The following is a 144,179-nucleotide window of genomic DNA, read 5'->3' as shown; positions in this document are numbered from 1 at the left end:
AGGTTGTTAGTGACCGACCACTGACTAAATGCATGGCTCGGGTTTTGTGTTTTTTTCTGTTTGAGAAAATAGGCCACAGTAAGGAACCCCGAAGTGCAAAGGAAATAAAATGTTTTGCTTTCTTTATGCAATCTTTAAATTTTTCCATTGCCAGAGGTCTTCCTGCAAATCAGCTGTGTCTTTATTAAAGCACAAAATGAAAGTGGGACAAAGTCATTACCAAATGTATTTGGAGTAAAGTCAGGGCCCATGGGATAAGAGGACAGGACCTCTTGTGGACTGGTATCTGAATAAAGAACAGGAAGCAGAGATCAGGGTTACATGGACAGGGAAGTTAGCACCAGGGATCCCCAAGGATCTGCATTAGTATTCAAGCACAAAGAAAGTGAGCAGTTAGGTCGTCATGTTTTTTGGGTTGATAAAAACCCAAGCAGATAGCAAGAGCTCCAAAAGGATTTGGGGGTATGGGTGGGAAACAACCTGGCAAATGAGGTCCGCTGCAAATGTAAAGTGCAGCGTATTAGGGCAAACCCTCCTGACTTCCAGCTTTAGGAATTATAGGGTGTTTTCTAGTAATGTCAAATCGAAAAAGAGATTTTGGGAGTAGCCATGGATGGCTCAACTACAATATTGTCAATGTACCGTGGCATTGAATGAGGTCAGTGATGACAAGCAAAGGGACTGGAAATAATGTAAAGTAAGGTAAAGGGACCCCTGACCATTAGGTCCAGTCGTGGCCGACTCTGGGGTTGCAGCGCTCATCTCGCTTTATTGGCCGAGGGAGCCGGCGTACAGCTTCCGGGTCATGTGGCCAGCATGACTAAGCCGCTTCTGGCAAACCAGAGCAGCGCACGGAAATGCCATTTACCTTCCCGCCGGAGCGGTCCCTATTTATCTACTTGCACCTTGATGTGCTTTAGAACTGCTAGGTTGGCAGGAGCAGGGACCGAGCAATGGGAGCTCACCCCGTCGCGGGGATTCGAACCGCCGACCTTCTGATCGGCAAGTCCTAGGCTCTGTGGTTTAACCCACAGCTCCACCTGTGTCCCTCCTGGAAATAATGTAGCCTGTATCAAAATGCCTTTACATTGGTAAAGTTTGCTGTGATAAGCTATTTGTGTGACATAGCAGTAGGCCTCAATGGTCCAAGGTACCTCATAAAGCAGTGGGCTCGTTGTCAAATCTTTTCTTCCCTTCTGTCCAGTGGAGGGGGGCTACTTTGAATTAAACAGCATATAGCTCTATTTTGGGAACACAGCAAACTCCCAGTGCACTTATGGATTTTCAGTGTCTCTGTTGCATTTAAAAGCTGCGAAAAGGTCTATCAGAACGATGTTGTTCAAGCACACCTCCTTCTGAGAACAGAATCGATTTCTCATTTTGCACTTGGCTCCCTCCAAAATGAAAACTCTTCCCGGTCTAAAATCCATTTCCTTCCACTAAGGCTGCATCTTATGCAAACTTTCCTGTGCTTGGATATAGCAGGGCTTTCTTCTGTTGCGAAGTATTGCACCGCAAGCTTCTGATATCACTAAGCCAGAGGTTTTCAACATTTTTGACTCCACAGCTCCCTTGACCAACTACATTCTTTCTGTGACACCCCTGTGGAACTCAGGAGCCCAGTAATGTCACCAAATGCCTGCAGAGCTAGCAGCCCCTCACCCTTTTTCGAACACCCTCCCTTGTGGAGTGTTCCCTCAGCCTCTTCTCGTATTCCCTCTACAGTGGTACCTCGGGTTACAGACGCTTCAGGTTACAGACGCTTCAGGCTACAGACTCTGCTAACCCAGAAATAGTACCTCGGGTTAAGAACTTTGCTTCAGGATGAGAACAGAAATTGTGCTCAGGCGACGCGGTGGCAGCAGGAGGCCCCATTAGCTAAAGTGGTGCTTCAGGTTAAGAACAGTTTCAGGTTAAGAACGGACCTCCGGAACGAATTAAGTTCTTAACCCGAGGTACCACTGTACTTGGGAGTCCTCCAGGCAGCCGCTGCTGCTGCCCCTGATCTCTGAGCTGTCCCCACCCCACGCCAAAGAGAAGTGCCTCTCCGAAGCACCATTCATCTGGGGAGGTTGTAGTCAGGGCTGCTGCAACAAACAGGTGTGCAAGCCTTTGGGAGGCAAAGACAAGAGAGGACATCAGAGAGAAAGGGGAAGAAAGAGGGACAGAGGAAAGTGTTGCTCACAGCACCCCTGACCATCATTCAAGGCACCCCAGGGTGCCATGGCACACTAGCTGAAAACCACTGCACTAAGCTTCCAAAGTTTAACTATAACTTAGGAGTTCGAAGACTAAAGTGGAAGCAAATTGGAATGGGTAAAAACATGCAAAAAAAATGATACAGATGACCAGAAATATTCCCCATCCCTGACTAGCAAATCCTTTAAAGGTAAAGGGACCCCTGACCATTAGGTCCAGTCGTGACCGACTCTGGGGTTGCGGCACTCATCTCACTTTATTGGCCGAGGGAGCCGGCATACAGCTTCCGGGTCATGTGGCCAGCATGGCGAACCAGAGCAGTGCACGGAAACACCGTTTATCTTCCCACCGGAGTGGTACCTATTTATCTACTTGCACTTTGACGTGCTTTCAAACAGCTAGGTTGGCAGAAGCAGTGACCGAGCAATGGGAGCTCATCCCATCGCGGGGATTTGAACCATCGACCTTCTGATCAGCAAGTCCTAGGCTCTGTGGTTTAACCCACAGGACCACCCGCGTCCCTTTTAGCACATCCTTTAGAATAAAATAAAAATCATGTCCAAACAGGAGGAGATAGGAAACCAGGAAAAGCACAGAAATGTGGAAGGCAGAGATATTGCAAGCATCTCTTCCCTGCCCCCCCCCCTTAGTGCAGGGACATTTGCAGTGAAAATAAAAAAATTGGTGCCACATTAGTGTGGTTATGTCAGATCTCTCAAGTGAGGGATCCTGGTCCAGAAATAATTCACATTTACTGGATTATTCATGACATCTTAGTGGGTGTTCAAAGCATCTGGCTTCTTCTCCTTTAACAAATATGAATTTTACATCGCGTTTCATTCATTTAAATCACATTTTAATATTGAGTGTTGACATATTAATTTAGAACGATAAGGAAATAGTCGTTTGTATTGGGTAAAATTAGTTCAATGTGTGGTGTGTGGTTTTTTCATGCTTAATCGGTTCATATCTTGCCTGCACAAAAGATAACACAAATGAAGTTTGTATCTCCTTTCTTTCCAACTGTGACTGACCTATATTAACCTGGCTATTTAATACCACAGGTTTCACCTTTCCAACACAAAAGGGACAGAGGTTGGCTCCCTCGCCCCACTTTCCTATTCTCCCTCGTAGCTCTGTGTTGTTTGCAAGAATGGAACACACCATTGTTTTCCACTAATGATGCCTCTCCGAGCTGATCAGGTTAACGGTGGGTAGCAGCTGGAGTTTAATTTGTGAGTGTGCAAATGAAAATTATACACTTATTGGATTACTGCATCTCACCAAGAGGTTGGCGCACTGCCGGCTTTGCTTCAAAAAAATAAATAACATTCGTACAGGGCTTGAAGGAATTATTGGGAGCATGCTAAATTTTGTTACCATAGTGGCATTTGTTCTGAATTGGTTGGTGTCAAAGGGAGAGAATTACTTAGACATTCAAGTGCTTAATTTGGGAAGCTTATCGCTCATCTCCCCCTACAATAAATAAATGAATGTAGATCTAAATATAATTCCCATTGCCATATCACAGAGAATATCCCCATGGTACTAATAAGCCCCTGGCCAACCCGAGACACTTTTCTGCCTAAGGCAAAGGACAAAATTGAGACTCCACCCCACAATTCCATGACAGGACTTGTTTAGTTGTTTAGTCGTGTCCGACTCTTCATGACCCCATGGACCACAGCATGCCAGGCACTCCTGTCTTCCACTGCCTCCCACAGTTTGGTCAAACTCATGTTGGTAGCTTCGAGAACACTGTCCAACCATCTCTGTTCTTAACCTGAAACTGTTCTTAACCTGAAGCACCACTGCTAGCTAGAGATGATGGGTGTTGTAGTCAAAAAACAGCTGGAGAGCCAAGTTTGGGAAACTCTGGAATTCATTAGGGCTCCTCTCATGTTGTTCAATTTATGGTGGTTCCATTGCTGAACCTCTGCGAGGTACGGAAGGCTAAGAAGTAGGGATTGGTTCAAGGTCACATTGAGCTTCATGGCAATCGTGATTTGCATCCTGGTCTCTCTGGACATTGCCCAACACTCCAACCCACTACATGGTGCTGGCTCTCTGCCAGAAAATCTGGATTTACATCTTAAAAACTGACGTCCCAATGAAGGTGTGTGTTTTATGTGTACAATTTCATCACACATGAACTAGTCCAGATAGTAAGAAGATGGGGACCCTGACTGTTTCCTATACTAAGGCCATAGGTTTAAATTCAAGCACTTTGATCTAATTCGTGCAAATGGCCACCCCTCTCTTAGTGTAATCTAAATTCAATGAAAAAAACAGGTCTTCCAGATTAATGCATAAAACATCTTAGAAGCCACAAACCACCTTACTAATAGCTGACTAGGACATTTTTTCTGTGTGTACATTTTGGAGATTCGTGTTTCTAGTGTACATTCAGAAATGCTAGGCTTCTTTATAATCAGAAATGTGGTGGAATGTGACCAATACAAGATCCTTTCCTTACAGAATGCAGTGCATCTGCGGCCAGCCTTGCCTGATGTACAAAGTACTCGGATTCTAAAGCACACAGTGTGACCGAAGGCAGAAAATGGGATCCCCGAGGGGTTAATTTGTTCATATATCTTTTCCTCTAAGGCCACAGATCTTCTTTTTAACAAGTGAAAGACAAATATTCCCAGAGAGAGGCAGAGAAGAGGCACACATAATGTGGCCAAGCAGAAGGCTTTTGTTCATCTACGGTTTTGGGTATGTTAAAAGAAAAAGGGAAGGGGGTGTAGGAAAGAAAAAATGAGATGTTGCTATGCAGACTGCATCTCTCCGATGGTGCACTTAGATGAGGTCTATGCCGTGTGCCATCCTCAACTTTGCAGGCAGTTGTTAGAAGCAACACTCATTCAAAATGGGGGGGGGGGGGAGAGGAAATCAAGTGGGAGGAAATGGTGCTTGCTGCTTCAATGCGTGTTTTCTTTTTCTTTAAAAAAAGTACGGTAGTTCGCACTTACAAACTCATCAGTTATCCAGAAGAGCTTTTGAAGCCATTCTCTGCTGGTTTCCTCAATGTGCACAGATCATGGACAGTAATGCAAACTTGCACACTAGTACCCATAGCAGAAGCACAAACCAGGTTAAAGTGATTGGAGGGCCTATCAACTGAAACATTGTGGCTGCGATCCAGTCTGCTGCAATGAATGAGAGTAAGCCATGACTAACTGTGCACTGGATTGCAACCTGTTTGGTTACATACTCAACCCTTCCGTTCGTTAATGGGTAGTACCTGAACCAAAATGCAATAATATAATGGCAGGTATTGAGAAAAAAGAACCAATGAAATCACCAAACTGAAAATACTTGCTCTAGAATATGAACTTGTCACACTCATAAAACTTGAGGTCCAGCACTGAGGACCTTCTGTCAGTTCCCTCACCACAAGAAATGAGGTTACAGGGAGCCAGGCAGAGGGCCTTCTCAGTAGTGGCGCCCACCCTGTGGAACAACCTCCCATCAGATGTCAAGGAGATAAACAACTATCTGAATTTTAGAAGACATCTGAAGGCAGCCCTGTTTAGGGAAGTTTTTAATGATTGATGTTTTAATGTATTTTTAATCTTTTGTTGGAAGCCACCCAGAGTGGCTGAGGAAACCCAGCCGGGTGGGCGGGGTAGAAATAATAGATGATGATGATGATGATGATGATGATGATGATGACTTTGACTGTAACTTGAATTGGGCCATTTCTGCCACAAATTTTTGTATATAAATTTTCCCTCGCATCTTTTTGCTGGCCCATGTAGGACCAGCATGGATAGTTGGCCCCGGTGAATATTTGACGTTTTCTCCCCTTATGGCTTTAATTTATAGGCTACCACTAAAACGAAGGGACGCGGGTGGCGCTGTGGGTTAAACCACAGAGCCTAGGACTTGACAATCAGAAGGTTGGTGGTTTGAATTCCCGCGACGGGGTGAGCTCCCGTTGCTTGGTCCCAGCTGCTGCTCTGGTTCACCAGAAGCGGCTTTGTCATGCTGGCCACATGACCCGGAAGCTGTACGCCGGCTCCCTCGGCCAATAAAGTGAGATGAGCACCGCAACCCCAGAGTCAGCCATGATTGGACCTAGTGGTCAGTAGTCCCTTTACCTTTACCTTGCCACTAAAATGAGGCTGCATTTTAAGCTGTATTTTAAACTGTATTGTAACTTATATTTAAATCAACTGTTTGTTTGTATTGTATTGTTTTGCTTTGTTTTGTTTTGTTTTGTTTTTAATGTATTTATATTTGGTGTTAGCTGCCCTGAGCCCTGTCTTGGCCAGGAAGGGCGGGGTATAAATAAATCATTATCATTATCATTATCATTATCATTATCATTATCATTATCATTATCATTATCATTATCATTATCATTATCATTATCATTATCATTATCATTAATTAAGTGGGGAGAAGAACCCAGCCCTGACCCATTCACCTGGCTATAACTGCAGTATTGAGGTCTTTCTGCTTTTTCCTCTTCCCTTGCTGGTACTTGCAAAGCTTCTGTAGCCATGGATGCTGGGAAATGCAATTGTGCGTAGCTCAGTTGGTTAGAGCATGGTGCTGATAATGCCAAGGTTGCAGGTTTGATCCCCATATGGGGCAGCTGCATTGCGAGGGTTTGTACTAGATGATCCCTCAGGGTCTCTCCCAACTGTTTGAGTCTATGGCCTCTACTTCATCAGATGTATGGGGAAATTGCACTTCCTAGTATCTCTGGCGGCTCCGATACTTTGGCCACCTCATGAGAAGAGAAGACTCCCTGGAAAAGACCCTGATGTAGGGAAAGATGGAAGGCACAAGGAGAAGGGGATGACAGAGGACGAGATGGTTGGACAGTGTTCTCGAAGCTACCAGCATGAGTTTGACCAAACTGCGGGAGGCAGTGGAAGACAGAAGTGCCTGGCATGCTCTGGTCCATGGAGTCATGAAGAGTCGGACACGACTAAATGACTAAACAACAACAAAGCATCTCTGGCATTTGGAAAAATACTGCAGCAGCATTCTGGGCATCAAGCAGGGAGAAAGTGGCAGGAAGAGAGAGATAGAGGGGGCAATGGGATGAAACAACAATGGAATGGCAGGAGAATGCTAGTATTCTCTCTCTCTCTCTCTCTCTCACACACACACACACACACACACACACACACACACACACCATAAATCCCAGGCCCCTATCAGAACTTATTGGAGGTTGTGCATTATTTCTAAAGGCAGAAAATTCACAATTCTGGCTTCCACTCCTGAGCTTATCTCACCTGCCACAGAAGATGGGATCTGAAGGATAAACGTCCCTTCTTGTTGGGTCCCCTGCAAGTTCTTATGGTCCAGCTGCAATTTATTCATGCACCAAAGACATCTGGAAAGTTGTAAGTGGTCATCAGAGAGACTCCAGTAGTCCTGTGGTTTTAATTACAAGTATCTTAATATAGCCCCTAAGAGCACATAAATTTAATTACAATTCTTTTAAAAAATATTGTTATGGTTCTATTTGTCGGAAACTACGGGGCTCAAACATCATGGTTTGAGGTTCAGACGTAGAGCTTGCTCAACTCTTGAAACGTTTTTACAAACGCAGAAGGAAGTAGGGGAGTCCAGCTTCAACGGGCAATCAGCTGTCAGGCAGTAGGAAGCCCATGGAGTGGCCAGGACTCGTACAGATGCTAAGAAGCTGGCTTCCTGGTCTGGCCTATTTAACACAGCATGTTTATCACACTCCTGGTTCCAGGTCCTCTACATCTCCAGGCCTGGGTTTAGTTATCGCCATCCTCAGCCAGGTTGTAACATTGCCACTGCTGTTCACTTGGTGCATGGAGAGCATAGGTGAAATAGAGGGGATGGAAAATCTGAGGTCACAATCCCTGAGTCAGACTGGTGCAAAGAGAAGAAGAAGCGGCTTTCAGGTTCCAGCAAGATCTTGCCAGAAACCAGAAGTCGCCACTGCCTCACAACCCCAGTAAGTGAGCCTTCCGTAGAGGGCAGAGCATCTTCCCATGTTGCCCTGGGTGGCAAAATGCAACAGGCTGCCGCTGGTGATTTCCTAGCTGAGTTCACACTTCATTCAGTCACCACAGGTTGGGGGGGGGGTGTCACTGTGTTCATTTTAACCTGTTCAGTGCCAACATGCATCCAGATTTTGACTGAGCGTGCCACTGCAAAAGGTTCCCCTGTTTTTCGAAAGCCAAGCCACGGACCCGCTACTTTTGAAAAGGTGGATATTTCTGCAGTAGTTTTTCTTATGTGAATGATGCCATCATACCCTCCAACATTTCCATGTGCGAAACCAGGATGTGTGTCTTCTGGGCTGCACTCCCATGCGAGTCATGTGACCCACGAAAGAGCATGAAGCCCAAAAATGTGCATATTTGGGTGCAGCAATCTCATGTGAGACATACGTCTGGCTGTGAGAGCACAGCGCCCCAAAACAGGATGCCCTGAACAGTCGACGAGTATGTGTCAAGGATCCCCTAGGTGGGTTACATGAGGCTTCTGGAGTCCACAGACCACCTATTGGAAATCACTGCTCTAAAATATTAATTTGTGTGATGGAATATGCTAAGCTTGTGGATTTAACATATAGAATAAGAGAACAAGAAGAACATATGTTTAAAGAAGACAGGGAAATGTTTATTGAATATATGGAGGGAAATTGTGTACACTTGAAAACGTTGACAGCATTAAGATAAATTCAACAGTGTAAACAAGTTTGGGTAGATGTAATAATGGAATACCGAATGGTTTAGTTTATGTAAAATATGCAGGGATTTATGATATACAAAATGAACCATATATATATTGTAGTGTTCTGCAAAATCAGGAACTCTTCAGAAAACAGCAAGGGGATGTAGTGTTTAATCTCTGGTGACAAACCCTCCCCACCCTCTTTTTTTTGTTTATTTTGTAACATTTATATACCGCTTGAGTATAGCAAAAAATAATAATAATCTCACATCGGTTTATAGAAAAGAAAACGAATAAAACAATCACTGAAAATATTACAGCCATAATCAAATTCATGTGAAAAGTTAAAACCACAACAGAATAGACTAAAACAAAACGCTTGCAAGCTCTCTAAACATCTGGGTAGGGTTGTCTAAATAAGAATGTCTTCAGCAGGCGCCGGAAAGAATACAGCAAAGGCTCCTGCCTTAATATCAATAGGCAGGGAGTTCCAAAGTATTGGTGCCGCCACACATGGAGAAGAAAAGAACGGCAAAATGTGATAATTTGAATCATCCCTAAATTTTAGGTCTTAAAGTATTTCATGAGAGACAGTGCCATAATTAGACTTCTGTGTGAGGTCAACGAAGAACATCACATTCCTGTTACATGTCACTGGAAACTGGAGGCGATTATGTCCCTCATTAGATATTTGTATAGCATTTGTTGGAATGGAATCCCTCCTAGCAGACACTTAGCACAGCGTGACGTAATGTTTTGGCAGCTGCCCACAAGCCTTTAATCCATCCTATGTCTATTTAGACTAACCATACAAACAAAGCAGAGGGGAAATTTGGTTTGTCATGTCACTATGAAACAAATGTTTGCAAGAACTTGTCTACTCCATATTAGATATATTCTCCCCTCCACCTCCCCCCCCCAAACCCCCCCCCCCACAATTATGGGAGCTATCTTTTCCACTTGAAACGGCCCAATATCCCTAGTTTTTTATCTGATCAGATGATGATGACTTTAATGCACCAGTCCCGATCAGTTCAGCCAATCCCCACTTTTAAGTTTCATAAGATTTATTGACTGTCAGGTTTTTGCCCCACTGATGAGTTACACAATTTCATATCGTAGCCAGGATCCAGCCTGGTTTGATATATTTGTCTGTCCTATGTAGCCAAATAAGCTTTATTACCGTATTTTTCACTCTATAAGACACAACAGACCATAAGACGCACCTAGTTTTTGGAGGAGGAAAACAAGAAAAAATAATATTCTGAATCTCAGAAGCCAGAACAGCAAGAGGGATCACTGCGCAGTGATCCCTCTTGCTGTTCTGGCTTCTGGGATAGCTGCGCAGCCTGTATTCGCTCCATAAGACGCACACACATTTCCACATACTTTTTGGGAGGGAAAAAGTGAGTCTTATTGAGCAAAAAATACGGTATGTCTTCCCCTGTCATCCACCATGATTTGCCAAGGCATTCACCTCTCATTAGGAAAACACTGATCTAACACACCAGGGCCTTTGACCTAGTACTCTTGAGACTTCAACTATTTCCTCATTTTAATAACCACAACTACACATACACCAAGGCACAGGGATTTTTAAAAGAAGCAAATTTGCCTTCTCGCAGAACTTGTGACGCTTCCAAGCAGAGGTTTCGTCACTTGTTTCAGTACGAAGCATTTCATATATGCAGCTGCAGAAAAATCCCTGGACATTGAAGTGAATGAAGAACTTGATATGCATATCAGCAGGCCAGAGTCATACAGCTGGGACTTGTACTGGCACGGTGCTCTGCAAATGTTACACAGGCGCTACAGAAATAATTTAAAAGGTCATGCCAAATGCTACTACTTTCTGGTGTCTGCAACCATACACATTATTCCTATGACAGTGCTAGCTTGGCCCTAGTTCACAGCCAATTGTGTGTGTGTGTACCGTGGAACCTCAGGTTGCGAATGTGATCCATGCGGGAGGCGCGTTCACAACCCACAGTGCTGAGTCTGTGCACGCGCATGACGCGCTTCTGCAGATGTGCAAAGTGCAATTTAGTGTTTCTGCTCATGCACGAGCACCAAAACCCGGAAGTAACCCGTTCCAGTACTTCTGGGTTTCAGTGCGTCCGTAACCCGAAAACGCGCAGCCCCCAGCAATCGCAACCCAAGGTATGACTGTACATACAATTGTACAGAAGAAGAAGAAGGAGGAGGAGGAGGAGGAGGAGGAGGAGGAGGAGGAGGAGGAGGAGGAGAAGAAGAAGAAGAAGAAGAAGAAGAAGAAGAAGAAGAAGAAGAAGAAGAAGAAGAAGAAGAAACACGGGGGGGGGGCACTGTGGTCTAAACCACTGAGCTTCTTGGGCTTGCCAATCAGAAGGTCGGCGGTTCAAATCCACACGATGAAGTGAGCTCCCGTTGCTCTGTCCCCGCTCCTGCCTACCTAGCAGTACGAAAGCATGCCAGTGCAAATAGGTAAGTAGGTACTGCTGCGGCAGGAAGGTGAATGGTGTTTCTGTAGGCTCTGGTTTCTGTCATGGTGTTCCATTGCACCAGAAGTGGTTTAGTCATGCTGGCCACATGACCCAGAAAGCTGTCTGTGGACAAACGCCAGCTCCCTCGGCCTGAAAGCGAAATGAGCGCCGCAACCCCATAGTCGCCTTTGACTGGACTTAACTGTCCGGGGGTCCGTTACCTTTACCTATAATTATTATGCATTTAATTGCTGATTTTATGATCTCAGCTAAGGCCATTTGTGAAACTCCCGTTTCACCAGCAACCAGCATTTTCTCTCTCTTTCTCTCTGTCTTTTTTGTAATCATATTTTATTCTTTTTTTCCATATAGAAAGTTACATTTGTTATTCAACCAGCATTCTCATCCATCTGCATGCTATACAGAGCTCAGACAGTCCAATTTTTGCCTGGCTTAAAAATCCTTAAAAAGGGAAAAATTCCTGTGGTTTTAAACAGCAGTATCTTTCTTTTCATTATAAAGAAATATTGTTCTTGACAAGCCCTTTTTTCCCATGCCTAATTATGAGTATCAATCCTGCTCTCTGGAGACAAACACTTGAATCGTAGGATGCTTCCAACCAGTGTGCTAACAGAGATTTAATTTTGTGTGTGTGTGTGTGTGTGTGCCATAATAATGTTGTAGAATCAAGAATCTTCCTCACAGTATTCTGAACCTCAGAGCTTTGTAGTCACGTCTTGTACACAGACATAATCCTTCTTTTCTTTTTCATCGTCTGATGAAGGTAATTCCACTTGCATTCTCTCCCATCAATTCATAGAATAAATCCTCCATCAGAAATTAAAGTGGTAGGGATCTAAACAACGCTGGAGCAGAACCAGAAAAATATGCCTCAGCTGCCTCACAAAAGCAAAAGCTCCTTTCCAGTCATGCAAGACACCTAAAACCTAAAGAAAAATACAGGAACTTTGGAAGCTGTCTTACGCCGAGTCAAGAAATTGGTTTGTCTGGCTCAATGTTGTCTACAGTATAGACTGACTGTAGCCAAGCACTGGCTATCTGCTGCAGAATGGAGTGTGCAAATACGGCAATTAACTCCAATGGAGAAAATGACTCATGAACTATGTGTCAGGAGGAACGAACAGGAAGCAAACAAGTTTTATACTATTTGGTCATGCTTTATTTCATACGCTGCAACAGAAGAACATGTTTTCACCTGCCTGGGAGACATGAACTTCTTTGGAAGGACGCTTTGGGATGGTGTTTATATTTTCCTATTGTTTGACATAACAATAACAATAACAATAACAATAATAATTACTCAACCCATCTAGCTGGGTTTCCCCAGCCACTCTGGGCGGCTTACAGCATATATAAAAACAAAGTAAAACATCAAACATTAAAAACTTCCCGATACAGGGCTGCCTTCAGAAATCTTCTAAAAGTTGTGTAGTTCTTTATCTCCTTGAGATGATGATGGGGGGTGTTTTTCTTACCTTGCATTTCTGTATCTGAAAATGAATACAGATATATATATAGAGAGAGAGAGAGGAGACAACATTGACTAGCAGAGGCTATTCTCTCTCTCTCTCTCTCTCTCTCTCTCTCTCTCTCTCTCCCCTTGTACATCACCAGTAGCTTAAATTGCAACCTGAATTTCGATGCTTGTCTCCCTTTTCAGAAAGAGAAGTCAGGGGAATAAATAAATAACTAGCAGACTTTTCCTAAAACAAATGGAGATTACAACTGATTTGTTTCATCTCTCAGCAACTCTATCTGTTGATTGCTCAGCAAGTGGTATCTTATCCTCCCATTCTGGGAGTGTTAAACTTATTGCTTGTTTTTCCAGCTCTGTGTATCGCAGCCAGCAAGGCTACCTTAACTTTTCTTGCTCCTGAGAAATTCTCCCGGACTTAAAAAAAAATAAAATCATATATATTTATTTCAGTCAGACTTGGACCTAAACAAAACCTTCTGGAATTTGATGGAGACACTGGACTTCCCAGTGGTAATCTAGGAGCAGGATTAATTCCAGCAATGCAATATGCTGAGATTCTTAAAAGCTTTCTGAACATTGATATAGAGACAATATAATTACCTCAGGCCTGTTACTTCAAGCTTAGAAGTCATATATTGTTACCATGACCACGGCTTAGAACCAGGAAGCATGGGATACGCCCCCCTTCCCACTGTCTGGGTCCCTACCACTGCATAATCTGAGAAGTTTCTTCATTTCTCAGTGATTCTCCTTCCTTTCCCACCTTTTATCTGTCTCGACTGTTTATTTTGCATAAGGTCTACGAGGCAGGTGATGCCTGAGCAAAATATAAACAACACAATGTGTTTATTTCACACAATGGTGTTGCTATCCAGAGAGGTTCCTGCTACTCTTCCCCAGAATAAATAAAAGCATCCTGCTTCAGTCAGAAGCTTTTCGCAAGCACACACATTCACAAATAATTGAGTTGCGGTGGGATTATAAGAGCATACGGAGAGCCCTGATGAATCAGGCCTATGGCCCATCTAGTCTAGCAGCCTGTTCTGACTGTGGCCAACCAGATGCCTGTGGGAAGCCAGCAAATGGGACATGATCGCAAGAGCACCCTCCCATCCTGTGAGGCCCAGCCACTGGTTTTCAGAAGCATACTGCTCCTGCAGGTGGAGGGAGAACATTGCCAACATGGACCATCAACGTAGTCACTGATAGTCACTCTGTGAATGTTGGTGGCCATCACAGCCTCCTGTCGAAGCAAATTCATAGAATTGGAGAATTATAGAGTTGAAAGGGATCCCAATTGTCCAACCCCCTGTGATGTAGGAATCTCAGCTAAAGCATCCATGACAGGTGGCCATCCAATCTCTGCTTAGATGCCTCCAAGGGAGGAGAGTCCACCACCTCTCTTGGGAGTCTGTTCCACTGTCAAACAGCTCTTGTTGTCAGAAAGTCCTTCCTGATGTTCAGCCAGAATCTCCTTTCTTGCAACTTGAAGCCATTGGTCCAAGTCCTACCCTCTGGAGTAAGAGAAAGCAAGCTTGCTCCATCTTCGATGTGACAGCCCTTGAGATATTTGAAGATGGCTATCATATCTCCGCTCAGCCTCCTCTTTTCCAGGCTAAACATACCCAGCTCCTTCGAGCATGAAGAAGTGCCCTAAATCTTCCAACATTCAGCTTTAGCAAATGTTCTAGTGAGTTTTAGTGTTACAAGAGAGGGAGGAAAGCTTCTCTTCACCCACTTTCTGCAAGCATAGCTTCTGTCATGTCCAGTGGCGTAGCGTGGGTTGTCAGAACCCGGGGCAAGGCAAGTAATTTGCACCCCTAACCCGTGGATTTGCGCCCCCTAACCCTAACCCCCAGATGTTGTGCCCGGTGCGGCCGGCCCCCCCTGCACCCCCCACGCTACGCCACTGGTCATGTCCTACCTATTTTCTAAACCAAAAAGTCCCACATGTCCCTTTCCTCATGGAGGAGTTTTTATTGATCGGTTGATTGAATTTATATACTGCCTTATACCCGGAGGTCTCAGGGCAGTTCACGTATAAGGATCACAGTATATAAAATAAAAAATTGCTCCAGCCTCTTGATCCAACTCCACAACAAGTATTAACATTGTGACAACTTTGGACATGCCCTCCACAGTCACAAATAAAAAGGCCAGGGATTAGAGCAGGGATGAGGAACCTGTATCCTTTCGGATGCTGCTGAACATATAACTCCCATCATCCCTGGCCACTGCCCATGCTAGAGGGAGTCCAATGACATCTGGAGGGCTATAGGTGGGAACCTATAGCACTGGACTTGGGTATTGGAAAGAGAGCAGGGAACCCTTTATTTGCTCAAAACTCACGCCTTGATTCAAATACACCATACAGGTGATCCAACAATCCAGGTGATGCGACTTCCTCATCTTAGAATCACTGGACCATCATTACCATCTTAATTAATTAAAGTTAAGAATGTCCGTCTCAATTTACAGGCACACTACATTGTGCCTGTGGAGTGATAATGTTTTATAGGTCAGGTTCCAAAATAGTGTCTGCCATTTTAAAATTAAATGCAGATGCTTTACATCTGCATTTGGAATGAAAAGGCACATTTCCCAATTTCCTTTCCGGGTTGCAGTACTAATCTAGCTGTAAAATGCCCAAACTATCCGGCCAAGCATTCCTGTGCCCACTGAATCGCAGCCCCTGGTTCTCCTGGAGATCAATCTCTACTTGGAAGGCTTAAAAACAGGAATGGAAAACCTCTGGCCCTCTTGGTGTCATGGAGGGAAAGTCCTAGTCACCCTTAGCCATGCTGGCTGGGACTGATGAGAGGTGGAGTTCAACATCTGGAGGGCCTTTAAACCAGTGAAGACCCCAGTAGCAGCTGGCAGGGTGGCATGGGCAAGGCAGTGGGGACAGTGCAGTTCCGGATCCGAAGCATAAAGTTGGCTCTGTCCTTGTGCCCACTTGCCTTGCCTTGTCTTTCTCTCTCTGGGGAACTGGCAATGTTGTATGGCATTAGGGAGCCAAGTCAACAATGCAGCACTACCCTCCCATCCTTGTCCTCAATCATTTTAGGCAGTCATGATGATGATGAATTTATTTTATTGCTCACACTTCAGCACAAGGTCCCAGAGTGGGCTACAACAATAGAAATATGAGAAGTTATCAGTCGGAGCTGGGGCTGGGGGCTGGGGCATGTGACTTCTAAACACTACATGCTGCTGTTAGTTACCAAGAAGGGGAGGAAGGTGCAGATGATGATGATGATGATGATGATGATGATGATGATTTATTTATACTCTGCCCATCTGGCTGGGTTTCCCCAGCCACTCTGGGCAGCTTACAGCATATATAAAAACATAGTAAAACATCAAACATTGCAAACTTCCTGATACTGGGCTGTTAGTTGTGCACCAGGCCAGATTTACGAATAAGCTAAACAAGCTATAGTTTAGGGCCAAACTCTCTTGGGGCCACCAAAGAAATATAAGAGAAAAACTGGATGTACATTTCCAAAATATAGGATAAAAAAACAAATAAAATAAAATCTACATACAGCAACAGTGTTTTGTGTTGTATATGGACCTATTAGGTCCATAAATTACCATCTAGCAAATATTCAACACAAAAACCAGCTACAATTTGTTGTTGGCAAAGGACAGCTGGACATATAAAGGGCCCCATTACCTTCAGTAGCTGAGGGCCTCATCAAACCTAAATCCAGCCCTGGTTGTGCATTTCTTTATCTCCTTGACATCTGAAGGGAGGGTGTTCCATAGGGAGGGTGCCACTACGGAGAAGGCCTTCTGCTTGGTTCCCTGTAACTTCACTTCTCACAGTGAGGAAACCAGTAGAAGACCCTTGGAGCTGGACCTCAGTGTCCGGGCTGAATGATGGATGGCTGTCTTCTGAGGAGCTTATGACTTGCTACCTTTTGGGGAGAGGGATCTGCAGTGGTGAGGGGCTTCTTTGGCAGCGTGCATGCATGTGGGGGCCCTGCATAGTTATGCCACCTTAAGAAGTGGCACGGGCCCCTCCAAGCATCAGCACCTCAGGACTGAAGTCATCTTTGATGCTCAAGGGCTTATCCCAGGCCATTTCCCCTGAGTGCTTCTGCCCCCTCTTTCACAAAGACAAAACTCCCTGGGTGAATGCCTACAGTAGAGATCATCACATTTTGCAAGGCTCCCTCTGTTTAGACAAATAAGGCAGTGGCATATTAAAAGATTAAGTGGGAATGTTGTGAGGGCTTCTTTCAAAAAAGGGTGAATCATAGGCTGGGTAATATTGACAGCAGGCCAGGTATGGGTGTGTAGAATTAGCATTAAAATAGTATTTACACAACCTAGGGTGCTTCATCCTCTTGAGCGATATTAAGCACTAGTAAAGACGACACTACCAATTGTAGAATTGTATTTTACTATCGACTTGGAATGAGAGAATAATGGCACTCAACAGCACACACAAAATGACATGCATATAGTTCCTTGCATTTGCCATCTATATAGAGCCTGCATGTTCTTCAAACAAAGCAACGTTTTCTCTGTTCCCCAGCCTCGCTTTCTTTTCACCAGGTACAGTCTACAGACAATAATGACTGCAGGAAGTAATTGAGTTTCGAGGGTGAAATGTAATTGTGCAGAGTTTTCTGCATCTCAGATTTAGAGCACAATGCAAGTGGTCATCTGTAAAGAGTAGAGAGGGAATTAAATGCTTTCCACATCCAGTGATTAGTGCTATAGTCCTGTTTTCATTTTTCGCCCAGAACAGACAAAGCACGTACTAAGTAAGAAGCAGGCATTGCTCATCGAATGAATATATTGATTTTCCCGCACTGTAGCCCACACTGAAGACTTCTGTTAGCATCTGAAGGGCGAGGAAGAAAATCAGTGCTTAAACATTTCCACCTAGATCTTCATTTATTTGAATGGAACCTCCAAGCCAAACTTCACATGCTAAGTAAGGAAGTCAAACATTGCTCATACATTGGCCTAATATATTTCTTGCTGCATTAGTGGCCCCTTTTAGTTATTTTTGACACATTTGGACTGTCATCCTAGTGCACATTGCAAAAAAATGGCTTATAAAGCACACCAGAAGAAACTTTTACCTTTACCTTTTTAAAAAGCACACCAGAAGAGTTGCCTATCATTTTGAGCATTTGACAGCCATGTATATTTATGTTTTGATTTAGTTTTTTTTTTCCTCCTGAAAAAGAGCACACAGTCCAAACACTTGCAAAACTGTAAAACAGCCACTTCTAAAACAACTAATGAAAAATCTTATTTCCTCTGCCTTTTACCTCACTAGGTGAGGGGGAGGTATTACAGAAAGCTATACAATCCTTGTTAATCTCTACATAAACCAAGTTCAAGTCAGACACCTCATCAAGGGCTTTGCTTAAGGGTTAATTATACCATTAGCAGAATCAAGCATAAAAACTTGTCCTGGATTTTGCCACTTTGGGTTGGAGACATCCTTAGATATCTTTGCAAGGAACATTAAAAGTTGCAGAAGACACACATTTTCAACAGGAGAAAAAGCTTGTGTAGCTGATTCTGTTGATGGCATAAGCTGTTCTAAGTTGGATAGTCCAGAGGTAAATATAATGTCTATGGTAACTACCTATTTTTTTCCCACTTTTCTATCCATCAAATGCAAAATAGAATTTCTCTGAATTCTAGAACCCAGTTTTGAAGCAGTCTCAGTGCCAAACTAGGCCCCGCCTTTCACAGATATGCTATTTTGGGGTTCACATAGCCCACATAGTATTTAATAACAACTGTTTTCCAGCTGTAACTCTCACTGTATATAGTATATCTCCACTTCCCAAGTGTTCACATGCTAGGAAGGAGACTTAATCTTTATTAGGCAATGTCTCACTGGAATATTGCCTACTGACTGCTTTAAAGTAGATTATTCTGGATTCCACTCTCATCAAACAAATTTTCATTCTTCTATGGTAGGAAAAATTTCATGTCATTCTGTGGGAAGTCAGATCAGCCGGGCTACAATCTGTAATAGAGTTACCAACTGTCTGTGGTTGCCCTGAGGCAGAAAGAGCTACTGATGCAGCTGGAGGTCAAAAATCAATGCAAAGGCTGTGAAAACAGTCATGCTTTCTGTTTCCATTCTGATGGATTTCTCAAACAAAATCTGGTGTCTGGACCGCAATATATGAATGGCACAATCCAAGATTTTAGAACGGGGCATCAGTCTATGGCACAGTGGTTCTATGCGCCTTCAAAAATTCACTGTTCTCTTATTTTTACACTACAGTTGTTTAACCGAAAGCTACTTACAACAAAGTGTGTATTATAGTAAAATGCATACAGAAATGTTGACATTAGTAAAAAAACAAAACCCAAAAGGTCTATGAGAAAAACTTGCTTGTGAAAAGGTGAGTATCTGGGGCAAAACTGCATACAAAAAATGTGGTTATGAAGTAAAATGCACGTGAAAATGTAGGTGAATTTCCAGGCAATCATAAAAGAAAGCAAACTGATGCAAAATCAGAAAAATTGAACTTAAGATCTGAGGGAAAGAAAGAGAAACAAAAAGCAGATGAAATTGATAAATTCATCATCAGGTCACATGTTGGTTGACACTTGCCATGGAAAATGCACTGAGTGCCGATAGATGCAATATCCTTTCCACCTACCTACATCTCTGTATTTTCCTACCTTCCAATTTGCTCTTTTTTCTCCCCCCGAACTTTTTCTCCACTGAAATTCAAATCTGTATCGGTCAATAATGTCAGGGGCAAATTCCTGTGAAACAGGTGTTTTGGTTTCTTAATTAATTATTTGGGTGTGTGCCACATTCTCGATCATTATCGGGGTACAAGGAAAGTCAGGAAGGCGACTCGGAGCCACTGATGAGTCTTCATCCAGGCGTATGATCTCAGCTTGATTAAAGCCTTGCCAGACGTTTTGATCTTATGTTCCAGAACAGGGTCACCCAGCATGGCTGGCAGTAGGGAGTATCGCACCTCCTATCTTCTTTGCAAAGGTATATGATCTCAACTTGACTAAAGCATTGCCAAGCCTTCCATTTCTCATGAGCCAGCATGCCCTTAAATAAGCTGTCGGTTCTCTTGACTAAAGTTGCTTCCATTCCACACCTCCTGGGGTAATCTCCTGCACTGTACACACAAAAATTTTCCCCTCCAAATGACCTGAGTAACAGAAATATGTTGTTTGTTGTTGTTGTTTAGTCGTTTAGTCATGTCCGACTCTTTGTGACCCTATGGACCAGAGCAAGCCATGGAGTTTTCTTGGCAGGGATACTGGAGTGACTTGCCGGTTCCTGCTCCAGGTGGATCACGTTTAGTCAAAACTCTCCACTATGACCTGTCCATCTTGGGTGGCCCTGCACAGCATAGCTCATAGCTTCTCTGAGTTATTCAAGCCTTTTCACCATGACATGGCAGTGATCCATGAAAGATTCTGCTATAATTGGCATTTATTACAGGTAAACCAGGTTTAGGTCACAGTATATAAAAGCTTTAAATGACTAAAATATACCAAATACTAGCTTGTAAAGGACCCAGAGAAGTTAAAATGTGTTTTGCGTTAATTTGTAAGATTTGTTTAATCCAGATTTGTTATCAAGACAATCTCAAAAACAGATTTCTATAGAATTTTAGGGATGGGTTTGTTTCTCTTTTTTTTGTTTCAAAAACCTCTATTCTTTCATCTATATCACTAGAACAGTATTTCATCACCTTTCCTTTCCCTCAGAGGAAAAGAATGTTTACTTTGGAATTCTAAAAAAAAAAAAAAATCTTTTTCTTCATTTTTCTCAAAGGTAAAATAGCATGTAACAATGGTCTGGTGTGATAAGAGTCTCTGTAAGTGTAGTCAATGGAAACTCCTGAATGTAGATGATATGGAAAATGGCCTTGGGCTGTCAGTCAGCTAAAGGATAAGGTCAGATAAAGTCAGCGCTATAACCCTGTCATTGGATCTTAAATCCAGTATTTCACATTGATTGTCAGCATCCACCAAGGGAATACTGAAACCAGTGACACAAATAGTGACCTCAGCATGATGAAATATGGCCGGTACATATTGCTGCCTGCTGCCACCACTCCCAATCTCTGAGCGGTACGAGATTGCAAGGGTTCCAAACAGTGTTTCCTTTTTGGAAATGAGGCATAGCAGAGACTGTGGTGTCTTTATGATATAGGGCTTATTTACGCGCGCGCGCGCACACACACACACACACACACACACACACCCTGAGCCTACAGTGAAAGGATACACAGCATTAACACTCCAAGAGGGTCTTGCTACTTCCACGGGCACCGATTTAAAAATAACAAAAGGAAAGAGAGAAAGAAGTGAGTTTTGAAAAAGGGTGAAGGCAATAATATAAGTTCACTTATTTCTTTGATTGGCTTTATCATACTGTACATGGTATAGAGCAAGAGCTCAGAGATGCAACTAGCCAATTGTTCAATCTGTGCTGGTAAATTTGTCTATGGAGCCCAGCAAACTCAGGCACCTCTGTATTGTGCTACATGACTTAATGTCAGGGACTGGACCAAGGAGAAAGGCCGGGAATTGCCTTCCAAAAAGTAGTTTCAAGAGAAGAGGGAGACAGGAATCAATTGCAGCAGAACTCAGAGCTGCCAAGTTAGGAGGTGTTAGGAGAAGGAGGGGGAGAATTGCCAGCAGAGACATCCTTGGAAAGCATAGAAGCACCGCCATCTCCGCGTACTCGCTGCTCTCTGAGAATTCAAGAGCAAAGGGCTGAAAGATGTTTGACTCCTGGGGCCCCTTGTAGAACCATGGGCTGTTGTTGGGGAAAGAAGGGAAGGAGCTCAATGTAAGCAACGTCACAATGAAGTTAAGGACTGGATTCTTTGTCTTGCACCATGATACTGAATAAAACCATAAATACAAACTTTCTTACTTCTTCCTTGATTCTTGATGCTACCAGGGGAGTAGAGAATCTCCCAAGCCTGATACTTAACAGACAGGCCATTGCAGGGAGGTTCTGTGAGGTTTTCCAAATATCCTGAAGCCACATCAAGTTAATTTATTTGCTCGCTTCTCACATACCTGCCAACATTTCTCTGATGAAAATAGAGATGTCCTATTCCATAACAGTATTAATAATAATAATAATAATAATAATAATAATAATAATACTATTTATACTCTACCCATCTGACTAGGTTGCCCCAGCCACATTGGGCAGCTTTCAACATATATAAAAACATAATAAAACATCAAACATTTTTTTAAAAATCCCTATACAGGGCAGCTTTCAGATGGCTCAGGGGTCAGATAACTCCATACCCTCCAACATTTCTCCAAAGAAAACAGGGACGTCCTACCATACCCTCCAACATTTCTCTGATGAAAATAGGAATGTCCTGAGGAAAAGAGGGACATTCTGGAATCAAATCAGAAACTGGGATGCCATCTGTAAATCCAGGACCGTGCCTGGAAAATAGGGAAACTTGGAAGGTCTGTTAGCATATGGTTCTTCTGTGAGATTACTTCTTTGAAGTTCAACCGCACTTGATAAACATGGAGCCACTACTTCATCAGATGCAGGTAGCTGCTCTGGAAAAGAGGTAGTGACTTGTTGCCTCCGTGTTTAATAGGCATTCATTAGAGTGGAGTCTCATGAATACTTGCAGGATGTGGCTGGCTTTCCACAGAGAGCAACTGATAGCATATAATTAATGACAATAAGGAAAGAAATGCCAAACTCATATTCTCACATTATCTTTCTTTTTTTTGTGTATTTCTTCATGTTGGGTTCCCAGAGTACAGAGCATGCGTTGTTCTCCAGCAGCCTGCAATTAAAACGCACTTCTGTCTCTGAGGGCCAAGCTCATTCGCCGTAGCAAAAGAAAGAAAACAACTGATCTTTTACTTTCAGTTATCTCTTTAATGTTTCTATTAATATTTCCCAACACAGTTCTGATATTCTTTCCACACCCAGCATTTAAACTACTAATCTACAGACCTTTTTTCACACTATCAGGATAAAATATATACTTTTCATTGGGGGTGGGTGGGTGGGAAATCTGTTGCCTGGCAAGGGGAAAAAAATTAATGCCCACGAACAGACTAATTATAGAACTATATCAGAACAACCTGAAAAGCAAAATGTTCCCTACATTTTTCTACAAAGTCTCTCTTTAACTGTCTGAGGCACCTGATTCCAAAAAAACAGGTGCAATAGAGACAGCTGTTCGCTCACAAAATCAATGGGTCATCTAGTCCAACCCCCTGCAATGAAGGAATCACAGATAAACAATCCCTGACTGATGGCCATCCAAGCACTGCTTAAAAACTTCCCATGAAAGAGGGAGCTCCTGAGGGAGTCTGTCCCACTGTCAAACAGCTCTTACCATCAGAATGTTGCTGGTCTGATTGGTTTCTGTATGTGGGATGGAACAGACACCACCTTGCATTGTTTTCCAAGTGCCGGCAATATCAAAAATAAAATAAAAATTGATGGATTTACTTCATGCTCCATGAAATAAATTCATCTGTTTGTATTGCTTTTGGTTTTGCTTTTCATAGTTCAGTTCTTTTAGATTCCTGAAAACCCACGTGTTTGTAAATGGGATTGCCTGGTTGCATCAAGCAGCCGCAATTTCATTTTTAGCAAATAGGAAGGTGATTTATACAGATCCACCCTCACCTAAACTGACTGGCAATGGCTTCCCAAGGCTTCAAACTGTATTTCAGCACCTTTCTCAATGCTTCCGGCAGATGCCAGAGATTTCCTTGGGTTCTGCATGCAAAACCCCTGCTCTTCCAGTGAGCTAGGATGACCCTACCCAAGAGAAGCAAATCATTAGTTACACATATTCACATTTTGAGCATTTCTTTAGGGCGCTTTCGCCTTCTCTTCCAGTTCACTCAGCTATTTTGAAAATGTTATTGAAATGTCCCCAGGGAAAATATCAAAAAGGCCCTAGGAATAAGAAAATCAACTTTGATTGGGCTAGAGCATTAGACAATTTCAGGGTCCCGGGTTTGAGATCCACTTTGGGCAGAAAGATTCCTGCATTGCAGGGGGCAGGACTAGACGGTCCCTTCCAGCTCAAAGTGTGGCAGTATGGATGAACAATAAAAACGTCCAGGCCCAGCGCCTATTAGATCATCCACATGGAGGGGAGAATTAAACAGCCAGCTCAAATATCCACAAAAGCAATGGGGCTAAGAGAGCTTTTTATGGTTTCATTTGGTGCCAAGTCAAACTCCTGGTGTTCGGATAGTATTTGTTCAGTCCCTGAAGCCTGTTGATCTTAAGGGAAGGAAGCGCCACAAGGGATGTTCTGCAGCGGTCCGTGTGCCAAGAGGCTAATGTGAGCAATAGGGTTTCCGCCATGGCTTGAGAAAGATACTGCAGGATGTTCCCAATATGTTTAGGTAGAGGAAAATCAAGGGAAGAGATTGCAGGAATACAGAACACTCCTCTTATCTCGGGCACCAGCAGCAGTTCATTGAAATGAGCAGAAACTGATTTGTTTGAGTAACCCAAAATGCTTAGACCACAGTAGGCAAGATACCTTGCATACCTTCTGACATTTCTCCAATGAAAATAGGGATGTCGTATTCCACAACAACAATAAATTTATTACTTATACCCCGCTCATCAACTGGGTTGCCTCAGCCACTCTGGGTGGCTTCCAACATATATAAAAGCATAATAGAACATTAAACTTTTTTAAAAAAAAAACAACAAACTTTCCCTTCAGATGTCTTCTAAGGGTTGCATAGTTACTTATCTCTTTGGCTTGGGGGGGGGGGGGTTCCACATAACTCCATACCCTCCAACATTTCTCCAATGAAAATAAGGACGTCCTAAGGAAAAACGGGACATTCTGGGATCAAATCAGAAATGAGGATGGTGTCTGTAAATCCGGGACTGTCCCTGGAAAATAGGGACACTTGGAAGGTCTGAGCTTGTAACACAGTGGTGGAATATAAGCGTTGCATGGGGAAAGTCTATATTCAGTCCCTGACTGAATATGGAATAAATAAATAAAGAATATAGAATATAGACTATAGAATAAATAAATAATACAGAATACAGATTAAGTAAATAAATGGTGCTCAGAGGTATCCAACAAACCTTGGGTATACATATAGATTGAAAACGTGGAAGTGGATTTGAGATAGTGTCCTTTTACCCTGCTTCTGGCAAGGGTGTGAGAATAAAGTCTACGAACCTACAAGATGTAGATGTGTGAAAATAAAATAAAAACAGTTGAACAGAATGATACAGTTCAATGAGAGACGCCTGCAGACACAGGTAGATCAAGACTGTGTGCGGACTACATAGGAAAAACAAGTCTTCATTGATTCTAGACTAAAATGTTGCATGTATGCAGCAATTAACTTTTGCATATGCTTCACGCGAGCAAATCCGGATGACTGCTCAATGAGTAGGTTGTTTGGCGATACAGATAATCCCATGTTCCATCAACACACGTTCACCAAACGTGCAGATGCTGTAACAAAAGGGCTAGAGTGTTCAAATTCAAAAAAGTACCCTAAAGACCAGCGTTGGTTAATCCATCACACTGATAACTTCATCTGTGAAAGGCCTGTGACATCAAGGATGCTTTTTGCATTTCTCTAGTTTCTTTATTCTATTATGGGCTTCACATCAAGAAAGACGTGCTGTTTTAGGTAAAAGTGCTTTGCTTAGGAATGCCCACGGCATCTTTCCCCACAGTTCATCACGCAGCTTATCCGAGCACGTAGAACCCTTCCTTTTACAATGCAGAAATAGTTATGCAACATCATAAGGAGTCAACTAGGGAAGAGAAAGGAAAGCGGTGCTATCAAATTCCCGCGGTGTAAATTATAGCTTTTTTTTATCATGTCTGGAATATCTGGAAGTTGACCAGCAAACAAAATAAAGGATAAATTATTAGCACCTTGGGGATATGGATTGGTTTATGTACGAGAGTCTTCTAGGAGCGAGGCACTGCTTATGAAGGGTCTGTGGTGGTCAAGGGCTGTCCTTCATTGAGGTCCCTTCCAGCTCTATAATTCTGTGATTCTGTGATTTCTTAGCTGTGATTCCAGCATTGTAGGGACTGTGATTGCTGCTAGGATTTTCTAAAAGGAACAAGACTAACTGTACACATTTTATTATGGGGAAGAACAGGAGAGATTGGTTTGCATGAAGGTTGATGCGTCTCAAATAATCTCCCCCTCCCCCTTAACAAGACGATAATATATTATTTGAACAATTAATTAAGGGGCCTTAATCCTGGATCAAGGAGGAGTTGGAGGTTCGACTGCCAACCTGGTGTCCCTCCAGATGTTTGCCATGGTTAATGAAAGTTGTAGTTGAGAACATCTGGAATTCTGCCATCGGTGGTGAAGCTCTGTGTTACAGGTTGATTCATACAGCTCTGTAGTATCAACATTAATCAGATGCTAACGCCTGTGTATCAATGTGCAGTTATGATCTCATGTGAAGGTGCCATTCATGAGGCCATCCCACCTCCCAGGGAACACAGAGGTCCTGCAACTGGAAATGTTTTTGTGTGTTTGTGTATGTTTAAGTCATGATGTCAAATACCTGTAAAATCGAGCCTTTCATTTGCTTACAGTTTTCTTGCTAATCTAGCTAGACTGTCTGGGTAGGATTCAAAAAGTCCCGTCAGTGGAAACCAACCCATGTGCAAAGACTTGTGTAATGGGCCTTTCCCCCCTCTCCTACCCACTCACTCCCAAAATTGGCTTGGAGATCTCTCAAGAGTTACAGGCATGCTAAGCTCATCGGCAATTGTAAATGTGCCCCATGAAATGAGCATGAACCTGACAGCCGCGCCTCTTCAAAATGAAAACACTGGGCACATGCATTGCCACCTACAGAGAAGCTCATCACAGAGGGCAAAAATCAGAATGAGAAAGAGACAGATTGCTTTTGTTTATTCAGCTACACTAATGCTAATGCAACACCATTGTAAAGGGCACTGAGGTGAAATATCCAATGTATTTTGTTTAAAAAGCCAAGAACCCATGCATAGCAACACTGCCCGCTTGCTTAGCCAGCTAGCCCGTTGCATAACAATTTTGCCCTGGTATTATTTTTCAATGGAGCTATGGCATCTTGGCATCCATGGCGATTCAGGTCCTTCAAAGATGCTTTGAATAAAAGTCATGGCAGACAATGACCAACGTTATTGAAGTCTGAAACAGGGTGCATTGGAAAGCAAGAGCAAGCCTTTGGAACTTTAAATCTCTCCCCTGCCCAAACACACAAGGAAACCAGAATTTTTTCTGTCACTGAGGGAGGCAACAGCTTGCTCTCTGCCCTACCTAAACACACCACTCCTAGCTGATATCCCTTTATATACTAGCCTCAAGAGGTGCTCTTCTTGCCTTCAAATCTTAGGGGAATGTGCACCAGAAGCCAATAGAAACAGATGCATGCTTTCTTCCTTACTATCACAAGGCCAAGGGGAAGGCTGTGTGTGTGTGTGTGTGTGTGTGTGTGTGTGTGTGTGTGTGTGTGTGTTGCCATCTCCTCTCTAGGCGCTCTGCTTTCCTCAGCCCAGTACTGTACAGTGACAGTTAATCCCTGCGGTCTAATCCTTTTCTTAGCAGGACTGAGGAGGGAGGGCGGAGGACAGAGGGTGTGTGAATGAGATAGGGGATGGCAGAAGATTTCTGTGGGACAAACTGGGCCTGCATTTTGAGCTGCAGTTTGGTGAAACATGAACTCACCTCAGAGTTTGCTACCTGGGGAGTGGGTAGTGTTTTATTATTATTATTATTATTTATTATTATTATTATTATTATTATTATTATTAGTCATTGCAAATCATCAACACTTATCTACTGCCTACCACCAATTTCCACTGTTTACTATGTTGTTTCACACATAAAGGGAGCAACAGAGCCGTAGCTAGGTGATCTGCGCAATCCAGATTGCACCCCCTAGCCATGGGTAAATTAGCTCTTCTTTCTGCCTCTCCTCCAACCCCCCTCCCTCCACCCATTCCATTCACCCTCTATTTAAAACCATTTCTTTTGAGGCAATAATCAATATTTATATGGACATATTTTTTAGCCGATTTTGAGGTGGGCCCCCACCACCTGCGCACCACCCCCTAGCTATGGCCCTAAGGAGCTGGCACGCTGTGGTCTAAACCACTGAGCCTCTTGGGCTTGCATATCAGAAGGTCGGTGGTTCAAATCCCCGAGACGGAGTAAGCTCCCATTGCTCTGCCCCAGCTCCTGCCAACCTAGCAGTTTGAAAGCACTGCAGTGCATGTAAATATGTACCACTTGTGGCGGGAATGTAAACGGCATGTCCGTGATCTCTGATTTCCGTCCCGGCGTCCCATTGCACAAGAAGCGGTTTAGTCATGCTGGTCACATGACCTAGAAAGCTGTCTGTGGACAAATGCCGGCTTCTTTGGCCTGAAGCGAGATGAGCCCCGCAACCCCATAGTCGCCTTTGACTGGACGTAACCGTCCAGGGGTCCTTTACCTTTAACTTTACCTTCCACAAATGAATTAGGAGAAAACTATCCACTAGTGATTTTGCTGAGGGGTAGATTGGAGCAAAGTTACCCCTCATTCATCATCTGCGAGGAGCAAAATTTTCTTCAACTTTTACCCACACAAAATATGAACATCAGTGCATTCTGTTATGATTATGGTAGCATATGCAACCAATTGCAAACCATCAAATTATTGTGCAGGAATAAGAATATTTTATGGTTCCATACTCTCCAAGTATCCCTATTTTCCAGGGACAGTCCCAGAATTATGAAAGCCATCCTGGCTTCTGATTTGATCCTGGAATATCCCTATTTCCCCCATCAGTGTGACTGCCATCAACTTTTGGGATGTATGTGAGCCGGTGCTTGTCCTGAGCAATGGTGGCAGCAGCCTTGACTGCTGTGAGGGAGCAGTTAATAACAAATATGATTTGAATCAGACATTTAAAGATGTCATGTGCTCCTAATTACATTAACCTATGTATAAAAAATCCCCATAGGGGTTGTATCTTGGAAAACAGCTAGCACGAAAGCAAATCCTTGCTGTTCTTAACATTTTCTATAGTTCTGGCACTTGGCACAACAACCTTAAAATGTGATACACAATACCTTGGCTGATGAATGATGTAACTGAAGAACCAGAAATGGTGCCAAGGACTCCTTGATCTCTGAAAACTCTTATTACCATTAGTAAAACAGGGTGGAGGACAACAGACCAAGAAGTTCTCTGGCACAAGCACCATTGAAAAGGCAGATAGCAAACAAGGTTTTGCCCCTTCCACTGATACAACCATTGACAACAGCACAGTACACTCACACCTGCAATAGTTGGACTTAACTTTTCTTAACTCTTCTAGCATACATTTCTGCAAACATTACTTCTTCCTTTGAACCACATGCCGTGAAAGGTCTATAATTTCATTTTTTTTCTTAATTCCTTTCTCAGCTTATAAGATTGTGCACTGAAAGATGTTGTCTATTATATTTATCAACTTTATTAATCTCTAACTTCTCTTTGGATAACACTTGTAGTGATATTGATTGTACCTATTTGGCAATACAGTGGTACCTCGGGTTAAGAACTTAATTCGTTCTGGAGGTCCGTTCTTAGCCTGAAACTGTTCTTAACCTGAGGTACCACTTTAGCTAATGGGGCCTCCCACTGCCGCTGTGCCGCCGCCAGAGCATGATTTCTGTTCTCATCCTGAAGCAAAGTTCTTAACCCGAGGTAATATTTCTGGGTTAGCGGAGTCTGTAACCTGAAGCATCAGTAACCTGAAGCGTCTGTAACCCAAGGTACTACTGTACAAGATAACTGTTCTTCCCCTTTGCCCTGAGGTATGAACATTTACTGGGGTTAATTGAAGGTTGCCAGGGTAATTGGGTGGAGTGACAGGAAAAACAGTGTTTTTGGCATGGTATTCTGGGAAGAAGCAATAAGAAGAAAGAGTGGGATCCATTTTGGGCAGGCTGGCTGCAGGCTGGCTGGGAGAGATGCCTTGGACTCCATGGTTGCAGTGCTGTGGGGAATAAGCCCCTCTTGAAATGACCCTGCTGTAAGATTTGGACTCCTTCCATGCAGACTGAAGGTGTAAATAGGTGAATAAGCCATATTTCTTAAAGCTACAACAGTCTCCGCTCTGTCTCATTTCTCCAAAGGAACACAGACCCAAGGTGAGTGCCTGGAACCCTCTGGGACTTGCTACCGCTCAGCAGAGAGTGGGGGTGGCACCCAACTTTTGTAACAATAGTAAGTAGCTAGTTGGTTGCAATATAGTTCTCTAGTTGAAAGGCTGTCCCGCCCAAGTTAAGTTTAAAGATAACCCTAAAAGGGGAGAGCAGGGAAGACCTGGAAGCTTCTCACCAACAATTAGCAACTGGACAGCAGATTGAAGCAAATCAAGGAGTGAGGTAGGGAGTGATACAAATGTGATTATTTTTGCTGATTTATAGATGCAAATTTGGAAATAATTACTGGAGATGAAAAATGTGGTCTGGAATGTAACACACTTTTTAGATCTTTTTCACTGAGAAACTCTCTCTTAAAGAGACCTGCAGATATTTAGGCATCAGTGTTAGGGTTACATTATATAACATACCCTCCAACATTTCTCCGACGAAAATAGGGACATCCCACTCCATAGTGATAATTTTACTACTTATACCCACACATTTTACTGGGTTGCCCCAGCCACTCTTAGCGGCTTCCAACATATATAAAACATAATAAAACATTAAACATTTTTTAAAAATAACTTCCCTATACAGTTGTACCTTGGTTTTCGAACAGCTTAGTTCTCAAAAGTTTTGGCTCCCGAATGCTGTGAACCCGGAAGTGACTGTTCCAGTCTGCAAACTATTTTTGGAAGCCGAACGTCCAATGGGACTTCTGCAGCTTCCGATTGGCTGCAGGAGCTTCCTGCAGCCAATCAGAAGCCGCGCTTTGGTTTCTGTGAGTTTTGGAAGTTGAACAGACTTCCGGAACAGATTCCGTTCGACTTCCAAGGTATGACTGTACAGGATTGCCTTCAGATGGCTCTAGGGGTCAGGTAACTCCAAACCCTCCGACATTTCTCCAATGAAAATAGAGCTTTCCTAAGGAAAAGTGGTACATTCCAGGATCAAATTAGAAGCCGGGATGGTGTCTCCAAATCAGGTAGTCCCTGGAAAATAGGGGCACTTGGAGGGTCTGATATAATAAAAGAATGATGATGCCCACATGAGCTCAGAACAGTGAATAAAGGAGACATGGTGCTTGCAAACCTAACTGCTAATGGCTAAGTGCCAACAGATGCATGAAAGAGCTCACCACTGATCACAGCTCACTTCATCTCAAATCTCCCCCGAGAAGGCACAGCTGGCTGTGACATGAATAGCTCCTGTAATACCAACGGAGTTCCCTGGAAGCATGACTTCATTACAGCATTCTTTCCCCTTTTACTAATGGGGAAAATGCGGTTTAGAGATGCTGTCATTTTACAAAGTGTCTTAGAGAAGGACTATCGCCTAGACCAGGGGTCTGCAACCTTTAAGACAAAAAGAGCCACTTGGACCCGTTTCTGAAGAAAAAAAAAACTGGGAGCCGCAAAACCATTGCGACATTTAAAGCATGCGCGCCGCTGCCCTCCGATTTGACAGCGGGCGGGAAGGTGAAGTCAGGACGGTGCGTGACTAACGCACGCACCGCCCCCATGCAACGTCACAGCCAGTACAGCGCCCCCCACAGTGGGGAGTGTCGGGGCGCACAATGCGCCTCCTCCCCTCGCTAGGATCCGCCTCGGAGCCGCGGCAAAGGTGTAAAAGAGCCACATGCGGCTCCGGAGCCGCGGGTTGCAGACCCCTGGCCTAGACTGTGCAAGCCACATAGAACAGGAACGGGGACTAAGCTGTGGATTCCATTTTCAATAGGTTGCTCCTATTCGTTGAAATGCACAGCATATGTATTTGGGTCTGATTCAAGTTATATTGCTTGCACATCAAAAAGCTGGGAAAAGTTTACTTCCTTCCTGAAGAAACCAACTTAACTTTTCGTTGATCAGTCACTGCGATATGAATAATTGCTACTTTATGATCTGCATTCCTGCATTCTTATGCTGACCAATCAAAAGAAAAACAACTGAAGTCTAGTCATTCTTCTGTCTACGCTGCAGTCTATATGTGCTACACTGCAGCCACTCAAGCCATACAGGGTTGGGGAGCTGGTTCATACATCAAACCACAGTTAACATAAAATATGGTTTAAACTGAATGAGCAGCATGCAAGTTGCATACTGCTCAAAAGTACCCAATCTGTTCCTCCTCTATTCTTGCCACTCTGAGAAAGGGTCAAGTGATAGCCTGCCTTGTTTTTATGTCTAAACTATGGTTCATGGTTTGTTGTTCTCCACAGATTACAATGCCAGATATGCATTGTAGAAACACACTGCAGAAAACTAAATTGAGAAGGAAGGATGTGTGCTGCATATTATTAGATTTTTGGGTTTCAATGTCATATTCTGGGGGTGCTATGTGCATCCAGCCTCTTACGCATTATGACTTTTTGTGGGTTATTTTATTGCTGTAAGAGATTGCTGTTGGTGTATTTGATACCTTGTTTGGGCACAATATATGAATATGCATCTGCCCTGGAGCTAACAAATATCTCTGTGTGAACATTGGGCATCATCTAGAGAAATAAGTTTATGAGCCAGCTAATAAATATAAAGAATAAATAAAGAATATGTAGGGCAAACATAAGCCACTTCAGTTAATGCAAGACTACGAATGAGGTAAGCACTCTTATTTGGCATGGAGATAAATTACAACCACTAGAGATTTTCTCCCACAGGAAAAAACTCCTCTGCAAAAGAAGGGATGTTGTGATAATATGTTCATGATAGATCAGAGTAGTAAAAGCATTTATTCACCAAAGTGTTTCATTTTGTGGTTTTGCTTTTTGCAGCTGACTCCCTATTAAGTCCAATTCACAGCTGCAATGCATTGTTCTATTTTATAGCTTTTAAAAAAATATACCAAAACGTCTTTGGGGAAATGTAGTATATTTGAGTTGTTTACCTGATTAATGCATGGATAATGAAGCAAAATACCATGTGAATTTAAGATCTGAAATTCCTTGCAAAGGTCTGAGCTCTGGCTTTTCCTGTTCAGTTAATCCTGCTAAGGGATAGCATTCAACAACTGAATCTTAAGTCAGATTGCTGCTAGAAGCAATATGGTTAAGCATTAGCTTGCTAATTATACTTTGACACCTCCATTCCCCCACCCCCTCAACATCAATAATTGGAAGAATATCAAAGTTGAGTTTTTGCATGCAAATTTGAGTTCATGAAATATGCCTGAGGGCCTTTCCTTAGAATGCATGTATCGGGTGGTGAGGGAATCTGCTGCAAATCTCCTTAATATGGACCTCTGACTATGGCACAGCACCAGAAAGGCATTAGTATAGATCTTTCAGAGTGTATTTGTAAACAGTAGCAGACAGATTGGAGGATCAGAAGCGCTCACCTGACCTCCTGAGACCTGAGTTGCTGTTGCTTATGGAGAGGGGCAAGGCAGCAGGAAGGTCAGGATGGTGCAGACACAATGGCAGAGGCAATCTGGCATGCTTGCCGGAAGGTCTGCCATCACGCCAACCTCGATACCACCTCCCTCCAACAGTAACTCAGCTCTCAGGTTAGGTGTGTTCTGCCACTCTACCATGCCATCTGCTACTGTGCTTGTAAAATAGCCTCTGAAAGTCAATGGAAGCAGATCTGTTAGGGCAGGGACGCCCAACTCCCAATAGACTGCAATCTACTCACAGTCTAAAAAAACTGGCAGTAATCTACCCATTGTCATTGGATGGACCTAAGTTGTTGGGCTTTTGGGGGAAAGGCAAAGTTGTTGTTGAGCTTTTTTTAAGGAAGCGAATGATTTGAATGAGCATTGCGATGACAGACACAGAGCATAATAAAAAGTCGATCATATAAAACACAGTTTAGAGTTCTGAATCCGCAGTCAAATAGTGGACCTTAATCTGATGGAGCTTTTTTTAGGAAAGGCAAAGTTCTTGAGCTTTTTGGAGGAAGCCATCTTCTTTTAGATTTTGGGGGAAGCCAAAGTTGTTCAGCTTTTTTTTGGGGGGGGGAGTAGATCACTGAGGGGCCAGAGATCTACCAGGAACACCTCACGATCTACCAGTAGATCTATCTGTTGGACATGGCAAATGAGGCAACAACCACAGTCTGCCATTAGCAGTCTGCCCGACCTGTCTGCCATTTTTCTTACAACCAGCCCAGGAGGTCTCACAGGCTGTCAAATTCCTCCTTCTTAGTCTCAGCATTGCCCTTGTAGAACTCAGCAGGGAGAAGGTTGAGGACAAAACTAGAATTACTTCGCTCTGGCTATCATGGGCTCCAGCTAGTTCCACGGGCAACAGCCTCCACTACTGAAAGTGGGACGCGGGTGGCGCTGTGGGTAAAACCTCAGCGCCTAGGGCTTGCCGATCGCATTGTCGGCGGTTCGAATCCCCGCGGCGGGGTGAGCTCCCGTCTTTCGGTCCCAGCTCCTGCCCACCTAGCAGTTCGAAAGCACCCCTAAGTGCAAGTAGATAAATAGGGACCGCTTTCTAGTGGGAAGGTAAACGGCGTTTCCGTGTGCTGCGCTGGCTCGCCAGAGCAGCTTCGTCACGCTGGCCACGTGACCCAGAAGTGTCTCCAGACAGCGCTGGCCCCCGGCCTCTTAAGTGAGATGGGCGCACAACCCTAGAGTCGGACACGACTGGCCCGTACAGGCAGGGGTACCTTTACCTTTACTGAAAGTGCTATGGTTGTCTGCATCTAATAATACTAGCTTAGACAATGCACTATGGAACCCAGCCCTATAAGATCACTCTTATTATCATAATACACTTAGTGGCTGAGACTGGGAGATGGAGGGAGAATTGCCTTAGGCTACATTTGCGGCAGAGGAAAGATCTGAACCGCAGGCACATAGATCCTATGCCACACTAGATCAGTACTAGGAGAGATCTTGGAACCAAAATGCCACCGGGCATTCATAAATACTGAATTTGCTTATACTCATGCTACTAGTATACCAAACACCTTCTTTCACTGAGAACTCCATGTAAACAGCCAAATGGTCAATTTCCTCTCTGAAATTTGTGTGGAAGTGGGGCTGGGTTATCAGATACTGAAACCATGGATGGGCAGGTGAGAATTGAATAGGGTTGCATGTGAACAGCTCCTACAGGTAACTGCCCTATGCCCTGGAATCATCAGTTGGTTGGGGCATGGAGTTGATAATGACAAATTTGCTGGTTTGATCCTTGTATGGCAGTGGTTTTCAAGCAGTGTGCCATGGCACCCTGGGGTGCCTTGAATGGTGGTCAGGGGTGCCATGGGCAATGCTGGCCTCTGTCCCCCTTTCCTTTCCTTCCCTCCCTCCTCTGATGTCCTCTCATGTCTCTGCCTCCCAAATGCTTGCACTGCTGTTTGTCGCAGCAGCTTAGCTACATGTTCCCCAAGTGAATGGGACTGGTCAGGACCTGAAGCAGCCTTGGAGTAAGCAAGCAAGTCTGCCAGCCCTTGCTGTTGGGAATGGACAGGACAAGTCCCAGGCCCCTGTGGGACAATGTGAGGAGGCACTTCTCTTTGGGGCAGCCAAGAGACCAGGGTGGTGGCAGCAGCTGCCCAGAAGACCCCCAAGGAAAGAGAAGAGGGCTGAGGGAACACTCCAGAAGGGAGGGTGTTCGAAAAAGGGTGAGAGGCTGCCAGCTCCGCAGGCAAGGGGTGACGTAACTGGGCTCCTGAGCCCCACAGGGGTGCCGCAGAAAGAATCTAGTTGGTCAAGACAAGAGCCATGGACTCAGAATGGTTGAAAACCTCTGCAGTATGGGATAGCTGAATATACCCACATTGCAGGAGCTTGGACTACAATTCTATGACCTCCCAATTGTGGCATTTTCAGATTAAAAGAGCATCATGTTAGAAGAGGCAGCATCCTATCTGATGGGAAGAGGAATTGCAGCTCATGGTAGTAGCCAATGGGAGAGGGCCTAATGTTTCACTAGTGTCGCATCAGCAGAGGGAAGGGTTGCAACTTTGAAATGTTATCTATATAAAATGTTCCCCTGCACTGGAGAGGAAGAGGAAGACCACTAGTAGGATAGGTTGGCGTTCAGCTAAGGGAAACTCAGAGTAGTAGACCCATTGAAATCAGTGGGATTAATTTGAGCCTATCAGTTTCAATGGCCCTACTCAGCATATGGTAAAAATTGGATACCACCCATCAGGTTTCAATCAGGCTTCTGAACATTTAATATGCAAAACTGAATAAGGTTTTTGTTCACAAACACAGCGAAGCTTCAACTGTAAAGGAGTCCACTTTTAAAAAGATGACACTAAGATCGCACAGTTTTAGTGTGTGTGTGTGTGTGTGTGTGTGTGGTACCTCAGTTTACTCAGTGGTACCTCGGGTTACAAACACCTTGGGTTACAAACACTTCGGGTTACAGACTCTGTAAGTAGTACCTCGGGTTAAGAACTTTACCTCAGGATGAGAACAGAAATCGCACACCAGCGGCAGCAGGAGGCCCCATTAGCTAAAGTGGTACCTCAGGTTAAGAATGGTTTCAGGTTAAGAACAGACCTCCGGAACGAATTAAGTTCATAACCAGAGGTACCACTGTACACACACACACACACACACACACACACACACACACACACACTTGTGCGGGCCTGACAGTGACACTTACTAGAGAAATAAGGAGCAAATTAATTTTGTTGCACAAGCTACCCCCTGCCTCAAATGGTGTGATCTAGATTCCCACTGTTCGTGTTGTCATAAATGAGATGGGGCCTGATCATTATCCCATACAGGCTTAGAATGCATAATCTCATACAGGCTGAGAATCTGCTGCAGCGATTGGGACACATCCAAAAAGAGGGTAGCTAGCTGCACATTGCACTCAGACGGGCAGAGCATGCTTATGCAATCAAGCTGCTGTGTTGCTGCTTGTAAAGAGATTCGGCGTCAAATATGCAAGAATACTTTTATTTTTATTTTTTTTTAAGAAATAATAAAATAAGACATAATATATATATAAAAATTTTGTACAGTCCATGATTTGTGCAGTACATTAGGAAGACTTTGATACAAAAGGCTGCAAACAGGAAAATAAGTAAAGGAGAACGATTGTCAAATGCCTGTTGGTTTTGTTCACCTTACAAACAGCTGCAGGACAGAAAATCCATTTACGAGAAGAGAGAGGTCTCTCCAGTTGCCTGTGGGGTGGCAACTGCGCAGCACTCTCCTACCTTAAAAATGATCAACAACAGCAGCCAGGTTTTTGGGGGTTTTTTGTTTTTTGTTTTTAGAAAAAGAAGACATTACAGTACTTATCGGTTTTTACTTTGCAACCCCACCCCAACAAATAAAAAGGAGAGCAAAAATAAGAGAGCAAAAATATCAGATTCAGAACCCTTTGTCTTTGCCAAATGCATGTGCCATAGAATGAATAGTTATGAAGGGGGGGGCGAATCTGTGACTGAACCATGTACCCAAAGAATACACACATTTTTATTCATTTTAAAACCTTGCACACCAGGCCACGGTTGAGAAACTACAGCAACCCATAGCCTTTGTTGCACGAGCGAGATAATAAGGCTGCAACCCTATACTGTGTGCCCACTTCCTTGGGAGTAAGTCCCTGTTGAAGCAATGGAACTTACTTCTGAGTAGTAGACCCGCTCAGGATTGCACTGTTAGTTACGTACAAGAGAAGCCCGCACCCCCCCACCCCCATTCAAGTATTTCTAGGGAAAAGGAAAATTACTGCTTGTCTCAAAGCTCTTATTTGTGGCTTGAGGACTCAGGTCTGCATGCAGTCTACATTCCAGTGACGTCAGTGGGGAAATTTCCCATCGGTGTAAGTGGCGAGCTATTGCACCACAAATCTATACTTGCTCAACACTTTGCACAATTGTCCCTTGTGATCAGCTGCTTCAAAAATAATCTTTCGATAGCTTCACAATGGTCATGGAACCTAAGGCTGAGCCTCCCAAGGCATGTTGAGCTTGCTTGTTTGTTTGTTTGTTAAAAAAGAACATCATGAGGACAATTAAGGGCCAGTAGGTACCATGATATATACATAAAGGAAGGTTTCGTTTTAGCGTGTTTTTTTCACATGCAGAAGCAAACAGGTAAAGACAAAGGGTTATTTGAGGAAGAGAAACATACCCCGACAAAGAGTGCAATAGATTAACCACTCTCATCAAGTCTGTAGCAATCTGAATGCAAGAAAAAAAAGGAATGAAAAAAGCCCATAGCAAGGACAAACACAATCAAGTTAAACATCCATGCCTAAATAAATAACAAAAAAATAACTCATAGCATTATAAATCCCATAAGGCTTGCAATTATTTGCTAAAAACCATGCTAACCTGTAGCATCATAGGTTCTAACTGATGCCATCTTGGCCTTTTCTCCTATCGTTTTTCTTTTCCAATGGACTTCTCTATTTACATTTGGCTTTAAATATGAAAATACTTGATAAACTTTATTTTAAAAAATGTACATTTTCGTTAAAAAAAATTCTGAAAACACAAAACCCTGCTTCTCAGGAAAAGAAAAATCAACTCTGCACCGGGAAAAGAAAAGAAATATTAGATTTGATTTTTTTTAAGGGGGAAAAAACCAAAATCCCTTTCTCTGTGTGTTTGTTTTTAAAACAAATATATTCAACACTTTCTCAACCCACCTTTCCCTTTAATGTCTCAAGTCTTGCAAGTGGGAACTTTGTGCATTTTGGAGCAGTTTCCTCCCTTCTTTGTTTGACATGTCACTAAATACTCTTTGGTTTGCTCTTTATTTTCCTTTGCAAAATATATCACAATAGCAGCACGAGTCATGTTCAATTGCTTTCATTGTTTCCCTGACCCAGAGACTCCAGTCAGGTTGCCATGCATATTTAGTACTGTGCCCCCCCCCCCCAACCTCCTTTTTTCACTCTTCAGAATTAGCCTCAGTTCATGGTACATAAACAATATCTGACTTAAGAGGAACAACAAACAAACCTGCCTATATAACACCATCTCCAATTTCTGCAGTTTCGAACCCACCAACTCTGCAAAGTTCATTCTAACTGGGAAATGCCACATTACTGAATTTGTCTCCTTCTGACATGGCAACTGTGGCCCGGAAAGCTTCGCAGAGGATTATTAGGAACAGCATTAGACCCAGAACAAGCTATTTTTTAATGGCATACAGGGAGATCCAATACTGTAAAAGAATTTAAGGTTTATTCCCTCAGTTATCACCTCCTTCTTCCACCTGCTGGTAGGGCTCGTACGTCTATAACCTATGGGTGCCACTGAAACGGTACACTTGATCTTACGAGGCAGGGAGAATTTTTAAAGCATTCTTGGCAAGGGGCCTCCAAATGCCATTAAAGCCACGGTTCAGCAGTCGGTCGCAATAGCTGTTTAAAGATTTCGGTGAAGATATATTGCTATGTCTGTCGATCATCCCATCGTGGCTTTCTCAAGTCGTCGGAAAACAAAAAGAGGGAACTCTTTTACAGTATTGTTCCCTTCAAACTCACCTGCCCACCCCCACCCCCCTGACAAACAATCTAGAAAAATTTTAGCATACTCCTCCCCCCATCACCCTGGCAAGGAGAAGCCACTGATCTCCTTGCATCAGATTATTCCACGTCAGTTTCCTATCTCCTGGGAGCAGCCTGTTGCTTTGTTCATGGCAGCCTACTGCGTATGGTCAAGTCTATCTCTATGGCTGAAACGATGGTTTTGCCAACGTGTAACAAAGCTGGATTAAACGTCAAATGGATCGTAACTATGGCCTTGGTTCCGTTTGATGGCTCACAATACAATCCTATACTTGTCCACTCAGAAGTAAGACATACTAATAGGGCTTTTCCCCAGCTGCCTCTAGGATTGCAGTCCCTGCAAAATCCTGCTCCACTTCTAACAGGGTTCTGTGTTCTAAAAACTGGTCTGGAATGCATGACTTCTTAGTTGACTTTCTGCCACAGTCTTGCTGTTTTGCAAACAAGAAATAACATATGTTTGCTCCCTTTCACTCAGTTTCTTCTCCTCCTCCTCTTTAAGATCAGAAGTTTATTTGCCCAGAAAAGGGTGGGGCAAAAAAAGGAGTCTTTTGTTTTAGAATAAGGTGCATTAAAAAAAAAAATACTACATGCGTAAGGACCTTTGGGGAAGAAAGATAGTCTGAAAGCAACCTGCTCTGTTTAAGTAAAAAGCTGTGCAAATGTGTGCATTTTTTCTCTTTGGTATTCACTTAGGTAGCTTTGAAATCAAAACACATTTTGGATTTTTTTTGGGGGGGGGTGACTCCCATTCCATTCCCAAACACAAATTAAAAAATATATATCTTGCTGTAGGCTACTGCATGGCATTGTGTTACATAATACTTCTTATGTAACTGGATAGTACAAAGAGAAATTGATTCTAGCCACCAATCTACTGGCCTCATCAAAAGTTCAGATTCCCTAGCATCACCAGTCACTTTGTCTGACAGAGAGCTTTGAAACTAACAAGTTCAACACTGAGGATTTCCCCCTTTTCTGTTTCTGTTTTGCGTTTTTGTTGTTGTTGTTTTTTTTAAAAAAAGGATATATAAAAGAGAAAAAAACAAATACTACACTGCGACAAAAAATAATTACAATTTGTGTTCATGTAGTTAGCAGCAACATTAAAAAAATAGTAAGGCCGTCTCTTGCCTTTGTTATGCCATTAAAAACATTCTTGTTCCCAAGAGAGAAGCATTTTGGGAGACAGAGAGAGAAAAATAGACGACAAACAATACCACTCAACCAAAGCTTGCCTGCAAGTTCAAGTTTTGTAAAAAATATATATACATAATTTATTCTACAACATATATGTGCTTTCTAGTCAAGCACAGACATAGTGCTTCATGTTCCAATTCACGCTTTTGCTGTACCTCCCATGAAGACAGCGTTTTGAAAACCAGCCTAGCAGGACTTTTTGGCCTGCATGCCTATCTCTGTTTGACAGTACCGTCATCTGAAAAACTGTTTGCGGCCACTCCTGCATGTAGCCTGCCCGTTATTGACAGATATATTTTAACCAGAGCGGAAAACATTTCCATCAGTCATATTTCAGATTCCCGCCTTAAAGGCCTAGGCTCTAGGGGGACACCAGCTTGGCTGTGGGGCTCCATCTCTGGCTGTGTGTCTGTACTCGTGCTCTCGGGCACTCCATTGTCACTATCTTCTTCCTCTTTGCCCGTGAGGGCTACTTCGTTCTCGTAGCAAAATGAGTTTGCATTAGAGAGGATATATTTCTTTTCCGCTAAGTCTCTGGCACTACAGAGGGGTGTGTTCGGCACTTCGTACGTTTTGTGGAACCTAGAATAATCCACTTTGTAGTAGTTCTTCTCTTCGAACAGTACAGGCTCATAACGGTGGCCCCAGAGGATTTCGTTTGCCAGATAGGAGCTACGGCACTGGGTAGTCATGGCAGTAGCTTCCACCATGCCTTCTAATATTACTACAATTTCAAAGTCTGTGTTGTCCAGATCTTGCTTACTTAAGTCATACAGTGGGCTCTCTTCATCTATTTCGTGGACAATTGTAATAGGCGACACCAAAAATATACGGTCTATCCCGCTGTCAAACCCGACGTTGATGTCAATTTGGTCTAGCGGGATGTATTCTCCTTCAGTGGTGATTCGGGATTTGAGGAGCTGGGCTCTCACGTGAGCTTCCACCAAGTGGCTTTTGCGTAGATTCCCAACCCGCCACATCAAGCACAGCTTTCCATCCCTCATAGCTATCACCGCATTGTCGCTGAAGATGAGAGTTTCGTTCCTCTTCTTCGGCTTGGCCATCTTAGCCATCACAGCACCAATGATGAAGGCATCAATGATGCAGCCGACTATCGATTGGAAAACCACCATAAAGACTGCAATGGGACACTCGTCCGTGACGCACCTAAAGCCGTAGCCAATCGTCGTCTGCGTTTCAATGGAGAAAAGGAAGGCCGCAGTGAAGCTGCGAACTTCAGAGACACAGAGTCCTTCCTTTTTATCGAGGTCCCCGTGCAATAAGGCAATCAACCAAAACACACAACCAAAAAACAGCCAGGAGAGGATGAAAGCCAGGCAGAAGATGAGCAACATCCACCTCCAGCGGATGTCTACGCAGGTGGTAAAGATGTCTGCTAGGTACCGCTGTCCTTTCTCTCCCACGTTTATGAACTGAACGTTGCAGTGGCCATCTTTCTTGACGAACCGGCTCCTGCACTGCTGCCTGGTGTGTACCTTGCTCTTGCCATTCCCAAAGCCATTGGCAACAGCCATGGTGGCCAGCTTCATGCCGTCCTCTTCCGAGGAAACTATGCTGTAGCGGTTGGTTCGCACGCTGCCCATCGCTTCCGCTGTGGACTGAGGTGCTTCTGCTTTAGAAAACAGTCTGAGTTTCTGCAGAACCCTTTGGAGAAACAGTTTTGAATGCTCTCGGGGAACACACTCAGAGGAAAAAGAGAGAGAAGCCGGGGCCTCTGTCAGATCTTGACTGCGCCAAGGAGCCTTCCGATCGTCGCGGCCAACTTAGCAGCCAATCATCTGCCACAAGGAGACATGGCCTGTCATAAAAGAGAGAGAGAAAGTTGTGTCAGCAACTGTTGGGATCGCATTTCTATTTTTCTGCCCCCACGTGATCTTGTACGGATCCCGCTCCCAGCTTCGTTCGTTCCAGAGGACATCATCTTGTTCAGTGGCAACTCAGCATAGCCACAGGAAATCACACAGCTAATCTTAAAAGAAAGCATCACCTAATAGCTCGAGTTTTTATATGCAGAATCATAGCATAGGAAGCTACCATGAGGGTCATCTAGTCCAACCCCCTGCAGCGAAGGAATGTTTTGCCCAACGTGAGATTATGAGACTCATGCTCTACCGCCTGGGCGATCCCAGTAGATTCGGCCGATATAGGATGACAACTTCAGCCAAAGATGGTATAATGAATTTAATCTAACACAGTATGCAATGAGCAGAAACACATTTTTGCCAGGGTCAGGGAGTGTCTCATTTAGTTACTCTACAAAAATAAGGAAACAAAGTAACACTCCTTAAACTGTCCAGCATTTTGCTATTGGGGCTCACTTGTCCAATTCTGGTCTCTGGCTGCATAAAACCTTTCTTAAGGGTATAAAGGGGACTCACTTTAAACTCTAGTATTACACTGCCACCAGTCTGAATTGCCAATAGCCTGGTATCTTGTTGATTAGTTTTAAGCCATCCATTTTGAGATTCCTAGATCTGAGAATCATTGATGTGATTTATACCAGTTTTAACATAAGATAGTGGTGCAGCAATAAAACTGCTAGCACATTTGCAAAGCTAAGCAGGGTCCGGTATGGTTTCAATATTGGATGGGGAACTGTGTGCATTGCAGGGCCTATCTGACCCTTGAGGTCTCTTCCAACTCGATATTTCTATAATGCATTTGAATCCAATCCAAGTTTACCCTTTTGCAGTATTTGACATCCCTCCTCTTATTAAATGAAAGTTGATTGGAAACTAAGCACTGAATTTTGTTTTCATTTTTTTCCAGAATTCAGTCCGCAAAGCCATATGTTGCTAGTGAATCTAAAGCAGCTTGATGCTAGACAATGACATAGTGATCATTGCAAGATAGTAGTAGAGCAAATATACAGAAACAAACCTCATGGAACTGTGAGTGAGATCCAGGTTCACCTTTATTGCGGGGGATCAGTATGGTGCTTGTGTTTTGTTTTGTTTTGTTTTGTTTTGTTTTGTTTTGTTTTGTTTTGTTTTGTTTTAACTAATAAATTAAGCAAGCACAGGTTGGGACCTAAAACAAAATATGGCTGAACCAAAATATACAGACCAACATTCAACATGCATGCAATTTCCAAGGGCATTTAATATAGTAGTGAAACAATGGCCCTGATCCTGCTCTACTCATTCCCAACTAGTCATGTCTATGATGATGCATGTTCTTATCCCACGCAGCCAATCGGATGCTAATCTGCCTATGCATTTCAAAGCCTGCTTCCTTGTCTAGATCTCTTTTGTTGCATCCATCCATTTTGCTGCCATCTAAATTTCTGCAGCTCAACTGCCTGAACAGTGTGGTTGGAACTTCGTGAATTTGCTATGTGAAGGAGCTGCCATATAGTCAGGACTGGCTCCTGTCCCTATGTGTTTGTTTGCTGCTGGGGTTTGTTTTTAAAAAATCTAACCCAGAATGCTGCTTGTTTATTTGAAAAGAGGCTTGCTGTAAGGCACGTGTGCATAAGACTGCAGCCATGAAGTCTTAACCACCTCAAGCATATTCAGTCAGAAGTATGGGCCACTGGATTCACAATCCTAACCATGTTTACTCAGAAGTAAAACATATTAAAAGGGGATCAGGTAAGTAGGTCTAGGATTGCAGACTTACTCCCTAATGGTTAGGACTATAACTGTAGAGATGTTTCCATTTCTTTTTGCGACTCCTCGTAAGATCAATTTAAGATGCAGCAGGTGACACAACAGTAGTCTTGCTGACATTTTACTCTTAAAATGAAGAGGAGCACTTGCTTTGCATCATACGAAATTTGATGCACATCCTCAGTGGGTCAAAACCACAGGTCATCCCACAGCAAAATTTCAAACTCAGACAAACATCAAATAACACTTAAAAGTCTAGAATAGCAATTCAAATATAGAAGATTTTTCATAGGTCAAGTGCCTCTCAAAGCATGGCTCCAGATGATGCTATATAAACTTTTGTCTAATTCTCCAGGTCACAGCTGCATAAGGTAACCTTATATGTTAGGTACTTTCCCAGATAACAGAAAGCAGATCTTCCGATAATAATTACAGATGGAAAGTCTAGGCTAGATGTAGGATAGGTCTGTCCCTGGGTGCTGAATGCAGTATGTAATGGGTGACATCTTCTTGAAATTAGTCAAACTTATTATTATGCTACGTATTTTGGCAGCTTTCAACAATCAAGGGTTATTCAAATGTGCACTAGTTTTCTAGTTAATTTATACCTGTCTGATCATTCGTTTGCAAGGCAAAAGTTCAATTTTTCCAGCAACTAATGTTTTGTTTTTTAGTTAAACAATAGCTCAGCCAATATCTAACCCCTTAGGCAAAACTACTTTCAGTGTTCAATTTGCACTATTTTACTGTTGATGTATAAACGTAGTCTAGACTATCAGTTTAAGAAAGAATCAGCTTTCTGTTTATACACAAACAAAAACAGTTAACTGAAAGATAGCTTTATTGGTCTGCAGATTATTCCATGTCAGAAACCACATCCTATTATTATTATTATTATTATTATTATTATTATTATTATTATCATCATGCTGCATGCCCATGTTCAAATTACATTTGTAGGCATGCTGTTTGGGCTGATCTTTTTCTCAGATTTAAAGGAGGAAAACAAGCCAGTTTAAGGGAGGGGAGAGAGAGAGAGAGACTGAAAGAAGGTCTACATGAGACTTTGGAAAACTACCTTGACCTTTGGCCATTTGATCAAATTCCAAGCATCACTCCAACGTAATACCAGCTTCCTATGAAATGCCTGCTCAAATTAGAACCCTAGAAATAACACCAAGTACCTATTACTGGCAGATTTCCACTACCAGCAATAGTAATTGTTCCATATGTTGTACATTTGCATGGTATTATTAGCTAATAGAGTTTCACCACTACGGGCACTCTGCCTCTGGAAGCAAACCCTTTATGTGCAGGTTGGCTAAAATAATTCTTAAACAAAGAGCCTGGGGTTATAACTCTTTCAAGTGTTTATAGACTAGAAGTTCATCATGCAACAAAACTTTGGCATACCACACACAACACTTATTACAGCCTTTATAGGATAACCACCCTCTCTTTTAACAACACAAATTGCCCACTTCTGCTCCCACTGTAACTAGGATACAAACAGGGAGCAGGCAGAGGGACAGGTTAACCTTCACAATGAATCACCAGACAAGGTTGACAATGGCACATTAGTAGTTGCAGAAATCTCATGTCCACAAAGTGAATGGCAAAATTCCTGCTATTTATCCAAGCAGAATCAGGTTCTGGGGATGTTTAGAAAAACAGTGCAAGCATCTAACGCACACATGAATTTTGTGGGAACCACAGAGACAACAGAACTGATACAGCAGCAGCAGACCTACAGCACAGATGTAGAATTTGGACAGGACAAGGATCAGGCCCTGTGGAATGCTTTATGAGCATATAGCCCCAGCATTAATAGGGTAGTGGCAAAGTCTCAGAAAATTCTGAACTCTCCCTCCCTTTCAGCTGTCCAACACACGCACACACACACACACACCTTCCTTCGGAAATGAAGACACCACTCACTGTCCGAAGAGAATGCCCAACATCATTTCTGATGGTGCACTTTCTTCTCCTAGCCACAATTTACCAAACCCATGTTACCAACACCTGCTCTATTCCTATACAACAAGTTCACAGTACTGAGAGGTGGGTAAAAGTCTGCAGGCTTTTCTCCCCTTCCAAGCTGTTGCTACTTCTCTTGCCTACCAGCAGTCTTCCCACACTCTACTTGAAGAAAAGAGGGGGGAGGGAAGTAAGCTGACTGTGAACCCACATGCTAGAGAGCTCCAGAGCTGGCTCCTCCAAAACCCTAAATAGAATTGGGATCAGAATCTTTCAGAATGAAGCTTCAAGTCCAATGCCACTGCTAAGGTTATTAAACCACTGCTGTATACAGTAGTAACTCGGGTTAATAACTTAATTTGTTCTTAACCTGAAACTGTTCTTAACCTGAGGTACCACTTTAGCTAAGAGGGCCTCCCACTGCCACCGCTGTGCGATTTCTGTTCTCATCCTGAGCAAAGTTCTTAACCCGAGGCACTGTTTCTGGATTAGCGGAGTCTGTAACCTGAAGCATTCCGTAACCTGAAGCATCTGTAACCCGAGGCACCACCGTATTGAGCTAGCCTCATGCAACCTGAACATACCCCATAAATAAGTTCAATGCATTACATTTACTCTCCACTGCCTCTGTAGATGTGTTCTGCATGTATGTGTTGACAGATGGAGAGAGTCGGGGGATTTCCCCCCTACTTCCACCCGAAATAATGGGCTCTGAATCTGAGCAAACTGTGTCTGGGAGGAAGCTTTGGAGCACAAGCAGCCTTCTGAATTTAAACACATTCACGCTTGTTTGAAAATTGCAATGATGAAATAGGTGAGAAGCATTCTTAAAAAGAAAAAGAAAAATCAGCACTCTCAGGCTGCTCAGGGTTGAGCGAACAGGGGGAGAGAAATAGTTAATGAGCAAGCAGCAGTTATTCCCCAGTTGTCGCTGCACACCTCTGCTGAGGCTGTTCAAGGCACATGTTGCTAAGTGAACCTAACTACTACCTTCCTGTGCCCTGAGTAAACAGAATGGCTGTGAGCTAGAGCTCAAATCAATAATCAGAGCAATGCCCTCCTCTTCAAGTGGTTCAGGAGTCTATTCTGCCTTCCCCTTACTGGCAGTCTATTAATATATTCTCAGCTTAATTTTTACATTTTTTATTGTTAAGGCACCACAATGCACAGGACTGCCCCTCCAATACCTCACTGAGACAGAGGACCAAAACAATGAGGGTGGTTTTAAACAACAATGCCAACAACAAGAAGAAAGTTTGTAGAAGGAAGTGTGTGAGGGGAAAGGGGGAAGGCTGAGAGCCTTTTGATCCCAGATCCTGCTTGTTTGGAGAAGATGGCAAGATATTTCTAGATGATGACAAACTAACAACAAATGGCCAGAGTCATCACCAAGGGGGGGGGGGTGTCGTTGGCAAGCTGCTTAAGATGGAAAAAGAAAGGAATGCAGAAAAAAGGTAAGGGGCAGAATATAGAAATTTTGCACAGTGAGAGAACGAAAGAATCTGGGAAGCGGAAGTATTGGGAGGGGGGAGAAGAGTGATAAGGAAAAGGTTTTCCTCACAATAGTTTTTTCAGCTGCAGAAGCTGCTTCAAGCTCTAAACATTCCTGCTACAGCACAAACTATTTTCAGATGGCAACGTCTGTAACAGGCTACAGCAGAGCCAAAATGATTTGTTCTTTATTTATTTCTTATATTTTGCCCGGGGAGGGGGGAACCCTGATGAATCAAGCTAAAGTGATGCAATCTCTCCCCAAACGTAAGACATGCTGATCTTTTCTTTCGATGCTTTTGGCATGGAATAATACCAAGATTTAAAAAAATTAAAATAAAATAAGAGGGGTGGGGTACAAACAATCCACAAGTTGCTTCGGAGCACCTTGGGAAAAGGTCGACATGTGGTATTTTAGGCTGTTTTGAAATATGTTTCAGAGCTTCAGGAGGACCTAAGAGGTCTTGATGCTGTGACCTATTCCTGAGTCACAGCATAGTTGCAAACCAGAAGCAAAAAAAGGAAATAGCAAAAATAATCCAGAGCTCAGCAGAGCTGGCAGCATTTTTTTTCTGCTAAACTCCATCCAAAACAGTCCATTGCAAAGGCAATTAGATGCAGTGAAAGTTAAGAGCACAGAAGAACCGACAGCAATTGCGGACAAATCTACCTGCAACAATTTTAGCAGCTACTGAATCTGGTACCTGAAAGCAAGTTTATAAAATGTTTCCATTTGTGGACCTCCGGGGAAATCTCCCTGCTGCAAGCAAGCAACAAACCATTTCTTACTTCTTTCTTTCAAGACCCTCAAGCCTATCGATCTGTGGGGGCTATAGGGTTACATTCTGACTCAAAAGAGCAACAGTTCGCAATATTCCTCTCGACTGAGAGGTTCCAAGCCACCCCGCTTCCCGAAGGTCAAAAAAGAGAGAGAAAGAGAAAGGCTTCCTTACCTGTCGGTGGATTTTAAGCTAGGCAAAAATTATATTGTTAAAAAGGGTGTTAGATCCAGAGGTGAGCAAAAAACGGAAAACCATCCCCAAGCTCTCCCTAGCCTCAGCCTGCCGCTGGCAAGTGATACAACGGAATAAGCTACTGCCTCTCTTTTGAGCGCTGCCCATGTGATTTTTAATACCGGCTCGCCAGTCTCCGCCCACGGGGGCCTCCTCGGACCAATGAGCGCCGGGGGGCGGGGCCGGGAGCGCCTGGGGCTCCGGGGCCGCGGCTCCGCTCAGGCAGTAGGAGAGAGGGGAGCGGAGGCGACGGAGCTGCTCCCCGGGACTGCCATCCGCTTGCGCCCAGCTCCTCGTCCAGCAGCTCCGGAGCCCTGCTGCGGCTCGGAGGGAATTGAAACGCGGGTGGGTGGGAAAGGGGTTGCAGGAGGACCGACCCTGGGGGAAGTGCGCGTTCCAGCCCCGGTTTGCTTACTACGGGGCGGGTGGGAAAGGGGTAGCTGGCTGGTAGGGAGAGGGATTGTCCCGCTGCGCCCTCGGAGTATTTCTGGCCCTGCGGGAGGAGCCGTGGAGCGGCCGGTGGCGGTGGATGGACGCGTGGCGGGACGTGGGAGAGGCCGAGAGGGGACTTCTGCCGTGGATGCTTCAGTGGAGATTGCTGCATCGCAGGGGGTTGGACTAAAGGACCTTTGGGGAGCCCGTCTGACTCCAGTTAGGTGGTTCTCCTCGCTGAGGAAGTGCGGCAGGGTCGGGAGGAGGGCGCGGTGCCCGAGAGAGAGGGGAGGGAAAGAAAGAGAGAGAGAGAGAGAGAGAGAGAGAGAGAAAAGAAAGAAAAGAAAAGTAAGAAAGGAAGGAAGAGTCTTTAATCACTTTAAAGGGGGGGACGTCTGGAGGAGCCAGGAAGCGAGAGACTTGCTCACCCTAAAGAGCAGCGCACGGGCGATGGTGGTGATGGGTCTTGCTTGCCTTTTTACAAGCTTGGACGTGAGGGATTTTTGCAGGTGGATTGGCACCAAAATATGAGGCAGAGCAGGTTGGCGTGGAGAGGAACAGAGACTTTAAAGCAGGTGGTCTGGAGAAGAGAGCTGTGTGTCTAGTGAGGGGTTGGGGGGGTGAAGGATCAAAGGCAAGCTCAGGGTTGCCACTCCTTCTTTCCCTCCCCCCTGACAAGAGGTTTAAGCAGAAATCCAGCAATCGCAGGAATAGGGAGAATAGCACCCTTCTGGATTTCGTGCTCTTAAAAGGGTGCAGGAAAAAGTGGCAACCCTTGGGAAGTGAACTGGGGGGAGCGCAGGAAAAAAGGGATGGTTGGGGAGGAAGGGTGCCTGTGGGAGTAAGATCGAGGACTGCTCACTCGCTCTTTTAAAAACCGGGATTGGGGGCAAAATCTATGGGGCGAAGAGAAATTATGAGGGGCTGGTAGAGAATTGCACCTGAGGTTGGATTCTGGGGGCGGGGGGGTGATGGAGAAACCGGAGCGAAAAACTGGGAGAAGATGGTGTGGGGGATGCTGTGTGGGTTGCAGAGAGAGATAATTGGGAGTGTTGGTGGGGGGAATTGAAGGGAGCTCAGGGGAGAGGCTGAATGCAAAGTGATGTAGGCAGAGTGTGAGTGAATGAGACATTAACAAAGCAAGGAGGGTCTTGTATTTGTGGAGGAGTAAAACGGCTGACGAACGTGTGTGAAAAGCCGAATGCCCTGGGAGGAATGGAAACAAAGAAAAGCTGAGCCTCTGTTAACGAAACGCAGCAAATTAGCAACAGTTAAAATCGTGGTTGTGTAACTATTGTCCCTAAAATATCACAAAACACGTTCAAACAATCAAGCTGTGCGATCAAGTTATTAAAGTGACTTCATCTCAAGCATCAAAGTTTATTTTCTCTCTCACCCACCACCCGAAATGGCCCTGTCACCAGCTAATTTGTCCAGAAATAAATAAATCTGTGGCCACAGTTATTCCAATCAGGTAGTAAGACACTGAGCATGAAAGGCACAAATTCTGTTCCTTATAGCCTCCGTCATCCTATGTCCATCTTCAAACTAGAGGTGGAATCATCTTATGCAGGATATTTTAGAGTTCCACACCAACTCATGTCCTCATATCAGTAAATGTTTAATTGAATATGGAGTTTCTATCAGTATGTATTTCTGAAAATGGGGAAAATATCTACTCATTTCTCTCTTCTCCCCTCCTGAGAAATTTGCAGTTGGAAACATACAGAATTATTTTGTGTGCATAAGCCAATGTGTGCCTCTCATGTAATGTGTCTATAGCCAGTTTATCTCATCTGTGCATTTTGTTGCTATAAACAGACATGGTGCTGTTTTAATTCTGTGCATTATTGTTTCCTTTAGGGTCCAGTGAGGACCTGGATAGCTGAGTTGGTTAGAGGGGTAGTGCTGATAACACCAAGGTTGCAGCTTCTATCCCAAAGCTCAACAACTTTGGGGTAAAATTGTGAAAAAAGAAAAAAGGTCAACAACTTTGGTCGGCCCTCACGCATGTTCGCTTCATCAAATCTGGCCCTCTTTGAAAAAGGTTTGGGCACCCCTGGACTAGATGGTCCTTAGGGTCCCTTCCAACTCTATGGTTCTGTATTATTTAGACTTAAGAAATAGGCCTTCGGTAAAGAAAGGCTAAAGTTCAGTACACACAGTAGAAGATCAAGAATACATTTTGGGTGGAATCTATACAGTGGTACCTCCGGTTACGAACTTAATCAGTTCTGGAGGTCCGTTTGTAACCTGAAACCACTCGTAACATGAAGCACACTTCCACTAATGGCGCCTCCTGCTGCTGCCGTGCTGCTGGCACGCGACTTCCGCTCGCATCCCGGGGCAAATTTTGCAACAAGGGACATCTACTTACGGGTTAGTGGAGCTCGTAACCTGCAGTGTTCACAAGGAGGACAGTACATAACACGAGGTTCCACTGTACTTCGGTTTTGAAATGCTGATGTGAACAAAAGCAGAAGTATATACAGTGGTACCTCAGGTTAAGAACTTAATTCGTTCTGGAGGTCCGTTCTTAACCTGAAACTGTTCTTAACCTGAAGCACCACTTTAGCTAGTGGGGCCTCCCACTGCCGCCATGCGATTTCTGTTCTCATCCTGAAGCAAAGTTCTTAACCCGAGGTAATATTTCTGGGTTAGCAGTATCTGTAACCTGAAGCATCTGTAACCTGAGGTACCACTGTATTCAGGTCACTAGCCTCCCCCCCCCCCCCACACTTATTTTTCAGGTCTTGTAGGTCATCAGTAAGTGCATCTTTTATTCCACACATTTGTGTGTAGAGAATCCGACAGTGAAGGTGGGTCATATTTCCACGGGCTCGTTGTATTGGCTGATCACATTTGGTGGACATTCTCAATAGAAGGCAATGGCATCAGGTCTAGAAGGCACCCCCTGGTGATTCCCATTCGTTTGCCTGATTAAATGGACAGCTGTTTCTGGTTTGGTGCAGTAAGTAATCTATATTTGAAGGGAGCATGAGGAGAGATTGCAGTTGTGGAAGAGTTCTGACAGATGCTAACACAAAAGGTCTGTACGCCTGACATTCAGTCTGAAAACGAAGCTATTGCATTACCGATCATATTTTTAAAAGGAGGCAGTCACAAGGGAGGAAATGGTATATGTCACGAAATACATTTCTCAGGAAACCAGTGTCACTCCAGTGGATAATGTAATATACAAACTTGCCCTAAACACTCTTCAAGTTACTTTTATCTTGGATAGTTAGATTTCAGGTAGGTACCACTGGCGGGGGGGACGGGGACCAAAGGATACTCCCTTTTAGAAACTCAGTTGCCTTGTTTTTAATGTATTGCAGTAGTAGGTGACATCTTCCATACCCCGTGGTAATGTGTGTATTATCTAGCTCATGGGTATGTAAACTAAGGCCCAGGGGTCAGATCCGGCCCAATCACCTTCTAAATCCGGCCCGCGGACAGTCCAGGAATCAGCATATTTTTACATGAGTAGAATGTGTCCTTTTATTTAAAATGCATCTCTGGGTTATTTGTGGGGCCTGCCTGGTGTTTTTACATGAGTAGAATGTGTGCTTTTATTTAAAATGCATCTCTGGGTTATTTGTGAGGCATAGGAATTCGTTCATTTCCCCCCCCCTTCAAAATATAGTCCAGCCCCCCACAAGGTTTGAGGGACAGTGGACATGTTTGCTGAAAATGTTTGCTAACCCCTGATCTAGTTGGACTGCAGAGATGTTCTCTCACATACACACCCTTAAAAGATGGAACCATTTTATCATGGCAGAAGGCTTTGTGGGCCAGAATTGATCACAAATATGAAATGTTCAGCTAAGTAGGTAAGGTATAAGCACGCTCTGAATGTTGAGAGAAGCATGAGATCATGTGTGGTTCCACACCTCCTGCCCAGGTGAAGAATGTTGAAGGCCAAACAATGTTACAGACAGTCGCTGGTGTCGCCACACAACACTGAGCAGCACAAATAAACTATGAGACTGACATGGCTTCTGAATGGGGCGGATTAACCGCTCTGCTTCAGAGGCCAAGCTTTCGTTCACTTGAGGATAAGGGCACATTTAAAAGTTTGGTAGAACTGGTTTTTAACACACATTCAGTGCATTCCATGGTATTTGTTTTCAAGGCGGCAACAGCCCGCACCATGCTTAGAACATAGGTCTTGATTTTACCCTGAGATTACCTCTGCTTCCTGGCAAAGGGGTCTGTTCTGCTCCTTGAGAAATCCGCAATTCACAATATGATCCCACTGACAGCAGGACCCCGCTTCCACTTGGCCACGTGATAAGGGATCCCAGATGAGGGGTTGTGTTCCCAGTTAAGGAAAGCTGAAAATGCCAGTGCAGCATGACACAATGCAGATAGGAAAATAGATGTGTACCTGGGTGGACAGAGAAGAATGAGAGGCACAAAGTACCTGATACCTTTTCCTGGATCGTTCAGCCCGGACACTGAGATCCAGCGCTGAGGGCCTTCTGGCGGTTCCCTCATTGCGAGAAGTGAGGTTACAGGGAACCAGACAGAGGGCCTTCTCAGTAGTGGCGCCCACCCTGTGGAATGTCCTCCCTTCATATGTGAAGGAAATAAGCAGCTGTCTTATCTTTAAAAGACATCTGACGGCAGCCCTGTTTAGGGAAGTTTTTAATATTTAATGCTGTATTGTTTTTAACACTCAATTGGAAGCCGTCCAGAGTGGCTGGGGAAACTCAGCCAGATGGGCGGGGTATAAATAATAAATAAATAATAATAATATGGTGTAAGTTTCTCTCCTATGCTAACTGAACCGAACAGCCCACCATATAGGAGCTAACTCCTAGGGGGCTTTGGCCCCACAATAAAATGTTTGAGGGGGGCCTGCAAGTAGGAAACAGAAAAACCGAAATATAGGAAATAGGGGTGCAGAAGGACCTATGATGGTGCAAAGAGTGTTGTGGAATACACCAGAAAAGGGCAAAATGGAGATGAGGCTGAAGAGAGAAGAGTGGGTGGAGAAGAAAAGAAAAAGGGAAAAAATGGAGTAATTTGGCTACAGAGATTTAAGGGTAGAGAAAACTGAGTATGAACTTTAGGATAGGGAAAGAGAAAGAAAGACAGTTTGCTGTGGAATGAAGAGACCACAGGAAGGGTTAACAGACAAGGATTATGAGGAACCTGAAATGATGCAAAGAGAGGAAAAGTCTATGGAGTGTAGACAGAAAAGGGGAAGTTAACAGTGACTGTTTTGTTTTGTTTTAAAGAAACATGCTTTTCCACAAATAAGGTAGCAATGCAGCCCTTTTGAGGCTGCCCTCAACGTGTTTTGTGTTGTGAGCCGGAATCTATGGAGATCTCCAGCCACTGGCATCATATAAATCTTTCTTGCTGTACAAAACTTACACTAAACTTTGCTGGCATAACACTGCCCAAGATGAATGTGGTTTTTCTGAAGGTCACCAGGCCTGCATGCTCACTACTGTAATGACCAGCTTTCCTTTACAGATTGTTCACACCATAGTTAGGTAAGTGCGATTGTGATTTTAAAGGGTATAACGATTCAATATCCTGCCTTTTATTTATTTTTTACCGCCTGGTCTAAAACATCTGATAAAGAAAACAATGATGCCGTGTTCTGCCAAATGCTCCAAAGGAACCAAAGCAAGTTTTAAGGCATGGCTTGTTGGCTGCTATGTTCATGCCGTGGCTATGATGGTTAGGGACTCTTACAGATGGTCACCTTTTAAGCACAACACACGGTTGTCGCTCTTTGAAAACAGTAACCATTCTTGGTGCTGTCAGATGAGATGCTTGGTCCTCGGCTTCCTATTCTGCGCTGGAAAATCTCGGAAAGGATAGCTTGTTAAGTGGGAAAGGTCACAAATCTGAATACCATGGATCTGGCAGATTATAATTGCTAACTCCGTCAGATGCTACGTTCATCCTGGACTGAAATATTAGCCATTCTCACATATGGAGACCAGGTGGGAAGAGAAGATCTGGTTAATGTTTTGAAAATGTGAGAAGACATGTGGGAATTGGTTTTCCATTTTTGCACAATTAAAACGAAAAATAAGTTGGCAGACTTCAAATACATTGATGAAGGAAAATAAACAAGTTGCGAAAAAGGTAATTTTTAAAACTCTGCAAAGATTACAAAATCTATTAATGGGTTGATAAGGTACAAATATTATATATATATATATATATATATATATATATATATATATATATATATATATATGAGATCAACTCTGGACTTTTTATGAGTCATTGTTTTCTGTTAAGTATATAAATTAAATATATTCTTGGTAAATCTTAATGTTTGAAGGTGGGAGGAAAATTGATTTTAGCAGTCAGAAACGTTTGTGTAGTTAATTTACATCGGAACGAAGCTGTGTGCATGTGGTTTCTGGTTTGCACTTGCAATAGTGGTAGCAGATTATTTAAATCTGTAGCCCCATATTTCAGCAGGAGAGTAGGAGGCACAACTTGAGTCAGACTCAAAATAATAAAGGCACAGTTTTGTTGAATTAATCTCATGCAAACAAACAAATGCCGAAGATCAAGCGTCTTGCGGTAATTCTTTTCTGGATCATGCTTTGTGGTGATCGTTGATTCTCTAGCCTCTAGGCACTTGGCCATCTTACATTTCTAATATTTTGTGTTATTGGTTGCTATTAGGCGGCTGTCAGGATAATAGGAAGCTGCTTTAAGCTGAATCAGACCATTGGTTCATCTCAATATTCTCTACACTTAGTGTCAGTGGGTCACCAGAGTTGCAGGCTGGATATTTCTGGAGATGCTACGAATTGGACCTGTGACCTTCTGCCTGCAAACCAGATGTTCTGCCACTGAGCTATGACCTTGCTTTGGGTCTTTCTTAACTCAATGTACAGTATTGTTCTTTGACCGTATTCTATTCTATTGTTAAGTTTTATTCCGTACAGTGGTACCTGTACAGGTTACATAAGCTTCAGGTTACATACGCTTCAGGTTACAGACTCCGCTAACCCAGAAATAGTGCTTCAGGTTAAGAACTTTACTTCAGGATGAGAACAGAAATCGTGCTCCGGCGGCGGCGCAGCCCCATTAGCTAAAGTGGTGCTTCAGGTTAAGAACAGTTTCAGGTTAAGAACGGACCTCCGGAACGAATTAAGTACTTAACCTGAGGTACCACTGTATTATCTTTTATCTATTATGTTGGGAACTACTCTGTGGATATCATCAGAGGTGGTTTTAGGGTAATGCGACCAGTTTGGCCACACTGGGTGCCAGCGTCACATGGGGTGCTGCAGCCATGATGTAGAACGGAATGCAAGATGCGGGGGCATCCAATTTTAGCATTGTTCAGGGATCTGCTGAAATTTGAGAGTCCAGAGTGCGCCATGTCATGAAGGGCAGTGTACAAATCTGATAAATAAACAATACATAAATTTTTGGCCCGCATGGCAGCAGAGGAAAGAGAGAAAACCCCAATTTTTTCTTTTTGAGGCCAATAAAACGTCCTAGGGAGAATCCCTTAGTTCCGCCTCACAGGTGTGCACAACTGGTATATTTCTTCCTTTAGGGAAGGGAACAGCACATGCTTTCATGGAACATGGAAATGCCATTCAGTGGAACAGCACATGCTCTCAACGTAGAGCATCTTTCCCAGGTTCCTTCTATGGCATCCTCAGGTATTTGTTTATTTACAGCATTCGTTCCTCATCCTTTAGCCAAAATGGCTCTGAGGGTGGCTCACATAAATCAGTTCAGAGAAAGACATGACAATCGGGGGGGGGGGGGATTGGGAGGGAGGGCAGGAAAAGCAAGCTCGATCACACCTTGAGCTTAGATGTGGGAAATGCAGCTTGCAATTCAGCACACTGAAGCTTACAAACTTCAAGCACCATGGAACCACCCTGGCCATTGGCCATGCTGGCTGAGAGTTGTTAGGAGGTCATTCACAGAGTAACAATTCCCAGCTCCTTTAGCAGACTATGGTCCCCATGACATGTTGAAGTGGCAAATAACCCAACACCCCACCCACCCCACACATATACAAACAAGCTACAAGAAAGGTAAAAGGTAAAGGAACGCTGGACAGTTAAGTCCAGTCAAAGGCAACTATGGTGTTGCGGCGCTCATCTCACTTCAGGGCGAGGGAGCCGGCGTTTGTCCACAGACAGTTTTCTGGGTCATGTGGTCAGCATGACTAAACCACTTCTGGGGCAACTGGACGCTGTGACGGAAACCAGAGTACACAGAAATGCTGTTTACCTTCCCGCCGCAGCGGTACCTATTTATCTACTTGCACTGGTGTGCTTTCGAATTGCTAGGTTGGCAGGAGCTGGGACAGAGCAACGGGAGCTTGGATTCGAACCACTGACCTTCCAATCGGCAAGCCCAAGAGGCTCAGTGGTTTGGACCACAGCGCCACCTGCTCCCAGCAACACTGCAACCAACTGAACACATCCAACCAAGCTCTGGACATCCCTCAACCCCTCGCAATGCCAATAAAGATAAATAAATATATAAATAAGGAACCTACCGACGAGATGCTGACACAGTCCCCATACTAACACTATGCAATGGAACGATAGAGCAATACCCCCTCTTTCATTCCCCATTCTCTTCCCCCAGCTGCAAGATGCCCATGACATTAGTATCTCATACTGAACGTTAACGAACTGTGTAGCACAAGAAAATCTTCAATAAAAACTAATTTAAAGATTGTTTTAATGCATGGTGTGGTGGTGACCTGAGAGACCTCAGGCAACTCCTTGCGTCGGCAGCCTAAGCTGCCTGGTAGGCTTGTCGTCAGGCTTCAGCTATTACTCTGGGCTCCTTGAAGGAAGGAGAGGATGCAAATGCCAACAGATAAATAAAGGCTCTTGCCAAGCATTTTTATTCCCTTCCTCCTCTAGCATGGAAGCGAATGTTGTGTGCCCCTTGCTTCCCAAGATTTACAAGCCCAAGAGCAGTTTGAAGATTGCAGATTCAGAGGCTAACTGTTGTCAAATGCTTAGCAAAGCCATCTGTTTGAAGACAAATGTTTCCTTAATGACCAACACACAAGGAAGTTGATGTTACATGAAAACAAAACAAAAACCCTCTTCCTGTTGCATTTACTTGACTGAGAAAGAAGGGGTGAGATACAGTTGAAAAGTTAACTCTTACTGAAAGGTGAAGGTTTGTTTTCCTCCACTTATTGCCTCTGTATCTTGTCATCCATCCATTCACATCCTAGAATATAGGAAGAGTTGCACCCACTGTATTCTTTAAAATGAATCCTGTTTTCTCACTGCTTTTGTTTTAAAACTCATTGTCCAATTAACTGTACAGTAACAATGAGCAAATCTTTCAATTTCAGTTTCTCGTTTTTTCACTCCAAAATTCTTCCCATTTCCATATCAGTTTGATTTTTTCCCCAAAAGAAGTCCCCATGGAAATTCATCTTCATTTTAGTGCAAAGTTATCCTAATATACGCACAGCTTTGTATGCCATTTTTGCCTAATATGCACTTATCCCCAAGCACTTTCCTCCTTATTTCTGTATGCTGTTTTCAGTAGTTTGCACATTTCTGTACACATTGTGAAATTAAGATATGCACATTTTTATACAAAAAATGGCTGTGCTTAAGCTGTGTGTTATTGTGAAAAGTGTGAATTAGGTTGTTGTTGTTGTTTAGTCGTTTAGTCGTGTCCGACTCTTCGTGACCCCATGGACCAGAGCACGCCAGGCACCTCTGTCCTCCACTACTTCCCGCAGTTTGGTCAGACTCATGCTGGTAACCTCAAAAACGCTATCCAACCATCTTGTCCTCTGTCGCCCCCTTCTCCTTGTGCCCTCCATCTTTCCCAGCATCAGTGTCTTCTCCAGGGAGTCTTCTCTTCTCATGAGGTGGCCAAAGTACTTGAGCCTCAGCTTCACGATCTGTCCTTCCAGTGAGCACTCAGGTCTGATTTCCTTAAGAATGGATGCATTTGATCTTCTTGCCGTCCATGGGACTCTCAAGAGTCTTCTCCAGCACCATAATTCAAAAGCATCAATTCTTCGGCGATCAGCCTTCTTTATGGTCCAGCTCTCACTTCCATACATCACTACTGGGAAGACCATGGCTTTAACTATACGGACCTTTGTTGGCAAGGTGACGTCTCTACTTCTCAAGATGCTGTCTAGGCCTGTCATTGCCCTTCTCCCAAGAAGCAGGCGTCTTTTAATTTCGTGGCTGCTGTCACCATCTGTTGAGAATGACAAGCGCTGTTGTTGTGAATGACAAGCGCCACCGCTGGCGTGGTGCGTCTTTGGTAAATGAGTGCACAAAGTCAAAAGTCCTTTAGTGAAACAGTAGGTATACATTTTTTGTAGTACCTAGGTATACAGTGGTGCCTCGCAAGACGAAATTAATTCGTTCCGCGAGTTTTGTCGTCTTGCGATTTTTTTCGTCTTGCGAAGCACGGTGTCGGAAAAGTTTTGGAAAAGCTTCAAAAATCACCAAAGTCTTTAAAAACCTCAAAAAAGGCTACCACACTGCGTTCTATGAGTTGCTCCTCGAAGTCAAGTCGCAACTGTATTAACGGTGTTAAGAAAAAGGAAACAAACTTGCAAGACATTTCCGTCTTGCAAAGCAAGCCCATAGGGAAAATCGTCTTGCGAAGCAGCTCAAAAAACAAAAAACCCTTTTGTCTTGCGAGTTTTTTGTCTTGCGAGGCATTCGTCTTGCGAGGTACCACTGTACCTAGGTATATGTGTATTTTGTTTTTCTAGCTTGATCAAAATTATTTATTATTTCATAACAGGTAGATAGTTAAGAGCTTAGGCGGCTTCAGCAGCGAGCACCTGGTGTCCTGCAGAATTTAGCGCCCAGGTGCCCCGCACCTCTTGCACCCTTGGGTAAAGATGGCCCTGTACCTATTTATCTACTTGCACTGGAATGCTTTCAAACTGTGAGGTTGGCGGAAGCTTTCACTAGGAGCCAAGCCTTGGGTGTGGCAGGCCCTGCCCTGTACAATTCCCCACCATATTGTTTTGACAGGTCTATGCACTATGGACTTTCTCTTTTTCAACCAATCAGCATTTATTGATGGTTTTAATGAATCCTTTGGGCTGATTTCATTCTTATATGTTGTACACTGCCGTGATATATTTTGTATGAAAGTGTGGATTATAAATACATAAGCAAATAAATAAGCACCATTTGTAGATGATGGCAATGAGAACTGGAGTGTTAGCAGTGGAACAGGATTTGGAAGGCCATAAATAAGCCTCTTCATTTGCCAGACAGGCCCAAACAATGGGCCCTAAACTCATGTCAACCCTACAGCTGTCTTAATTAATTCCCTTCCATTAATGGAAATTGGATTAGAAAAAGAAAACAGCGAGAAAGGGAAAGAGAAACTGCCTTGGCATAGGAAGCAGTGGTAGCCAGGGCAGTAAAAAGATGACAGCCATAAGTGAAAGATGCCATCTACCTTCCAATAAAAGTCTTTGCTGAGATGGTTTGGAAGGACAGTGTGTCCTAATGGGTGCTAAATGCATTATCTTCAAAGACTAGGAAGCGAGGAGACTGTGTGAGCACTTATTGTTCCAGACCTACTGAAAGTCAGTGGGTATAATACTTTTTATAAAAGGAAACGATTGATTTTGCTTCGTGTGTACCAAGAGAAACCAAGCTAATGGTTAATAAAAGTTGCTGGAGTGGTGGGAACGTACCCTTCCCCCTCTCCTGAGCTGACATAAGTGAGCTGACAATTCCTGGAAGGAATAGGGTTAAGAGCCAGCAATTTACACATGGCACAGTGTGTGAATGTGCTTTCATCCTCTTCCTTAAAACCCCCAGATGCTAGTTCTACTACTCAAAAAGGTTTCATGAAAATGAAGATGTAGAGTGGAGGTGAACACAACTGTAATTGTCTTTTCCTGGTTTGCGAGCTTTTTATTATTATTATTTGTGAGCACTTTGTTTGAATTTGAATCAAAGCAGAGTTCTCTGCCTGTGGCAAACCCGCACACTGATTGTTGAGCTCCTCAGAAGTTTGTTGAACAATGCCACTTTCTCACAAAGAACCAGGAACTCGAACGATAAGCTTGTGTGGAGTATGAGGAACCTGTTGCAACAGGAGCTGATGTTCTCCTGCCAGGAAGGAACTTTACCTGTTTGATAATAAGGTCTTAGACGTTGGCTTAAGTAGCACACAAGCTTAAAAGCAATAGGTCTTGCCTGGTATTTAAGAGAGCAGTTTCCTCTCTTCACATTCCTAACCGAAATATTCTGCAGGGCCTCTCTCATAATCAGTGGTGGAGCAAGCCGATCAGGCACCTGGGGCAGAACGCTCTGCGGGACCTCCAAGGAGTCTGCCTGCCTCCTCCCACTCAGCCGTCCTACAGCTGAGGGAGAGGCGGTGGGCAGACCGTCTGGGGCCACGCAGAGCCTGCGGGCGCCCCCGCATGGCTCTTGCTGGCTTTTGCAGGAGGTGGGGGAAGGGACAGAGGGCAGCCCCTCAGTCTCTTCCCCCACCTTGCAGAAAAGCCCACAAGAGCTGCGCTCCCTTTAAAGAGCCACGTGGAGCATGTGTGTGGCTCTTGGGCACTTTTCCCCGAGGAGGGAGAAGGGACTAACAGGCTGCCCTCCTCAGGGAAAAGCCCCCAAGAGCCGCACACACACTCCACGCGGCTCTTTAAAGGGAGCACTGAGCAGAGCCTCCCACCTGCATTCGCTCCATAAGACGCACACACATTTCCCCTTATTTTTTAGGAGGGAAAGAGTGCGTCTTATGGAGCAAAAAATACGGTAACTTTTCCCATGTTACTGATCATCCTTCCTCCTGCTGCAGCCAGTAGGCATGAGTCAGGCATTATATTTATAATCACCTTTAATAGTTTAAAAGTCAGCTTTGATTGTCTAAAAATTAATTGGGGTAATGCCCAAATCCTATTAGCAATTTATGGGTTCCAAAGGTTGAATGAGCAAAGGATAATGTCATATTCTTACCAAGTATTCAAACAGGGGAAAAAGATCAAGAACATTCTTTTTTTAATTCACTATTTTTCCTGTACTTAAGGATCAAGAACATTCTTAGCAGAATGGTTTGCTGTGAAAGATACAAAGCATATCTCAACCTGCAGGTTCTGCAGCTATACTCATAAGCATGAAGTGGTAAGTTTCGGCATTTTCGGATGCTACTATATGAAGGTAGCAGATTCAGAAACAAGAAGTAAAAAACAGGAAGAAATTGATTTTTAAAAGAACACTTCTTATTCATTCGCTTTTCACTGAAAATAGCCTTCTAAAGTCTGTTTTTCCTTGCCCAATTGATCTTTGGTACCTGAAACATTTCCCTTTTAAAGACTGTGAAATGCTAACATATTCCTCTAGAAAGGTGAAGGCAATGCAGCTGAATTGCAACAACTTTTTGATCAGATTGCCATTCACCTTTCCCATAAGTGGCCATTTTAGATTGGCATAATGATTCATTAGGAGTTTGTTTTCCAGATGAATGGAAATGTAAAATGTGCTATCTAAAATTCAAATGGTTTTCAGCTGATGAGTTCCCTGCAATTCTCCTCCTAAGCATCATTACTAGGGAGCAAATTCTGAATATGGCAGAAGGCCTTGGGTCCTTTTAAACATCTTTCAGCAGCGCCAAATTTAGAGCGTTGCGAACAGTTCCCACACACAGGGCACCAAGCCAAGTGGGGTGTGTAACAGTAATAGTAATGGTAAATGATAAAAGGGATGCAATTGGCGCTGTGGTCCCACTGAGCCTCTTGGGCTTGCCAATAGGAAGATCGGCAGTTCAAATCCGTGCAACAGGGTGAGCTCCCGTTGCTCTGTCCCAGCTCCTGCCAACCTAGCAGTCTGAAAGCACACCAGTGCAATAAGATAAATAGATACCGCTGTGACGGGAAATTAAACAGCGTTTCTGTGTGCTCTGGTTTCCGTCACAGTGTCCTGTTGCACCAGAAGTGGTTTAGTCATGCTGGCCACATGAATAGAAAGTTGTCTGTGGACAAATCCCGGCTCCCTCGGCCTGAAAAGCGAGATGAGTGCCGCACCCCATAGTCACCTTTGACTGGACTTAACAGTCCAGGGGTCCTTTACCTTTTATCTTTAATAATACCCAGATTTACACAGGTACCTACTGAGAAGATCCATTTAAAAAGCAACTGTACCAAAATGAATTAAAATAAATATTAAAGGAACGTTCCAAATTTAATCCTCTCTTTGGTTGCCATAAATACCCAAGTTCACCCCTGCTGTTTGCATTTTCCTGTTTCTTAACTGTCCCATCTCTATGAATACAAATTTTATTTCTTCATGGATAAAATTAAAAGTAAGGAAACATAAGTCTAAATGTTTCACTTTAGAAATAATATATTCAAATGGGGTTGTTTGTACCTTGCTTTGTGAGTAGGGATCGTATATTATTCTTATTCAAAATTTGTTAGATTCTGACTTTAGGTTTATATGCAGGAGGACATTTATACCCAACTACAATGTGCTCTCTGGTAGGTACTTTTCTGTTATTTATACCTAAACACAGAGATTATGATGTACAGTGGTGCCCCGCAAGACGAATGCCTCGCAAGACGGAAAACCCGCTAGACGAAAGGGCTTTCCGTTTTTGAGTTGCTTCGCAAGACGAATTTCCCTATGGGCTTGCTTTGCAAGACGAAACGTCTTGCTAGTCTTGCGATTTTTTCCCCGCTCCCCCCCCCCTTTTTCTAAGCCACTAAGCCGCTAATAGCCTTTTAGCAGCTATGCCGCTAAGCCTTTAATAGCCGCTAAGCCACTAAACCGCTAATAGCGCTAAGCCGCTAATAGGGTTGCTTCACAAGATGAAAAAACCGCTAGACGAAGAGAATCGCGGAACGGATTGTTTTCGTCTTGCGAGGCACCACTGTATGGATTTTCAGTATATGGGTCGGTTACAATACAGTAGATTGTTGAGTCTTCTTCCAGCTCTTCGAACCATCACAGGATAGCCATTTACACACCATCAAAATAGAGGGCAAAAGAGGACACAGATTTGCCTAAAATCTGCATGTGCTGATTTATATGTTTATGTGCAAATTTAGAACTTATTACTACAGTTTAAATAGAAATATATCTCACCATAGTGGAGAAGACTGTGATCAGGTGACCTGTGTGCGTTGCTCAGTCTGTTGTCCAGGTGTTTACCTGTTGATGAGCAACTTCAAGGCCTTCCCTGATCTCCCTTCTTAGGGTTCTTTATTTTATCCTCTTTATCTTTAAACTGGACGTGGAGTGCAGAACCCTTTGAATAGCAGGCACATTTAGATAGAAGACTATCCCCTGCCTGGCAAATGATTATCGCAAATGATTATCTCCTCCTCACAGAACACAAATATGGCTATGCTCTGTCATTCCTGCTTCTGACTTCCCCACAGAAATCTCCTCTATGCTGACGATCCAAATTGATTAAAGGACATCTCATGACATGAGCTGCAGCATTCTGTACATGCTGGAGTTTCAGTACGCTTTTCAGGGGAGTCACCCAGTCTGGATGTTGGACTAGGAATACTTTCTAGAAAAAGATGACACTGGTGCACGATGCAGGGTCATGCTACTACTCACAGCAACACCTGAATGTCCAGGAACAAAACCAATTCTAGGAGAACTGACATGGTTCAAAACTGGTCCAAAACAGACTGTGTACACTTAATCCCAGATTAACTTTCCTGTTGACCCAAAGCACCTCTGCTGCTCAATGTTTTAGCCCGTATCTAATCCTCCACCGATTGCAGACACTGATTCAGAATCTTTACTGGTTCCCTAGATTCAAATTAAAAGAAGTGAGGCACTCACCTATTGGCCAGTTTTCCAGGTGACCTCTCTCTGTGTCTTAATGTAAATGTTAAATACCCTATCGGGGATAAAATTGACCTTGAAAGGCCCCATGGGTTAGTGGCCAAGAGGCTAAAAAATAATCCCTCAGCACCACTGCTGGGTTGTGCTCCCCCAGACAGACTTCTTTCAGTGTGGATTATTCAGTTCAGAGGAGACCATGAGACCCTTTTTGGAGTATGTCCCAGAGGACCAGCTTGGACTGTGAGGAAATTCCATGCGTCAGAAGACCAAGGTGGAAGAGGGCATTCTGCTGACATCAAGTGGCTTTCCCCGCCTCATATTCTATTTCATCTTGTCTTGTTAAATACAGTTGTACCTTGGGTTAATAACCTAATTCGTTCTGGAGGTCCTTTCTTAACCTGAAACTGTTCTTAACCTGAGGTACCACTTTCGCTAAAGGGGCCCCCCGCTGCTGCTGTGCCGCCGTGCGATTTCTGTTCTCATCCTAAAGCAAAGTACTTAACCCGAGGTACTATTTCTGGGTCACAGAGTCTGTAACCTGAAGCGTCTGTAACCCAAGGTACCCCTGTAGTAGTGATTTAACACCTGCTAAGTAGGAGTTGAGTGTATGGACATCCTCTATTCCCATTATTGTGATTTCAGTGGTCTTGAGGAAGCTTAACTCTGTGTTTGGCTGTGGCCAATGCACAAACATGTGTGCATATGACCATATAGTGCACAGCTGTGTATCAAGCATGCTCAGAACCATTATTATTTTTCCGTGGCTTGTGGCTTGAATACGCAATAGGAGCTCAGCATGCATGCTATTGAGCTGGAAATCATTGTAAACAACCTCATTTGGCTTTGTTAAAAGGTTTGATTAAAAGTACTGAAACATCATTCCTCTTTTATCGCAGTGTAAGTAGACGGGCAGCATTTAGTTTCTTGTAACAGATACTCCCTTGGTGTCACTATGTTGTGCCACAAATAGATTGTTGCTGTCTTTGAGATGTTCCTTGTAGAGTGCAACCGGTATTAACTTGCTTATACATTGAGCCTGGCCAAACAAACAACCCCTGACAACCTTCTGCTTCTATATATGTATAATAGAAATGGAAATGTTATGCTGTCAGTCAGGGAATTCAAGACTTGGTATTCATGGCATCACCTACTTAGCTAAGTTTAATGTGCTGTGTGTTGACAGTGAGCAATTGAACCAAACTGATTATCAGATTTTTCATCAAGTTCTATTTCTCAGGTTGAATAACACGGCACAATTGGCTACTGGCTCAATAGCAAGGGACTGAATATATGCAATAAATGTTCCCTACATACAGTTTGTATACAAAGCCAGTGACCGCTTGCCATATACAGCCATGATTGATATTAATTAATCTATAAATAATATAACTACTATTCATAGTGACTTTAATAGAAGCCATTTGCACCAGTACAGTGGTACCTCAGGTTACAGACACTTCAGCTTACAGACGCTTCAGGTTACAGACTCCGCTAACCCAGAAATAGTACTTTGGGTTAAGAACTTTGCTTCAGGATGAGAACAGAAATCGCGAATTAAGTTCTTAACCCGAGGTACCACTGTAGTTTGATATATAGCAGCAATAGTGAACCCACAGCCTTCTGGATATTGTTGGACTCCAGTTCCCATCAGTCTTCAGGGATTGTCAGGGATCATGGGAGTTGTAGTCTAACAACATGTGGAGTGCCACAGGCTCTACGCCCCGGCTACAGGGAGTATACAATGGTACCTCAGATTAAGTACTTAATTCGTTCTGGAGGTCCGTTCTTAACCTGAAACTGTTCTTAACCTGAAGCACCACTTTAGCTAATGGGGCCTCTCGCTGCTGCCGTGCCGCTGGAGAACAATTTCTGTTCTCATCCTGAAGCAAAGTTCTTAACCCAAGGTAATATTTCTGGGTTAGCAGAGTCTGTATATGTAACCAGAGGTACCACTGTATTAAACTACTGTGGGAATCAGTGGGTTTGTGTAGATCATATGCCAAAATTATCTCCTAGTCCATTTCCTTGACTGCAGCTCCTCATATACCAAGGAACCAAACGGGCTCCAATGTGCTTGAGAGGGCAATGGTGTTGATGGTCTCACCATTCCATAGTGAAACGAGGGCCTCAACAGGATCGTCTGTTTTATCCACTGGAAAATCCATCTCCTTCCAAGGGGATGAAGCCTGGGGAATTCCAGAAAGAGAAGTGCAGCAGTTCTATTGCAAGGGTAGATTTCACACTTGGGGGGGGGATGGAAACCACATTTTCTTCCCCCAGTTTCCCCACCCACAGAGGTCAGTTTCAAAACTGGGGGCATGACGGACATGTTCCTGCTTAAGAAACCTGCTGGAGTGCAAACTAATAGATCCAGAGGCTGAGTTCTTTTTTACCTTTGTTGCAAAAAAACCGAAAAGTCATTTCCCCCCTCCTTGTCCCCCCCCCTCCTGAAAGGATCCTCCATAAAGGGGAGAGGGGAAGGGAGGGGGAAAGAAGTGGACCACCACATTAGTTGAACTTTGCGACTTATCTTCTGCTCTCACAGCCAGACTCAGAGGACCCACATGATGAATAACTTTACTTCACCATCCCTCCCCCAAAATCACGGTGGTTGGAGTGTCCTCAGAAAATAATGTAATTGTGATTAAAAACTAGGCCCATCCATCAAAACGAAAAGACCCTCCATTCTCCACCACACCTCCCTGCTCTCCACTGGCTCCTCTTATGAGCTCTGAGAGTCTCCTCAGGTAACTTGGAGAAGTTTCTCAGAAAAGAAAATGTCCTGTCTTTGGGGCAGAGGTTGGAAGAACTGATGCCACAGAGTTACTTGGAAAGTAGGAGAGTCCCCAATCTGCCTCGACACGCCTTGTTCGTAGCGAGACCTGAGTCTGCCTTGAATCACCCTGAGTCACCTCGTAGTTTGGAGTGCACACTATATGCCCTTTGAGGTCAGTCCATAAGGGTTAAGTGTGCTTAAGCCTCTTGGTTTCCAAGAGCTTCTGCATGCTTCAGTCCTGCATTGGACAATGCAATGACATATTTGAAGAACTCCCTGGAGGAGGAGGAGGCTTTGAACGTGCGTTTGGGTGGCAGGCCAGTCTGCACCTTTGTTCTATCTTCAGTATGTACAGTACTCGGATAATGAGGCCATTGGGACCCTAAGGAGCAAAAACTTTCCCTGGGGTGTGAAGCAAGAATCAGAGTGAGCCATTTTTTCCACTAGTAAGTGCTTCCCAGCAATGATTCTCTGAATGCCTCATTCCGAAGCATAAATCAAACACACTGAACTATTCTGTGCCTGTTGAATCCCGTGTTTTTTTAATGTCCACAAGGTGGCGGACTGATGACCCACAATATCCCACCATTAAGTGGCTGCGAGAGAGCCCAGGTTAGGAGAACGGGTCTTTTGCATGTTTGTTTCTGTCCCTGCTCTTTTGACATGGTGGGCCACACCAGTATGAAAAAGAAGAATTGGGATCCATGTAAAAGTATCTTACCTTTAAGAAAAATCAAACAGAGCAATAAAACAAGCCAACCACAACCTCCATGGAACTGTGTAAAAATCAAAGATTCCCTGATTCTTTGCCTAGAAAAGTGAAGCTAACACTAGGGAAAAAATAAGCATGACAAGTCAGATTGGTCTGGGGATTTGGGGTTTTCAAGAAGCCCACAATTCCATTGCACAAGAGTTTTGAGCAAACTTGAATGTCAGCAATGGTTAGATGCGAAGCAAGGAACAGGTTGATGATTCTGACTCCTCAAGGAGCATAGGTTTCAAAACGTATCTCTAAACATTATTGCGTTGAATGTTAGGGATGTATGCCCACTGCTTGCTCCTCAAAAGTATTTGTGCTCCTCAAGCATTCTGTTCAAAGGCTCCAAAGCCCATGAGGACAAAACTGGCTTGCCGTGTGGAGCAGAGTCACAACATTATCTTCCCAGCAGCAGCGGCCTGCAGCTTAGTGGGACAGAGAAAGGAAGATTGGGGCTGTGCAGGATAGGCTTGCCATACATCCGGGAAAACCCGGACATATCCTTTGGGGGGGGGTGCAACATGCCCATCTGGGCAGATGTTTACATTTTAAAGGAAATGTCCGGGTTTTTCCGGGCTTGGGCAGTTCAGGCTCAGGCTTGGGCTGCTTTGCATGCCTCAGCCACTGCCAGCCCAAGCTGGGAAAGGATGCGCGCAGGCACAGTGGCGGCAGCCCCACTCACCTGTGTACCTCTTTTGCCAGCTTGGGTTGGCAGTGGCTTGGGGTGTCCTCTTTTTTGCTCTTCAAGATATGACAACCCACCCAGTCCAGTGTTCTTGCCAGTCCACCCACTCAGCTTTAGAGAATGGCTACACACCGTTGTCCACCGCACCTTCCATTGTGTCCTAGACAGAAGCTTCCTGTCTGCCCTTGGTTCAATGTAGGCTTTATCACTTGCCAATATCATTTGGAGCCGTGTAGGATCCTAATGCCCATTTAGATCCTGATTGGCATTGGACTCTTGGTCTCCCCAAACCCATTGACATCACACTGGCCTTGGCAGAGTGGTCAGGGCTCTGGGGCCTTTCACCACCTTTTTGGTAGATAGCTGAAAATGGGAATGAAGACAATGAGACATCTTCTGAGAGATGAAGGGGCCATGGAGCTCTAGGGTGGGACTGACAAACTCTCTCCATGTCTCAAGAATATGAGGCAGGCAGAATTCCCTTAGAACAGTTAATGTGCTGGTGAGAAAGGTCCTTGTTACTTTCCACATTATTTAGATTCTATTATTGCCCATTCACATTTAAAAACATCCCTCAAAAGAGACAGATAGGGAGCCCAGTCTCTCTTTCTCCCTATCATTGCCACTAGTTACTTGTAGAAATCTCTTGAACAGACTCTGGCACAACATCCTTTAAAACAACTTTTTTTGCCTATTTGTTATGTATTGTAAAGATGCGATGTTAATTTGAAGTCAGTCATAAACATACCACCTTACCCTTGTATTTCTGTATATCTTGTTTTTTGCAAGTTGCTTTTAGTTTCTTTGTAGGGGGGATGGGATATGCATTTTTAAAATAAATAAAAACAGAGAGCTATCATCTCACGCTTCTACTTTTGAGAAGACAGTTTTCTGTTTTGCCTTTTACCCATAATATGGTAACTAGTGAATGTAGTAAGCAGTGAACTATCCATCTTTTCTCTGAAAGTTTACATATTAACGTACCCCGTAAGTTTCAATGGAACAGAAGGATATTGTACCATAGCCTGCAAAGCACAAATGAGTTTACCCACACACTTTCAAACCCCAGCTAGCACAATGGAACCCTTCAGTTAAATTAAAAATAATCCCACACTTCTGCAAAGTGCACCACTACTCATTTTCATCCTTCTTCCCACAGTTTAACAGAGATTTCTTTTAGGTGGGAGAATGATCAGCATGATCACAGATTTGCAAGTATTTTATTCAATAAACCTCTAGCAAGCAGCACCCGTGTGTCCCTAGGATTACAGTCATACCTCAGGTTACAGACGCTTCGGGTTGTGCGATTTTGGGTTGCGCACCGTGCCCAACCTGGAAGTACCGGAATGGGTTACTTCTGGGTTTCAGTGCTTGCGCATGCGCAGAAGCACTAAATCATGCTTTGTGCATGTGCAGAAGCGCTGAATCACAACCCGCAGCGCAGACACGGCGCTGTGGGTTGCGAAAGCTGCAGGTTGCGAACGTGCTTCACACATGGATCACATTCGTAACTCCAGCATCCACTGTATAGTTTATGGCAGCTATAGTTCCATTCCATTCCATTTTTTAAAACCCACCTCTGTGTATATTTGAACTAGCAACTTTCCAAATGTGTTTGCGCCTGCTTTGCAGACTGTGCCACAGAGTTCCTTTCTTGCTGCTACTACCTAGTTGTATTGTGGAAGTAAATTGTTTTGCAGCTGTGGGACTTATAAGCCAGGATTGTAAGGTATAGTTGCAAAACTGTAGGGAACCAAAAGTGTAACAGTGCTTCAAATATGCCTGAGAAATAACAGAGCATAAGAATTGGAATTCAGAATGAAAATCCTCAGGCATTTTTTCCCCCCTGCAGTGTGCACTCTCTGAACCTATGTGGGATCCATGCTATGGTGAAGAGCCCTGAAGTGAAAACATATTTTGGAAATGTACAGAAACTGTACACGGTATGTTCATGCAGTCTGGCAAGATTCTTCGGTAAACTGCAGGACTATCTCTCCGCATAAGAGTCAATGCTTAAGAGTCAATGCCACTTGACCTCCTGTGAATCGTAAAATTGTAGATTTGGAAGTGACTCAAAGGGTCATCATCAAAGGGTCATCTAGTCCAAACCCACAATTTTTTAAAGGGGTGCTTCAAAATTGAGGAAGAATTGGTCTTAACAGCAGAAATCCAGACCAGTGTTTCAGGACTTATCGAGTAGGGTCAATACTTTGAATTCTTTCTTCTGGTTTCAGTGTGGTACATGATACTGGAATCCATCGAGATATGAAGCAAATTTCTTCAAGGATTTGAGCTCACATGGGAAAAAGGGGTGTAACATGTTCAGATCTTCCTGGAGGACATCCAATGGTTTTATGATTTCTGGGCTGGTCTTGGGTGGATGCCGTGTGGACCCAGCAATTTTTCAGTTTTTGTTTTAGGTCTCGGATTTCATCTCTCATCACTGCTATCTACCTCAGTTCCTGAGACTCCAGTCCTGCAAAAGTTAGTTCAGGTACCACCTGTCCTATATATTCTACTGTGAAAACAGATGCAAAGAATTAATTTAACTTCTCTGCAATCTCTTTTTTTAATAAATTTTTTATTAAAGTTTCAAAAGTTTTTTATAACAACAAAACAGAACAATCTCCTTCTCTGCAATCTCCTTGTGCTCCTTTAGCACACATTTCACTCCCTTGTCATCCAAGGGTTCAGCTGCTTCTTTAGATGATCTCCTGCCACCAATGTATTTAAAAAAACTTCCTGTTGCTGGTCTTAATGTTTTTAGCTTCTCAAATTAGTTTTCTAGCATCCCCTACTGTCTGCATTTACTTTTTTGTTTTGTTTTGGGGTATTATTATGTTTTGTACCCACAATGTAGAGATTCGGGAAGAAAGTTGAGGCTGGTGGGAGCAGAAGGCAGTAAGGTTGGTTAATATTCCCAAGTTAGTCACACCCTTAAGCCACTGCTCTAGATCTGTCCCCTAGACTCCTGGCTGCCATAATAATATTTTATTATTATACTGTACTTACCTCGCACAAGCCTTGCATGAAAAGAGGTCTTGGGTTTAATTCTGGCATGTCCTGTTAAAGCCATTTCCGAACTTGAGAGGAGAGGGGGTTGCAGGCCACCCCCTCCCACACACGCGGGGGCTGGCCTTCTGCCCCCGTGAGAACAAGGGAATTCCCGGGCATGCCTGCGACCTTGCCTGCCAATCGGCGGGTGGGGGAGGCGTGGCCTAGCCCATTTAAGTCCAGCTGACCAGTTTTCCCACCCACCCTTTAGGCTTAGCTAGCTATGACCTTGCTATGGACTCCGGTTGGTCGCCGCAAGGGGCCTGGTAGGGATTTTTCCAACTTGGCGCTCTTCCAGCCTTTTGGTTTTTTCGCCTACCTCGTAGCAAACGTCACAACTTCCTCAGTAATAATAATAATAACAAATAATAATAATAATAATAATTTCCTCAGTATTGGCGGTTAGGCATTGGCAGGGGTAATTGTTATGCAAATGAAGGGGAAGGAAGCACCATCACCTTCCCCCAAGGAAAAGGGTAGTCCGGTAGAGGACTCCGGGGGGCATTGCCTTGTCCGAAACCTAGAGAGGTAAGGGCCTCCGGCACGCCCCCGAGCGGTGACACCCGTGGGATCCTAGTTGGCGTACTTCAACAGGACTCCCACGGCTTGTGGATAACCCTTCCCGGTCTCCATGCCGGGTAGTCGATAGGAGCCAATGCCTAAAGCCAATACCTTCCAATTCCTGTAATCAATAAAGTTGTGGCCTTTTATGCCCATTAACCTTAAATAATGTGTCCGGTGTCTTCATTTCACATGGGGGGAGGAGATTTGCCACACAAAAGGAACTTGTAGTGTTGATGGAAAAGAGTCCTGGAGAGCTTCCTTCAGTCAGAGCAAACAATGACCCAACAGCCTGTTTCAGTGCAAGGCATCTCTACATATATTCCTCTGTATGTGGTTCCTGTTATAAAGCACATATGTGTCAAGGTTCAGGGAATCCTATCCCTCCCCCAGTGGCAGCCAAAAAAGCAGATAAACACAAAGAGTCCTTACCACGTACAATAATACCTCAGGTTACAGACGCTTCAGGTTGCGTTTTTTTGGGGTACAGACAGCCTAAACAGCCCCTGACAGTATGACATGGTCCATGGGCTTCCAGTTGCAGAATGGAAGGCTACAACCTAAGGAAGAATACAACAGACCATGCAACCAAGGGAGACTAGGAAATCTGTTTAGGCAGCAAGGTCCAATTACAACAACAGGGGTTATCTGAACCTAGGATGAGGATGCACTGAGGGAAAACTGAGATCCATCACCTTAAAAGTTCAAGGATGCAATTTTCAGACAAAAAGAAAAGAAAATTGGTCTGATCTATCTGTCTGCTTAGGAATGAAGAACAAAGTGAGAGAGGATCCAAAATAGTTGGAAGAAATATATTTATATATTATTTTCTTTAAAAAAAAAAGTACACCAGCTATCACATTGTTATCTCTAAGTTACAAATCCTCTTTCCAGATATGCAGAACAATTTTAAAACATATCTTCAACATGAAATGATTAGGTAGTTGAAAAGAAATGAAAGTAACTAAATGAAAACAAGCCATAAATTTGTGTGTGATGGGCCTTACATCTTTGTAATGTCTACTAGCAAATAAATCACTGATCAACAGAAAGTGGAAGCAAATAAGGTGCCTTGCATAATGGCTTTGGCAAAGCTAGCTACTTTTTTCAAACTCTGTGTAAGAATTATTCTTTACATATTTTAGGGAGAATTCAAAATGTTTTATTAGAAATTACAAAAGAAAATTCTAAGAAAGCCTAAATCCCCCATAGAAAAATCTAGTGTGTGTGTGTGTGTGTGTGTGTGTGTGTGTATAGTTTTTACAAATAAACAAAAATGTGAAGTAGTTTAATTATGTTCTCTTTGTACAATCAAAAGAGCTACTTGAATGAGATGTGGGCCTAGGGTACACTTGGCAAATAGACTATGCGTGCAGCACACAAATCAATTTTTTTGCAATTCTTTAATTTACTGAAATGTACATTAATCCAAAAGACAGTCACATTGAACAATTCAAAATTAATGCGCCTAAACCATAGGACTACAAGGTCCTGAAGCAGTTTTAACTCAAATAATCTGACTTCATGGCTTCAGTGATAAAGCAACTTTGAAATTCTTATCAACAGGTATCCTCCACTTTCAGTATTGATGCCGAATATTGTTAAGCATTCTTTTTTAAAAATACAAGGGCACAAAATTCTATTGTTTGCAAAAAAAGGAATTTTTTAAAGGAGATGAATAATATCAGCATTATCTACTAAAACAAGAATACCAGCTAGACCGAAGTCTCGATGAAGTGTCAACGAGTCTGTTCTTCTGTTTTATGATTTGAGGATACCAGGTCCATAACTTGTGCGCCTTGAAAACTGCTGCAAAGTCAAGAGCAGCCATTGCAACAGATTGTTAGATCTGGGATTCCATTGAGATTCTACTTAAAGTCACCAGCGCTCTCTCATACGGCACCTCCATAACTTTGACTTGGTTAGAAGTTTTGGCTGACTCTTCAGAAATTTCAGAGTGGATGATTAATGCTTCAGCACTAAAGGACCGGGCTCTTAGTCCTAATCTTGGTGCTGGTGCTGGTGCTGATGAAGAGGAAGAAGATGACGACGTTCCAGGTTCTCCATCCACTGCTTTTTCCAAGGTGGTGTATTCTTGCTCCTTCCTGTCTAGGTGCTTGGCACTACAATAAGGAGCATAAACCTCGGTGGTTTCTTCAAATTGGAGGCAGTTGACTTTGTAGTACTTCTTCTTCATTTGCAGGACGTCATTGAACCGGTGCCCCCAAAGAATTTCTCGAGGCACATATGAACTCCTTGACTGATGGGATGTCCCCGTTGAATCTCCAGTGTAAACAAATGTAACCAGGATCTCAAAGTTGTCTTTAGCAAGAGCCTTCCTGTCCATATCATACAATGGGCTGTCCTGGTTAATTTCGTGGATAATGGTCACTGGGGTTGCAACAATGATCTGGTCGTTTAACAGTTTTAAGTCCTTGTATTCCATTGTCATCCTTCCCACTCTGTCTTCCACGTACCGCAAGAGCTGGGCTCTCACTGTGCCTTCTACCATATGATTAGGGCGGAAATCACCTATCCGCCACATCAAACAGAGTTTGCCATCTCTTAAGCCTACCGTGGCATGATAGCTGAAGCGGATGGTCTGAGCTCGCTTCCGGGCAGTGGCCATTTTGGCCAAGGCAGCACCGATGATGAATGTGTCAATGATGCAGCCTAACACTGACTGTATGATAACTATCAGGATTGCGACAGAGCACTCTTCGGTGACACAACGGGATCCATAGCCTATGGTCGTTTGGGTTTCAAGAGAGAATAAGAATGCCCCCGTGAAACTATGGACACTGACAACACAAGGGGTCGTTCCTTCATCAAGTGATAAATCACCGTGATGGAGTGCAATCAACCAAAAGACCAAGCCAAAGAACAACCAGGACAGGATGTAGGACAATGAGAAGATCACAAACATATGGCGCCATTGAATGTCCACTAATGTGGTGAAAATGTCGGTCACATAGCTCTCCCACTCCCCAAAGATGTGCTTGAAGTACACATTGCAGCTTCCATCTTTCTGGAGAAATCGCTTTTGCATTCTTTTAATCCCAATCGAAGTTGTGTCTTGGTAGCTGTGTGCATGTCTGAGTTTATTTGTTTCCACACTTAAAAGCTTCTCGCCAGGCTCAGCCATGCTTCTTTAATCTGTGCTGTGTGATTAATTCAGAAGATGCAATTAAAGATGCCAATCACCAGCTGGTCTTGCTCTTGTTCTCTTCATTTATAACCTGCAGATGAAACCAAAGAGAAAAGATTTCATATTTTTGCCTCCAAGTAAATACAAAAGCATATATATCAGCGTCAGTGTGCGTGGCTAGCATGGATGAGGAGTGTGCACTGCTGCAGATTGGGAAATTTGACACTTACTGCTGAATGAGAAGGCAAAATGTACAGCGTGACCAGAGGTTACAGGCAAGACGTTGAATTTCTTAGTGCTCCCCTGTGTTTTTTCTACCTATGAACTGAAAAGCAACACAGCAGATGAAGGCCTGGGCTAGAATCTTTCTCCATTGTGTGCTAGATTTCCATTTGCAGAAGTCTTTGGTGGGGGGTTGGATGGGAGGGTGTTGCAAATGGAGATGTTCAGAAGTGGCACCCCCTTACATGTAATTTGAACCGGTACACTCCATGGACCACCTCATTCATTCAGCTCCATTCAGCATATCCAGCCCATATGGTGAACATTTTGGGGGCCCAGGGTGGAGAAAACAGCCACAAGAGGCTTTGCATTCTTGTCTGGCAGCTCTGCCTGCTCCTTGTAGCTCCCATCAGCCTTGGGAGCATGACCCAAAAGCCATTGATGATGGGAGTTCACGAGAGATTGATTTATTAAATATTGTACTTATAGCACCCTTCATCCAAGGAGCACAAGACAGTTTACGAGATAAAAACACAAAAATACCTGACATAGTAACAAATGGAAACAATAACTCCACACACAGTTTAAAAGTCCATAGGTTGATTAATTAATATTATTATTATTATTATTATTATTATTATTATTATTATTATTATTATTATTATTATTATTTTATTTATACCCGCCCTCTCTGGCCAGAGCTGGGCTCAGGGCGGCTAACACCAGTAAAATTACAATAAAAACATAATTGGGGGGGGGGGGGAGAGAGAGAAAAGGGAAAAAAAATTAAAATGCAGCCTCATTTTAATAGTAGCCGATAGATCAAAACCATAAGGGTCCAAAACATAAGGGTCCAAAACCAAAGACTGAGTTCAAACCAAAGGCCAGGCGGAACAGCTCTGTCTTGCAGGCCCTGCGGAAAGATGTCAAGTCCCGCAGGGCCCTAGTCTCTTGTGACAGAGCATTCCACCAAGTCAGGGCCAGTACTGAAAAGGTCGTGGCCCTAGTTGAGACCAATCTAACTACCTTGCGACTTGGGAACTCAAAAGTGGTGTCATTTGTGGACCTTAAGATCCTCCGCGGGGCATACCAGGAGATGCAGTCCCGTAGGTACGTGGGTCCTAGGGCTTTAAAGGTCAAAACCAGCACTGTAAACCTGACCCTGTACTCCACTGGTAGCCAGTGCAGTTGGTAAAGCACTGGATGAATGTAAGCCCACGGCAAGGACCCCATAAGAAGCCTTGCCATGGCATTCTGCACCCGCTGGAGTTTCTGGGTCAGCTTCAAGGGCAGCCCCGCGTAGGGCAAGTTACAATAATCAAGCCTGGAGGTGACCATCACATGGATCACTGTGGCCCCAAGGCCTGTTCTACTACACCAGCCACAGATTAGCTGCCCTAAGGGTCACCCAGGAAAATCACAAGTGAGCTATCATTTTTTTCTACCCAAGCAGCAAGTTGGATAGGCTCCGTCCTCTGAGGCATATAGTACATCTCATTTAGGATGTGCTAAAAAACAAAGAATCCCTCAGCCACGCAAGTAATGACAGCCGTGCAAAGACAGTTTTCCAAAACACTTTAAAGCCTAGCATACTTTCCTTTTACTTTTTTGGTCGAAGAATGATTGTGACATATGGTGTCGTATCCTCAGAATATGGCCTTCATTAAAAAACACAACATTCATGCTTCCAAAAATACTTCTTGGAACACGGTTATTGGAAATATTCATATGACTTGCTGTAACTGCAGCTTTAAAACACCCCTCGCCATTTCCCCCCCTCATTTTTTTTTCATCCACTGCTCTCTCGTGAACCGACATTTTAATACGCTGTCTTTGAAAAACAAACAGCAATTGGAAACCTTCGTGGTGATTTAAGGAGCTGCACATTAAGAGGTGTGAAAAGGAAGTGCACTGCAACCAAAGGCCAGTAATCTCCCATTTAAAAACATGCTTGGGGTTATAATTTGTTTTTCTCCCCCCCCCCCCCATATTGACTAGGTCAGACAACAGCTTATGTGAGAACAAATGTAATGCTGGCCTGAGCCACAGCTAAAAGGAGTAATTGTCTTGGAAGGGAATCCAGGACAAGGCAAGCAATAATATGGAAAGAAAATCTCAAAATAAGTATTTATGATGGGCTTTTCAAGAATGAAAGAGACCGAGGGCCTCTCCAGACTGCTGCCTTTGTGTGGCTGTTCTGCAACATGTTCTTGGCACAGGAATATTGCATTAGTAGCGGATTTATTCTGCCTTAGTATGCTATGCTATGTTGCTTCAACGCTACCACATCATTGTTCTCCAGAGGAGCTAAAGAAGAACCAAAATAAACCCAAACATTTTTTGTTTTTGTTTAAAAAGTTAGGTGATTTCAGCAGGGTATCAACCGGTTGGAAATGAAACAGTGTGACCACCCCATAATTTTGCAGGGACGAACAGTATTGAAAGCAGGATCATGTGTGACAACCCCAATGGTAACAAGAGCACAGAGCATCATGAATGCGCAACAAAAAGAACACCTGGAGGACCCTCCAAATGTCCCTATTTTCCAGGGACAGTCCTGGATTTACAGAAGCCATCGCAGTTTCTGATTTGATCCCAGTGTGTCCCGCTTTCCCCTATTTTCATTGGAGAAATGTTGGAGGGTATGTTTGGCGTTATGAGAACCCTGAGCCAAAAAGATAAGGAACTTTACAACCTTTAGAAGATACCTGGATAGGGGAGGGGATTTTTTAAATGTTGAATGTTTTATTATGTTTTTATATAAGTTGGAAGCTGCCCAAAGTGGCTGGAGCAACCCAATCAAATGGGTGAGGTATGAATAATAAAATTGTTGTTGTTTTTGCTGTTGAGAGCCAGTGTGATGTAGTGGTTAAGAGCAGTAGACTCGTAATCTGGTGAACCAAGTTCGCTTCCCCGCTCCTCCACATGCAGCTGCTGGGTGACCTTGGGCTAGTCACACTTCTTTGAAGTCTCTCAGCCCCACTCACCTCACAGAGTGTTTGTTGTGGGGGAGGAAGGGAAAGGAGAATGTTAGCCGCTTTGAGACTCCTTTGGGTAGTGATAAAGCAGGATATCAAATCCAAACTCTTCTTCTTCTTCTTATAGAATAGTGTGTCTATTTTCATCAGAGAAATCTTGCAGGGTATGCCAACTGCAATGGTTGTTTGGGTCCAAGGAGCACCTGCCAAATCACGCGACATCGGAAATAAATAATATTACCAGTTCATATTTACAGTATTTTTTTAAATCTGACAGCACTTATGACTGGACAGTGTTGTGTTGGGGTTCACTTCCAACATGGTGCACAGTCAACAAACTGATCAGTTCCATGCTTGCAGATTTAGCCTAAGTCTATGATGGGGAAATCTGGCATCAATGTCATGAAATGGGCTAGAGATGCAATAATGAGGTTACTCATCAACTGAAGGGGGACATCAAAGCTTCTCCTCGCCTGACATGCCATTCTGCATAAGGCTTACTCTGCCTAAACAGATGCCTGAGTAGTGGTCTTTTGAGGAAAAACCCTCTCCAGAGTGGCCGGCGCAGTGGGGTGATAACCCAGAGCTGCTCTCGTAACGCCAGCATTGCTGCAGGCTGGTGGCAAGTTTGGACTGTGAAGCTGCACTAGTAGCAATGAAAAATTGGTTCTGCTGATGAACCCACATAGCCCTGACCCTGCAGTGTCCAGATAAGTACAGTGGTACCTCTGGCTGCGAACAGGATCCGTTCCAGAGCCCCGTTCGCAACCTGAGCAGAATGCAACCTGCGTCTGCGCATGTGTGGGGCCCAATTTGCCACTTCTGCCCATGCGCGTGACATCATTTTGAGCATCTGTGCATGCGCGAGCGGCGAAAGCCGGAAGTAACCCGTCACGTTACTTCCGGGTCGCCGTGGAACGCAACCTGAAAACGCTCAACCTGAAGCGTCTTTAACCGGAGGTATGACTGTAACTGCAATGCCAGTGTTGAAATGGCAGCTCTGTGATGCCTCACCAGCACACCAGCAGCCTCTGCACCGTCTGCTCACAATAACTCTGGAATTATGGGATATATAGGGTAGGCATCTATGCATCATGAAAATAGAGGAAATGTATCACCAAAAAAAGGAGAAAAGAGGGCACATATCTCCCTCGGGAGGTTGTGGACTCTCCTTCCTTGGAGGTTTCTAAGCAGAGGTTGGATGCTCATCTGTCATGGATTCTTTAGCTAAGATTCCTGCATTGCAGGGGGTTAGACTAGATGACCCTCGGGTCCCTTCCAACTCTAAGATTCTATGATGGATTCTATGGCATTTGCAAAGCATATGCATATGCTGATTGATATGTATAGATCAGGGCCAGATTTAGGTTTGATGAGGCCCTAAACTACTTAAGGTAATGGGGCCCTTTATATGTCCAGCTGTCCTTTGTCTACAAAAAAAAAATTGTCACTGTTTTTTGTGTTGAATAGATGCTATATGGTAATTTATGGACCTAATAGGTATCTAAAGCCATTTGCCACTGTTGCTGTATGTAGGTTTCATTTTATTTGTTTCTTATCTAATACAGTGGCACCTCAGGTTACATACGCTTCAGGTTACATACGCTTCAGGTTACAGACTCCACTAACCCAGAAATAGTGCTTCACGTTAAGAATTTTGCTTCAGGATGAGAACCGAAATCGCGCTCCGGCGGCACGGCGGCAGCAGGAGGCCCCATTAGCTAAAGTGGTGCTTCAGGTTAAGAACAGTTTCAGGTTAAGAACGGACCTCCGGAACGAATTAAGTACTTAACCCGAGGTACCACTGTATTTTGGAAATGTACATCCAGGGTTTTTTTCCCTTTAATTTTTTTGGGGGCCCCCAAGAGAGTGGGGCCCTAAGCTGTAGCTTGTTTAGCTTACACGTAAATCCGGCACTGGTATAGATGCAAGTTTCGAAACAATCGTAAGGATTTAAATATTTTTGATGGTGGTGTTGTTTGCATACTGCCCTTCACCCAAAGATCACAGGGCAGTTCGCAACATAAAACTGCAAAATAAAACACGAAAGAGAAAAGAGAAATGCAGTACATCCCACTGTAGGGAGGACTGTGAACACGCAACCTGTGTACCTGCATACGACAGATGGATCACACCGTGATCCCTGCCCTCCCTTCTTACGGTTCTTTAAACTGGATTTGGACCAGACAGCCCCTTCAAACAAGAGAACTGTCTACTGAAATTGACTCCTCTGTTCTGAAAGGAGGAAGACTACATGAAGGGAAGGCTTGTGAAGATTTGTTGTTTGTGGCATGGACATGAAATGACTGCTCTGGGTGCACTGAGAGTTGAAGGATATTGGTTTCTCCATCCATGATCTAACTCAACAGGAAATTTTGTTTGCCATTCTCTTCCGCTGTGATCTTGACCTGAGTGCTGCTGTAGGGTCTGCAGCAGCACTAAGATGTTGCCCTCAGATCACCAGTTTAGAATTAGGGGAGTCTGTGTAAAACCAAGCTGCTGTGCTGTCTTGAAAATAGAAACATTTCTTAGTCATGGAAGCATTGTCATTGGAAAAGGCCTTGATGCAGACCTGCAGTTCCTGTAAAGAGCCATTGTGATGCCATTGTCTAGTCACCGCAGAAAGTGGGAAATTTGAATTTTTCAAGAATCTGGTCATAGGGAAAAAGTGAAGAAAGCAGCATGAAACCTATGTTCCAAAGTATTTCTGTTCTGAAAATCTGATTAAATAAATAAATAAATAAAACAGCCTGGGACTTTGCTTGAAATGGGGGGCTTTCCCTCTGTAATCTCCAAAGCATGCAATGAATTCACCTCAAGCTTTGGTTTAGTAGTCGCATCACACTTTCGCACTACTCATCAGTGAGGGTTTGGAATCAGCTTTAGTGCTTTTTGTTTTTTGTTTCATCCTTTCCCAGTGAAGTTGTGTAACCTTGCGAGACTTTCTGTTCTGAGACTAAGAAATGTGAAGAGCTGGAACATTTTGACCTGTTTTGAAATCGGACCATCCACTGGTTACTCATTTTCAAGAAAAATAAATTTGTTTCAGCAGGCAGCATCTCAAATGAAGCCCTTTCTCTGATTGGCTATATGTGAACGTGAATTTAGTTTTCACTTCCCCAGGTCTCTATGGAACCAGCGACTGTGCTCCAAAGACGCCAGGTATGTATACACAGATACACACTCTATTCTGTGTGTGAGGAGATAAACTTTTGCTTTCATGGGGCCTGCTGACATCCCATTGAGATCAGTGGACCTAAGAGCTCAGTGCCCTTAGGGTCCATTGACTTAAATGGGCTCCTTCCTCTTCTGAGGGTGCCCAAGGAACTTAGAAGTCTCAAGCTTTGCACCCAGTTGGTCAATGTTTACTTCCAGTGGGATTCATATTAGCTGTAAAAGGTAAAGAAAAGTCTACACTAGAATGACAATGTTCAAATTGTGGATTTCCTCCTGGCCTTTGGGAAATGCATCTCTTTGAAATGGCATTTGGCAGCATGGATTTTTATGAGGGATGGTGATTCAACAAGACTGGATCTATCGCTTTGTCCCTTTTGGTCATTGCATCTGGTTTTAGTAAATGACACCTTGAACTTATGGAGAGGGGAAATATGCAGACTTGAATTTAGAGATGTCTTGCACTGAAGTCCTCTATCCCCATCACATGCTATTCCAGAGACTCCATCAACCCTCTGAGATGGATTTTTGGGAGGTCCCCTGTTGCTTGAGCAAAGTTCTGCTCATCTATCTCTGAATTCATCCAACTGTTTACATGCCTAAGATGAACGGATATAAAAATTACAGAGCTAGAAAAGCCACTAAACGTGAACTTCTGCACTGAGACAGGCATCTCTACTCAATGCAGAACACAATTCCGTAGCCTGTGTGTTACATAGATTGATTATCTAAGATAGGTTTAGGGAAACTTTTCCAATCAAATGATCACTTTCCCTTGTGGGAAACCTTATAGTGACCACAAGCCAATGGGGGGTGAGGCCAGAGACAAAAGTGGGGAGAGCAATGAATATAATTTTTTCTTTTGTACTGTAGGCTAGTTTCGACACACATGGCGACTCCCCTGTCTATCCTTTAACGATCAAGCAAGATGCATTATCAGAATTCAATGACACATTCGAGCCAGGCAAACACTCAAGAAAGTGTGAGGCAAAGGCTGTGGCCTTGAAAGAGAGAATGTGGTCTGGGAGGAGGAGGAGGAGGAGGAGGAGGAGGAGGAGGAGGAGGAGGAGGAGGAGTAGTTTGGATTTGATATCCTGCCTTTCACTCCCCTTCAGGAGTCTCAAAGCGGCTAACAATCTCCTTTCCCTTCCTCCCCCACAACAAACACTCTGTGAGGTGAGTGGGGCTGAGAGACTTCAAAGAAGTGTGACTGGCCCAAGGTCACCCAGCAGCTGCATGTGGAGGAGCGGAGACGCGAACCCGGTTCCCCAGATTACGAGACTACCGCTCTTAACCACTACACCACACTGGGGTATAGCCTGGAGAAAGTCCGAAGGGCCAGAGAGACCTAGAGATTCCCCACCCCTGATATAAAGCATCCTTGACAGATGCTTCTGTCCTGTGTTTCCATCTTCACTTGCTGCTCCGTCTAGACACTCCTCTTGACAAAGCCTTTTATCTCTGTGCATAATCTTAATTTTCATTTTTAAATGCATATTGTTTGCCACTGCTGCCCCCAGATACCACCTTGCTATGCCAGATTCACTGGACGCATTCCGGTTATTGGAAATCCAATAACTATGGAACCAACGGTTCATATCCAACAAAAATATAGATGCTCATGAATGGAAATATAGATGATGGAAGATACCGATACCATAGATGCTCATGAATGAAATGCATACCACTTGCACCACCCACCATTTACCCTGTACAGATTCTGGTTGAAAACAATCTGACAGCTGTGGCCTTGTCACCATGTAAAGATATGGTGGCTTTAGATGGAGAGCTACAGTAACATTGGAAATGAATTGTTGCAACACACGTTTTTTCCTCCCTGCCTTCCTTTGCAGTAGGACTTTGTATACACTGTGGCATATGTATGGTGTGTACACAGCTTTAAATAAACCTTAGTACTTTTTTCCATTGGAAACTGGGAGTGTGATCATGCTATTCTTGCATTGGGAATATAGATAATTTTTTAAAAATTAAGATTGGGAAAGAAGCCCACACAAGAATGCTAGATTTTGTAGAAAGCAAGACAAGTGAGAATAATAATAATAATAATAATAATAATAATAATAATAATAATAATAATAATATTTATACCCCACCCAGCTGGCTGGTTTCCCCAGCCACTCTGGGCAGCTCCCAACAGAATATTAGACAATAAAATACTTGAAAGTTAGTGGAATGGAAAAACGGTTTGCACCCTATATCCTTCTATAGTGAGTTTTTGTTGCTCTCTTCTCCGTACATGTTGCGTAATTCCTTCCATTTAAGGAGGTCCTTATATTGCATGTATAAAGGGTGGCAACAACTTCAAGAACCAGTGGGGAGATTTGGGAAAAGGAAACAGAGAACTCAGTTGCCCCTTCATTTTGAAATTTGCCTTATTCTTCTGTGCTTTTAAAATAGATCAAAGTAAAGTACAATAGTTTGAACATGGGAATATAAATATGCTTGAAATGAGCTGGAATCTATGTTTAGTAGGAGCAAAATACTACTTGGATTGGTCTCAATAGAGACGCCTTAATATGTCAATATAAAAGTGTTTATTAAACATTTGAAAGAAAGACATAAATAGCACAGAGCAGGAGGCTGTTATGCAGACTTGAATGTCATGCAACGGTGCTGTCATCCACACTAGAACAGCCTACAGTACCATTTAATTCATCTAACTGAAACCAGATCCTGTTTAAAAAAAAAAAGGAGGAGGTGGTACTTGGCCAATGATGATTGACAGAAGGATGGGGGAGTGCACAGAAGTTGACTGCAGCTGGTTCCTTTGGCAGTCAGATCCATGGCCTCCAAAGGCAGAAGGGACCATTGCTCTCAACTGATTTGACCTCCTAAATTAGATGGGATATGAAGATGTAGCTACCAATTTCTACACTAAGGTCAGAAGTGGAGACTGACAGCATATGATCCTAAGCATCTTTACTTGCAAAATCCTACTGAATTAAAGGGTGCTTGCTCCCTTGTAGATAGGTTTAGGATTCCAGCCCAAATTTGATTTGATTAAGATCACTTGCTCAGATCTGCACCCATAAAAAAGTTTATGATGTCTCCCAGTATTAAAAGATACACTAAATCCAGAAATGTGTGTTTATGTGTGCATTTGTTAAAAAAAAAAGATCAGCATTATTTGTGTCTTCCATTCTCTAAGGAGTTCAGTATATTTTATTGTTGATGCTAAACTCAGTATTTTAATGTTGTTTTCAGCACTCTATTATTTATTCTTGGAGCCATTATGTGGTCTACTTTTAAAACCTTTTAAGGGACATGGGGCTAATCCCCTGGAACAAAACAACAGAGCAGGGTATAAATCACCTTGTGAGGTAAGCTACCTTGAGAGGAAGTGATTGGCCCATGATCCCCTAAGGAGCTTCATGGCTAAAGTTCCTCTCCACCACATCTAGATATCCATTAGGTAGATATTCTGATCATCATTATATTTTCAGGATTTTGTCAATACCAAGAGTTGGAAACACTGTTTCCTAAAAATTTGTCCTGCCATATCTGTGTGAGTGGCTCTTATGCCACACCAACTGTAGGCCTCATCAACCCTTAACCAAATCATGCGTTCATACAACCAAATACTATACAGTGGTACCTCGGGTTAAGTACTTAATTCGTTTCGGAGGTCCGTTCTTAACCTGAAACTGTTCTTAACCTGAAGCACCACGTTAGCTAATGGGGCCTCCCGCTGCTGCAGCACCACCGGAGCACAATTTCTGTTCTCATCCTGAAGCATCCTGTTCTCATCCTGAAGTTCTTAACCCGAGGTACTGCTTCTGGGTTAGCAGAGTCTGTAACCTGAAGCGTCTGTAACCTGAAGCGTATGTAACCCGAGGTACTACTGTATGTCTAATCAATATATGTATCTGAAGAAGTGTGCATGCACACGAAAGCTCATACCAAGAACTAACTTAGTTGGTCTTTAAGGTGCTACTGGAAGGAATTTTTTTTGTTTTAATCAATATATGTACATTTTCGCCCCTTTGCCAGAAGTAGAGAACTTGACTGTTTCTCTCCAGATTTCTTTTCCCAAGGAACCTCATGGGTTACATGCAGCTTTTGGAACACAGAAAACGCCAATCCTCACTTCCAGCTCTTGCTGGCAGAGAAGAGTAAATGAGTTGATGTAATATAACAGCACATTGAATAACAGGTAAAAGGCACCTCACCAACAATCAGAGGATCAGGTTTGACTACTTTCTGTTAATGTAGCCCGTTTTCTGTTAATGTGGCCTGAACTCTCAAGTAGTTTTAAAAATTATAATTAATAGGCTGTTTCGTTGACATTTCAACCAGCAGTGCTTAGCTGATTCAACAGTGAATGGGCATAGCAGCTGAAAGGCATTTGTCTCGTAGTGTGTTTGTATAACCGAAACTGCTAATTGGTCATTTCAAGACTTGCATTTTTATAAGTTAGAAAATGCATACATTGGGTATTAGCTATGCAGAACATGTATATAATAGGCACTCCATTGTTTGGGACAGAGGGTATTTCCTGCTGCAGGAAAATGACTTCTAAGAGGATTGCTCCTTTTCAGGGTCCTGGCCAGCTTGAACAGCTTACCCTCCAACATTTCTCCAATGAAAATAGGGACATCCTATTCCATCATCATCATCACAACAGCAACAAAAACAAGATTTAGGCTTTTGTTGAAAAAAACTAATACAATATGTAAGATTTTTTAAGAACATATTCTAAATTGTTTAAAATTTCATTCTGTTTTTTAAAATTCTGCCCATTTTGTACATTTACTTCCAGTGCTAGCAGAGGCATGGGTGTCATTTCAGGATGTTATTTTTGGAAAGAAATATAACTTAGAGGAGGCTATAATTTCCATTATGTAATGAAAGATTCATGAGATTATGGAATGAGACCAACAGGGATGTGTCTAGTAGTGGACATCTGATTTTTGTCTTCTTCTTGTTAACTTTTTAAATATAAAACCCAACAAACCTTCATATCCAATTTGTGGGGTTGCCTGCTGAATCAAGACCACACACACACTGTCACTGAACAAGCAATTGCCACTCTCTGTACTGACAATGCAACTTGAGAGGTCATCCTGTCCATCAACCCACAAGCAAGTGATGTTAAAACTGGCAGCCCCAATCAGGTGGGGCAGTTCTTTCACAAAGCACCAAGCAGATCAGGAATTGTTTGTTCTGTAGAAATGATTCATTCTGGTATATTTATTAATTTCAGAAACTGTATACAGCTTTTCTGGATATATATGTTCCCAAGACCGCTCGCATTAAAAACAATGAGATGCATTCTATAAAGTATGCAACATCTGCCAAACTGAGAATCATCACAGAACAATGGTGTAGAAGCCCGTAGATAATCTAAGATAACCTTTACCCCAAAGTGGGATCTTAATGAGCCAGCATTGTCATAGCGGCCATGCAAAATGACCCCTCTCCTACAGATGAACTCCTATCATCCCAATGAAAGTGTGTTTCATAGGCATGAGTAGAAGCAACAAATGTACCATATAGGAGCTGCTGGAAAGTTATCGTTTAATAGAACAACTCAGAGCAAATAAGGAGGCTGCAGGAGAAGGCAAAACAAAGCTTCATAATTGCTAGTACAAAAGGAAAGTTCTTTGCTGGTGAACAGAGCCATATAAAATATAAAATCAATGGTGGTGTTTCGGAAATGTCAACATTCCCATTACATTAGTATGGAAGTAAGTTATTTTACATAAAAGATATATGCAGTGCTTTTTTCTGGGGGGACGCAGGGAGATGCATACCCCTAAACATTTTGTGAATCTTTTGTCCATTTACTGTATTTATTTTCCCTGATTTGAACTATAAAGTGGTGATTTTCTTGAGTCAAAATGAGAGTACTCTTAAACATTTTTTTTTTGGAAAAAAGCACTGGATATATGTGACACACTCTATGCAGATTATTCCATTGATGCTAGAAAACTTTTCCTTCAAAATGCCACAAGCCACTGAAGTTTCTTCTCTCCTCCCCCTCCCCTTTTTTATATAAAAAAAGCATATGAGCAGGTAGTGATGTTTGGATCAGGTTAGAGACGAGGGAAATGTAATAGATGTTCTCTAAGATGCTCAAGATTGTGAGCTGGAATTAATGTGGATCCTATTTTCATGTTCTTATTACTAAAATGTCAGTAGGCACCAGTTACATGTTTGGGAAATTCCACTGTAATTAGTTCTTCCTAGAACTTACATCTGAACTCTTTTCTCCCCCTTCCAATTGTCTGCCCTACACTCTCAAGATTGTGCACACAGTGCCCTGATTCAGAGATATAAGAGCGGGCTGTAAGCATGTGAAAGTTTGTAAGTCCTCACAGTGGAAGGAACAAAACAAAACAAGTTTATTCAGACAATAACAGGAAATGCTAAGGAGCATCACTGTAGATGTAAAAGCTGTTTTGTGACACAGGAAGACTAACCTAGTACAAAAGCACTAACAGCATGCTATAAATAATGGTGCAAGCAGTATACTGGAAAGACCAGGCATCCAAAAATTAGCCAATAGAGGCACACTGTGAGCCTGTGACTTAACATGTTCATCGGACCAAGAGATGCAATGTCATGTAATTGGGGATTGGGGCAGTGTGGGGAGGATAGTTGAGCTTTCTGGATAGAGGGGGTGAAACGAAATTCAGAGGTCAAATGGTAGGCTGAGGACAGAATCCAGTGAAGAGAGGAATGGGCAGGCCGTGGAAGCTGGTGAAAGGTTCAGGGGACCAAAGTGTGGAGAAAGAGATCAAGAAGATTAAGGCAGGGGCTCTGCTCTGACTTGTTGCATGATAAAGGCAATCAAGAGTGATATTATGAAAGGGAGGAGCTCTGTCACAATAACTGGGTGGGGCAGAGCAAAGAGAAGAAGAACAATTAATAGCAAGTTGAGCCCAAGGGGATTACAAAGCCCAGCAGAAGAGCACTGGTACAAGGGACCACTCTCAGAAGAGCCAAGATTCTGATCTGAATCTCCTTGCTACCACAACACATCCATTGTCACCAGGTAAAGGTAAAGGGACCCCTGACCATTAGGTCCAGTTGTGGCCAACTCTGGGGTTGCGGCGCTCATCTCGCTTTACTGGCCGAGGGAGCTGGCATACAGGTCATGTGGCCAGCATGACTAAGCCACTTCTGGCGAACCAGAGCAGCGCACGGAAATGCCGTTTACCTTCCCGCCAGAGTGGTACCTATTTATCTACTTGCACTTTGATGTGCTTTCGAACTGCTAGGTTGGCAGGAGCAGGGGCTGAACAACGGGAGCTCACCCCGTCGTGGGGATTCAAACCACCGACCTTCTGATCGGCAAGTCCTAGGCTCTGTGGTTTAACCCACAGCACCACCCGCGTCACCAGGTACTTGTCCACAAATAGCTCAGTTGCTTAGAGTGTGGTGCTGATAATGCCATGGTTGCAAGTTCGATCCCCTTATGGGGCAGCTGCATATTCCTATATTGCAGGGGGTTGGACTAGATGATCCACAGGGTCCCTTCCAACTCTACAATTCCACAAGTCTGTGAAATGTCATGCTTCTTCTCCGCCCTTCCACAATGGTACCTCTGCACCACTGCGGCTCTTCTCCAAGATTTCCATTCCCTATTTCCCCTTCCTTCTCCCAGTCTACCAGCCTGTGATCCCCCAGGAACCTTGTCATGTTGTGCTTCTATGGACCAATGCAATTTTCTCCTCTTTGGAGCACCTACAGTTGGAGACCAGTGAGAGCAGTCCTGACTTGACATTGAAACCTTTCTCTCCACTCAGGAGCAATCCCTCGAATAGCTCAGGAGCAGCATGTGATTCCAAGCCCCTCTTTATCTGTCCCCGCACTCTCTTATCACGTGCAAAGCAAATATATCATTATCATCTGCACACATGGTAGCTCTCTTGCCGTTTGCGGTTTTGAAACAAAGTTTGGGTGCTGAAAGAGTTACAAACCTGAACAAAATGGCATCACGTAAAACATACTCAATCCCAATTTTATTCTCCCTTGGCTTTTGATTATTGTGGGAAGGTGGGAAGAATTAATCCATATGGGCAGTTTTTCCCAATCTCATCAGTGCAAAATCCACAAAGGTGTCTAAAACCTATATTCAGCCCAGCTACGAAGCCTGCCGTTTCAATGCAGCCGCTTGTGTCTCAGTTCTGGGGGTCCCCAATACACTCACCAGTTTGTTGGCCAAGAGGGCTGCTGCATCCACCAAGTACCAGCTAGAGCTTGCTAGCTAAAGAGCCACACCAATTACTGAAGTGGAACAAAACTGCGCTCTCCTTAATTTTCTTATTTACGTCCACACCACACCCCAGAAAGCTACAGCTCAAGCTAGCCTTTTTATCTTTGAGGTCTTGATTCTATGGGGTGCTAAGCAACCTTGGCTCCCACAGCTCATTGAGCATTTAGGACAAACAGGCTCTTCACAATAACCCTGGCAGCCATTCAGACTTGTGCTTCCGCATTAAAGTGTTAGATACTTCCAAGAAAGCAAAACAAAACTCAGAGAGACAGAGAGACAGACAGAGAAAGTTGCGTGTAAAAAGGTCAGTTCAGCTCTGAATCATTGTTGTGGCTTTGCTAAATCCTCCTAACCGTTTTCCTGAAAATGGGATCTTCTCCCTAAATTTGGTTCTGATGTTCTGGTTGATTTCGTATGTTTTAACTTTTGCTGGTTTTTTTTTTTTTTTGGTTCAGGTTTTGTTTTGGTTTGTTGTTGTTGTTTATTTTTTTAAAAAAAAATGTGTATGCTTTATGCATTCCCCCCCCCCTTCAAAACAAGACGAAACATGGATTGAGTTTTAATTGATTTTGTAGTTATGTATTTTGGGCAACACTTCAAGCATCAGCACGACAGAGGATGAGACAGACAAGTGTTTGAAATAAATAAATAAATTTGGCTCTCTAAAAATATACAACATGCCAGCCTTTTAGGAGGCAGACAATTAAAATAATCTGTGTTTGTTTTGTGTCAGGCTCTGCTTGAACATGTGACCCTCCCAAAGGAAAGTTTCAATGTTTCTACTGCTTCTGATTAAAGCTGCCCTAGAACTAGTCTCCAAGACTCTTCTTACACCACAAAAGATGAAATAGGACTGGACCAGGGCCGAGCTGAATCCAGAATGCATCTCTCTCTCTCTCTCTCTCTCTCTCTCTCTCTCTCTCTCTCTCTCTCTCTCTCTCCCTCTCTCTCTGGAATTTTCCCAGTGCAAAAACTCACACAAATATATGTGTCACATTTCAGTGATCATTTGAAAGGGGGTAGAGGGATTGAAACTGATAAAAAGAAATGTATTCCCATTCAGAGCGATGGCAGGAAGCAGTGCTTTCCCTCCGATTTGTCACCGTGACGCCTTAGTCAAACCTGAGCAGCCATGTGCAGCTGTGACATCATGATTCTGATGCCATGACCCCTGATTGGTTGGATCACATAGCAAGAAGATTTCAGGGGCGAGGTGAGCCAAAGTGGCATTGAACAGCAATGAACAGGAGAATGCTAAGTTTGTTGATTGAAAAAGGAGGCTTTCAAAGAACATACAGAGAGGCAAACTCCCCTTCTCCCACCAAAAACAGCCATGAAAATTTGGCACAGCCCCAGACTCTACAAACGTCTGGTCTCAATGCAAACCCAGTTGTATTTTTTTGCTACACCAACACTTCCCCTCTTCCCTTGCAAGGCACAGCTGTCCTACCCAATGAGACTTATTACAAATAGATCATGGGTCTGGTCCAATGACATCCCCATAGCCCAGTGGTTTTCAACCAGTGTGCTGTGGCACCCTGGTCAGGGGTGCCATAGGCAACACTGGCCTCTGCCCCTCTTCCATCCCCTTCCTTCCTTTGATGCTCTCTCAGGTCTCTGCCTCCCAAAGGCTTGCACAGCTGTTTGTTGTAGCAGCCCTGGCTACAAGCTCCCCAGGTGAATGATGCATCTGGGGCTGGCTAGGGGGTGCTTCCCAGGCCCCTGCAAGGCAGTGAGGAGATGGGGGGCAGCTCAGAGACCAGGGACAGCAGCTGCAGCTGCCCAGAAGACCCCCAAGGAGAGGGGATTGGAGAGGAGGCCAAGGGAACACTCAACAAGGGAGAGTGTTTGAAAAGGGGTGAGGGGCCGCTGGCTCTGCAGGCAAGGGGAGACATAACTGGGTTCCTGAGCCCCACAGGGGTGCCGCAGAAAGAATGCAGTTGGTTAAGGGAACCAGGGACCCAAATAGGTTGGAAACCTTTGCCATAACCTATTGAATTTCAACCAGCCTAAACATTCAGAGGGACACGGGTGGCGCTGTGGGTTAAACAACAGAGCCTAGGACTTTCCGATCAGAAGGTTGGCAGCTCGAATCCCCGCAACAGGGTGAGCTCCCGTTGCTCAGTCCCAGCTCCTGCCAACCTAGCAGTTCGAAAGCACGTCAAAGTGCAAGTAGATAAATAGGTACCACTCTGGCGGGAAGGTAAACGGTGTTTCCGTGCGCTGCTCTGGTTCGCCAGAAGCGGCTTAGTCATGCTGGCCACATGACCTGGAAGCTGTACGCCGGCTCCCTCGGCCAATAAAGCGAGATGAGCGCCGCAACCCCAGAGTCGGCCACAACTGGACCTAATGGTCAGGGGTCCCTTTATCTTTACCTTTAAACATTCAGAACAGAGATGCACTGCACACATTCACTAGTGCCGTGTGCAGCGCATGGCCTTACTCTCTGTTTTGCTCTCTGCCCTGCAAGCCAAGCAGAAGGTGCAGGTTTCATTTTCATGGGACAGGCTTGCAACCAGCTTTTGGAGCAGCCACACCGCTTCTTGACCCAGGGAAAAGAGGTGCAAGCAAATGTCAAAGCAGTGCCCAAGATACTACTACTTCTTATGCAGCCCGTGGGCACCCCACTGCCAGAGGGAATTTTGTAATGATGCACTAGTTTCTGCACTGATCTCCAATATCACAACTACCTGTCTGGAGAGAAATCCTTTATCTTCCATTGCCGAGCATCCTCTGCCAAGGAATATCACAGAGGAGGCAGGGTTGCCTGGACCAAAAGCATTTCCCAGGGTGCCAGTTTCACCTGGCGGGTGCGTTTCACCCTCCCAATTCATGAAAGAGGTCACCCTGGAAGAGAGAGAAAACACTGCAAGAGAGAAATGGCGCCTTACAGGTCCTTCCCATCACGGATTGGGCAAAGCGGGCTGAAGAAATGGAATGTGTCACATGGAGTGCCCAGCCGACTCTTTCTGAGCTAGGTAATCAAAGCTTAGGAAGAGAGGAAGGCAGTGGATATCTCAAACACAGCAGTTTTGTTTGGGAGGAGGGCTAATGGAAATTGAAAGTTTTAAGGCAAAGCATAAACTATAGAAACAGTATGCATAACACACTGCTAACAGTAAACTGCTTGCATAATATGCTTGCAGTATATTTATTTATTCAAAGCATTTGTTCAATCAAAAATTTCCTGGGCAGTTTTACAGTTGCTCAGAAAAACAAAAACAAAACAAAACCCACAAGGATTATTTTACTATACTACTCATGGTGTTAGAACTACATTTTACTTATCTGTATTTGAGTAACACAATGGCATGGGTGGGGGGGGGGGTTATTTGTCGATTCCCCTTGTACAGTTTCCAGTTGGGTCATCCCATTCAGACAAATTTCTGGAACATCTCAGCATGAATGTTTCCATCCCACCCCATCTGTATTCTAATGACTTACGGCTTCCCATCCTATCCATTCTGTCCTTCTGACATCTCTTCCTGAATGTCTTGCTGCTGCTGTCCTTTCCCAAAGCTGTCACAATGGATGCAGTGTTCCACTTCTCTCTTTTCAGGGCGGCACACGCAATCCACTTTCTTCCAAGCCATAGAGCTCAGCTTTCCCAGGCAGGAAAGAAGTGCAAAATTTAAGGAGAAACATTCACCATGAAGAAAATCTCAATTACTTGTCCTGAACTGATGCTGAAACCGTTTGTCCTTATCTGACTCTTCATCCATCTGTCATTTTAATATTTCTGAACACATTCTCAATGAGGTCTGATTAATATATTTCTGCCAAAAAAGTTCCTGCATTTCTTGGCAACACAATTTTCAGAGTAAGTGTTCTCATAAGTTTTAGCTAGATTCTATTACAGTACAGTGGTGCTTCGGGTTACATACACTTCAGGTTACAGACTCCGCTAACCCAGAAATAGTACCTCGGGTTAAGAACTTTGCTTCAGGATGAGAACAGAAATTGTGCAGTGGCGGTGCAGTGACAGCGGGAGGCCCCATTAGCTAAAGTGGTGCTTCATGTTAAGAACAGTTTCAGGTTAAGAACAGACTTCCGGAACGAATTAGGTACTTAACCCGAAGTACCACTGTATGTTGGTTTCACCTGCAAAATATACACAGGTATGTGCACATATTCCTTTGTCAGATGCTGGGATCCAGCTACTTAGCATTTCACTCAGCCTCAAAGGTAAGAGAAGGAAAGAACAGCAAATCTTTTTCTCAATGGTACTGCTAGGATTGGTCAAACGATACTGTACCATGTCCACAGTTGCTGAACTGAGATCTTTTATATTACTTAAGCAATTGCTCTGCATGATATTAAACTAAGAATTTGCTTCGAAGTTTCATCTCTTAACCCCCAATGGCAAAATAAATCATTTTACATTAATTCGCATAGCGGAGCCTGGAGCCTTAAGTATACACATGCATTTCACAGTCTGAAAGGTCATAAAACTTTTCTTTCTTTTTTTACCATCAAACACTGTGCAGCTGAAGGTTTGTTCAAAATGCTAAACTGTTTTCATTCTTCGTTTGAAAATGTGCAAGCCAAATGCTCTCGAAGTTCCATGGTTACAGATCAGGTTCTGTTCGCTTTGATTCTTGTTTAATGTGCTGAGTATTCGTAACATTTTCCATAGAGAGTGATGTCAGCCTTGTTATGTCTATGCCTAGCAGTTCTGTGTGGAACTACAGGTGATATGCTGGAGTTTTGTAGGTAACATTTCCTGAATACATGACGGTGTTCAGTACAGTGGTACCTTAGTTCTCAAATGCCTTGGTACTCAAACAACTTGGATCCCAAAGACTGAAAACCCAGAAGCAAATGTCCCGGTTTGCGAACCTTTTTCAGAAGTCGAATGTGCTCTGTTTTGAGGTTACTCTTCCGATTTGAGTGCCACGCTTCTGTTTGGAGTGTTATGCTGAGGTCTGTCTGTTTTTGCTATTTATTTTGCGTTTTTGTTTTTGCAGCTCTCTTTTTCTTGTGACTCTGCGGAACCCAGTTCAGCTACTGATTGACTGATTGTGTGACTGCAGTACATTGTTTACTGCTTTCATTTTATGGATCAATGATCTCGTTAGATAGTAAAACCCATGTTTAATTGCTGTTTTACAGGTTGTTTTTAAAAATTTGGAATGGATCAATCCATTTTGCATTACTTTCTATGGGAAAGCACGCTTTGGTTTTGGAATGCTTTGGTTTTGGAATGGACTTCTGGAACAGATTAAGTTTGAGAACCAAGGTACTGCTGTAATAACTACCTTCACTTTCCATTCTAGAAACATTTCTCTGCTTTTTCTGCAGAGGCATGTGAGCGGCATAGTAGTTTCTAAAGCCTGCCAATATCACCTTTATAATATCATGTTCTATATGTTTACAAATATATACAGAGGGCAGCATTGGATTGAGACTATGATTCATTTCATGGGAATGGTCACACTTTGACTGCAATCCTATACATGTTTACATATCTCTCGCTTGGACTACTGCAATGCGCTCTATGTGGGGCTACTTTGAAGGTGACCCAGAAACTACAACTAATCCAGAATGCGGCAGCTAGACTGGCGACTGGGAGTGGCCACCGAGACCACATAGCACCGGTCTTGAAAGACCTACAGTGGCTCCCAGTACATTTCTGGGCACAATTCAAAGTGTTGGTGCTGACCTTTAAAGTCCTAAATAGCCTCGGCCCAGTATACCTGAAGGAGCGTCTCCACCCCCATTGTTCTGCCCAGAAACTGAGATCCAGCTCTGAGGGGCTTCTGGTGGTTCCCTCACTGCGAGAAGCCAAGTTACAGGGAACCAGGCAGAGGGCCTTCTCGGTAGTGGCACCCGCCCTGTGGAACGCCCTCCCATCAGATGTTGAAGAAATAAACAACTACCAGACTTTTAGAAGACATCTGAAGGCAGCCCTGTTTAGGGAAGCTTTTAATGTTTAACAGACTATTGCATTTTAATATTTTGTTGGAAGCTGCCCAGAGTGGGTGGGGCATAAATAATAAATTATTATTATTGTTGTTGTTGTTGTTCTTGTTCTTGTTGTTGAATGGGACTTAATTCTGAACAAACAGGCACAGATAGGATTGTGCTCCATCAATATTATGGAATTCTTGCCTGGCACCACAGCCAGTGAGATGTGGCAGTTGGCTCTTGGCCAGGAAGACCTGGGTTCAAATCCCTGCACTGAGTGACCTTGATCCTTTCAATATTTCTCTCAGCCTAACCTTCCTCAAGCAAAGGTTATTGTGAGGGCATGTGGAAATGTAAAAATTGTATATGTACACAGCCTTGAGCTGCCTGAAGAGAGAGAAAAGCAAGATACCCATGTAATAATTAATAATGCCAACTTATTTCTTAAAAAAAAAAACAATCTCTTTGCTGAGCCCTGCGGTATATAATTGTTGGCTTTGTAGTGAGCAAATAGGAGGTGACCAAGTCAGCTGCTCCACCCCTAATTAATTTTGGATTGGAATAGGTTTGCTTTATACTGTTGTTATGTCAGTCAGAGACTCTCTTTATTCCTCCAAGGCAAACATGATGAAATGAGTGAGCAGATCTTATCGCAAAGGACTTTAACTGGGATATCTAAATAAAGCATTAGAAATAACAGGCTCAAGAAAAATCAGTCTAAACCGGCCTTGAAGTGGTTTTATTGCCATTAAGCAACTCCTGAAGAATGTTTTGGGAAACAAAAAGTTTCTTGGCCTTCCTTATAGATACAGTTCATCTCTGAGAAGTTAATGTGTTACAGCCTAATGTTTTACAGTCGATACAATTTATTACAGATTAACAGTTTTAAAGTGTTTTGCTGGAACACAGTCCCACCAAAGTGAGATGAATTTATGCCAGGAGTACACCTTTAAGAATATTTTTTTTACACTCTTATGTGCTGTATGTGAATGGAAGAATCTCTAGCCTGTTTTGTTTCATTTTTTTTTAAGAAAGACTGGGCCTACAACAAACCAACACATCCAATGTCCTATCAAGATTATCATGTCATTCACCCAGTTTGAATGGACTAGACGCTTAGTCATAAAATGGTCATTCCACACATAGTCAGGTGTCCAGTTCAGCAGCCTAACTCAGGCATTCAACAGCGAAGTAAAAATAAATAAATATTGAGGCTTTTCATACATGTAGCCAGCTTCCACGGGATCTTCCCCTGGCTGCCCCTGAGTGCAGGGATTATCTTTGGCTCCAAACCTTGTCTTCTCTAGGCTATGATGCTCCTGGTAGCAGAGATTAATAATTTGCTGGGACCCCAAATCCAGCAAAGGGCCTTCTCCCCCAAGGACCCACCATTGCTCTTACTCGGAATGGAGAACTCAAGGAGGTTGAGGAAGAACTTTCTGACAGGGAGAGCTGTTCAACAGTGGAACGGCCTCCCCCGGGAGGTTGTGGGCTCTCCTGCCCTGGAGGTTTCTAAGCAGAGGTTGGCTGGGCATCTGTCATGGATGCTTGAGTTGAGATTCCTGCATTGCAGGGGGTTGGATTAGATGACCCTTCCAACTCTACAATTCTATGATAGGTCACAATAGTGTGATGAAAAACCTCTCTTATTTTAAGTTAACAGGGCACACTGGGATTACTTTGTTTGAAGGGCCCCTATATCCTGGCCCCGGAAGTCCTTGATGTTCCCAGCCTCATTTCTACTACAATTGATCACATGTAGGCAATAAACGGAAGCTGTCTGTGGCTCAGTTCATGAAGGTAATCAGAGCCACCCCAAATTATGAACTTAGTCTCTTTGCTGCTTCTGCCTCACGCTTAAATGTGCAGTTCTAGCTAGTGCTGATGCAGAAACGTTCATCATCAGAAACGTTCGGGAGACTTACCTACATATATACTTATATCATTGATTAAGATCTCACTAGGTAGGAAAAGGGGATGTTGGTGGCTCTGTGGGTTAAACCACAGAGCCTAGGACTTGCCAACCAGAAGGTCAGCGGTTCGAATACCCGCGACGGGGTGAGCTCCCGTTGCTCGGTCCCTGCTCCTGCCCACCTAGCAGTTCGAAAGCCCATCAAAGTGCAAGTAGATAAATAGGTACTGCTCTGGCGGGAAGGTAAACGATGTTTCCATGCACTGCTCTGCTTTGCCAGAAGCAGCTTAGTCATGCTGGCCACATGACCCAGAAGCTGTACACCGGCTACCTCGGCCAATGAAGTGAGATGAGCGCCGCAACCCCAGAGTCATCGTTGACTGGACCTAATCGTCAGGGGTCCCTTTACCTTTAGGTGGGAGAAATTGACTGCTGAATTTACATTATAACAGTGAGAAGGCATAGCTCCCCTTTCTATGTCCTCAAAGTGAAGGATCACCTCTAGAATGACTGAATATTTTAATTAGTTTTATAGAAACCATATTGAAACATGGCTTGTAGGTTTTGTTTGGCAACCTGGATCAGATACCACTGGCAGATTTGAAAAGGCTATGTTCTTCAGAAACAGAGTACGTCAAGAGTATCAAGTGGTCTATCGCCATGGAAGGACTAAGTAGAGAACTTGTAGCACTTGAATCTCTCTGCTTCAGAAGACAACTGTCGTGTTTATTGGAGTTTGCACTCTGTGCAGGAAGCACAGATAAGAGAAAACAATTTGGAAAAGGGCCAGCAATGTTATAAGAAGTGAAAAACAAGCTGCAGGCGGTGACGTCACAAAGCATCCTGAGGAAAACAGAAAAGGGGGGGATCTTTGCTTCCAACAAATACTAAATGGATGAAGTTATCTTACAACTCATTGTTAGCAAACATTCCTTAAGGGAACAGACATCTCTATGCTTCTTTGCAAGCCAACCTGCAAAGTGCATCAGCACAAGTGTCAACAAGTGAGCAACAGGTTGACGTTATTATGACCCATTATGTCCCAATGACAGCCGCTGAAACTTTGGGTGTTTTTCAAACCAGGAACTCGGATCTCTTTGTTCTTACCCATCAAAATCTATTATGAGGGCATTCTTCCAATCACACACCCTGAACTGTTTATGAATTCTTCACTAACTTCCAAGTACACTTCCCATTCAATAAAAAAGAAAAAAATGGCCATTGTCTAGCTTTTCTTAATGGCAGAATGAGTCAAAGGAAAGAGCAAAGATTCCTGGGCAAGGATGGAGCTGTATTGCCCACCAAAGGGGTGGGCAGGGGATGCTTGCTCTAGAGACATGGAAAAACCAATAAGCCAGCTGTAAAAGAAGGCAAAAAGGCTTAATTGTCTCAATGAGACTTGTTACAAGTTGAAAGTATCTTCCTTTGATGATTAGACCAATGGTTTATTCAAAACCTAATAAGATGTTAGTTAATTTAACTTTATTATTTGCCCTTTGCTTTGACCTGACCTGGAAGTACTGTACTGCAAAACTAAGGTTTGGTGTATAACCTCGGCCACCATAAGTTGTAGTAGGGAGTTGTAGTTGAGCAAAATATGAAGGGCCACCAGTTCCTCCCCCTCCCATGTAAAGATTAATCATCTCTCAGTACGAAGAGTTCAGCCCATGGCACATTATGTGCTCTAGTGATATGCTATAGTCTGCTATTGATGTTTGAGGGGGTCTTGCATTCCAGACAGGTCTGACTATATCCCACCCCCAATTGGCTATAATGCAGAGGCCCAGCCCCCAAAGTCCCCATTTAGGGCAAGCTGTGGGGCTGTTTTTGCCACTCTGTAGTACTGGACCCTACAATTCAGCTTTCATAAACATTGGTTGGAGTCCATTGTCCTCATCCATAACTCCAGCTATTAGGTATTCTGGCTTGACTTAAAACCAAGTCCAAAAGCAGTCATTCATTATAAATTATTTTACCAAACACTTTGCGTCCCATTAAGAATTGCCACCCTTACAGAAATAGCATTGTCCCATCAGGAGAGACTCTATAAATCACTGGCAGCTGCTCTGGCACTGCTATTTTTCATAGTAATTAAAATACTTAGAGCTGTTGCAACACCTGTACAACCGCATTCCACAAGTTGCTCAAAAGGTTCCAATTCCATTTTGGATTATTGCTATGGAAACTGCGCCACCCTTTTGCTCCCACATAAATAAAATGAGAGACAGTCCAAATATTGCATTGAAAAGAACATTTATTCATGAACTGTCTGGAGGGGAGGAATGAATAGAGAACAGCTGCCTCGTACCCTTTCCTCTAACACACAAAAAATATGGAGGACCCTCTCACATTAACCTAAAGTCTAAAACAAACAGGCAGAATACTGTTTTCATACGTTGATCTGTGAAACAACTTATCGTGGAATAAATGGATAGCCAATCAGAAAGCTTGGCTTTGAAAAGAACTAGTTGAGATTCATGAAACTGCAGAAAAATCAGTCTGGTTTTCACCGAGAGCAAAAAGCAGCAGAATGAAGCTGAAGTGTTGCCCAGGTGTGAAAGGAACTGAATAGTTTCTCCATTATAGGCACCATGAAAGTCAAGATGATTTAATGCATGGTGCCTTGTAGCAACTAGAGAAACCATCAGATGTTTGAAATAAAAATATAGTCAAACAACCAGTACAGGCCAGCCTGTAGAGGTCCTAGTGTTGATTTTCTGATGTCAAAATTCACAGTGGGACAAAATAACAGCACTGTAAAATTTTATGTGTGTTTATTTCTATCATGTAGGCCTGATGCAATTGCTTAAACGCCACAATCAATTTGCCACAGGACCATTTTTGTTTGTCTGTTGTTGTTTTTTCATTTGGCTAAAAGAGCTACCGTTCTAGAATTTACAACTAATAAATGCCTCTCTTTCTATTGACTTGTATACACTTTATGAATATTCACAAGAAATTACTGTGTTGGTCACCAGACAAACAAGGACATTTAGAACATGACATGAGAAAAGTCAAGAAGAGAGGGAGATGTTGAATAAAGAGTGTTTAAACCCATGCACAGCATTGTGCGAAACAGGTGGAAATACTCTCCACAATTTGCGTGTCGAGATCCCCCAAGCCACCCCTAAAAAATTCACAATTCACACATAATTTTTGTTTAAGGTTTTTGGCATAATTTTGGCCACAACTTTATTAGAAAACATAAATGTGAGTGGTTGCTTAGGCATTGGTTGTGACTATCTGTCCCCATGCCCAGGGACAGAACTGAATTCCAGCAAAAGCCAGTAAGGGAAAACAATATTGGGGAGAGCATGGAGCTGGGCACCAGACCCTCATCCCCCCCCCCCCGCATGTTCCCGGGGCCTTGCACGGCCCTAAGCCCCATTCAGGGGTATGGACAAAAGAATGACAAGCCCCTGGATTCCTTTAACAGAATTCTCTTTCCGCAGCAGCATTGGAGGGGCAGGCACCGCCAATCCTAACCCCTCCAGCAACCAATTTTTTAACCAATGCCTAACCGCAACCTTACAAGTTGTGATGATTTGCTACACAGTAGGCAAAAACCAAATGGCACCAGCCAATCAGCCAAATGGACAAAATTCCTACAAGGCGCCTGCCCCAAAAGCAGACGACCCCATGACAGGCATAGCAAGGTCAACGCAATAGCCCTAGATTAGGGAGGGTGGGCAGGTGATCCAAAGCACACAGCAAAAGAGCCCAGTCAGTGCTGCGTGACTTGATTCTATAACCTTTGGTCTGTCCTCCTAAATGGCAACACCAAAATTTGCCCAGTAACCCAACTGCCCAATCACTGCAGATGGTCATCCATACTAACCGGCCCAGCAACAGAGGGGTGGCCTGTCAGACCCCACGACACCAGTAGATACAGCAGCAAGCAGGTTTTGCGTGTCCGATAGTTCACAGCTATATCTAAAACCGGTAAGCATTCAAAATATACTTTCTGAGAGGTGTGTATATGTTGTACTTCTGCTCAACAGCTGAGAAAAGTTAAACAGCACTGGATACAAACTAAGCGCTCAGTGCTATTTTTTTACCAATCTAATTTAAACTGTTTGTTCACACAACAGCCAATTCACCCTACAACCTGAAAAGGAAAACTCAATTTCTCAACAATATAAGGTGCATATAGGTCTGATGCAATAACTAAATGCCACAATAAATGTGTTCATCTTTAAAGTGCCACATTAACTTTTTTTATTAAAAAAACACCCAGACTAAAATGGCTGCCTCTTTTGCATTTGCCATTCATGAATGCCTATCCTATTTATCTATTTGCAAATTACATGGATTCATTTTGCAAAAATCACAGCCTAGGCTGTTTACATCTTTTAAGCTTCCTCTTTCTAATGGCACTCTGTGTAAATGTCTTCAGGAAATATAGAGAAAGTACAGCCTTTCCAGATTCCCGAGAAACGTTTCATTTGCAAAGGGTAAGTATTTAACACTGTGACACAAATTCAAACAGCTTTAATGCCACATTCACTGTATTTACTGTAACAATAAAATAATTACTTGTAAGAAGAGAAACTGAATGTTACCTGCTGCAGCACGCATATGGGAATTCGTAGCCCTGGTCTCTGGCATGACAAACAAACTGATTTTTCCCCTTTGTATTTTGCTAGTAGGTACAATCCCTCCCTCTTTCATATTGTTAAACAAACATCACATGCCTGGAAACACTCTGAAAGTATTCATGTAAAAATGATCTGTTCAAGGAGTAGACTTGAAGAGCACCAGTGTGGTCAGCAGGTGAACCCTACAGCTGGGTTCAGATACCTGATGAGTAATAGCCTTGAAGCAGTTAGCCTAATTTTCCCTTCCGCACAATGGAAATAATAACAACAACCTCCGGAGCAAGGAAAATGATAAAGAGACCTAGGCCACCTTAAAAACGTGCAACTCCATTGGAGCGCAGATTCAGTTTTATTCATTGCTGCAGTTCAGGTAGCTGAAAGGAAGAAGATACATCAACCACTTGCTTAAGTGAAATGCTGCTACATAAAAACAAGAAGGAAAGCTGGAGACGCAAGTTTCAGAACAAGGAAACTATATCATGAAAAAGGTCAGATTACTGTTTAGAGGCACTTTGCATAAGCCAGAGCCCAGAAGTCAGTCCTCACCCCCCCCCGCCCCGCCCACACCGTGCTCTGTGGCCATTGTCTATAGCACATGGAATAATAATATATTAACCTTCTGACTTTTCTCTGATGAATAGAGGGACATTCTATTCAATAATAATAATACCCCCGCCCATCTGACTAGGTTGCCCCAGCCACTCTGGGTGGCTTCCAACATATCTAAAAACATAATTAAACATTTAAAAACTTCTCTAGGCAGAGCTGCCTTCAGATGTCTTCTAAAGCAGTGTTTCCCAACCTTGTGCCTCCAGATGTTTTTGGCCTACAACTCCCATCATCCCTGACTAGCAAGACCAGTGGCAAGGGATGATGGGAATTGTAGGCCAAAAACAGCTGGAGGCACAAGGTTGGGAAACACTGTTCTAAAGGTTATACAGTCATACCTCATGTTACGTTTGCTTCAGGTTGCGCATTTTCAGGTTGCGTCCCACGGTGACCCAGAAGTACCAGAAAGGGTTACTTCCAGGTTTTGCCACTTGCGCTTGCGCAGATGCGCAAAATGATGTTACACGCATGCGCAGAAGTGGCAAATCGCGACCCGCACACGCGCAGACGCAGATTGAGTTCTGCTCATGTTGCGAATGGGCCTCCGGAATGGATCCCATTCACAACCAGAGGTACCACTGTATAGTTATTTATTTCCTTGTTTCAGGGATCACATAACACTATACCCTCCAACATTTCTCCGATGAAAATAGGGACTTCTTAAGGAAAAGCAGGACAGTCCAGGATCAAATCAGAAACCAAGATGGCTTCTGTAAATCTGGGACAGTCCCCAGAAAAGGGGGGCACTATCTCCCAGTTGTAGTGGAAATGCATCACCTCCCCATAGAGCCTCTAGCCATGTCAAGCAGCAGCCATTTGACATTGTTATAACCAAAGGTTAGGGGTACAAAATGGAGGGAGGTCTGGCATGTGCTCCTCTGGGGTGAGCACTGACCTGGTGGGGCCACAGGGCTCTAGTCAAGTTCACATACCCAAGGGTTGTGTGGCAAGGAGGACGAATTCTTCCCAGTCCTTTGTTGCAGAGCCACAGGATGAGCTTGTAAATGTGCCCAGAAGTTGGGAGAGAGATGATACCTCTTGCCTTAGGAAACTTCACTGCCTGTGCTCTCTTTTTATTCGGTTAATTGGGCTGATCTATTGCTTGCAACTTTCCTATTCTATTCTATTTTGAATAAATAGAATCTATTCACCACAGTATGGTTCTCTACGGGTGTGCTGGCAAGACAACCACGAATCTGAACTATTCGTCTGTCGCGGTTCAGATCCGCTCACAGCTTTTCATCCTTCCTTCTTCCTCAGCCCTCCTCGTGAAGCCAGAGTAAACTGTTTGCACAGCTTTTCATGGACGCCGTAAACCCACCAAATGGAACATTTTGTCCCTATAATCTCAGGTAATGCAGGATTCTTAAGGCATGCAAGAGAGGTTCATTGAGTGACAGCAACTGGACTAGATTCTGAAAATGTTGGAGCAAACTCAAGCTGCAGGGAGAAAGTGCAGAGGGATAGAAGATGGGAAGGAAGAGGAGACAGGTCTCTGAAGTTTGTATTCCCCCTCAGTGGCCAGAAAACAGCTGCTTGCCCTCTCTTCTTTTTTCATATGTTGTATCCTGGCACAATAGGATGAGCCTCCAGGCAGCTTCCTCCCTTTCTTCCCTTAGCCAGCTCCACTACAGGCTCACATTAAAAAGCCATGTCAGAGACACGTGTCATGTAAATCCATATAATAAACTTTCCCACACATTTTGCTTACTCACTTGGGGAAAAAGTCCTGCCCCCTTTGGCACTTCACCTGTGTGATGTTTGCAGCCTTCCATGACTTGGAGGGCAAAATTATGAAATGTATACAGTCATACCTCATGTTACGTTTGCTTCATGTTACGTTCTTTCAGGTTACGTCCCACGGTGACCTGGAAGTACTGGAAAGGGTTACTTCTGGGTTTAACCGCTCGCACATGCACAGATGCACAAAATGATGCCATGCGCATGCGCAGAAGCGGCGAGTCGCAACCCGTGCATGTGCAGATGTGCCACTGTGGGTTGCACTCTTTTCATGTTGCGAACGGGCCTCCAGAATGGATCCCGTTCGCAACCAGAGGTACCACTGTATATTGGAAATGTCAACAAATGTGTGTGTACATTTTCCTGAGGACTTCTTTAAGAAAGATAGAAATCCATCCCTTGTCACCTCTCTGCTTTCAGATCCACAATGAAACTAAAATATCTTCATTCATACACACACACACACACACACACACACACACACACACACACACTGATACCTCTGGTTACGAACTTAATTCGTTCTGGAGATCCATTCTTAACCTGAAACTGTTCTTAACCTGAGGTACCACTTTAGCTAATGGGGCCTCCCGCTGCCACCGCCACACAATTTCTGTTCTCATCCTGAGGTAAAGTTCTTAACCCGAGGTACTACTTCCAGGTTAGCGGAGTCTGTAACCGGAAGTGTTTGTAACCCGAGGTGTTTGTAACCTGAGGTACCACTGTATAGCATATGAAAACCTAACAAGCAGGAGCAATGCAAATATATTACACAACAGTATTTCAGACAATAAAAGTTAATTCAATTTTTAAAGTAAACAACCAAACCCCCAAAACATATTAAAAAATGTTTATGAAAAATGCATTGAAACTGTGAGCAGCCTCGCTGAGTTAACTTAAGTAGTAAAATTCACAGTTAAAGGTCTGTAAAACAGCAGGCATAACAATGTAACAGTGAATAATATAACCGTCTTAATAGAAACAAACCCATGTCAAGTAACAACTTCAGCACCACTGACTATACATTCTCAGGCATAACGTCTTCTCTCCTCCTACAATAGGAACAAGGATTCGAACCCGGTTCTCTACAGTTCCAACTGGTTGGTACTTGTTAGTTTTTTGTAGGCTTCCGCCCACAAGGAGTGTGTAGGTAAGTCCACTTACTGTGATTGCACAATACTTGAAGGCTTGCCTGGTGCACCCCCTTGTTTTTAATTTATTTGCCTTGTGGGGGGAAAGACCAAGATTGTGGAACACCTTGTCCTCTGCTGTTCCCACGACCCTTTCACCATTTTTTGTCAGCTGGTGGAGACTTTCCTACACCAGCAGACTTTTGCTGAACTGCTTTAGGTAAGGGTCTGCACTGATGACTATTTCAATCTGTCCTGCCTGCCTGTACTTTATTGATACATTTCATTGTGGTTTTAATTTTCACAAGCTGCCTTGCACGGGGTGTACGCCTCCGAAAGTGTCGGCGCCAGAAGATGGGGCTAATGTTTGAAAGACCTTTAGCTTAGACAAGCAGAAGATACTATGAGCAGAAGTGCACTCTGCCAGCTTCAGCAGCAAGTGAATAAGGTTGTCAGAGATGGATTCTTGAATGTCTAGGCTTCAGGCATGATCAGGTGATAAAAACCACTCCTAAGACAGGCAGAGACTATCAGGTTCATGTTCACTCAGAACCTGTTGTTCAGATGTGAAAGGGGATAACATTTTCAGTTGATTATAGGTTTGGATCAGTGGCATTCGTTACAAAGTTGCTGCCACCGGTCATTTCAAATTTATTGTTTCAACGTTTAAATGAATGGGGGGGTGGGGGGAATCCCCTGTATTCGTCATTGCTCTGAAAAATTTGGCTAAGCCTTAAAATGTCTTCCAAAATAAGCAATTTTGCATGCCCATGTGTCCACTCCATACCTATGATGAGTCAGGCAGGCTTATTTAATACCTATTTTAAAAATCCTTACAATGGCCATTTTCATCCAAGGTTTTGCTTGAGAAGAGAGGACTGTGAAACTCTGGGGATGGCTGTAATTTATTAAAAAACTGTTTCTTCCCTTGATCCAAATAACAATCTTCCTGTCATTTTCCTTCTGAAGGGAAGGAAAAGGCACTGATTCATTTGTCTCCTATATTTCATTCAAACTGTGTTCCTTTTTCTCAAGGAAGCAAGAAAACCTGGATTGGTAAAAGAGCGATGGGTATAATTGGCCTCCTTTTGATACCAGAGGTTAATAATAATAATAATAATAATAATAATAATAATAATGACTACTATCTAGGTGACCTTTAAATGATGAACAGATTGTGGTTATTACTGACACCCCCTGCCTTTTCTGTGATTCCATATGCAGCTGAGCTCATTCTCCAACCTTCTCAACAGCTATTTGCAGGCTCTAGAACTCTGTGCCCAAAGAAGGTCCATTTCTAATTATTTGCTGTCTAATACTTAAAAAAAAAACGCCAGGCTTGTTGCCCTTAAGCTTCTGTCAAAATTGATTTTAGTTAGTTGTTTTGATTGATGTTTTGCCAGTCTCCTTTTAACTATTTTTATTCTGTACTATATTGTCATTTTATGATATTTTGTGGGTTTCCTGTTGTTGTTTTCCACCTCGGCTATTCTTTTCAGGCAGGGTAGAATTCAAGTTCAGCAGATAGCTATGAGTAAGTCCCATTTGTTGAATTGGTGCCTTTGTCCACCTCTCCTTAAGCTACAACATGCATGAAAAATCACTGCTACTTTAGCTCAGGAGTCAAGTGCGCCATTCAAGGATAACAGCATCATGTGGTCACACACATCCCACTGTGTTTGGTTTTTTCTCCATGTCCAAGGACTCACTGATCTCATTAAATAAAACTCCCAGCTCACATCTCCTATTCATCATTCTGTTGTAGCAGCCTTGTAAACAATGGGTTTGATTGCCTTTTCTATCTGCGCAATTTTATTATCAGTCAGTCAAAACTTGGTGTGTACACACTGTGGATTGCGAAGGGGTGAAATGCTATTGACATTTAACACCTTAAATCTAATGTCAATTTGCTTTCTATTTGTGCCAAGTGTAGGCGTTGGCATTCATTTTGCCCAAATCATTTATCAGCCTACAGCCTCTAGCAGAGATTAACACCTGGGAAAGGATAACTGTATTAATGCACAAATATTATCAATTCAGTTCTGTGGTCAAAGGCTTGGTAGATGCACCCACAAAGGGATAAAGATGTAGCATATTCTCAGGTGAACAGTGTCAACAGCTAAAAAACCAAGAAGGGGTGAAGGATGGAACATTTTACATGTTCAGTGAGATGGAACAGCTTTCCATTGAGTTGCATAATAGGCTATTTCTGTTCAACAGCTTTGGAAAAAGATTAGCACAAACAACACCAATATATGTAGACACTACTGAGGTCTTTTGTATAAATTAATTAGATCCTAACCTTTCATATTACTTGTGTTCCTATTTTTACACGCGTTATTTTTAAACTGTGTGTCAATTTGAGTTTCTTTACAGACTTATTTGCATGACCACTTTGTTGTTTACATTCTGTTGGCGGTGAGCTTTTTTTAGCTTAATTTCCCAGTAAAATATTAAGGCCTAATCCAGCCACCAAAAAGTCAACAGATCTTAGTAGTGCTGTACTTTGGGAAGGAACAGTACTTCAGTTCAGAAGTGGGAGACTTGTTGGACTCCATCACCAATCAGCCCCAGCCCTCGTGGCCAATGGTCAGGGATACCACAACATCTGGAGGGCCACAGGGTCCCCACACTAACTATACAATGGCAGTGCTAATTTGAATGATGACACGCAGGTGACAGAATTAATTCTGATATTACTGAAACTGCATGTTTAAATGCTGCGTGTTAAAACAGTGAGCAAAAGCTTACCCATGAAAAGCTAGCAAAAAAGGAAGAGGGTATTTTTGATTTGCAGGAGCAAATCCTTCTTCCTCATTCTAAAGTGGTGCAGGCCCAAGAGGTTTGCATCACAGTGGTACCTCAGGTTACAGATGCTTCAGGTTACAGACACATCAGGTTACAGACTCCGCTAACCCAGAAATAGTACCTTGGGTTAAGAACTTTGCTTCAGGATGAGAACAGAAATCTTGCTCCGGCAGCAGGGCAGCAGCAGGAGGCCCCATTAGCTAAAGTGGTACCTCAGGTTAAGAAGAGTTTCAAGTTGGATAAAAGATTGGATAAAATTGTATATTTGTGTTGTAAATCAATAAAAATTATTTTTTTAAAAAGAGAAGAGTTTCAGGTTAAGAACGGACCTCCAGAACGAATTAAGTTCTTAACCAGAGGTACCACTGTACATTATTTTTTTCTTAACTAATACATTGGCCTTTCGAATCAAAGCCCACGACAGGGAGAGCTCATAGCAGATTTTGTTTCTGAAACCACTGCACCTTTGTTTCATTGAATTTTAAAATAATGCATACATGCTTTACCAAGAAACTTCTGGGAACTTCTGCACTCAGATAGGTGAAGCAGCATTCTCTAACCAAATAATGCAACATATTAGGCAAGGCTATGTCCACAGATGCCCTCCAAAAAACCACATTGGCATAAGAATGTATAAAGTAACATTCACTCCACTGGAGCTATAACGCAGGCTCCATTTAGTTCTATCAACAAATAAGCAGGATATTTAGCTACTCCCGATCTATACCCTGACAGATTTTAGGAGTAGGCGCTATCCTTTCAGCACCATAATAGCAAGCAAGGCACGATAAACACAACATCGACACATACATTATTATGTGCAGATCTCTTTAGAGACTGGAAAAGAGAGGCCTTCACAGTTGGAGAATGAAAGCTTATCACATGCTGAGAAGCTGATGAGCAACAGTGAATCTAAAAACATTGTTTCATCCTCAGCAATCCTTTTAGCCTAAATAGCTAAAAGACAAAAAGGAAAAAAACTCAAGAAACCCCGAGCAAATTAAAATGTTTTCACCTGATACCAGAAAGAAGAAATATGGACAGTGTCCTTACTGGGGACAAAAATGTTCAAATCTTGAAAGACTGAATAATAATAATAATAATAACAACAACAACAACTACTACTACTACTACTACTACTACTACTACTACTACTTATACCCCGCCCATCTGGCCAGGCCTCCCCAGCCCCTCTGGGTGGCTTCCAAAGGAATATTAAAAACACAATCAAACATCAGTCATTAAAAACTTACCTAAACAGGGCTGCCTTCAGATGTCTTCTAAAAGTCAGATAGTTGTTTATTTCCTTGACATCTGATAAGAGGGCATTCCACAGGGCAGGTGCCACTACCGAGAAGGCCCTCTGCCTGGTTCCCTGTAACCTCAGTTCTCGTAGTGAGGGAGCAGCCATAAGGCCCTTGGAGCAGGACCTCAGTGAACGATGGGGGTGAAGACGCTCCTTCAGAGAGAGGGCCATAGGTGATCATAATACAATAAAAGTATTCTGGATCAAACCAAAGGCCCATATAGCATCCTTTTTATCAGAATGTCCAATCAGATGCCTGTGTGAAACCATAGCTCACGGGCAGAGAATCTGCCCTGCATAGAGGAGATCCTAGGAGAGACTCCATGTGTGGAATCCTGCTAGTCACTGTAGACAATACTGAGATAGATAGACCAAAGGCCTAAATTCCTATGAACCACAACTGAAAAGGTCCCCTCTCTGCCTTACTCCAGATGGAGGGGCTGGTAGGGAGTAGGGACACCAAGCATGGTCTCTGAGGTTGATCTCAATAACAGCAGATTCACGTGGGAAGAAGCAGATGTTAAGGTATCCTACTTCCAACCTGCTTAGGTTAAAAAAAGTCCAGTGTTCTTAATTTTGTCCAGAAATGGACTGGCAGATGAGGTAGCTGTTCCAAAACTAGAGTGGCATGCGCCAAACACTTGGGCCCAGTTAATTATTGTGCTGACATATTCTAACATTTCCAGTCTTCAGAGACAGCGCTATATACAACACGCCCTGAAATAATCTAAACAAGAAGCTCCCTGAGCACAGATAACAGAGGCCTGGCAATTTATGTCTTTGAAGGATTTCAACTGGCACACCTGTCGCAACTGGCGAAAAATACTTCAAGCTATCAAAGCCACTAGGTATCTTGAAGCTAAGATATCTTTCTTTTCAGTAGCAGCACGGCCATAATAATATGGTCTTTCTAGCCTTCAGATCTAATCTACATTGTATAAATGTTATTCATTAACATGAATGGGGAGCCATTTTTCCATCGGTATATACTCAGCTTCAGTATAGACCAGGTGGGTGGATAGTGATTTCTTACTTATTTAAATTAAACGCCATAGATAAGAAGAAATGAGAATAGCTAGGAAAGAGTTTTCCAATGAAAAGCATGGTCCAACTAAAAATATTAATATGAGCATCACCCGGCTCAAAATATAAATTATGTTCATATGAATGAGCTTTATTAAACTGATGTGATTGTTATGGTAAGGTAAACATCTGCAATCAAGGAGACTAAATTGCACAAAGCAGGTTGGTCTAATCTGTGTTTAATCTTCCCATTTTCCATTGCCTTGTTTCAAGCTCTGAGTGAAATGTGTTTGACAAGCTTCACTGACAGATGTTGCAGGGGATCTGTTTTAACAATCGGTTGCCCTATTTGCAGTATCTGGTATCAAGAGGAAATTTTCCACTAAGTTAACTAGCCATGTTCACTTATTTGCATTGCTCTGCAATTGTATGTGTGTGATGTATATCTGCTTTCTATTTGTGGAAGCATAAGTTGATCTGCGGTGAGAAAGAGGCTGCTAAGAAGATGGCCCTGCTTTTTAACAGAGGCTTTGCTGATAGGGTATTTTGTCCAAACTTTAGGGAACTTAATGAAATATCAACAACCCTGCGGCTCAGGGCCAAAGCAGGTGTGGCATTTGTATTTTCACAACAGCCCTATGAGGTTGATTAGACATAGAGATAATGACTGGCTCGAGATCACTCAGTGAACTTTATGACAGTGTAGGGATTTGAACCTCAGCCCCTACAGTCCTAGCCTGATACTATCCACAACACTACAGCGCAGGTGGCACTGTGGTCTAAACCACAGAGCCTAGGGCTTGCCATTCAGAAGGTCGCGGTTCAAATCCCCACGACGGGGCGAGCTCCCGTTGCTCGGTCCCAGCTCCTGCCAACCTAGCAGTTCGAAAGCACATCAAAGTGCAAGTAGATAAATAGGTACCGCTCCGGCGGGAAGGTAAATTGTGTTTCCGTGCATTGCTCTAGTTTGCCAGAAGCGGCTTAGTCATGCTGGCCACATGACCTGGAAGCTGTACGCCAGCTCCCTCAGCCAGTAAAGCGAGATGAGCGCCGCAACCCCAGAGTCGTTCGTGACTGGACCTAACGGTCAGGGGTCCCTTTACCTTTACACTGGCTTTACTGTGTGATTTGTGAGCAGGTTTGTTGTGAGCAGATTTGTGAATGACCTCAGAATTTCAGATCTAAAAGCCATTCCACATCTTCCATTAGATGGCATGCATACAATTTGCTATATGCTTCTGTAAAAATACAATGTATTAGCATGGCAAAGAAGCTTTCCCCTTCACCCCCAACATGCATTATGCAGGCTCAATTGTTAGAGATCTGCAATTGGCTGTGGTTCTCCAGAAGTGCCCACTCAGTAGCCCATATTGACTTCACTGATAACAGATGGAGGTGGCCCCAGCTTTAGGGGGTGTAGTCATACCTGCCCGGTGTTGCTGTGGGTGGGGGTGTACACCAAAACCACAACCACTACTTCTTTATTGTGTTGGAGGGCATGGAGAAGGCATGGAAACCTCATCGAGAGGAGGATATCGAAACACATTTTCAGTAACCACACCCTCTCTTGTGGGCTGAAGATCTAGAATATATCTGGATTAAAAGCATCTTATTGAGGATGACTGCAAAGAATTCTGCATTGTGTATGTCAAATAAACTACTGCTTTGTGCTCTAAGTGGGTAAGTGGGTACACTGTCGCATTTGTTTATTTTTAATGAGAGCGAACGCTTTCAGCAGAAGCTTCTTTTGCTGCAAAATATTCCGATCAGCTCTGCCACAGCAACAAGAGCGAAACTGGCACAGCTATGATAATGGCATTTTTGCCCGAGGGAAAGAGCAGCAGCAAGGAATAGATCCCTCCTCTATCAGACTAAATGAGAAAGACAAGACAGTATGTGATTTCTATGATAATGAGTAAATCCCTTAAAAATCCCTTTGACTGTCCACAGCACAGCCAGCTGTTGTGTCTCAATCTCTTGACCCCTTAACAAGGCTGATTTGGATCATGCATTGCGGGTGCCTCTATAAATTATAAAGTATAAAAAAGCAAAGTAATCATAAAATCCCGCCAGCCTTAACAATATTTTTTTTCACCAGTTAGAGGGATGGCCCCAAGAAATATTGCAGCTGCATAATCTCCATTCATTTTAAGGAACTTCAGTGCATGGATAGCTCAGTTGGTTGCAGCGTGGTGTTAATAATGCCAAGGTCATCGGTTTGATGCCTGTATGGGACAGTTACATTGCAGGGGTTGGACTAGATGATCCTCAAGGTCCCTTCCAGCTTTACAATTCTATGATTTCATGTCAAGTCCTGCGGGAGCCCCATTTCCAGAAGGTAAGCTGTGATTCAGGATTTCAAAGCCCCAAAGACCAAGTCTATTGACAAGAATTGCAACAATTTAGAACCATTTTTCAGTTGACTTTAATTTTAATTTGCATAGCGAATAAACACCATCAATGCATGACATCTACTGAACTATCATTATTGCACAATTACTTTGAAAGAAAGCAAGTAAGTAAGTACAATAGACTAATAGATAACACGCCAAATATTTCATTTCATTTTTCTCCCTGCACCCCCCTCCCTTTTTTCTTTTGCTGGAATGATTGCATAAGAATTATCTTTTACTGGCAGCCAGTAATTTCTCTAGAAGTTAGAATTCTCTGTTACTATCAAGTGTCAGATGATTTTGTTCATAAATTATGTGATGGAGCCTTCTACTTTTCCCCCTCCCTCAAAAAATGACATTTTTAATCAAGAATGATTATTTCCTCTAGGGGAAAGATTGCTTGTGACTACATCAAGATGACTATTTTAAGTTGAGCATCTTGTCAGGAAAGCTTCATTTGAAGAGGGCAAGAAAGAGTTTAAAACTTGAAAAATAATATCAAGATGATTTCGTTTTCTCATGTTCACCAGAACACATGGTGGGGAATTGTTCTTCACCAGAGAATGAAGACATGTGGCAGACTCCCACATTCAAGTCCAGAGAAGAGAATTCACCCCCTAAAAGAGGCTTTTGCATACAAATGGCATCCCAGATCAGGTCTGGTCAACTGGTAATCTCTTACCTACATGCCAGATCCAGCCTACTTACCACAGTGTGATAAAAACATGGCAACAAGCTATTGAAAATAAAAGGCCAGAGCAGGACTGCATTGTTTCCAAAGCTGAGAAAGTGTTGGCACCTCAGCCTTACAAGCACCATTTTCCAAACTCAGCATTCATGTCGGTGCTATTAAATGTGAGAAAGGACGTTTGGTGTTTGACCTTATATAGCCTTCCTAGAGATCATTTCGCAAGCCATCTGTTTCATGAGGCAGCAACTGTTCATCAAATCACGAGCATTCAAATTGCTAAATATACCCCCAGGCAGACAGGCAAGTGTGAAATCCCACTCTTTTGGCATGGACTGTTCCGCCTACGGCTCATCTATTAAGGAGTGCTCCAGAGGCTACTTTTTATTGACAATCACTGGTTTTTATAGACTTTGGGTTAACAGCTGGTCAAAGCACTTTCGCCTAGATGCCTCTTGGAAGTGACATTACTATGGATCTCAACAGCCCTAGAGACACTTCCTCAAAAGTAAGACCCACTGAATTCAATGGGTTCCATCTAACTGGGTTCAGAAATGTGGTCTATGGTGCATGTTGATGAAAAGGATGGGGCAGTTGAAACTGCTTTTAAACATTTCTGTTCGCATCCAAAGTGTGAACTTTCACCCAGCGGAGATCACAAATGTGACACAATCTCTGCTCAGATCACTTGGGAGGTCAAACCAGTCTAGTCTATGCAGACTCCTGAGATGATAGAGTGGACTGGAGTACAGATGGAGAAAGTTGTTTTTATTGCTTTCCCACTATTAGGCTTGCTGCAAGATGGGAGAGGAAGAGGCCAACCAATCAGGGAGAAATGTCCTATCCCAGTTTGTTCTTTTGCTGCACTAGTTTCTTATTTTTTTTCCGTTTTTTAAAAAAATGAAGAATGTTAAAATGTGATTCCCCCCCTCCCACAACTACCTGAACTGATCCAGCCAATTTTACCACCTCAGCACTCTTATTTCACCACTCAATTAGCACCTCATTCTGCCGAATGTGAATCCCAGATCAGGGATAGGGAAAAGAGGAAAGGTCAACAGCAGAAAATGTTAAGTTGGCCCAAACCCATTTTCTGGAAGTAAGCACCACTGAAACCAGTGCAATCTGCTTCTGAGGAGATTTCTATAAGCTTGCCCTGTCTGCAGTGGAAAATGTGAATGAAGTGAGACTGTGATGGCCCAGGAAAGAGATTGCCCATGAAGAAACAAAAAGGACTTAGAAGGTCAAGCCTACCTAAAAGTCTCTAGCTTCAAAGCAGGGCTGCTCTCTAAGACATTTTGCAGCCTGAAGCACTGCAGAGAATGGTGTCCTCCCCACGCCCAGGACAGAGTCACACTGTATAGTAGCTCTAAGCATGCACAGAATTGGCTTTAAAGGAATATTTTCTTTCAGAAAAGTAGGTAGAAGAGAAATGATTTTCACTGCTGCCCTGAATCTTTTCAGAGAAAGTGGAGTGCTAACAGGCATAAAAGAGTAGAATAGGAACCCATCTAAGGCACTAATGAATGATAGGCGTATGATACCATCTTTAACTTAAGTCACGTTTAATTTATCCAACAACTCACCTAGAATACAGATTGATGGTTGAGCTATATTAATTGACTTTTAAGAGTTCTAAAGAGTTGGAGAAAAGCTCGCTGTTAACAGTTACTTTAATTTTGAAGGAAAAATTACTTTCAAAATTACCCCTGTGGGTTTTATTTGTGAATTCATAGCAGATTTATCCAAATCCATCCTTGGCATAAAGCTTCAGCCGTCATTGTCACAGCAGGCAAGTTCTTATCAGTAGAACTCATCTTCTGTGTTGCTCACGCTCACAACAGAAAGAATGCATGAGGAGAAAGGCGTTTTTGCCCCACTTTGCCCAAAATCATGCTGATTACCATGTTAGCTTGGAGTTGTACTTGACCTCCTTAGCTGCCAAGTGATGACCTACAAAGCACTTTTCTTATTTTCCCACACCAACAGTAATTACCCAGGAGGGAACAAATGGGAGTGAAGATCCTGAAACCTAATGGGCTTTTCAAACTTAACAACAACTGTTGAAGACATTGCTTTAAATGGGCAGATAGCTTTTTGCTCAGTTCCCCCCCCCCCTTCTGACCTACAGAGCAATTCAAGTTTGAAATGCATGTTTAAGAAGAGAGGTGCTGAGGCTCAGGCCTGTCCAAAAACCCTTTCCTCTGTCACCCAGGAGCCCCAACCACCACACCACCACCAGCAGGGATGGTCCACCTATGAGGAAAGGTGAGGAGACCACCTCAGGCAGCAGGATCCACAGGGGCATCAGATTCCAGTGTAGAGCTTTACTCCCCGCCCCCTTGTTCCTGAGGTAGATCTTCACTCACCCCTTCTTCCCTGGTGGAGAGAGGATGTCATTTTGTGGTTTGCCTCAGGTGCCAAAATATATTGAGCTGGCCCTGTGCCTGAGGCAAGATGTCCCACTAATGGCTCCCAACAGAGATCCAGGTTGGAACGAGACCAGTAGCAATGCATCTGCTTTGTAGGAACTCCCCTTTTTCACTGAGAGCATATGTGAAAATTGGACGTTCCAGGAGGCATTGTTACTGCTCTCCCTAGCTTTGGTTTTGGCTGTGTCTTTGGCTGACCCAAAGCCAAGTTGGAAGCCGCTGACGCTGAGGCCAGGTTGTGATCTCCTGCTCCCTGTGGCCACCCAAGATGGGTCACCTCAGGTCACTTCACTGGTACGCCAGCAATGCTATGGCAGCAAGCTGGCCTAGGGGCTGCAGGGCAGGGCACATGGCACACCTTTCTAGTCATTGTCCATGCCTCAGAATTTGCCGTCTGAGGAAGCTGCATCACTTTGCCTCATGGTAGGACTGGCCTTGCTCAGGTGCCAAAAGATCTCTGGCCAGCCATTCATAGAAGGCAGGAGAAGGCAGGCAAAACTAGAATTAGGCCTCATCTGCAATATAGATTTAAAGTAGTATCATGCCACTTTAAAGAGTCATTGCTCCTCCCTGTTAAGTATCCCAGGAACTAGAGTTTGTTAATGGTGCCGAGTGTCATGAGGAGGCCCTTATTCCTCTCACAGAGTTACAATTCTCAGACTTCTCTGGGAAGAGGAATGGAGAATTAAGAATTGTAATTCTGAGGAATAGGGGTCTCCACTAACTCTCCACAAATATTTCTTGAGGAGAGTTTCTGCTCTGAGGCTTGCCTGTGTGAGTTTGTTAACTGTCCTGTCCACCCCGCAGCGAGAAAGAAAGAAAGAAAGAAAGAAAGAAAGAAAGAAAGAAAGAAAGAAAGAAAGAAAGAAAGAAAACATTAGGCGCCCATTGCAATGGAACATTTTTCCCCATGGAAAAATACCTACAGAGGAACACATATGGAAAATGTTATCATTGCCATTAGGATCTCGCTCACATGAAGCCCTTGTTTTAACATCACATCACATTCTCTATGATTGCTTTCATTGCATTAGATTAGATTTCCTGCTTGCTCCTGATTACGAACCTTTCAAAAACCCATGTGGATTTCATATTCAAGCAGTTCTCAACTGATTTACTCCAAGAGTATCTGTGCATAGAGGAAACACATTCCTTCAGAATCAATCCTATGTATTTAAGAGGCATGTTTCCTCAGTATGCGTCTGTTTCCCACCATAAAATGCCCACGATTACAACAACTTCCTTGTGAGAGCAAAGTCGATTTGCAGGTGAGAAGGATCCTCCTAATGGCAAGAGCTCAACTTCAGAGCTTTCAACCAGCTTGCTCCAAGAGACAAATCACTACAGATGCCAAGTAAATCAAATCAACAACACCCTCCAAAACCTTTTCATGTCAGTCAAGGTGCTTGCCCTTTTCTCTGCGTTAAAACATTGCCTTCTTTTCCCTGGGAGAATATTGGCACAGTTTTGATGTTCTGCTGTTTCTTTGTAGAGAATGCCACTCAGGAAAACACTGGTATCGGCGTCAAATTTATAGATGCAACAGGAACAGCGATATCAAATATGAAGCCACTTACCATTGTCCCTTTGCTACCTCCACGTCTGCAATCACGAAACTGTAAAAGAAAACAAGGGTTGCATTAAGGATCAGACATCTCCAAAGCCACAGCCTCCAAAGTCCCCAGTTAAACATTTACCCCAATTTGCAGCTGTAATCTAGCTCCAGGAATCTGCTTAGGTCGCTCCTGGCATCTTGAGAATCAGGTGACAGGCAGCCCGTTTGCTTGCCGCCATGCCCACCCCATTAAAAAAAAGTGTGCTGAAATATTCACAAAAGTCACTGGCACACATTCAAGCTAGGATTTCAACAACCGTGAAAAAGAGAAAGATTTCCTGGGTCAAGAAAAACAAAAATCCAACCACCATTCATAATACAAATACCTGGTTTGGTGTTACCTATTGAAAAGTTACTAAAGGGAAAAGTCAACTCAAAAGAGTTCTCTTTTTGATCCTCTTTCTTTCCTCTGTTTGCCCTAAGTTGGAGTGGAAATTTCCAGAGCAAGCAAAAGGAAGGGGTTAAGCTACTATTAAGGAGGTGGGTGGTGCATTAAATGGAACAGTTAATCAGTGCCAGGGCGGCTCCAGAAGGGGAACACAATAACCTTCAGACACTCCATACATACCTCCAGTGCTTTTTTTCTGGGGGAGACACAGGGGTACGCATACCCCTAAACATTTTGTGAACCTTTGCACTTTTGTCCATTAATTATATTTATTTCCCCCGGTTTGAACTATAAAATGGTGATTTCCTTGAGTCAAAATGAGAGTACCCCTAAACTTTTTTTTTTAAAGCACTGCATACCTGCTAAAAACAATACATTTTCCAACATGCTAAGAGCATTTTAAGGACGTTTTCTGTTTATGGCTCGTTAAGGGTGAACTACAGCTATGGTGTAGTACCTAATTCGTTCCGGAGGTACGTTCTTAACCTGAAACTGTTCTTAACCTGAAGCACCAGTTTAGCTAATGGGGCCTCCTGCTGCTGCCGTGCCGCCGGAGCACGATTTCTGTTCTCATCCTGAAGCAAAGCTCTTAACCCGAGGTACTATTTCTGGGTTAGCGGAGTCTGTAACCTGAAGCGTATGTGTCAGAGACTGCCTCCAGGTCTCAGCTCACAGAAGACCAACGCTAGCCAGCAGAACTGTACAAAAGTCTTTATTGAAGTTTAGTTCCCATTTTCAGACTCTAGCGTGCGTCTCTACGTCTAGACCCTAGACCAGCGAAGCCTCGTCTGAGTCTCCGCCCCCTGTACACCAGCTTAAGACTCTAGCCTTACTCCACCTTCTACGTTTCTCCTTCCTCCTCTGGGTCCTACTACCCCCCTGGGTGCCTTCCTTCCTGGATGCCTCGGAAGCGGACCCTTCGGACTCCTCCCCTTCTCTCCGGCGGGCTTTGGGACCCGGCTCTCTCTCCGGACTGCCCATTGCGCCCCCCTCTTGTACATTTGAACTTGGCGCGCGCGCGCTGCCCCTGACCTTCCTTTTGACCGTTACCTCGCTCTCTGATGCAGGCGTGGCTAACCCTGACTCCTGTCCTTCCGCTGACGGAAGGCTGCCTGCTGCCGATGTTTGGGACTCCTCCCCCTTACTGCTCTCCGGTGGAGAAGCTGGTCCCGATTTCCAGCTGCTGCTCTCTGAGTCCCCTCTGGCCCCTCCTTCCTGGGGTGTTCCCTCTGGCAACCCCCTGGCTCTGACCACTGGAGCCCCTTTCTGTGAATCCTCTGATTCACTGGAGAGACTTAGAGACCTCGGATGGCTATCATCGCTGACTTCCCCCTCAGAATCCTCTCCCTCGGTCTCTAATTCCTCCCTTTCCTGTCCCTCTGCTCCTGAACCCCTGACATCCATCCCCCCCTCGAAGCCCCCCCTTCCCCCCTCCCCTCCTTCCGGTGCGGGTACTGGGTGCTCCGTCGTAGCGGGGGTGCTTGCAGGATACAGTTCGTCCCCCATGTACTCTTCAACGTCGCTCTCCTCTGCTTCCATCTCTCTGTCTTCGTGCTCGAACCCCACGTTGTCCCCCAACACGTCCATGTCCGTCTCGCCCCTCTCCCCCTCTTCGGGTGGTCCCATCCAAGGACCCCTCAGCCACTTCCTGCGCCACTGCTCCTCTGGTTGATCATCCCACCAATACGAGTGGTCTGAGGCAGACCCCGGTGGCGAACCCACCTGGGAGCTGGGAACTGGTGCCTGTTCCTCGTCCGAGTCGAACCCCAGGAATGTGCTGGCTGAAAGAGTGGGTGTGAAAAGCCAGTCGTCGAAATACTCTGCTGGCATGGGCCTGTGTGGGAAGAGGGCATGAAACTCCTCTTTGAGCAGCGGTTCCTCCAAGGCATAGTCCGGTACCCAGCTGTTGGCACTGGCCGGGGTACCCTCTCTGGCTAGGAAATATTCTACTCCCTCTTCCCCCCATCTGGAGTCCAAAATCTCTGTGACCTCATTGATGTGTCCCCTCCTAGGCGACCCCCTCTCTCTGGGCCCTTCTCTGCGCTGGTCTGGTGCTGTGTCTGGCTCCTGAAACCTATGAGGTGCTTTGTAGGGCGTGAGCACCGATCTATGGAACACCGGATGCATTCTGGAACCCTCCGGAAGAGCCAACCGGAAAGCCACTGGATTGACCTGCGCCTGGACTTGGTAAGGTCCTAGCTGCTTATGTCCTAACTTCTTCTTAGCTAATGATCTGGTCGGCACTGCTTGCGCTGCTAACCAGACCCAGTCTCCCACCTGTATGTCTTCCCCAACTCTTCTGTGTCTGTCGGCCTGCACCTTGTATGCGTGCTTTGCTAGTTCTAACTGCCTCCTGAGCTGTTCGTGGACCTCCTGCAACTCCGATGCTAAGGCTTCCGCTGCCTGTGGCTCCCCCTCCCCCACTCTCTCTAACCCCGGGAAGGTTCTGGGATGCCTCCCGTTGTTGGCGAAGAATGGCGTCACCCCCGTCGACACGTGCTTCGTATTGTTGTAAGCGAACTCGGCGAGCGGCAGGTAGTCCACCCATGTCGTGGGCTGCTGGTTGGCGTAGCATCTTAGGTACTGCTGCATGATGGCGTTGACCCTCTCCGCTTGTCCGTTGGTCTGTGGGTGTCTCGCCGACGCCAAATTGACTTTGACGTTCAGAATGCCCATCAGCTTCCGCCAAACGTTCGAGATGAACTGCCGCCCCCGGTCGGAGAGAATAGACCGTGGCAGCCCGTGGACTTTGAACACGTGGTCTATGAACAGTTTGGCGGTCTGCTCAGCCGTGGCTACCTTCGCACACGGAATGAAGTGTGCCATCTTGGTGAACATGTCTACCACCACTAGCACTGCTGTCTTTCCCCTCGAACTGGGCAGATCCGTGACGAAGTCCAGGGCCACCCTCTCCCACGGTTCAGACGGTGTCTGCAGCGGTTCCAGCAGCCCCGCCGGCGGTCTGTGAACTGACTTGGCCCTTTGGCAGGTGTCACATCTCGAGACGTAATCCGCTACCTCCCCCCGCATCTTGGGCCACCAAAAGTCTCTGGCGACTAGTTCGACAGTCTTTTCCTTGCCGAAGTGCCCGGCGGTGGGAGCGTCGTGTAGCTGCTGCAGGACCTTTGCTCGGAGGTTGTCTCCCGGCACGTAGAGTGCTCCCTTGTGGAGGAGTAACCCATCGCGTATCTGGAACTCGTCGGCCCTCGCTGTGCCCCTCTGCACCTCCTCCATCTTGGCCTGTGCGAAGGGGTCTTCCCGCAGCGCACGACGTACGGCGTCCAGATCCACAGTTGCCGACGCGCATGCCCACGCTTCCGGTGCGAAAATGTGCTTGGCCGCCGCCGGTGCCGCCTCCTCAAGGTATTGCGGCTTTCTGGACAATGCGTCTGCCATCACGTTGTTGTCGCCTGGAATGTACTCAATCCTGAAGTCGAAGTCCGCGAAGAACTCCGCCCATCTGATGTGTCTCTGGTTGAGGAACCTAGCCGTGCGCCAGTACTCCAGATTCTTGTGGTCCGTGTGGACCTGCACTGTATGTCGGGCTCCGATGAGGAAGTGCCTCCACGCTTTGAATGCTGCATGTATGGCAAGCAACTCCCTGTCCCAGATCGTGTAATTCTGCTCCGACTTGCTGAGCTTCCTCGAGTAGAAAGCGCACGGCCTCCAGTTCCCCTGCTGGTCTTGTTGCAACAGGACCGCTCCCACGGCCCTGTCTGAGGCGTCTGTCTCCACCCTCATGGGCCTGCTAGGATTCACATGCAGCAGCTGCTCTTCTGACGCGAAGAGACGCTTGAGTTTCTGAAAGGACTGCTCCGCTTGCTCCGTCCAGATGAATTTCTTCTTCTTGGAGCTGAGCGTATCGGTGATGGCCGCTGTCTGCATGGCAAATCCCTTGATGAACTTGCGGTAAAAGTTGGCAAAGCCGACAAACCGTTGGACTTCCTTCCGATTGCGTGGGCTTTTCCAGTCCAAAACTGCGCGAACCTTGGCGCTGTCCATGGCGAGCCCCTTGTCCGACAACTTGTAGCCCAGGAAATCCACCTCCGTCACGTCGAACTGGCACTTCTCCAGCTTGGCGTACAGCCTGTGCTCCTTCAGTCTCTGCAGTACTTCCCTGACATCCCTCTCGTGCTCTTCTCGCGATTCTGAAAAAACCAGGATGTCGTCCAGGAAGCATACTGTCAGAGACTGCCTCCCGGTCTCAGCTCACAGAAGACCAACGCTAGCCATTAGAACTGTACAGAAGTCTTTATTGGCATTTAGTTTCCATTTCCAAACACTAGCGTGCGTCTCTACGTCTGAACCCTAGACCAGCGAAGCCTCGTCTGAGTCTCCGCCCCCTGTACACCAGCTTAAGACTCTAGCCTTACTCCACCTTCTACGTTTCTCCTTCCTCCTCTGGGTCCTACTACCCCCCTGGGTGCCTTCTTTCCGGGATGCCTCGGAAGCGGACCCTTCGGACTCCTCCCCTTCTCTCCGGCGGGCTTTGGGACCCGGCTCTCTCTCCGGACTGCCCATTGCGCCCCCCTCCTGTACATTTGAACTTGGCGCGCGCGCGCTGCCCCTGACCTTCCTTTTGACCGTTACCTCGCTCTCTGATGCAGGCGTGGCTAACCCTGACTCATGTCCTTCCGCTGACGGAAGGCTGCCTGCTGCCGATGTTTGGGACTCCTCCCCCTTACTGCTCTCCGGTGGAGAAGCTGGTCCCGATTTCCAGCTGCTGCTCTCTGAGTCCCCTCTGGCCCCTCCTTCCTGGGGTGTTCCCTCTGGCAACCCCCTGGCTCTGACCACTGGAGCCCCTTTCTGTGAATCCTCTGATTCACTGGAGAGACTTAGAGACCTCGGATGGCTATCATCGCTGACTTCCCCCTCAGAATCCTCTCCCTCGGTCTCTAATTCCTCCCTTTCCTGTCCCTCTGCTCCTGAACCCCTGACAGTATGTAACCTGAAGCATCTGTAACCCGAGGTACCACTGTATAAATATTCAAAGTACAGTCAAACCTTGGTTGTCGAAAGTACCATAATCCGTTTTGGAAGCCGATTCAGCTTCCAAAATGTTTGACAACCAAGAGGCAGCTTCTGATTGGCTGCAGGAGCTTCCTGCACTCAAGCGGAAGCCGCATCGGAAGTTCAACTTCCGAAAAATGTTCGAAAACCGGAACACGTACTTCCGGGAGCAGAAACGTTCCAAAATGGAGGCGTATGGGAACCGAGGTTTGACTGTTAATAAAAAAATAACATAATTAGAAACACATAAAAGTATTTACAGCATTGATTTCCACCAAACAGGTTTTAAAGCATATGCTTATAGAGATGTTTTTATCCAGACAGACATTCCCAGACAGCTGATCCCAGCCATGCCTACTGATGGATTTATGGAAAAGCAAAACAATCTTACATTGCTTTTGTAAAAAAGGTAAAGGTAAAGGACCCCTGACAGTTAAGTCCAGTCACGAACGACTCTGGGGTTGCGGCACTCATCTCGCTTTACTGGCCGAGGGAGCCAACATTTGTCTGCAGACAGTTTTTCGGGTCATGTGGCCAGCATGACTAAGCCGCTTCTGGCGAAACCAGAGCAGCACACAGAAACGCCGTTTACCTTCCCGCTGGAGCGGTACCTATTAATCTACTTGCCCTTTGACATGCTTTCGAACTGCTAGGTTGGCAGGAGCTGGGACTGAGCAACGGGAGCTCACCCCGTCGCAGGGATTCAAACCGCCGACCTTCTGATCGGCAAGCCCTAGGCTCAGTGGTTTAGACCATAGTGCCACCCACATCCCCATTGCTTTTGTAGGTTCTCGTTATTACTGTATATGTTTCCTGACACGGCAAAACTTTTGGTGTGCATCACATTTTCCCCAACCCTCTCTTGACCTCCTAGTTACTTCTTTGCTCCAAATTGCACATAACACACAAACCCCCATTCATGCTCTTTCTCATGTCTGCCCTGGGACCTTGCAGTGAAGGGAAGGATGGTGGTGGAATGGATTTCATCATTAGTTGGTTAAAGTAAAGAGCTGACAAATCAGCGTAGCTTCAAGGCACTGCCCTCCCACCAAAATCCAAAACATAAATTATAAAACATGCCTATGATTATGCCTATGATAGCCCTATTAGAACGTGTATTATATTTGTCATTAATTGATCTGTTTTAATGAATGGTAATTTTGTGATGACTTTAAAACATTATGATAATAATCAAACAAACAAATGCCTTCTGTTCAGCTTCGTTTACTTCAACACACCATGAAAGGACCCCGCCCTTGCCTCTGTCCACCTGGCTTGGGGCGGGGCTTGGGAGGCTTCACAAGAACTGTGGCTGCTGCTTTCAAATTGTTTTTAATTTTTATCTGTGTTGTTTTAAATGAGACCATCTTGGCTGTGAGCCCTGGAAGACCTGCACCCTGCCTTACTGGCCCTTTCCCATCTGGCCTGGGAGAGTGGAGTGCTGACTGACTCCAGCTACAAAAGCTGAGGCTGTTGAACAGATTCTTGGGCTGGAGTGTTGTTGACGGGGGCGTTGAGTGAGCTGTTGCTGTTTTTGATATTATTGTTGTCTCTTTAGTTTTAGATCTTATGCTTTATAAGGAAATTGTTTCCATTAGGTTGTGTATTTTTTGAAGTGTTTTATTTATTGTTTATGACTTCTGTTATGTTTGTAATTATGTAAATCCTGTCATGTTGTAAGCCACCTTGAGCACAGTTTCAACTATGGAAAGGCGGCATACAAATAAATTGATGATGATGAAATCGCAGTCTCTGAGCCTCCTGTCATTTCAACTTCGTTGGGTTTGAGAGCACTGTGTGCCACACAGCCTTTCATGCACCCCCTGAGCTTGTGGGATTCCCTAAGCTCCACTCAGGTGCAATGGAGGATGCTTTGATATCCCCAGAGTTGAAGTTAAGATTCAACTGACAGGCCACTCACCTGGAATTGTTTGAGGGAGATACAGTGGTATCTCAGATAGTGGTGGGAGGAGAGAGAGGTGGGAAAATATTGTTAAAATGGTGCAGTCATAGGTATATCAGTGTATTTAAATCTGAATTGTCAAATTGTGTTATTGTTATTATGGTTTTTTTGTAGTGTCTTTTGCAGTTGTTGCTTGTATCAAAAAATGATTAAATATTTTTTTTTTAAAAAAAAAAGAATTGCAAAATAATTGATTTGTGTGCTGAAGCATAGTTTGGTAGCCTATTTGCCAAGTGTACCCTAAGCCCATATCTCTTCTGGTTGTACAAAGAGAAGTTACTAAAACTGCTTCACATTTTAATAATAATAATAAAAAATTTTATTTATATCCCGCCCTCCCCAGCTAAAGCCGGGCTCAGGGTTTATTAGTTTATTTCTTTAAAAAAGCTAGATTTTTCTATGGGGGATTTAGGCTTTCTCAGAATTTTCTTTTGCAATTTCTAATAAAATATTTTGAATTCTCCCTAAAATATGTAAAGAATAATTCTTACTCAGAGTTTGAAAAAAAGTAGCTGGCTTTGCCAAAGCCATTATGCAAGGCACCTTATTTGCTTTCACTTTCTGTTGATTAATGATGAATGATAAAATATTTGAGGGGGCCAGGACCCCTCAAAGTTGATGCCACTCAAATGTTGTGGATGCACCGTGTCATGTGATTGATTACCTGGGCCCCCGCAATATTTCATTCAGTTGGCAGCCCCGGTTTGTGGTGCCCACTGTTGGCTGACTGGCATTACGTGAGAGAAAAATACAAAAGACGGGAACTGGGAAAGGTCTGTGTGTCTGCGTTCTCCTTCTCGAGAATGAGAAGCATACAGACGATATTTCTTTTGGCAGCTGAAATCTAATCCTTCCTACCTTGGTCAGCATAACAAAAAAAAAAAAAGAGCAGGAAGCATAGGCAGGGAATTTTCCATTCCTGGAACTTTGTATTATTATTATTATTATTTTTAAGTAGACACATATTCCTTCTCTATCAGGTAATTGTCAGATTGAGATGTTTCCATCCTGTCTACACATCTTGTTTTGTCTAGGGCACTTCTGTGTTATTTGACACCCCTTTCACTGACCGAAAAAGCACCAAACCTTCCCCAACCTCAACAGAACTTAGAACATTGCCATTGTGCAGGTCGAAACTCGAGAACTTTTTGGATCCCTGTGGGGAATCGGGCTGGAAGTTGGAGGCTATGTTAGTGGAAAGCCAGCCTCTGCTTGTCCCTTAATAAAGACAAGGTGCGCTCATATTCTGTACAAAACAGCCTGTGGGTTTTCTCCCCCTCTTCTAGTGTCGCCACCGCTTTTTGCCACTCTTAGTGCTTTGGTTCAGCTTTCCAACATATGGGAGGCTATTCTCTCCGCACACCCATTACACAGCTTGATTTATAGATGCTTAGAAACAGACAAGGCTCAAAAACGAGCGAATGTCTGTTTAATATTTGGGGATCTTGAGGAATGTGTTGGCCGTCACTGCCGGCCCTCATGGAATGTGTGGCTGTGTCTCATGTGGGCAGCTTGAGTCAATACTTTCAACATTAAAACAAGTCATAATTAAAATATGCATGATCTACAAAGGCTTTAATTACCACGCAGTGCCGGGTGCCTCTCCCTGGCAACGTCGCGCCTGTAGGAAAGACGAGCCCGTACCACTACAAAGGCAGCGCTAACGACGACGCACGCAAGATATAAAAAGAAAAGAAAATCGTATTGGAAAAGGGGAAATTGGGGGGGGGGGATATTACAGATGAGCATTCTCATTTTGTAAGCAGGAGTTACACAGCATGTGCATAACACACTGACTGGAAATTAAAACAGCTACTTGCGCTATTGGCTATCTGTCTCATTTCTCTCCCCTCCCTGCTCTATCTTTCTCATTATGGTTCTGAACCAACCCCTTTCCAGATCTTTACACCTGGTTTCCATTCCCCTCATGGAGCATATGGGAATATCTGCCTCATACAGAGAGCCACCTAACCAGTCGAGATGGAAGAGACTCACAATTAGGTGCTCCTGAAGTTTCTGTTGCACTAATTAGCAGCTTTACAAATCATAGAACTGTAGAGTTGGAAGGGATTCTGAGGAACATCTAGTCCCATGGTTCCCAACGTGGGGCACACGCCCCACAGGGGCGCAATTTGATTTTTAAGGGGAGCAATTTGAGAATGAGTTACTAACAGTTCATGGCCTTTTAGGCTTCCTCCATGTGAATGGGAGTTTGCTTTTTGAATAATAAGAATTATAAGTCGGGGGGGTTAGGATTTTAGAGATGCTTAGGTGGGGCATGGCCAAAAAAAGGTTGGGAACCACTGATCTAGTCTCAACACTCTGCAATGCAGGAATATGCAGCTGTCCGGTACAGGGGTCGAACCTGCAACCTTGGCATTATCAGCACAACGCACTAACCAACTGAGCCATCCAGGCACATAATGGTTATTCCATTCTTCATATGCCCCTTTCCCAAGATAAATTGCTTGGGGTTGTGTAGACGCAGAGTTGAGAGGTCCCTTAGAACGTCTAATCCAACTTAGATTCAATTCAGATTCAAACAACATTTTTCAATGTGGAAGCAGGATGGAACAGACTTATGAAAGGACGCATGAAAACCTTTAAATGGAGTGAACTCTTCATCCCTACTTCAGAATTAACGTCCTTGAAGAGGGGGGAATAATTATTCAATGAAGGCAACTAGAAGAGAAAGTGGAACTGCAAAGAGCTTTTCTTGACCCTTGGAATGTTCCATAGCCCTAGGCCCTACACTCTGACGTAGCTTCGAGGCCACCATTGATTTCACTGTCCTCAGAAATGGATTTAGCTCTCGATGTTCCATCTAATGAACCCACACAACATCTTAATTAATACCTAAGAGTGGCTAGCTGGCGTTGGTTAGCTGTGCTCAGCAGCACCATTAGGAAAGTTCTTCCTACATGTTTAAAGAAAAAATTGATTTTTTTTTCTTCCAAGAAAACCAAGCGGGCATCGGAACAACAGAAGAGCAGGCAGATTGAGTGGCATGACGTTGTTTAACCATACCACGTAATCACAGATGAAACATAGCCAAAGAGAAGCTAGTCAAGAGATCAGTTGTTTGGGAGCAGGGCTACCACAAATGGGCTGCTTCTGAAGTAGAGTAGTGTAGTAGAGAATGAGTTTTGATCATCTCCATTTGTGAGGCAGAACTAGGTCATATAATCCACTGAATTGGAGAGGGGATGAGGCTTGTGTGGCAGCAAGTAGACTTTGCCACTGGCAGGAGTTGTACGATGGCCTCATCATGAACCCAGCTCACACGACAATCCTCATTTACTGCACCGCCATATAGTCCATTTTCTGAAGCTTTATAGTAGCCTCATAACTTGGGGTTGAGCTTTGAGTTGAAGGACAGTTCAGAACAAGACAGGGAACAACAACAAAATGCCTAACAATGGTAAGGAAAGAGTGACTCCTCACTTGTTTCTTCCTCATGTCCAGCACAGTCACATCCCATAGGGAGAAAGGGGCACTGCCCCACCAACCACAATCTGCCCTCAACCAGCCCCCACCTGCCTATCTTCTATCTTCCAACCAGTCCGTGGGTGCTGGTTGCGTTACATGCAAGCTTCCTCCTCTTTAATCTCAGCATCGCCCTTGTAGAACTCAAAAGGGAGGGGAAAGGGGACAAAACTAGAATTAGTTTCCTTCATCTCTCACTGGCTTCAGCTCCACCTATTCTTGGCCTTCCTGCTTTCTGTACCAATGGGCACCAGCCTCCACTTGCGTCTTAGACATAACTTCCTTCCTTCCATCTGTCCTTTGAGACAGGTTAAGAAAAGCAACTTCTGAGGTGGCTTCATTGCTGGATTCCTCCATATTTAACCCCTGGCCAATCTACACAGCGCAAGGGATGTGGGTTGCACTGTGGGTTAAACCACAGAGCCTAGGGCTTGCCGATCAGAAGGTCAGCGGTTCGAATCCCCGCAACAGGGTGAGCTCCCGTTGCTCGATCCCTGCTCCTGCCCACCTAGCAGTTCGAAAGCATATCAAACTGCAAGTAGATAAATAGGTACCGCTTCGGTGGGAAAGTAAATGGCATTTCTGTGCGCTGCTCTGGTTCGCCAGAAGCGGCTTAGTCATGCTGGCCACATGACCCGGAAGCTGTACGCCAGCTCCCTCGGTCAATAAAGCGAGATGAGCACCGCAACCCCAGAGTCAGCCACGACTGGACCTAATGGTCAGGGGTCCCTTTACCTTTAATCTACGCAGAACATCACCACTTGGTCAGCTTTGCAGAGGGCCCATTTATTATGATGGCCCTGTCCAGTTATTCATTGGACCTCACAAGATTACACACAGGGACACACATGACCACCAGTGTGGCACAGTGGTCCTAGTGTTGAACTATCATGTGGGAAATCAGATTCCTATCATGAAGCTCAATGGATGAGCTTTGGCCAGTCACTATCTCTCAGCCTACCCTACCTCACAAGGTTCTTGTGGTGATAAAATGGGGATGGGGGCCACCATATGTACCACCTGGAGTTCATTGGACTAACGGTCCCAGCTGGGTTACAACCCCTCTATCTGTGAACATGCTGGTCATATGAACCAATATCTCCACATAGTAGTGGGAGTGGATATGTTCAGCCACTGCCAGGGCCCAAGCATCATTCTTCTGGTAGACCACACACACCCATGGCTTATCACAGGGAAACCATAGATGAGGATACATCTTTATCTGACTTTTTCTGAATATAGAGGGAAAGACATTGAGGACCAGGTGTCCTGTGCCAAGTTGGGAGTCCTAATAGTTCCTAATTCATTCTGCTTACACCATTACCAAGTGCATTTAATATACCCAATTGGTACCTGCTCCAGAATCACTTCAATAAGCTGTGTTTTGGAAGGGAATTAACTGTATAAAGAATTATAGCACATCATCAGGCTGTAGACAACAACCTTTTCACGGCTCCAATAAAAGTCTTATGTTGATGTTGTAAAGACTGCACAGCTCTGGCTCATGAAATAGATGGCAGAAGTCCAGGATCTGCTGTTTAAGTAACATTCTGAAGATGCGATAGAGTCCATTTATCTGAATATACTCTAGGCACTCTTTAATAATGAACTTGCATTTATAATAATTAGAATACATTGAAAGTTATTGACGGATCACATGCCTGTGGGAATAAAAGTAGGCTTGGATTAGTAAGGAGTACCATATTTTTTGCTCTATAAGACTCACTTTTTCCCTTCTAAAAAGTAAGGGGAAATGTGTGTGTGTCTTATGTAGCGAATGCAGGCTGCGCAGCTATCCCAGAAGCCAGAACAGCAAGAGGGATTGCTGCTTTCACTGCGCAGCGATCCCTCTTGCTGTTCTGGCTTCTGAGATTCAGAATTTTTTTTTTCTTGTTTTCCTCCTAGGTGTGTCTTGTGGTCTGGTGCGTCTTATAGAGCGAAAAATACAGTATATTTTCAGAACATTCAAAAAATATTTTTAAAAACAACAGAAACAAACCTGAGCCATCTGGTCACTGAGCCAATCTGCCTCAATTACCTTTATCTTTGAGCAAGCTTTGAACACAGTGTTTTTTCTTAAAAAAATGTTTAGGGGTACTCTCATTTTCCTACTCATATTGAAATACTGCCCCTCAATGAGGTCAAACTGAGATTCATAGAATGTTTAGGGGTATGCATACCCCCATGTCCGCCCAGGAAAAAAAGCACTGCTTATATAAGCCTTTATAAGGTCTCCTCAGAGGCTTAGTGGGGCTTACTCCTAGGTAGGTGGGTTTAGGATTGCAGGCTAAGCTTGAATAACTGAACTTTGATATTGAACTTCACTTTCAATTGAAGTTTAGGATTTTGCTCTGTGCTTCCTGGCTGAAAGGCTTCATATAGTTTGAAAACTTTAATGCTTCAAACAACTACAGTGGTACCTCAGGTTAAGTACTTAATTCATTCCGGAGGTCCGTTCTTAACCTGAAACTGTTCTTAACCTGAAGCACCACTTTAGCTAATGGGGTCTCCCGCTGCTGCTGCGCCGCCGGAGCACAATTTCTGTTCTCATCCTGAAGCAAAGTTCTTAACCCAAGGTACTATTTCTGGGTTAGCGGAGTCTGTGACCTGAAGTGTATGTAACCTGAAGCGTATGTAACCCAAGGTACCACTGTAAAAGCAATCTGGCCAGAGGTATCATTCACAATCCCTAGAAGTAACTAGGGAAGGCTAGTAAGGGAACGATACACAATGCTAGAGCTTGCTTTGTTTGTTGTTTTGAAGCAGCTCTTACTCCGAGGGATATAGGCCATTTTTATTTTTATTTTCAAACTAAAGAAACCCAGCCAGGCTGTTAATCCTCTAAGCACAGTGATGCAGTTGGCTGTGGGACTGCTAACCAGGGAAGGAAGAGTGAAGAAGGCGTGCTACACGAGAGTCACAGCAGCTCGCCAATGTAGGAATGAAAGTTACTGCACTCGTTGAAGAAAGTTGGAACTGTTTCCCCATTTCCTGTATTTTCACATAGAAAACCTGTTTAGATTGTAGTGGTTATGCTCTAGCCCCCTTCTTAGAATTGCCATTCGCTTTTCAGAGGTGATACTAATAATACCTATTGGCGTTTATTTACCAAAGCTAGACTAAATGTATTTCCCTCGGAAGTTCTAATTGCAGACTGAGAGGCATCGCCTATCAGAATAGGCTTTGTTTATGTTTCCAGGACGTTGATTGAGTGAAGCATATCCTACTGCATTGTGGGCAATATGAGCAAGCAAGGGATCAATTGATCAAACCCTTACTGGCAAATTTGCCGGGAAAATCTGAAGCCTCCCATATTAAATATCTTTTGGAAGACAGGTCAAATGATATTACACTGGCCGTGGCAAAGTTTCTTTCGGAGGTTACAAGAAACAAAGATCATTATGCCCTGGATAAAACAAAATTACTGCCTTGGTCTGTCTGTCTGGTCATTTTAACGGTATCTAGTTTTGGAATTGTTTTATGGTTTATGTTTTATGGGTCTTTGGACCGCAACAAAGTATTGTATAATACTAACAAATAACATTTTCCCTTTGTATCTCTCTTTCGTGATCATAACAGGGAAAAAGGGAGGATAGCAGTAATTAAAGCCCCAACTGCTGCTGTGAACAGAAGGAGTGTAATTAAGAGACAATTAGCTATTCATCAGGGATATTGCCACTATTGCTGCAATCAAATGAGCAGAATCTGTAGCGGACTTGCTTGTGAGTAAACCCTATAGGGGGATTTGGGACAGGGGAAAGGAGCTTGTGATGCTATGCCCCTTGTCAGCATAGCCAATGATTAGAGATGATGGGAGCTGTAGTCCTGGAACATTTGGTTCCCCCCCCCACACACACACCTCTTTCTCTGTATGCACAAGGAAGTGCCATTCAACAACGTTCATCTACAAATTCTGCCCATTAGTGGAGTCACTGGTTTAATTCTAGCTGGTTGGAAATGTACATCTGCAGCACTAAAGGATCATTGCGATGAAGCAGCCTCTGTCTTAGCTTCTCAGCTGCATACAGTAGGTATAGATTCTTCCACCATTTAAAATATATATTCCAAGTCATGAAGTATAAATTATGTCCCCCCAAGATTTTGAGCGGAACTCCACATTTTAAAATAGATTTCCATGAATTTTATATAAGCACGAACATTTTTCACGTACATTGCTCATTCTTGCGCTCTCGGTAAGTATGAAAAGAATACAGTGGTACCTCAGGTTACATACGCTTCAGGTTACATACACTTCAGGTTACAGGCTCCGCTAACCCAGAAATAGTACCTCGGGTTAAGAACTTTGCTTCAGGATGAGAACAGAAATCATGCAGCGGCGGTGCGGCAGCAGCAGGAGGCCCCATTAGCTAAAGTGGTGCTTCAGGTTAAGAACAGTTTCAGGTTAAGAACAGACCTCCGGAACGAATTAAGTACTTAACCTAAGGTACCACTGTATAAATGAATAATCCAAAATAGTGAAAAACATGGCTATGCTGTAGCTCTTCACTAGCAATGCTTTCAAACTTGTTAAAAAAGACCATTGTGTTTCCTGAGAAGCTAGTGGATCCCTGCTGCACAAAAATAAGCACTGTGCTGTGTTTTTATTTAACAAGTAAATATCCCTTTTAGCCCCCCCTTTCCCCAAAAAAGAGCATCTCAAAACAAGCAATGGGTGGGTGGGGTGGGCTTGCATTCACAATTTTGGAGGTGTGGCATCTAACAGGATGCAACTTTCATAAACTATTGGCTCAAACCCCACAAATTTAAGTTATCTCGCATGTTCAATAAGTTACTTTTTCCAAGTCAATCTGATTGCTCGGCTTTGATTGAATCAACACTTCTGTGATAGTATACTGGGACTTTTCACACAAAATGATGTATTACCCTTGGATAGGCATTTAGGAGCTCTGTACCGAACAGAGAAGTATAAAAGCTGACATCTAATACGCAAACAAGAATGAAGACCAGTGGAAAATGTTTTAAGAATTCCGGGCAAGGTTCCCCATTGTTCACTCAGATATTTATGATGCCCTTTAACAATAAAATCAATGTTCCCAGCAAGTTAAGTTAGTTGTCCTTTCCACTCTAGAAACCTAGTTTTAGCAGAAATGATACCATGTGCTCACAAATAAGGGTTTACATTGGAGCCATTCTGAGGAGCTAGAATCATGACTCATCACATGCGGCCCTGAATGCTGTATGCAAAATGGGGGATAATCAACGATCTGGAGGCAGGTGAACCAGGAGATAACTCATCAGTGCTCATTTACTCTTCTGCTACCAAGGAGATGATTGCACCAATACGTTGCACAATTACACGTGCAAGGAGATTCCAACTAACCATCAGGAAGAATTTTCTGACAGTCAGAGCTGTTCAACATTAGAACAGTTTCCCTCTGGAGGTTGTGGACTCGCCTTCATTGGAGGTTTTTAAGCCCTCCCACCACATGTCAAGGAGATAAAGAGCCACACAACTTTTAGAAGACATCTGAAGGCAGCCCTGTATCGGGAAGTTTTTAATGTTTGACGTCTTATTATGTTTTTATATGTGCTGGAAGCTGCCAAGGGTGGCTGGGGAAACCCAGCCAGATGGGTGGGGTATAAACAATATTATTATTATTATTATTATTATTATTATTATTATTATTATTATTATTAAATTAGAAGATGCATTTTATTTCTATCAAACGACTATCAGAGATAGTGCTTGTGGGAGCAACTATCTAATAGTGTAGGAGGAAATCAGATGAAATGACCAAGCAAATTAGTTTCATTAGTTCAGTCCTACTGAAGCATTGTCTCTCATGGTCAATTATGTCAGAAGAAGAAGAAGAGTTTGGATTTGATATCCCACCTTATCACTACCTGAAGGAGTCTCAAAGCGGCTAACATTCTCCTTTCCTTTCCTCCCCCACAACAAACACTCTGTGAGGTGAGTGAGGCTGAGAGACTTCAAAGAAGTGTGACTGGTCCAAGGTCACCCAGCAGCTGCATGTGGAGGAGCGGAGACACGAACCCGGTTCACCAGATTACGAGTCTACTGCTCCTAACCGCTATACCACACTGGCTCTCCAGCCCTGGGTTGATGATACATAGTAAATAATACACACATTGGAACTGAATTACAGTCTCCATTCCATAACTACCATATGGACACACCAGGCCTTGTATTCCAAAGGGGTTATAACCCTTTGCAGAATGCATAAATTGCTCTCGCTTTGGCCTCGGAATGCCAAAGCAGTGCTCTCAGTAATCCCCAGCGCGGCAGTGCCTGTTGTGTTTTAGTTGCTTAAATAAAAAACACATTTTCCATTTAGACTAATCTCCATTAAAGATCATTGGAACCGTACAAACCCTTGTGCTAAGTCTAATAAAAAGAAACATGTTTAGAAGTATATTAGTCTTGTAGCTCTGGCACTTTAATATAATTCTGTGCAAACCACCACTGGGTAGCTGCGATTAGCTCCTTTCCGAGTGCTTTCTTTTTGATTAAAGTGAAGACAGACTTGTTTTACTCAAGGATAGGAAACAAAATGAGTGTGTTGAGTGTCTGCTAATACTTGTGCATATTATCCCTATGTTTGGGGTTGTATAAAATGGTAGATTATGGAGTTTGGACTGCATTATAGACTCATTGGAAGGGAACGCCACCTCATTCCTTGAGTAGCAGGTTCCTGTACACAGTGCTTTTTTCTGGAGGGGGAAAGGTCAGGGAACTCACCACAAAGTGCGTTTGTTTGTTTGTTTGTTTGTTTGTTTGTTTGTTTGTTTGTTTGTGGGCCCAGTTGCAGTGCCATACCCTACCCCGGGCAGTGGTTAAATGTAAGGTGAGATTAATAAACTCAAGTAGACAATGATCTGGATTAGAAATGAGTGTGTTCTAATCAAGTAAAAAATAAAGTTTGCTAGAGACAATGATGGAGCACAAGATCTCTTGCCATTTCAGATGCCTTGCAGCTATTTCAGTTTTTCAGTGGGGTGCTGCGTATCGGTGGCATAAGACAGAACTGTTTGTGCCTCCAGTTACACAAATGTATTTCTCTGTTGACCATATCTATGGAACAGTTCTAGGGAGCTCAGATTTCGCGGGTATCGTCTGTGGTCAAGTGGGTTACAACAGAAAGAAGCTAGAGCAGAGTCTTAGCAGCACAAAAGAGCGTGGGAATCCCTAATACCTGCACAACGATTACAGATCACAGAATTCATTTTTTTTCCATGGTATATAATTGGTTGCATTTCCTCAGGATCTTGAAGCCCAGATAGTGCTAACAATTTTGCTTTTTATACACATCATTAGCTGAAGGTGGGTTTGCTCCATCCCTATGAAGAAGGAAGTCATGTCTGGCTATCTTCTGAGGGGAGGGGACATCTGCTCCCGACTATGTGGCTTCTTTTCTTTTCTTTTTTTGCCAATAGGCTTGGGGGGGACACACACATCCCTGTAATGATTTGCCCCTCCCCCAGGTCTTCCTTCCTCCTTGGCATCTCTGGGATCATTGCAGCGTGGCAAAATCAGTCAGCCATATTGGGTTAGCCTTCTAAGTAGTGGCGCCCACCCTGTGGAATGCCTTCCCTATCAGATGTCACACAGATAAACATCTGAAAACATCTGAAGGCAGCCCAGTTTTAATGGTTGATGTTTCACTGTGTTTTTAATATTTTGTCGGGAGCAGCCAAGAGTGGTTGGGGCAACCCAGCCAGATGGGCGGCATATAAATAATAAAATTATAATAATTATAATTATTGGCCTTTGCTTTCCCCGCTGTCTGTCGCTGGTAGATGGTGTGTTCTGAAGAGCCTGACAGCAAGGCATGGGATAGCAGTGGTTTTTCATTTGGCCTTCCCAGCCTTGTCTGCCTTGTCTGCGGAGGGGCACTGAGCCTGGGGTTCCGCTTCTTTGTGCTGGGCTTCACATTGGGCTCATTAAGGGAGGCAGAGAACACAGTGCAGCAGCTTTGAAGCCCTTAATTTGGAAACATGGTGGTTTTGAGTGTTGCCTTCACTGCTTTGCTGCTTCGACCACACAGACATGTTTTTCCTGGAGTTCATAACGGACTCATTAGGGGAAGCGGAATACACGGGGCAGTGGCTCCGAGGTCCTTAATTTGATTTTAGTGGGCTCTGTGCTAGAGACCTTGGTGCCACCACTGGAAAGCATAGGAATGGGGTTCTGCTGCATTGGCCTGGCCTTTCCCTGCTTGTCTTCATTTCTGTCGTGCTTTTTGCCCCTAATTAGCTGATTGGATTCAGGGTTCCTTCGTCTGGGCTTTGGGAGTTACTTTTTGTTTTATTGGAGTATTTCTGTGGATGGGGGTTGCTGATGTCTAGTTCTCTTTAGACCCTGCTCAATCCTGTGATTCGGCAACAGCATTGTTGCAGAGAGCTAGCAGTGTACAATTAAGAAGCATATTAATAGTGGGGACGCGGGTGGCGCTGTGGGTTAAACCACAGAGCCTAGGACTTGCAGATCAGAAGGTCGGTGGTTCGAATCCCTGTGACCGGGTGAACTCCTGTTGCTCGGTTCCAGCTCCTGCCAACATAGCAGTTCAAAAGCACGTCAAAGTGCAAGTAGATAAATAGGTACTGCTCCGGCGGGAAGGCAAACGGCGTTTCCGTGTGCTGCTCTGGTTCGCCAGAAGTGGCTTAGTCATGCTGGCCACATGACCCGGAAGCTGTACGCTGGCTCCCTCGGCCAATAAAGCGAGATGAGCGCCGCAACCCCAGAGTCAGCTACGACTGGACCTAATGGTCAGGGGTCCCTTTACCCTTTACCTTTATATTAGTAGTGAAATACAATTAAGAAGAAGTATATTGGGGAGTAGGGACGCGGGTGGCGCTGTGGGTAAACGCCTCAGCGCCTAGGGCTTGCCGATCGAAAGGTCGGCGGTTCAAATCCCCACGGCGGGGTGCGCTCCTGTTGCTCGGTCCCAGCGCCTGCCAACCTAGCAGTTCGAAAGCACCCCCGGGTGCAAGTAGATAAATAGGGACCGCTTACTGGCGGGAAGGTAAACGGCGTTTCCGTGTGCGGCTCTGGCTCGCCAGATGCAGCTTGTCACACTGGCCACGTGACCCGGAAGTGTCTGCGGACAGCGCTGGCTCCCGGCCTTTAGAGTGAGATGAGCGCACAACCCCAGAGTCTGTCAAGACTGGCCCGTATGGGCAGGGGTACCTTTACCTTTACCTTATATTGGGGAGTGGTCAAGAGAGTGGGACCCTTAGCTATAGCTTGTTTAGCTTATATGTAAATCCGGCACTGGAACTAACAGTGCACTAGGAAGCCCTTTGTACAAATCTCACCATGCCTAGGAACTCAACAAGTGACCTTGGGTACCAGTCTCACTTTTCCCTTCCCTCATCTGCAACATGGAAATAATAATGTGAAAGAACTTTTGCAATAATTTATTGCTACAAAAGTTGGGTGCCTCTGTCCCTCTCTGCTGAGCAGTAGTAATAGTTTATGAGGTTCCAGGCACCCACCCACCCAGGTTCTGTGTTCCTTTGGAGAACTGAGGCACAACAGAGACTTTTGTAGCTTTAAGAAATATGGTTTATTCACCTACTTACACCTTCAGTCTGCAAGGGGGGAGTCCAGATCTTACAGCATGGTCATTTCAAGAGGGGCTCATCCCCCACAGCAGTGCAGCCACAGAGTCCAAGGAATCTCTCCCAGCCAGCCTGCAGCCAGCCTGCCCAAGATGGATCCCTGTCCTCCTTCTTCCTCCTTCTTCCCAGAACACCTTGCTCAAAACTCTCATTTGCTGTCACTTTAAAACACAAACCCCATCACCTTGACAATGCCTATCTCCCCAGGCCAAAGGATTCCTCTCAGACAATTAGCCCCTTTTTGTCATGTTAACAGATTTGCTCTTCGCTAGGCGGCCAGGCTAGTTTGCATAAGCCAGCCCAGGCATTCCTTGCCTGGAACAGTTCTGCAGTTTGTACTTTCATCCCTATCCCAATTAATCAAAATCCTGCCAATGTAGTAATTTCTAAATGCCCCCCACCCACCCAATTCTATAACAATATGTAAAGCACCTTAAAACACATGTTAGGAGTCCAGCTCAGTGAATCCCACAGAGACTATTACTGTTGCTGCTGTTGCTAATATTCCCTCTTTCCTATGTTCAGTGAAGGTAAAAGCAAATTCTCTTTGTACTATGGCACTGGGGGGTGGGGGTCCCTTGTCTATATTGCAGTTCTGCAGCCTTTTCACTCAAACAGAACGGGGAATGGGGGTGGGGAGAAAAGCAGCAGTGCATTTAATCAAAACTCTTTCTAGCCCACTCTCTTGCTAAACTGCAATTATCGCAATCCAGGAATGGTTTTCAAGGAATTATTCTGCAATAAAACATTTGCTTCCATCCTAAGAATGAGGAAACCCCAACAAAGGAACAGTGGCAAGAGAAAAGGATGAATTATGCAGAATTGGCTAAACGGACATACAAACTGCGAGATAAGGACATCTGTGACTTTAAAGAAGGATGGGAACTTTTTACAAATTATTTAAAAAGACAACAAAACGAGCTAGACTCCTTGGCAGGTTTTGAATAAATATGCACAAATTTATTGATTGATAACATGGTAGATAGGGACGCAGGTGGCGCTGTGGGTTAAACCACAGAGCCTAGGACTTGCTGATCAGAAGGTTGGCGGTTTGAATCCCCACGACGGGGTGAACTCCCATTGCTCGGTCCCTGCTCCTGCCAACATAGCAATTCGAAAGCACGTCAAAGTGCAAGTAGATAAATAGGTACCACTCCAGCAGGAAGGTAAATGGCATTTCCGTGCACTGCTCTGGTTCGCCAGAAGCGGCTTAGTCATGCTGGCCACATGACCCGGAAGCTGTACGCCGGCTCCCTCGGCCAATAAAATGAGATGAGCGCCGCAACCCCAGAGTCGATCACGACTGGACCTATTGGTCAGGGGTCCCTTTACCTTTACCTTTTAACATGGTAGATAGATAATATAAGGATTTATACAATTTATAATATGCAGAGAATAACATTTCTTGAGAAATCAGAGAAAGGAGCTGAGGGAAGTTTCAGGGGGCGGGGAAGGAGGGAGGGTTTGAAGGAGAGGTGGGGGGAAAGGGGGCAAAATAATGAATATGATATCTTTTGATATTTTGTTTTGTTGAAATTGTTAATAAAAAAAACTTTTTTTTAAAAAAAACTTTTGCTTCCATCCTGAAGGGCCTTCAATGGGCACTAGGCTCTTTACTGCTAATGCCGTTCCTTTGCTTCTCAGCGCATAAACCGAAATCAGGCTCTGTGTTTCTTCCCTGCAGCTACACTGAGAGCCAGCCACTTGGTGCCTAATGAGTCTTTACGAAGGGCCTTCTGTTGACAGCAAACAACAGTTAACATTCAAACACCTGTTAAAAAGTCTGGCTCTGACAGGAATAAACTGCTCCGTCGCTGCTAATGGACTTTCCCCTCCTTACGAGGACAGCATGAGCAAAGGTAAAATGTTTCAGGTTGTTTTTCTCCCAGGTGAAAACCTCATGAGAGAAGTACCGGAAGGAATCGAGTTGGCGGCGATGAGTGGAGGCTGTTGGATTGGTCAGAAAGAGGGGTGTGTCTGAATTTCAGTTTCACGACCATGGTCTTTGCAATATCCGTGGCAGTATGTTTACGAAGCTGCGTGTCTCAGATATGTCGGTTGGACTTTAGTTAAGGGTGGGCAGTTTTTAACTATTAAAAGTATCCTGCACTTTTAATGGTTGCACAGAAGGGGGGGATTTCAGTCGATGTAGCCTCCCTCTTCTGCACAAGTATTAAAGGTATAGGAACCCCAACCTCTTTTTCACCCTATGTCTAATAAGCTTTATTAGGATTGCAGCCTTACGTCCTGATCAAATGCATATTTCATTGATCCGAAGAGGGCATACTCCCAAGTGCATAATAAAACACAGTATTGATGTTCTTCATAGGCACAGATGATGATAATTTAAATGGAAATCGAATGCAACTCATCATAGTGAAGAAGAGGGTGACCCTGGAAACAGCTGAATCTCCTGTCTATGTGTTCATTGTTAATGGGGAACTTATGCCCTCCATTCTTATGGATGGTTCTCTGTCTTTAAACTGGACTTAGATTGGACAACCCCTAAATAGAGGACTGTCCTTTGTAAATTATGTCATATGGCTACCATCCCCTACAAATGTGTGTGTCTCTGTCTTTAACAGATGCTTCGAAAAGACAAATGTTCCATTCCGTGTGTGTGTGTGTGTGTGTGTGTGTGTGTGTGTGTGTGTGTGAAGGACAATTTTCAGAGGTTCTTCCTGAGGCACAGCTATTAAAGGCACCATAACCCAACCTGGTATTCAATCTGGCAATCCCAATATAAATCTATGAAGTAAAAGGCAGGCAAACAGCAAGCAATGTGTGGACTGGGCATTTTAAGGACTTGTCGCTGACAAGAGAATGGTATTCTCTTAGGGAGATGTTGGGTAATAGCGGAATTGGAGCACAGAGACATGTAATGTGATGAGGCCACCTGATCAAGAAACAAAGGAGGTGGATTGGTCCTCAGGGAAGTGTGTGTGTGTGTGTGTGTGTGTGGTGTGTGTGTGTGTGTGTGTGTGTGTGTGTGTGTGTGTGTAAGAGAGAGAGAGAGAGAGAGAGAGAGAGAGGTACCTCAGGTTACAAACTTCAGGTTACAGACTCCGCTAACCCGGCAGTAATACCTTGGGTTAAGAACTTTACCTCAGGATGAGAACAGAAATTGCACGGCAGCAGTGCGGCGGCAGTGGGAGGCCCCAGTAGCTAAAGTAGTACCTCAGGTTAAGAACAGTTTCAGGTTAAGAATGGACCTCCAGAACAAATTAAGATACATATGTGATCCCTTTTGGGTGAGACAGAGCCTAAGGTGGGTCTATTAGTTTATGAAAGACTAAAGTTAGTAGTACAGGTTAAGGAGAGAAACTGGTGAGCATAATTTAGGTCAACAGCATGGCCTACTGCTTTCTATGACCCCAATATTTAAGGTGGCTATGTCAGTCCCAAGTTTCAGATGTTAGGCTTCAGGTTAAATCTCCATAAGCTAGTCTGGCACACCTGTGCACTTGGCAGCTTATTCTAAGCACATAGAGGTGCCATACTAGCTGGCACATGTGGTAACTATTCTGTATGCAGGGTTTACAAAATAAATAGTGCGCAGGAATGGTGGATTGCCCTGGTCGCATTGATGTGGAGCTGGGAAAGGTGCTTTTGAAAGCCACACATCTCATTGCTCAAAAGAGGCTTTCCATTAAAAAAACAAACACAGAGCAATCTCCTTTGTGATGAACCTTTGGCTTTCCAGATGTTGCCGAATGACAGCTCCCATCAGGCCTGGCAAGCATGGCTGATGGCCAGGGGTGATGGAAGTTTTTTAGCAACATCTGGACCAAAGGTCCCACACACGTGCTCTAAGCAGTGACCCAAGGGGGAAATCACCTTCATAATTTCCTTCTTCTAAAGGGGAATTACCCAAGAAATACACCTGTCCCCCAAAATTGTCACTACAGTGGTATCTTGAGTTACAAATGCTTCACGTTACATACGCTTCAGGTTACAGACTCCGCTAACGCAGAAATAGTACCCCGGGTTAAGAACTTTGCTTCAGGATGAGAACAGAAATCGCGCGGCAGCAGCAGGAGGCCCCATTAGCTAAAGTGGTGCTTCAGGTTAAGAACAGTTTCAGGTTAAGAACGGACCTCCGGAACAAATTAAGTACTTAACCCGAGGTACCACTGTACTGTAGTCTGATGATGCTGTGCTTTAGGAATGAACCCCCAAATGCAAAAGGCAGCTCCCCAAAACTCATGTCCTTCAGCAGCACTTGTGGTGCTGAGGGCAGTTTTAGATGACAACAGCCTGGAAGAATGGCAGACGCAACTGATAGACTATATGGAACTGACAGAACTTATCAAACCTTTATTAGGCATTATGCAAATAAAACCATAAAAGAGAAAATAGCATATAAAAGCCTTAAAATATATATAGAAAGGCAGCAGTTGGCTACATACATATTTATATATATACATATAAAATCAGTGGTTTTCCTTGTTAACCTGCTCCTTGGAGGACTGCTACCAAAAACTCGGCTACCCCCGCCGTTACCCTTTGGTCAACGTCGGATAGGCAGAATCCCACACATTCACCTTGCTGGGGTTCCAGACCACCCAAAAGAGGGGACAGCACGCGTTGACGGAGCGTACTGTACAATGGGCAATGAAAGAGAATATGCTCTACAGTGTCCGGGACATTCATAGAACATCTGCAGAATCTCTTGTTTCTGGGAATGTTTTGATATCTTCCCCTGACAAATGCTGAGGGAAAAACATTCAAACGGGCCAGCATAAAAGCCCTACGTTGGGCTGGGATTATTAATTTAGTGACATAATTGGCTCTGCTATCTAAGATATTTAAATCATAGAATATGGGGGAGCAAATTTTGTTTACAGCTGCCATAATATTTTGTCTCTCGACATCCTTTAGTCTAGTTAGGATATTATGGAAAATGTATTGCTCATTAGAATTGTACAGGGGCTCCAGCTCGATGCCTAAAGATTCAATCTTTTTTTCGAGGTACT

At 43.9% G+C, this 144,179-nt stretch overlaps 2 protein-coding genes across 6 annotated transcripts; both read right to left on the bottom strand.

The window, feature by feature from the left end:
* Positions 1-40,691: 40,691 nt before the first annotated feature.
* On the bottom strand, positions 40,692-48,862 carry KCNJ2 (potassium inwardly rectifying channel subfamily J member 2). The gene is made up of 2 exons (XM_028713787.2): positions 48,704-48,862; positions 40,692-42,469 (listed from the first exon to the last, which is right to left on the bottom strand). Exon 2 carries the CDS (start codon positions 42,252-42,254, stop codon positions 40,977-40,979), a length of 1,278 nt encoding a protein of 425 aa, XP_028569620.2. The 5' UTR covers positions 42,255-42,469; positions 48,704-48,862; the 3' UTR covers positions 40,692-40,976.
* Positions 48,863-73,626: 24,764 nt separating this feature from the next.
* On the bottom strand, positions 73,627-119,098 carry KCNJ16 (potassium inwardly rectifying channel subfamily J member 16). Of its 5 annotated transcripts, XM_028713775.2 has the most exons (3): positions 119,080-119,098; positions 118,716-118,754; positions 73,627-76,067 (listed from the first exon to the last, which is right to left on the bottom strand). In XM_028713775.2, the coding sequence occupies exon 3, from the start codon at positions 75,971-75,973 to the stop codon at positions 74,672-74,674; it is 1,302 nt and encodes a 433-aa protein (XP_028569608.2). In that variant the 5' UTR covers positions 75,974-76,067; positions 118,716-118,754; positions 119,080-119,098; the 3' UTR covers positions 73,627-74,671. The 5 variants fall into 5 exon arrangements, with proteins under 5 accessions (XP_028569608.2, XP_077780176.1, XP_077780178.1 ...); XM_077924050.1 differs by lacking the exon at positions 119,080-119,098 and having other exon boundaries at positions 118,716-118,809; XM_077924052.1 differs by lacking the exons at positions 118,716-118,754; positions 119,080-119,098 and adding an exon at positions 104,551-104,574.
* Between the last annotated feature and the right edge of the window lie 25,081 nt (positions 119,099-144,179).

Source organism: Podarcis muralis, chromosome 2 (assembly GCF_964188315.1).
Source record: "Podarcis muralis chromosome 2, rPodMur119.hap1.1, whole genome shotgun sequence".
In the NCBI taxonomy this organism is placed as follows: Eukaryota; Metazoa; Chordata; class Lepidosauria; order Squamata; family Lacertidae; genus Podarcis; species Podarcis muralis.
The sequence above is the reverse complement of the archived record's forward strand: the minus strand, read 5'-3'. Positions and strand labels throughout refer to the sequence as shown.

Bases quoted from the DNA above. Each gene is read 5' to 3' on its own strand.
- KCNJ2 (XM_028713787.2), bottom strand. From the start codon at position 42,254: ATGGGCAGCGTGCGAACCAACCGCTACAGCATAGTTTCCTCGGAAGAG.
- KCNJ16 (XM_028713775.2), bottom strand. From the start codon at position 75,973: ATGGCTGAGCCTGGCGAGAAGCTTTTAAGTGTGGAAACAAATAAACTC.